Source organism: Nerophis lumbriciformis, linkage group LG05, assembly GCF_033978685.3.
Source record: "Nerophis lumbriciformis linkage group LG05, RoL_Nlum_v2.1, whole genome shotgun sequence".
In the NCBI taxonomy this organism is placed as follows: Eukaryota; Metazoa; Chordata; class Actinopteri; order Syngnathiformes; family Syngnathidae; genus Nerophis; species Nerophis lumbriciformis.
In genome coordinates, this window is record NC_084552.2 from 27,874,612 (window position 1) to 28,018,790 (window position 144,179).

The 144,179-nt window shown below is 39.8% G+C and overlaps 1 protein-coding gene across 9 annotated transcripts; it reads right to left on the reverse strand.

The window, feature by feature from the left end:
* Positions 1 to 1,554: 1,554 nt before the first annotated feature.
* On the reverse strand, positions 1,555 to 120,486 carry LOC133606716 (sodium/potassium/calcium exchanger 2-like). Of its 9 annotated transcripts, none has more exons than XM_061960973.1 (12): positions 120,329 to 120,486; positions 110,768 to 111,821; positions 71,936 to 71,974; positions 70,787 to 70,895; positions 54,934 to 54,948; positions 40,150 to 40,200; positions 22,380 to 22,478; positions 22,031 to 22,113; positions 10,829 to 10,963; positions 10,668 to 10,757; positions 10,428 to 10,594; positions 1,555 to 3,336 (listed from the first exon to the last, which is right to left on the reverse strand). In XM_061960973.1, the coding sequence occupies exons 2-12, from the start codon at positions 111,641 to 111,643 to the stop codon at positions 3,087 to 3,089; spliced, it is 1,914 nt and encodes a 637-aa protein (XP_061816957.1). In that variant the 5' UTR covers positions 111,644 to 111,821; positions 120,329 to 120,486; the 3' UTR covers positions 1,555 to 3,086. The 9 variants fall into 9 exon arrangements, with proteins under 9 accessions (XP_061816957.1, XP_072769278.1, XP_072769279.1 ...); XM_072913177.1 differs by having other exon boundaries at positions 71,936 to 71,982; positions 110,767 to 111,821; XM_072913178.1 differs by having other exon boundaries at positions 71,936 to 71,982; positions 110,767 to 111,818; positions 120,329 to 120,482.
* Positions 120,487 to 144,179: the final 23,693 nt, after the last annotated feature.

Sequence of the window (144,179 nt, forward strand, 5' to 3'; positions counted from 1 at the left end):
TGAATTTTCATGTTGCCTTAAGTAATATTATAGTTTGGCCAAAACACTACAAAAACAACAACAAATTGTTTTGTTTTAATGCCAGTTGGCTCTGCTGGCTGTCCCGTGGTGCATTTCGGCAGTCTCCATTCAAACAAGTTTACAAGCAGAACCACTTTTTATTACAACTGTCATATAATGTAATCATATATGATATATTTGTGTTTTTACACTAAAGTGAGCATTCACTATTCACTAACAATAACGTGGCCAAAAAAGCTTAAATAAGCTTAAGAGTCACTTGACCACTAGAGGGCACCACATTTACATATTACGTATTTACATACTTCACTCCAGTCCGTATCCGCGGAATTGTAACAACAAGGTTTGCGAAATAAAAACATACTCTGGACTCAAACTGAGTATTAGTGGAACATAATACGTCTTAAAAAATAGTATTGTTACGTTGTAAAAAAACTATATTTTACAATGAATTTAATGATGAGCTATATTTGTTTCATTATAGTATGCTGTTGTCTCACTCACAACTTTAGCACATTTTTTACATGGAACTTCGAGAAAAAAAAAGAAGCTATATAATATTTACGTTCCTCCTCTTTGTCATGTCACTCTTTGGGTTTGCTGACAATTTCATTGTGCATTCAACAAGCAGCTAACGAAGGGTCCCCAAACTACGGCCCGAGGGCCAAATCTGGGCCGCCAGTGTCCAAAATTCGGCCCGTGGGAAGTACCAGGTTAAATATATATATGGATATATATATATAAATATAAAAAATCTATATTTTATATTTATAAATATAATATTTTTTATTTAAAAAAAAAAGTATATATATAAATATATATATATATATATATATATATACATTTATTTTATTTTTATCATGATTATTATTATTATTTAAATCTGTCCTTTCTAATCCATTTTCTACCACTTGTTACTTTCAGTGTCTCCTCGCCGCAAATCACATTGTCTAAAAAATGCATTTCCCCATTGATAACGTGACATCCTCGACACGGTAAATTAGTGCGTGAGGAATATATATATATATATACATATATGAATATATATATATATATATATATATATACATATATGAATATATATATATATATATATATATATATATATATACATATATATATATATATACATATTAATCTGAGGGATTGTACTATCTAGTCCTACGAGCTCAACTATATATATATATACAGTATATATGTATACACACATATGTGTATACATATATACTGTGTATGTATACAGTGTATATATATATATATATATATGTGTGTGTGTATATGTGTACAGAGCCCGACCCCCGGCCAAATTGTTTTAACCCAATGCGGCTCCCGAGTCAAAAAGTGTGGGGACCCCTGAGCTAACCCATTGTTACACATAACTGTTATTACCATCGTTTTACATTAAGGCTCAGATTTTAAATATTGTAAAATGCTCACACAAACCCAAATGTGTTCTGATACCACATTACTTGATAGCCATTCCACCATGCATCACACCACCGCCGCCTTCCAAATAAACAGCTTTGTTGCATATGAGAATTATCAGCTTTATTTGTTTCATTATATTATATTTGTGTTTTTACATAAAGAGACATATTTGTTTTACACATATAGATTATATGGTTCATTTCTATCTGTATATATGTACACCTTATTAAACACATTAACACCAAGAAAAATAAACACATTTACAGTGCAAAGATGTTCTTCAGCTCTTTTGGTAACTTACCTTTGGAAACCACAATCTGTTTTGTTTTGAATACATTTCTTTCTATTGCATCGTCGCTGCTTGCCACTCAAGCCGTTATTTGAACGTTTGGGCCTCTGAAGTGCACAGTTTGTGTGCGGTGATTGTCCAAACTCAAGCAAAAAGCAGCTTCAAATGACACAAAAACACACTTTTATGCTAAACATTGTGAGCTTTCGAGGGGGCAATAAGTGGATTTTTTTTTTTTTGCACTTAAATACCTGAAGAAAAAATACAGAGGCAGCATCAGTCCTATTTTTGTTCAACGTGAGTAAAAAAAAAAAACATCTGAAGGGAAAAAAAGATGTATTTACAAAGTAAAACTGTCGTTTTGTTCAGATTAAATGCATATAAGTGACACTCAGCTGTACAGTCAGTGGGTAACCAGCCCAAGATGCATGCACTCGAGAGAATCTATGTACTAGTCATTTACAGTTCATTCTCGCTAAGATGCTGCACACAGGCTGAGGTAAAGCGGGTGTTTTGTGAGCCTAAAATGGAATAACGGAGGAGGGTTCCCACGCACGACACATATATTGCTGTTAAATCCGCATTCTATTCTCACAGATCGTGATGAGTTGTCTTTTCTTCGTACAAAACACAAATGGGTGTATCGTTTCTTGTTCTGCAAAATACTGCTATAGCATCTATTCGTAGATAGCGGATGCCTGCACACAGAAGCACCTTGGATTAGAAAGTGAACTTCACACTATATCACTGAGCCTATAAGTGATTTTCTACATCGAGAGCGAAAAAGTGTACATTTTGGTATACAAGTTATTTAAATGTGTGATTACTAGGATTCACCTGCAAGTGTCGTCTTTTTTCTTTTTCTTCTTCCATGCAGCCTGGTGACTAATCTATCGATGGCGACGCTTAAACACTGGTTCTCGAATGTTCTGGCGTTCAGTTTGTCATGCTTTTGTGTTGGCGAGTGTGACGCGTTACCTACAATCAAGAAGGAGCAGATGGTCCTGCTACAGTACGTCTAATGCTACCGCTAATTCTGGCATGTGTAAAATGCCAAAAAAAAAATCCCAAACATGGTGAAAGGAAGCCATCAGGAACCACCTCGGCTTCTTCTCAGGTGTAGGAAGTTCTCCTCAAATTGCAAGCTATGATCAGCCTGCTCTAAATGACACTAACAGCATGCATACTGCTTCTCTAGTAGGCTCCAGCTAATTCAATAACGTAAAGTTAGCGCCTCTTGTCGGTGTACCCACCGTGCATTCTCTTCACACACCACAAGGGAGCGCCGCCAGTGAGGAAGGCCGTACAAGAGGGGAAAAAAGAAGCCGGGTCTTGGCTGCACAACCCCTCAGACGGACACGGGACAGTTGAGGACGCGGTCCTCCAACATGACGCTGACGACCAGGAAGACAAAGTAGAGCAGGAACATGATGGAGCCGAGCAACTTGCTCATGCGCCACTTGCAGGCGGCGATGGAGATGATGACGAAGAGGAGCATGAGGAAGAGGAGCACGATGGCGCAGAAGAGGCCGTTGGAGCTGACCGCTACAGGCTTCAGGCCGCTGAAGAAGGACCACATCAGCCAAGGAAACGGCAGTCTGCAAGCAAAAAATATTAGAAAGTCATCTTTGCTTTAAAGGGGAACATTATCACAATTTCAGAAGGGTTAAAACCATTAAAAATCAGTTCCCAGTGGCTTATTTTATTTTTCGAAGTTTTTTTCAAAATTTTACCCATCACGCAATATCCCTAAAAAAAGCTTCAAAGTGCCTGATTTTAACCATCGTTATATACACCCGTCCATTTTCCTGTGACGTCACACAGTGATGCCAATACAAACAAACATGGCGCATAGAACAGCAAGATATAGCGACATTAGCTCGGATTCAGACTCGGATTTCAGCGGCTTAAGCGATTCAACAGATTACGCATGTATTGAAACGGATGGTTGTAGTGTGGAGGCAGGTAGCGAAAACGAAATTGAAGAAGAAACTGAAGCTATTGAGCCATATCGGTTTGAAGCGTATGCAAGCGAAACCGACGAAAACGACACGACAGCCAGCGACACAGGAGAAAGCGAGGACGAATTCGGCGATCGCCTTCTAACCAACGATTGGTATGTGTTTGTTTGGCATTAAAGGAAACTAACAACTATGAACTAGGTTTACAGCATATGAAATACATTTGGTAACAACATGCACTTTGAGAGTGCAGACAGCCCAGTTTTCATCAATCAATATATTCTGTAGACATACCCTCATCCGTGCTCTTTTCCTGAAAGCTGATCTGTCCAGTCCAGTTGGAAATGCATCTGCTTTGAGTGTCGCAGGATATCCACACATTCTTGCCGTCTCTGTCGTAGCATAGCTTTCGTCGGTAAAGTGTGCGGAACAAACGTCCAATTTTTTGCCACTTTCGCATCTTTGGGCCACTGGTGCAACTTGAATCCGTCCCTGTTCGTGTTGTTACACCCTCCGACAACACACCGATGAGGCATGATGTCTCCAAGGTACGGAAAACAGTCGAAAAACGGAAAATAACAGAGCTGATTTGACTCGGTGTTTGAGAAAATGGCGGATTGCTTCCCGATGTGACGTCACGTCCGAGAGCGAATAATAGAAAGGTGTTTAATTCGCCAAAATTCACCCATTTAGAGTTCGGAAATCGGTTATAAAAATATATGGTCTTTTTTCTGCAACATCAAGGTATATATTGACGCTTACATATGTCTGGTGATAATGTTCCCCTTTAATGTGCCTCACAATGCGAAGGTCCTGAGTAGTCCTGGGTTCAATCCCGGGCTCGGCATCTTTCTGTGTGGAGTTTGCATGTTCTCCCCGTGACTGCGTGGGTTCCCTCCGGGTACTCTGGCTTCCTCCCACCGCCAAAAACATGCACCTGGGGAAAGGTTGATTGGCAACACTAAATTGGCCCTAGTGGGTGAATGTGAGTGTGAATGTTGTCTGTCTATCTGTGTTGGCCCTGTGATGAGCTGGCGACTTGTCCAGGGTGTACCCCGCCTTCCGCCCGAATGCAGCTGAGCTAGGCTCCAGCACCCCTCGCGACCCCAAAAGGGACAAGCGGTAGAAAATAGATGGATGGATCTTTGCTTTAGTCCTCCCCCTGCAGGCAAGGCCGCCGTAATGCACAGGCTTACCTGGGCTGAAACCCAGGGGCCCCAACCAATCAGGGGCCCCGATTTTGGCGGAGGAATTCACTGATCGTGTCGCGACTGTGTACTCTCGCTCTCAGCTGCGTTGATTTTTCCTACTGCTCCGAGCGGGGCTCTAACCCACGTCGCCCGTGTGAGAGACCAAAATATTACTATTGAGCTAAAACCAAGGCAGTCTCCTTGAAGTTGACTGGCTTTTTATTGCACTCGCGCAGACGTGCACGCGCCTTTTACGAAAGCAGATGCTTTGGTCCAAATTTACTTGAGAAGGCTAAGTCCCCTTCGACTGCATCTCCAAGCCGTCAGCCATGTTGTAGTTTTTAGCGCTTCCATATCGTATCTACTGACAGATATTAGTTATAACTATACGCTACTTTTTATTATAAATGGCAACAGGATTTTAGCATGCATGCATTCCATGCATTGCATGGTGGGGGCCCCTCAGTACATCACTGACTTGCTCTACCCCTACTCTTCAGGGCGCAGCCTCCAGTCTTCAGGCCAGGGTCTTCTAAAGATCCCAAAAACTTGACCTTGTGTGGTGTTCGGGTCTGTGGGACCCGTTTTCATTTTTTATTAAAAAAAATGATACAAGTAATTGATTTTTCAAACTGAGACTCACTGACTTTGGCTCATTTTCTGTGAAGAATATATATCAGAATACATATTTAATGACCACACACCATACACCCCCCCTACACATTTCTATTACATATAAGATGTCCGGGATGTGGAAATTGATGTTCTGTGTACCACACACACACACACACACACACACACACACACACACACACACACACACACACACACACACACACATACACGCACACCTATACTGGTAGGCTAGCAGGGCAAATGTCCCTAACGCGGCCAACATGTAAAAAAAAAACCCCAGGTTTGAGTACTACAAGTCCCGCAGCCGGCCACGCGAGTCCTGGGGTGCCCAACATGCCCAAAACGCACCCAGCATAGTCACAGGGGGTGGGGGGGAGTGAAAGTTCCCCTTCAGGGGACCTTTTTCAGCCGGCCACGTGAGTCCAGGGGTGTCCAACATGTCCAAAACGCACCCAGCAAAGTCGCACTGTGAGTGGGGAAGAAAAGTTGGGAAAGTGGGCAAAAGTCCCGAAAATGATCAAAAATGACACCCAGGTTCGAGTCCCACAAAGCCCGCCGCGTTCCACCCGAGTCCGGGGGTGCCCCCGACATGTCCAAAACGCACCCAGCAAAGTCGCACTGTGAGTGTGGAAGAAAAGTTGGAAAAGTTGGCAGAATTCCCAAAAATGATCAAAAATGACACCCAGGTTCGAGTCCCACAAGTCCCGCCGCGTTCAACCCGAGTCCGGGGTGCCCCCGACATGTCCAAAACGCACCCAGCAAAGTCGCACTGTGAGTGTGGAAGAAAAGTTGGAAAAGTTGGCAAAAGTCCCGAAAATGATCAAAAATGACACCCAGGTTCGAGTCCCACAAGTCTCGCCGCGTTCCACCCGAGTTCGGGGGTACCCCCGACATGTCCAAAACGCAACCAGCAAAGTCGCACTGTGAGTGTGGAAGAAAAGTTGGAAAAGTTGGCAAAAGTCCCGAAAATGATCAAAAATGACACCCAGGTTCGAGTCCCACAAGTCCCGCCGCGTTCCACCCGAGTCCGGGGGTACCCCCGACATGTCCAAAACGCAACCAGCAAAGTCGCACTGTGAGTGGGGAAGAAAAGTTGGGAAAGTGGGCAAAAGTCCCGAAAATGATCAAAAATGACACCCAGGTTCGAGTCCCACAGGTCCCGCCGCGTTCCACCCGAGTCCGGGGGTGCCCCCAACATGTCCAAAACCCACCCAGCAAAGTCGCACTGTGAGTGTGGAAGAAAAGTTGGAAAAGTTGGCAAAAGTCCCGAAAATGATCAAAAATGACACCCAGGTTCGAGTCCCACAAGTCCCGCCGCGTTCCACCCGAGTCCGGGGGTACCCCCGACATGTCCAAAACGCAATCAGCAAAGTCGCACTGTGAGTGTGGAAGAAAAGTTGGAAAAGTTGGCAAAAGTCCCGAAAATGATCAAAAATGACACCCAGGTTCGAGTCCCACAAGTCCCGCCGTGTTCCACCCAAGTCCGGGGGAACCCCCGACATGTCCAAAACGCAACCAGCAAAGTCGCACTGTGAGTGGGGAAGAAAAGTTGGGAAAGTGGGCAAAAGTCCCGAAAATGATCAAAAATGACACCCAGGTTCGAGTCCCACAGGTCCCGCCGCGTTCCACCCGAGTCGGGGGGTGCCCCCAACATGTCCAAAACCCACCCAGCAAAGTCGCACACTGTGAGTAGGGAAGAAAAGTTGGAAAAGTTTGCAAAAGTCCCCAAAACAAATCCCCTACAGTGATTTTGTAAACAGGTTTCCCTTCAGGGGACCTTTATTTTGGTCCCCATAACGTCAAACGTCCCCTAAAGTGACTTTGTAAACAGAAAGACGTCCCCAATAAGCACACACACACACACACACACACACACACACACACACACACACACACACACACACACACACACACACACACACACACACACACACACACACACAGCAGGCCTAGACTGGAGGAGGAGTATAGGAAGAAGAAAATGAGAGCAGACAGTGTTGACAAACAATGTTGCAACCTTGTGTGGGAACCGCAGGTGCAGAAACACAAAAGAAGAATCCCTGTAGGATGCAGAAACTGGCAGAGAATTTTTCCGTGCAACGTTCATATTGTTGTTACTCAGCCAGCGTGTGTGGGTCTGATGGACCCGTTGCATTTTGTGGCTTTTAATACCTCACAATCAAACACTTTTATGTTAAAATACTGAACAGATGTTAGAAAGTGTTTGATTGTGAGGCATTAAAAGACACAAAATGCAACGGGTCCATCAGACCCACAAACGCTGGCTGAGTAACAACAATATGAACATTACACAAGGGTTAAAACCCTGTGGAGCCCTGGCATTCCAGGCTATAGCTCCCAGACTCTGGAAACATTTGCACCAGTCCCTCTGATCTTGACTGTGTCGAAACTTTTAAGAAATATTTGAAAACTTCTCTTTTTAGTAAAGCTTGTAGTTAATGCACCTTTTAACTATAATTTTTAATCCACTTTGTATCCTTTTTATGATGTTGCCCCTGTTGTTTTAATTGAATTGTTGTTTTACTTCACCTATGTTTTGTACAGCGCTTTGTGATGTTATCTGTGAAAAGCGCTTTATGAATAAAATGTACTTACTTACTTACTTACATGTGCACGCACGAGCCAGTCTGCCCCACAACAAGTGGATAGAGCACAAAAAGGAACTTATTGACAAAAATTTTAGACTACCACTGGATAAAAACAATGGCGAACTGCGCAAAGCTCTTCGGGTAAGCCTCAACCGTATAAGACGATATCAGCTGACGTAACCAAGGCAAAATACGTCGCTAAACGCTCAAATTCCAGACGGGAAAGAGGCAAGAGTGCTTTATAGATTTTGCCGCAACGCTTCCATGTTTTGGATTCAAGTTTTCAAGAGTTATGGAGATTCAAATAAACGAAAACAGATACCAACAGGTAAGGCTGGGCGATATATCGAGTTTGTAAGATAAATCGATATACTTTTAAACAAGATATGAATTAAGAAAATATAGTAACATCGATATAATTTTTTTTCACGTTAAAATTACCAAACGCCGCTTATTTGTTGTGTTCCTGGTTCTCCCCCACTCCCCCTCTATGGCCGACTGAACCCCTCCCCCTCCTCCTTCCAAGACGTGCTTGCACGTATAAGAACATCCATGATTGGTTGGTTGTTTATTATGATGAGTCACGATTGGTTAGAGACAGGCCAATCAGAGGCAAGACAGGGCGTACGTGTGTGTGACAGTCCACTTACATCGTTGACTGGGAATTAAAAAGTGCCTGCCTGCAAATGTATTTCTTTATCCGAGTTTGATACATTTTGTATTATTTGCACGGCTATGTTGTTTATTTTACGTAGAAGGAATATTTTTCTATTTTATTTTGTACTACTTAAACATTTTATTTTCTGTGCTGTTAATACCCATCTTGATTAACTGGGTTAATAAAAGTGCCACTGACCGTTTACAGTACAGTTGTCATTCACTTCAATTTCACTGAATCTCGCTCAAAAATGAATATCTTTATATGTATACTTTCATCAAAAAATATATCGAGATACATATCGAATATATCGAGTTTAAGTAAAAATATATCGAGATATACTTTTTCGGCCATTTCGCCCAGCCCTACCAACAGGTAAGAAAAGTTGGTTTTGCATAATACAACCCATTTAACTATTTTAAGCACATTTTTAGTTAACCCAATTTTTTAATTTAAATTAAATTAAAACAAGCAGTGTATTCATTTTATGTTTTTGAATGCATCTATTTTCTACAAGTGATAGAAAATGGATGTATGGAAAACATAAAATGTTATTTTAGTTAATTAGGAACAATAGATAAATGCCACATGATTGTTCATATTGAAGACATTTTGCAGAAATACTATTTATGAGTATTTGTATGATTTTTTAATACCAACCTTACGTATATAAGTGAATTATGAACAGTTAGTTAGCACCAATAAGGCTCAAGTCTTGCACCTGCATTAGGGGTGGTACAGGCTGGTCTCCCGCTGTTACTTATGGGGTCGCCATGGCAACAGTGGAGATGCTTTTCTTTTCATGACAATATAGTATGGCAGTGTTTTTCAACCACTGTGCCGTGAGATACAGTCGAGTGTGTCGTGGGAGATTATGTAGTCGAGTGTCGGTGCTGTCTAGAGCTCGGCAGAGTAACCATGTTATTCTCCTCAATATCAGTAGGTGGAAGCTGGTAGCTAATTGCTTTGTAGATGTCGGGAACACGTCGTGAGAGACCACGATGGTTTGTCGTGATCACAATATGCAGACGACAGCGGGAGGCAGGGTGCAGGTAAAAAGGTATCTAATGCTTAAACCAAAAATAAACAAAAGGTGAGTGCCCCTAAGAAAAGGCATTAAAGCTTAGGGATGACTATGTAGAACGAAACTAAAACTGAACTGGCTGCAAAGTAAACAAAAACAGAATGCTGGACGACAGCAAAGACTTACTGTGTGTGGAGCAGACGGCGTCCACAAAGTACATCCGTACATGACATGACAATCAACACCAAAATAGGAGTCCAAGACAAGAACTAAAACACGACACACAGGAAAACAGCAAAAGACTCAAAATAAGTCACGGCATGATGTGACAGGTCGTGACAGTACACCTACTTTGAGACAAGAGCTATATTGATGCATGATTGGTTATGGTTTGAATTCATATCCAACAATTGCAACAACTAATTTTTACTGTCAATATCGGCTGCTGAGTTTAATTTTTTTAAATGTTTTCTGCTGGTAGTGTGCCTAGGGATTTTTTCAATGAAAAAAATGTGCCTTGGCTCAGAAAAGGTTGAAAAACACTGTAGTATGGCATCGACATGATTCAGAATTGATACTTTGCAACCTCACTTCAGCGGAACAATCCTCACCCGACTGTGATGTCAAAGATGTTAGAGCCGACAGAGCTGGACACCGCCATGTCGCCCAGGCCCTTGCGTGCCACAATAACACTGGTGATGAGGTCAGGGATGGAGGTTCCAGCCGCTAATATAGTCAAACCCATAATCTCCTCCGTAATCCCGATGGTCTCTCCAACCTGCACAACAAAAAGACGGTAAATAAAATCTCATCTGTTGTTTCAGTTACCGTCAATTTCAAACAATGTCTACCTGGTGAGCCCACCACACCATCAGGTAGGAGAAGGCCGCGATCCAGCAGATGGAGCCCAGGAAAGATATGGGGAAGAACTTCTTTGCCGTCTAGCAAGGATTAAGAGAAGCAAGACGTTGGTACAATTGTGCTTCTGTTTTTTCAGGCGTAGGAGACGCACCGGTTTTCTGACGTCAGGCAGCGTGAGCCACAGGGGGAGGACGATAGGTATGATCAAAAGGTAGGTGAAGCGCTTGCGACCGGACTCGGGCCAGGACAGGCTCAGAGGCTGGTCGTCTTCCTCCTCGTCCTCAGCCTGAGGGGACGCAGAGATTACATTGAAACAGGATCACTCAACTCAATTGTACATGTACTTTAAAGGCCTACTGAACCCACTACTACCGACCACGCAGTCTGATAGTTTATATATCAATGATGAAATCTTATAATTGCAACACATGCCAATACGGCCGGGTTAGCTTACTAAAGTGTAATTTTAAATTTCGCACGAAATATCCTGCTGAAAACGTCTCAGTATGATGACGTCAGCGCGTGACGTCACGGATTGTGGAGGACATTTTGGGACAGCATGGTGGCCAGCTATTAAGTCGTCAGTTTTCATCGCAAAATTCCACAGTATTCTGGACATCTGTGTTGGTGAATCTTTTGCAATTTGTTCAATGAACAATGGAGACAGCAAAGAAGAAAGCTGTAGGTGGGAAGCGGTGTATTGCGGCCGACTGCAGCAACACAAACACAGCCGGTGTTTCATTGTTTACATTCCCGGAAGATGACAGTCAAGCTTTACCATTGGCCTGTGGAGAACTGGGACAACAGAGACTCTTACCAGGAGGACTTTGAGTTGGATGCGCAGACACGGTACCGTGAGTACGCATGCAGCTGCGGCTTCCAAACATTTGATCGCTTGCCCGTACGTGCGTGCCGCTATGTGCATGTCACGTACGTAACTTTGGGGACTTTGGGGAAATATATGTGCTGTATGAACTTTGGGGAGGTGAACGGTACTTTGGGCTGTGGGATTGAGTGTGTTGTGCAGGTGTTTGAGTTGTATTGGCGGGTTATATGGACGGGAGGTGGGAGGTATTTGTTATGCGGTATTAATTTGTGGCATATTAAATATAAGCCTGGTTGTGTTGTGGCTAATAGAGTACATATATGTCTTCTGTTTATTTACTGTTTTAGTCATTCCCAGCTGAATATCAGGTCCCACCCGCCTCTCACAGCATCTTCCCTATCTGAATCGCTCCCACTGCCCTCGAGTCCTTCACTCTCACTTTCCTCATCCACAAATCTTTCATCCTCGCTCAAATTAATGGGGAAATCGTCGCTTTCTCGGTCCGAATAGCTCTCGCTGCTGGTGGCCATGATTGTAAACAATGTGCAGATGTGAGGAGCTCCACAACCTGTGACGTCACGCTACTCGTCTGCTACTTCCGGTACAGGCAAGGCTTTTTTTATCAGCGACCAAAAGTTGCGAACTTTATCGTCGATGTTCTCTACTAAATCATTTCAGCAAAAATATGGCAATATCGCGAAATGATCAAGTATGACACATAGAATGGACCTGCTATCCCCGTTTAAATAAGAAAATCGCATTTCAATAGGCCTTTAAATGAACATCTGTACAGTTTCAATATGATACATCACATATTTTACATATTATTATTTGTGTTATTTTTATTTACTTGACAGGCATGTGTTGCTGTTTATCTCAATCTGCTGAAAAAACGCTAACAAAGATCCTTCATATTGTGTTTATATTGATATTATCTTGATTTTGTATGTACTTTATGTCATATTTTATTAATTATGGTACTTTTTCATCACATATTCTTTGTCTTTGGTACACTAATGTGTATATTAAAGGTTCTTTGTTTTATTTTTGCCAAAATATACATCTCTTTTTATGTTGCTCTTTTTATCTTTGGTATGAACATTAGTATGTAAACTCCAAGTAATTGTTTTTTTGTTGTTGTTGTTGCTATTTTTGTATTACAAAATGTTACTTTTGATCATGTTGTACGGCATTGTAATATTTTGTTTTGTGATTGTGTGATGTTTTTGCCTGTACCCCAGAAAGAATAGTCTCCACTGCAGTGTAGACTAAAGTTAAAGTTAAAGTTAAAGTACCAATGATTGTCACACACACACTAGGTGTGGCGAAATTATTCTCTGCATTTGACCCATCACCCTTGATCACCCCCTGGGAGGTGAGAGGAGCAGTAGGCAGCAGCGGGCAGCAGCGGTGTCCGCGCCCGGGGATCATTTTTGGTGATTTAACCCCCAATTCCAACCCTTGATGCTGAGTGCCAAGCAGGGAGGTAATGGGCCCCATTTTTATAGTCTTTGGTATGACTCGGCCGGGGTTTGAACTCACAACTTACCGATCTCAGGGCGGACACTCTAACCACTAGGCCACTGTTCGGTGCTAATGGGGATCCTTGATAAACTAAACTAAACTAAACTAAACTATGCAACAGAAATGCTCTGATACTTTCAAGGACCTACTGCAAAAATGGTAGTCAAAGATTTTCTACGTTATCATTCACTTAAAGGGGAACTGCACTTTTTGGGGGGAATCATTATGAGAGACAAGAACACACATGTATTATTGCTTTTAGGATTTTAAAGATAAGGTAAGTCTCCATAGTAGCCTTCAAAGCCCTCTAAAACAACTTAAAAACCCTCCATCAACGTTTTATATACTCACTGCAAATATATATATATGATGTAGTAACAGACACGTTCATAACGATATGTAATATGTGCAATGTTTACCTTATTTCTGTAATTTTAAGCATTTCCAGAACTTATTTCCTCGTAGCATTTATTTCCGTTTCAATAGCAGCAAAATTCCGACTTCCCTTCCGGAAACAAACGTGTGTTCTAATCAGGGCAGACTTGGTAACAGACAATGTGGACAAATGAGGATTCACAACCTTATCTTTTTGAAGTTGAATATACGGAGGATCAATCAATCAATGTTTATTTATATAGCCCTAAATCACAAGTGTCTCAAAGGGCTGCACAAGCCACAACGACATCCTCGGTACAGAGCCCACATAAGGGCAAGGAAAAACTCACCCCAGTGGGACGTCGATGTGAATGACTATGAGAAACCTTGGAGAGGACCGCATATGTGGGTAACCCCCCCCCCTCTAGGGGAGACCGAATGCAATGGATGTCGAGTGGGTCTGACATAATATTGTGAGAATCCAGCCCATAGTGGATCCAACATAATAGTAAGAGTCCAGTCCATAGTGGGGCCAGCAGGACACCATCCCGAGCGGAGACGAGTCAGCAGTCAGGATGGACTGCTACTTCTAGAAGCGAGCATGAAGAGAGGGTGAAGCCTTGGAGCAGACAAAAGCCGAGAGAGTGAGGTTTGATGCTGTAAACTGGAGCCATGCTATTTTGACATAAATGGAGGGCTTACCCAAAATAAACTGGAAAAAAAGGTCTCCAGCCAGCTGGACCAAACGCACAACTGTCCATTCAGTGAGTCACTATAATAGTGATCATGATACACGCAGCACGTTATGCTCATTAGTAAAACTACATATACACTGTCGAGCTAGCTGTGTACAAACAAAACATGAAATGTGGGCTACTACTTTACAGATACTGTAATATGATTGTTCGTGTTTTTCCGTCAGTACAGATTGGTGTCGTACCTCATTGTGTTGTGCAATACAAACTGAACAGACATTTGGGTGCTGACGTAGAAGCTAGCTTATCTCTTGCCGTAGCTAGCTTTTGCGGCTAATGCCGCAGAATGCCGATGTGTTACTACGCCAGAAAAATAATTCCTCAGTGTTTGCTCTTACAATAACAATTTCGCTACAGCTTGGTTATTACACAGAATGCGGAACGTAAATGAAGTATTGTTGACGGTTTTTGAATGCATTTTAAAGTGATTTAGAGGTAGAATTGATTACTCCTATTAGCTGCATTGCTGGCCATCTAGAACGAGACGATTTTTATAAAGTAATACAACCAAAACCTTTCGTGTTCTTGTCTCTCATAAGGAACGATAGGCAAAATTCCAAAAAAAGAGCAGTTCCCCTGTAAAGCCTGCAGGACACTGCTAATGAACAAACCCCATCTATTGTCATATATATATATATATATATATATATATATATATATATATATATATTTCGCAGGTGTCTCTGCTCTTTAAAGAGCAGAGAAACAATTTTTTTCCTGAACTAACGTAACTGTATTGAGCACTGTATAACGGATAAACCACAGAAAACTCGATTATATATATATATATATATACAGATCCCACACAAGGGGGTAGATTGGTCTATTTATATTGTGATTTGATTTGATTTGACTTTGGGAGTGCTATAGCGCCCCCTGTGGCGACAGCGTGTCCCCTGCTTCCCAAATGCCAGATCCTTGGGGGCCTTTCCTGCCCCCGTGGGGCCTAACTAACTGCCAAGCTCAAAGGCAGGCACTGACACCAGGGAAGTGTGACATTAATGTATTTCTTATTATTTGTATATATTATTTCAATATGATGTATTTGTATTATTGTACATTATTATATTTATTTATTCCATAAAACTCCTACCCCACTACCTCGATTACTAATATTACCTTTTTCTTCTCATTACATTGCTGTGGCCTGCAACATATTTGATCATTTAATTGGACTTAATGAATTTCATACATTTTAAGTATTTTATTATATACATTTAATTGCCCCAGACTGTATATTGGGGCCACTTTCTTCTTTCTTGCATGACTTCTCTACTTCAGCACATAGTTGTTTGTATTCGTTAAAAGGATTCAAAGGACATTGAAATGTTTTGATGTTATTTCCATCTTGATGATCATCTAAGCTCTGTTAAATGAGTCGGGTTGAGCCATTAATTCCCTCATCTTGCTATTTCCCCCCCTAATTTTCCCAAGGAAACAACTGCTGAGGCTTTAGTTTTCTTGTGGATATTCAAAAAGTGGACTGTTTGCTATGGAATTAATTACCGCTTCTTCTTACTGATGTTTGGACATGCTGTAATGAGAAACTGTCAATATATGATGTGCCATATTGTAACTATTTGCCTGTTTGATATAACCCTTATACCATAACCATTTGTATACAATGGTGGTGGTGACTTTACAGTTTTGGTAGCAAACAGACACGTCTTCCATTTGACCTTCAACTTTGGAGCACTTGCCAGGAAAATCCTGTTGGGGATTGAACAATTAATGCCACGGGCCCTGTGGCGGCAAATGAAGGTGTGAGCTGCTGCTGCTGCACAGACAGGTGCACCGCAGGATGCAAGTCTAAAAATATCCACGTGTGGACACTTGCCATGCAAATAAACTTGCAAAAACCCCGCTTCTTCTTGACATTCTGAAATAAAAACTTTTTCAACCTTGACATGCTAACATTTCGAAAGGTAAAGCTAACCCATTATGGGATGAATATGTAAATCTTCACGACATATTGGACGTTTTTTAATATTCATGACATATACTTCGCATCTTCCGCTAGTTGCAGGGCAGAATTTGTACAGTCCTTCCTGGCTGCCTTGTGAATCTTTTTTTGCACCTTGATCCATAATCTAGATACTTTTTTTTTCACGTGGCAGATTTCATGGACATTGTTTATTGGTGTTTAAAAGCATGTCGGACCTATGAATGTCAATTACATATACCATGGTATTTGTTGTTTGTATTTACTTCCTGGTTTCCTGGTAATGCCACTTTGACTTAAAAAAAAAATGTTTTCTTAAAATGATTGCTAAGTTGTCTAAAATTGAATTGAAATTGTTATTTTGGCATAAAAAAGGGACATCGGATTTAAAGTTAAATGTACCAATGACACACACGAGGTGTGGCGAAATTATTCTCTGCATTTGACCCATCATCCTTTATCACCCCCTGGGAGGTGAGGGGAGCAGTGAGCAGCAGCGGTGGCCGCGCCCGGGAATCATTTTTGGTGATTCAACCCCCAATTCCAACCCTTGATGCTGAGTGTCAAGCAGGGAGGTAATGGGTCCCATTTTTTTTAGTCTTTGGTAGGGATGTCCGATAATGGCTTTTTGCCCATATCCAATATTCCGATATTGTCCAACTCTTTAATTACCGATACCAATATCAACCGATAACGATATCAACCGATATATACAGTCGTGGAATTAACACATTATTATGCCTAATTTGGACAACCAGGTATGGTGAAGATAAGGTACGTTTAAAAAAAATTAATAAAATAAAATAAGATAAATACATTAAAAAAATGTTCTTGAATAAAAAAGAAAGTAAAACAATATAAAAACAGTTACATAGAAACTTGTAATTAATGAAAATTAGTAAAATGAACTGTTAAAGGTTAGTACTATTAGTGGACCAATCATGTGTGCTTACGGACTGTATCCCTTGCAGACTGTATTGATATATATTGATATATAATGTAGGAACCAGAATATTAATAACAAAAAGAAAAAACCCTTTTGTGTGAATGAGTGTGAATGAGGGAGGGAGTTTTTTTGGGTTGGTGCACTAATTGTAAGTGTATCTTGTGTTTTTTATGTTGATTTAAAAAAACCCAAAAAAAACCCCAAAAAAACGAGACCGATAATAAAAAACCCGATACCGACAATTTCCGATATTACATTTTCACGCATTTATCGGCCGATAATTTCGGCAGACCGATATTATCGGACATCTCTAGTCTTTGGTATGACTCAACCTACCGATCTCAGGGCGGACACTCTAACCACTAGGCCACTGAGTAGGTTGGGGAAGTATTATAGGTTGGGGATTTATTGGGGAACTGCACTTTTCTTGAAATTTTGCCTATCGTTTATGAGAGACAACAAGACACATGTCTTTTTGTAGGATTTTAAAGATGATAAAAAACGCTTAGAAGATGCGGCTAAGGAGAGTCACCGTTGTAGCCTTCAAAACCCTCTAAAACAACTTCAGAACCCTCCATTAACATTTTATATATACACACTGCGAGTCTATTAATAATGTAGTAACACACATGTTCATAACAATATGTAATATGTTCAATATTTACCGTATTTTGGTCATTTTAATCAATGCCTGATTTCTTCAGCGCATTTATTTTCCGTTCCATAGCAGCACACTTGCGAGTGCTCCTACTTCCGGAAACAAACGTGTGTGTGTTCTAATCATGGCATACTTGGTAACAGACCACAAAGACGACTATTTTTAGACAAATGAGGATTCACGACCTTATCTTTTTTTAAGCAGAACATACGGAGGATGAACTACGGCTTCTAGAAGCGAGCACGGACAGAGGGTGAAACTCTAGAGCAGATACAGAAGCTGAGAGAGTGTGACTCGAAGCTTCAAAATGTGGAACTTGAAGCCATGCTATTTCGACATAAATGGAGTGCTTACTCAAACAGGAAAAACCGTCTCTGGCCAGCTGGTCCAAACGCACAACTGTCCATCGAGTGAGTCACACTTATATAATATTGATCACGATACACGCAGCAGATCATTGTACAACTGCAGTGCATAAGCTGTCAAGCTAGCTGTGTAAAAACAAAACATGAAATGTGGGCTAATACTTTACAGACACTTGAATATGATTGTTCATGTTTTTCAGTCAGTACAGATCGGTGTCATATTGCACTGTGTTGTGCATTACAAACTAAAATGTGTTTCGTGTTGTCGTAGAAGCTAGCTTATCTCTTTCTGTGGTTAGCTTGTATGGCTAATACCGAAGCACGCCGATGTGTAAAGACATTAGAAATAGTTCCTCAGTGTTCGCTCTTACAATAACAATGTCGCTACAGCTTGGTTATTATACAGGTTACAGAACATAAATGAAGTACTGTTGACGGTTTTTGAACACATTTTTAAAGTGATTTAGAGGTATAATTGATTGCTCCCATTAGCTGCATTGCTAGCCACCAAGAACAAGCTGATTTTTACATAGAAAAAAAAAAAAAAAGTCTTCTTGTCTCTCATAATGATTGTAAACGATAGTCAAAATTCACCCAAAAATGCACCATATTATCACCAAAATGATTCCAAGATTTGTAAAAAAATATATATATATATACGTATATTTAGTCGAGGTTTCTACTTTATACCTGCATACTATGTACATTTTAGTCTACTTGATCCCTGCATACAATGGTACATTTTTAGTCTACTTTATACCTGCATACTATGGTACATTTTTAATCTTCTTTATACCTGCATACTATGTACATTTTTAATCTACTTTATACCTGTATACTATGGTACATTTTAATCTTCTTTATACCTGCATACTATGTACATTTTTAGTCTACTTTATACCTGCATACTATGGTACATTTTTAGTCTACTTTATACCTGCATACTATGTACATTTTAGTCTACTTTATACCTGCATACTATGGTACATTTTTAGTGTACTTTATACCTGTATACTATGGTACATTTTTAGTCTACTTTATACCTGCATACTATGTGCATTTTTAGTCTACTTTATACCTGCATACTATGTACATTTTAGTGTACTTTATACCTGCATACTATGGTACATTTTGAGTCTACTTTATGCCTGCATACTATGTACATTTTAGTGTACTTTATACCTGCATACTATGGTACATTTTTAGTCTACTTTATACCTGCATACTATGTAATGTTTTAGTCTACTTTATACCTGCATACTATGTACATTTTTAGTCTTCTTTATACCTGCATACTATGTACATTTTTAGTCTACTTTATACCTGCATACTATGGTACATTTTTAGTCTACTTTATACCTGCATACTATGTACATTTTTAGTCTACTTTATACCTGCATACTATGTACATTTTTAGTCTACTTTATACCTGCATACTATGTACATTTTTAGTCTACTTTATACCTGCATACCAGAGGTGGGACCAAGTCATTGTTTTGCAAGTCACAAGTAAGTCTCAAGTCTTTGCCCTCAAGTCCGAGTCAAGTCGCGAGTCAAGACAGGCAAGCCCCGAATCAAGTCCAAAGTCAAGACTGGAAAGTCTCAAGTCAAGTCCTAAGTCCTGCATTTTGAGTTTCGAGTCCTTTCAAGTCCTTTTAACCACAGACTAATATATTAACACAGATTGTGTATGCTTTTCAAACGCTGTATTTATTTATTAAAACAAGTGCATTTTAAATTGCAGGAAAGAAAATTGTGCTGACATTGCACTTTATAATAGCACTATTAACCAGTCATTTTAAACATTAACTCATTCCTTTACAGAACAAACACATTGAAAAATAAAGTGCAAATGTACTTATTTGTACAAAAGTGTTAACATTGAAAAAACATGACATATATGTGAACATAACAAAAAAGTTGTACTTTTTATATGTCAGGGCCCTATGCTGCATTGCATTTGCAAAAGACCAAATTAGCCAAGAGTCTGTCAGTCATTTGTGCACGATGGGGGCGTAGTATGATGCCACCATGGCTGAAAACTCGCTCCACTGGAGCACTGGAGGCAGGCACTGCCAAGACTCTCATGGCCACTCGGAACAGTGAAGGAAGAGTCTTCATGTTCAATGCCCAGAACAAAAGGGGGGAGAGAGTTGTTTTGGGTTGGTGCACTACTTGTAAGTGTATCTTGTGTTTTTTATGTTGATTTAATTAAAAAAAGAGAAAAAAAAAAAATTCTTGTGCGGCCCGATACCAATCGATCTACGGACCAGTACCGGGCCGCGGCCCAGTGGTTGGGGACCACTGAGGTAAACAACCAACAGTATGTCAGAAAGCTAGCTAAAACGGTACACATATTCATAATATAGTATACATTTTAACTGACCTTTATTTTACTATTTTTGTCTTTTTTTAGGTGGCTAAAATACGCGGTGCTGCTGACCGCCGTCTAACGTTACGTGTGATATATTGACTAACGTAACCCTGCTTAAAAAAAATCACTGAACAAAAAGTATGAATAAGGTAGTGAACTGCAACAGATTCCCGTGTTTGCAATAACGTTATAACGTTAGCAGTGAGTTTACAGCCTCACTGATTTAACTACACAGCAAATAAAAGTCACGTTACTTAGCCAATAAACGTTATCTTACATTCAAAACTTACCGTTCTTTGTGCAACTTCAAATGCCGGGCGAAGTTGGAAGTTGTTGCCTCTCCATCAGTAATTTTCGAACCACATGTGTTGCATACTGCAAACCGTTTTGTGTTGACCACCTCGTAATTTTTATACCCAAACAAAATTTTAGGTATCATTTTTTGTTCACTGGCGTGTGGTTTGGACATGTCTTCTTCGTTGGTTGTCCTGCAATTTGATTGGATGAATGCTGTGTGATGAAAACAAAGTAGATCTAATTTGATTGGCTGTTGTACTGAGACCACACCAGCTGACACACGCAACGCTGATAGACAAGTACACAATGAAAAATACGGAGCGCTCCCGAATAACTTTTTCATCTTTGGGTTTTGGGGAAAGTAGCAAGTCATGTCAAGTCATGTCAATTCAAAAGGCTCAAGTCCAAGTGAAGTCACAAGTCATTGATGTTAAAGTCTAAGTCGAGTTGCAAGTCTTTTTACATTTTGTCAAGTCGAGTCTAAAGTCATCAAATTCATGACTCGAGTCTGACTCGAGTCCAAGTCATGTGACTCGAGTCCACACCTCTGCTGCATACCATGGTACATTTTTAGTCTACTTTATACCTGCATACTATGGTACATTTTGAGTCTACTTTATACCTGCATACTATGTAATGTTTTAGTCTACTTTATACCTGCATACTATGGTACATTTTTAGTCTACTTTATACCTGCATACTATGTAATGTTTTAGTCTTCTTTATACCTGCATACTATGTACATTTTTAGTCTACTTTATACCTGCATACTATGGTACATTTTTAGTCTACTTTATACCTGCATACTATGTAAATTTTTAGTCTACTTTATACCTGCATACTATGTAATGTTTTGGTCTACTTTATACCTGCATACTATGGTACATTTTTGTCTACTTTATACCTGCATACTATGGTACATTTTTGTCTACTTTATACCTGCATACTATGGTACATTTTTGTCTACTTTATACCTGCATTATCCTTTCCATCCTTTGTAACTGAGCTACTGTGTGGAACAATTTCCCTTGTGGATCAATAAAGTTTGTCTAATCTAAGTCTAAGTCTAAGTGAACTATTTTGCAACAGCACCATCTTCTGGATATGCAGGTGCACTGCTTCTTTCTGCCCTTGATGAGAGGTTACACGACCCTATCGTAGCTCACTTTTTTTCTAAATATACTTTTTGGCACAAAAAGAGGATGACGCATCAGTGTCATTACATAAGTCAGCATGGGAGCAAAAGGCCATTTCCTCCCCTGTCTCTCTATCCTATCAAGTCTTTTCTTACTGTTTCACCCTCTTGGCCCGCCGTGCCGTTCATGGGCGGGGTCACCTCCACCTGCACGCTGGAGCTGTTTGGCAGGTTTTTGTCTGTGCACAGATGGAAAAAATGACCCAATTAGTGCATCAGAATTAGGGGAAAAAAATCTTCTTTTGAAGACAAGCAGACAAAAGAAGTGACTAACATGTTAATGCGGCGCTGTTAACATAATAACTGGCTTTGATTGCGCCGCCTTGAGCACACAACGTGGCCGTGAAATCACCTCCTTGTGGCTCTCCTCCTTACCTTTCAAGTGACACGCGTGCATACATGATGACTGATGTAAGTAAAGCCAGGCCGCCCTTCATCTCCTTACCTGCACGGCTCGCCACGCCATTGGCCTTCTCGCTGTCCTCCACTTGGCATTTCTTTTTAGCGATCTTGTGAAGAATGGACGCTTTCTCACGGAATTTCCCTGCAAAACAGCACAAAAAACAGCCCGCTGCGGTTAGGACCCGGCGTCCCGTGGATGCGGACGCCACTGGAGTGTCCCGGAAGGGACAAACACAGAAAACTGCTAACAGTTGATATGTGACAAATTTAGGTTAAGTGAAAAAAGTTAAAGTACCAATGATTGCCACACACACACACACACACTAGGTGTGGTGAAATGTGTCCTCTGCATTTGACCCATCCCCTTGTTCACCCCCTGGGAGGTGAGGGGAGCAGTGAGCAGCAGCGGTGGCCGCGCCCGGGAAACATTTTTGGTGATTTAACCCCCAATTCCAACCCTTGATGCTGAGTGCCAAGAAAGGAGGTAATGGGTCCCATTTTTATCGTCTTTGGTATGACTCGGCCGGGGTTTGAACTCACGACCTACCGAACTCAGGGCGGACACTCCAACCACAAGGCCACTGAGCAAATGATGTCATCATACACTAATATGACCTGGCAACGTCTTTGTTTTTTTTTGTTTTTTTAGTAAGTCAGAAAGCTAAGACGTGATGTCGGAGGTTTGTGGAACATGAAAGGCAACGTTGAAGGACACGACTAGACCTACTGTATGTGTCCACTCTAACAAGAATCCAGGAAACCGCAAAAAGCCACTGCCTGACCAGGCCTCAGAAAATCTACAGAGACTCCTCCCACCCCCACCAAGGACTGTTTTCACTGCTGGACTCTAGAAAGAGGTTCCGCAGCCTCAGTAGCAGAGCCTCCAGGTTCTGTAACAGACTCTTGAAAGTATCATAATAATAATCCCCTCAATTCCACCCCAAACGGATTAACTCGCTGGAATATAAAGACAATATAACAAACACCCGTAAACGTGGATGCATATGCAAAAGTGCAATATATTTATCTGTACAGTAATCTATTTATTTATATCTGCACTTTATTGCTCTTTTGTCCTGCACTTCAACGAGCTGATGCAACAAAATTTTGTTCTTATCTGTACTGTAAAGTTCAAATTTGAATGACGATAAGAGGAAGTCTAAGTCTAAGTCTCTAAGACAAGACAGTTTCTAGTAGCGCTGCACAATTAATCCAATTTTGATCACGATTTTTGCCGCCGCCATTAAATTAAGGTGATGATCGGCGATATCAACATTTAAACACTTTCACAACCAGCAGTCCGCCAACATCCGGCGGCTAACGAGAGATTAGGGCTTCATTGGGCAGTGTGACGTGGAAGCCAGCCGCAGCTAACAATCCAAATTAAAGTTAAAGTACCACTGATAGTCACACACACTCGAGGTGTGGTGAAATTACCCTCTGCATTTGACCCATCCCCTTGTTCCATCCCCTGGGAGGTGAGGGGAGTAGTGAGCAGCAGCGGTGGCCGCGCTCAGGAATCATTTTGGTGATTTAACCCCCAATTCCAACCCTTGATTCTGAGTGCCAAGCAGGAAGGTAATAAGTCCCATTTTTATAGTCTTCGGTATGACTCGGCCGGGGTTTGAACTCATGACCTATAGAGTCATGGTCGCTCACAGAGCCGCAACACGCCAAGCCCCAACAAAGAGCCACACAAGCAGGGCTGCCCGAAGTCCAGACAACTGCAAAAGCAACCTTACACCAAGCGACCCCGAATTCATCAACTTCTCCAAAGACGGCGAAATAACGGATGCAATAAGGTTTATTTGGTCAAAGCCACGTGTTCTATGAATACTGCGAGCAGCACTGAGTTCCTAGTAGGATGTGCTTTTTCCTCCAGTCTTTTTTTTTTTGTCATTTGTTTGCACTTGATGATTGCACTCTGCAACGGCATATCTATTTTTAGTCAGCCCTTTGTCTTGGGTAAATTGTATTTTAAGATTGATTGAAGCTTTTATTAGTAGATTGCACAGTACAGTACATATTCCGTACGATTGACCACTAAATGGTAACACCCAAATAAGTTTTTCAACGTAAATCAATTCATGGTAAAATAAAGTTCCTTGGGTGAATAATGTAAACTCACTACACCGGTATGTTTTAGCGCTTTCATGGCGAGTTTACTGACAGATATAAGTAAGAACTTTACGCTGCTTTATATTAGAAATGGCAACAGCGGAGGATGAATGTCACATAACAAGAAGATAGAGAAAAAGAACAAGCTTATCGACTACGGTGGACGCGCGTAATTTTTCAGGATTTACGTAGATCCCAAATGCAGATCAGCAGGTATCAGAAGGTAAGAAAAGTTGCTTTTGCATAATAATAAGAAACAAAACGGCAGATAATATGTCTTACCTTATACACACACCATAATAATACGAGTAGGTTTAATGCGCCGACAATCCTTTCAGCGGTGTGGCTTCATAGCTTACCAAAGTCGTACTAAAACATTTTGATAGATTTTTGAGCGCCGTGTGTTATGTTCTATATTTTCAATGGAACATTTAAAATGTTGGTGTTGTTTACTTGAGACATATTGCCATCATAGTGCAGCCCACACTTATCTCTTATGTTTGACTGCCATCTACTGGTCACACTTATCATTACACCATGTACCAAATAAAATAGCTTTGAGGTGGGTAAGCTCAACCAAACGTATTCCTTGCATTAGGCGCACCGGGTTATAAGGCGCACTGTCGAGTTTTGAGAAAAAAAATATATTTTAAGTGCGCCTTATAGTCCGGAAAATGCGGTAAAGGAAGTGAGCAGATCTTGAGCATGGATCAGAGCAATAACATAAGCCAAATGTGACAGACTGTAGGTGTGACCTGAACATAATCATCTCGAGTCATTTTACACATTCATTGAATCTTGTATCTTATATTTTAAGCATTTATGGCTCAGCGTTTGGCAGACACTTGTCAATTTAGCTCCAACACACGCGAGATAATCAAATAACACAAAAGTGTTCCAGAGAAGCATCCTGCTGAGCTAAGACTGTGTCCTTTCAGGGAGCATCTCACTGCTGGAAGCGGTTTGCACAGGGCTGCTTACTATCATACCTAAAAAAGCCTTTGATGACGAACAGGCCGAATCCGGATAATGACGTCCCTTCCTCCACATGCCACCGTGAAGCCATTGAAGGTTTTCTCGTTTGCCTTTCACGTAACTTTTATAGGCTGAAGAGGGAACAAATCAGGGTCAGGCTGACTTTAATTCACAGTATGAAAGAGAGGCTCTGGCGGCTTCTGGATTACCCAGGGACAGTTTATCTCCGAAATACATTGCCTTGGAATAAAAAAAAAAAGACTATTTGGCGGACTGAAAAAAAACAAGAATAGCAATGATTTATTTTTGTGACGTCACCTGTGAGGACGGACACAAAAACAGCTCTGATTTCGAACTTTTGGACTATTTTGCACGAGCAACTCTAACTGTGTTACAAAAAAGATCAATTAGAATAATACATAATGTTGGATATAGAGAACATACAAACCCATTATTTATTCAATCACAAAATTTGAAATTCAACGATTTGGTGCATTTGCAAACAGCTAAAATGATGTACAAAGCAAACTATAACCTGTTACCCAAGAATGTACAACAATTCTTCTCAACAAAAGAGGAGAAATATAACCTTAGAGGGAAATCTAATTTAAAACATCTGTATGCGCGTACAACACTTAAAACTTTTAGTATATCAGTATGTGGAATTAAATTATGGAACCAAAGAAATCAAACAAAGCACCGATTTGATTCAGTTTAAGAGACTGTTCAAACTACAAGTGTTCACAAAGTACACAGAACAAGAATTATGATGAACATCTTGAAACTTTTTTTTTTTTCCCTTTTTTTTTTTGAGACAAAAATTAATTATGTATTTAATATTTGTATGTTTACTATAGTACATTATTTATTTATTCACTGTTCTGTTGCAGAGAACAAGGAAATAGGATAAAATTGTTATGGTATGAAAAGGGGTAGGATTAAATAAGCTCTGCTTCTTCCTACTCCTTTTCGGACGTGCTGTAATGAAACAACTGGAACTGTGTGATGCATTACATTGTTTTGTATGCATGTTCGAAATAAACTGAAACTGAACTGAACTGAACTGAACTTATTTTTATTCTGACTTCTATTTGAAAATGAAAGCTTTGTCGTGGTGGCTAAATCATCAAAGGAAAAAAAAAAAAAACGTTTGTCCATCAAAAGTGACAAAAACTCTTTTTATAATTGTTGTTAGGGATCAAGCTACTTTCTGGTTTGATGAAAATGACATAAGTTTACACAGATTTTAATTGGGAATTGTTTAGGTTTTTTGTGTGTGTATGATCAAGGGGTGTCAAAACGTACAGCCCGTGGGACGGGTCAGGCCCGCGAATAGGTTTAATCCGGCCCGCGGGATGAGTTTGCTAAGTATAGAAATGAGCCAAAATTTCTGAATGAAAGAAACTGCTGTTCTAAATGTGTCCACTAGATGTTGCAATAGCAATTATTTGTATCTTTGTAGATGATGCTACATATGTAAAAAAAAAAAAACCACATGATGTTAGTGCACCAGTCGAGGAAAATGAGCAAACTACATATATAACATCCTGTAATTTAATTTTTATATTTTTTTATCTTGATAGATTGAAAATTAACACCAATGAGTTGACTGATGAACATTATCACATAATTTATTCAGAAAGTATTATAATGAAACATTATGATTTGTACATTTTCAGAATGGGCTTGTTCTATTTTTAAACAAAGAAAACAATCAGAAGTGGTCTTTATTTTTAAGTTATCGTGCCGTGATTTTACCAGTCCGGCCCACTTGGGAGTAGATTTTTCTCCATGTGGCCCCCGATCTAAAATGAGTTTGACACCCCCTCGTAACTAACCACAGTTAGTTGATACTTACTTGGTGGGTACTCAGCTTTGTTTGTTTGGTTCAGAAAAAGCAAAAAAGAAGATTTATTTAGCCTTTTTTTCCAATCCAGATTGGTCCTAAATTTCAAGGAGTTATTGCTCAGAACAGAAAAAACGAAAGGGAAGTTTTGTGTAAAGGATACACAATGAGGTTTTTTTTTTTTTAATTATTGCACCAAATTTTACCACGTTTTTGCTCCGTATAAAGTGTCACACAAATCGGTTGTGTAGTTTTAGCGGAACCCTGCTCACTAACAATCTGTGTTGAAAATTTAACTCGTCAGCATTAACAAAAGCATTAAAAAATACGTTTGGTTTGTTAAACAAATGCAACATAGGAGATTTTGTCTGGGAACACATCGGGATTCCCGACGAGGAGCTAGTCTGGCCTTCTCTGCTTAGGCTGCTGCCCCCGCTACCCGACCTCGGATAAGCAGAAGGAGATGGATGGATAGATGGAGATTTGGTTTTAAATTTTCTTTTTCTTTTTTCAGAATTTTTTTATTGACATCCAGCATCAGACATTCCTATCCATTACATCATATTTACATACATCATATATCTATTGTCTGCCCTAAATGTCAAAATATTTTTTTGTTTATAACCCAACGATGCCAACACCCCACCCCCCCAAAAAAAGAAAACAGCAAGAAAACAAAATAATAATAATATTTACAGATGAATCAGTTAAATAACTTTAATAAAAAAAAATAATAATAATGATAATAATAATGAATTAATAATAATAATAATCAGAAATAAAATAAAAGAATATAAACAGATAGTACTTCTTTTTTGTGTTTTTAATTTTTATCGAGATTTGCACCACATTTCAGAGTTTTTGCTCAGAACAGAAAACCAGATGCTTAGAAAATACCGCTTCTGCACCTGCACAAGCACCAATAAAGGAGGTTTTGTTTGAAGTATGCATTATGAGGAGATTTATTTGGCATTTCCAAACATTATATTACATTTGCTTCGTACAAAATTTCATACAAGTCGGTTTTTGCTTAATCCTGCTAATAGCAACACAATGATGTCAAAACTACGGCCCGCGGGCCGGTTTGGGCCCGTGAACACGTTTTATCTGGCCCGCGTGATGAGTTTGCCAAGTATTAAAATGAGCTGCATTTTTTTTTTATGAAAGAAACTGCTGTTCTAAATGTGTCCACTGGATGTCACAATAGCAATTATGTTAGAACTAGCAAAAGGTACAAAGTAAAGCGTGGCTGCGGCTCCTCTCCCTCGACCCAAATGAAACTTAAAACCTGCCGTTTTATGTCTTCTGCTTCGAACACATCGTTATTTGGCATCCTTACTCCCCCATAATGTCTCTGTCAAAAACGAGAAAACTTAACCCTTTTAATTTGTTTTTACCTCCGTTTCTTATGGTTTGTTGAGTTAGCATTGTATTGATACATGGACATGACAAAGGAGGTATTAATAATAATTAATAAAATAAAATAAGATAAATAAATTAAAAACATTTTCTTGAATAAAAAATAAAGTAAAACAATATAAAAACAGTTACATAGAAACTAGTAATTAATGAAAATTAGTCAAATTAACTGTTAAAGTTTAGTACTATTAGTGGACCAGCAGCACGCACAATCATGTGTGTTTACGGACTGTATCCCTTGCAGACTGTATTGATATATATTGATATATAATGTAGGAACCAGAATATTAATGACAGAAAGAAACAACCCTTTTGTGTGAATGAGTGTAAATGGGGGAGGGAGGTTTTTTGGGTTGGTGCACTAATTGTAAGTGTATCTTGTGTTTTTTATGTTGATTTAATAAAAAAATAATACAAATTAAGAAAAATAACTGATACCGATAATAAAAAAAACGATACCGATAAATTCCGATATTACATTTACATATCACTTTGACCTGGACTCTCACAATATTATGTCAGACCCACTCGACATCCATTGCTTTCGGTCTACCCTAGAGGGGGTTGGGGGGTTTCTCCAAGGTTTCTCATAGTCATTTACATCGACGTCCCACTGGGTTGAGTTTTTCCTTGCCCTTATGTGGGCTCTGTACTAGGGATGTCCCGATCCAGGTTTTTGCACTTCCGATCCGGTACCGATATTGTTTTTGCTCTTCCGATCCGATACCGATACTGACCGATACCGATACTGACCGATACTGGCCTATCCGAGCATGTATTAAAGTTTAAAGTTATTTAGCCTACTGACTTGTTGTCAGAATCATGTTGAAAAGGGTTTTAGTACTCTTGATAACAACTAGCCAGCTGAATTAGGTGAGTTTGAATAATACACAATGGTTGGTAACAAGAAATGTACCTGTTTATTCAAGGATAAACACAAAATAGACATAATTATACATGACAAACAGAAATGGCATCATTGAAACTAGGGCTGGGCATATGGCCTTTTTTTAATATTGCGATATTTTAAGGCCATATTGCGATACACGATATATATCTCGATATGCCTTAGCCTTGAATGAACACTTGATGCATATAATCACAGCAGTATGATGATTCTATGTGTTTTGATTGATTGATTGAGACTTTTATTAGTAGGTTGCACAGTGAAGTACATATTCCGTACAATTGACCACTAAATGGTAACACCCCAATAAGTTTTTCAACTTGTTTAAGTCGGGGTCCACTTAAATTGATTCATGATACAGATATATACTATCAGATATATACTATCATAATAATACAGTCATCACACAAGATAATCACATTGAATTATTTACATTATTTATAATCCAGGGTGTGGAGGGGGGCGCCGGATGTAAGTGTCAAAAAGACAGCCAAAAGAGTTTGATATGAGAATAAATCTAAAGTTAAAATATAGGGTAGAAATGCACCCATTTGCAGGAAATGTAGTCTTGATTTTCAAAATTTTCTTTCAAGGCTTGCATGTCTTCATTAAAACATTCTTCTTCATACTGCATTCATATATGCTACTTTTAAACTTTCATGCAGAGAAGGAAATCACAACTAAGTCAATCACTATTTTTTTCATACGATGTTGATGTGGAAATGTTTGCCTCGGCATTTTGATGGTGTGGACGTGTGGCATCAAATGGAGATAAGCGTCTCGACAGACGTTACAATATTTGAACAATGATGACGAAAACTGTTTTCTCTGTCGTGTCCGTGTGTCGAAAATTGTTATGCGCTTATTTTTTTATTTGATTTTGTGCGTGGCATAGATTTGCTGTGCGCAGAGGACACTTGGCAGTGCACAATTGCAGGCGCGCACCTTAGAGGGAAGGTTGGTCACACGGCTGCGCTAGCATCACAGCTAACGTTAGCCATGCTGCTACCTCTCTGCTGGGAGAGGACGTATACGTATGTGACGTATGACGTGACAGTATATGACGTGACAGTATGTGACGTGTGTAAGAAGGTGCGCTTGCTGTCTGTGAGAGGGAGACACAGGAAAGAGTGAGAAGAGCCTGTCGTGTAATGCCAGCAGCTAAAAGCAACTGCGTGAGAATCCACAGACCTGTGGATGTGTTGAAGGTGTGCTGGAAAATGCGGAACGGAAATAAGGGAGCAGCAGAAAAGTGGAATGTATTATTTAGATCGGTGCGTTGGAAAACACGGACCGAAGTTTTTTTTTAAAACTGGATCTGGATTGGCATTTTCCCATGCCTTGCCGATACGCATTTTTTGGCAAATATCGGCGGCCGATCCGATCCAAATATCGGATCGGGACATCCCTACTCTGTACCGAGAATGTCGTTGTGGCTTGTGCAGCCCTTTGAGACACTTGTGATTTAGAGCTATATAAATAAACATTGATTGATTGATTGATTGACATTTTAAAGCATTTATCGGCCGATAATATCGGACATCTCTAATTTTTACCTCTGTTTCTTACGGTTTGTTGAGTTAGCACTGCATTGATACTTGGACATGACAAAAGAGGTATTTGATACCTAGAAGAGTTTACATGTTGTGTTTTTTGTTCACTCCCAGAAAGACTGTGACTTAAAGTTTAATCATGGCTTTGTAGATACACTGAGACCAAGTCTAAGATCATTGGGTTTTTGAAACGGCATCAATTTCCTCAGAGTTTTCAACAAATTTGAAGTGTTTTGATTATTTGTGATTTGTACTTTTTCAGACAGTAAAACAAAGAGAACAACCTGGAGTTGTCTTTATTTTTAAGTTATCATGCCATGATTTTACCATTCCAGCCCACTTGGGAATAGATTTTCCTGCAAGCGGCCCCTGAGCTAAAATGACTTTGACACCCCTGTAGTAACAAATGGTGCCTAAAACAATACTAACTTAAAAAAGTGGTGCTCTCGTGCGAATGACGGGGACATGTGTCTTCAATCTTGGCTGGGCAACAGCGGTCGATGGACTAACTGGAAAGCGTTGACGCGCCTGAAATTGAAATGGCTCATCAATGGAACGCCATGACCTTTCCTCTTACGTAAGCCATGAGCCACACACGCGAGCCCACCCCGTGGTAATTGCCGTCCGTCTTTAACTCAACGTCCGTCCTTCATATAACCAACAGCCTATTGCAGTCAGTGAGGAATATTGCTGTTGATGTTTGGAGGTTTTCTTTTTTTTTTCAGTTTTTAGTGGGCCGATTTGTCAGTGTCAAGTCGATATGCGCTCCCCCGGACCATGTCAACACACGTCTGCGACCTTCCGGCAAAATCATTAAGCACCACCAGCCTTCGCCACATGTCCTCTATCACAGTGGTCCCCAACCTTTTTGTAACTGCGGACCGGTCAACGCTTGAAAATGTGTCCCACGGACCGGGGGGTGGGGGGATGAGGGTTATTTTTTTATTTTTTATTTTTTTTGTCATAAAAAAATACAATCATGTGTGCTTACGGACTGTATCCCTGCAGACTGTATTGATCTATATCAGTGGTTCTTAACCTTGTTGGTGGTACAGAACCCCACCTGCTTCATATGCGCATTCAACGAACCCTTCTTTAATGAAAAAAAAAAAAAAAAAAAAAAAAAAAAAAAAAAAAAAAATATATATATATATATATATATATATATATATATATATATATTTTTTTTTTTCAAATTCAAGACAAAGTTATATGTTTTTTTTCCAGTGCACAAAATGAACCATGCATGAACATCACCTTGTTCAAAGAACAAAACCAACACAGTGCATGATCTCACAATAAATCAGTGTGACTTCTGCTGTTTTCGTATCCATAATACGCCGATAGGGAGAAGTTTTTATTTACACGATGAGTCGTGTCTTGACCTCCACCGAACCCCTGAGCCCGACTCACCGAACCCCTAGGGTTCGATCGAACCCAGGTTAAGAACCACTGTACTATATTGATATGTAATGTAGAATGTACTGATCTACAAACCCCGTTTCCATATGAGTTGGGAAATTGTGTTAGATGTAAATATAAATGGAATACAATGATTTGCAAATAATTTTCAACCCATATTCAGTTGAATATGCTACAAAGACAACATATTTGATGTTCAAACTGATAAACATTTTTTTTTTTTTGCAAATAACCATTAACTTTAGAATTTGATGCCAGCAACACGTGACAAAGAAGTTGGGAAAGGTGGCAATAAATACTGATAAAGTTGAGGAATGCTCATCAAATACTTATTTGGAACATCCCACAGGTGAACAGGCAAATTGGGAACAGGTGGGTGCCATGATTGGGTATAAAAGTAGATTCTATGAAATGCTCAGTCATTCACAAACAAGGATGGGGTGAGGGTCACCACTTTGTCAACAGTTGCGTGAGAAAATTGTTGAACAGTTTAAGAAAAACCTTTCTCAACCAGCTATTGCAAGGAATTTAGGGATTTCACCATCTACGGTCCGTAATATCATCAAAGGGTTCAGAGAATCTGGAGAAATCACTGCACATAAGCAGCTAAGCCCGTGACCTTCGATCCCTCAGGCTGTACTGCATCAACAAGCGACATCAGTGTGTAAAGGATATCACCACATGGGCTCAGGAACACTTCAGAAACCCACTGTCAGTAACTACAATTGGTCGCTACTGTTATGATTCGCTGCCCGGATCATATTTCTGTTTGGGTTTTCGGGTCACATGTGTTTTCTGTTAGTCTTGGACTCATTTTGTTCCTGTCTGTGCACCTTTGAGTTGGTTACCATAGTTACATATTAATTCCACCTGCCGCATGTGTTTCTGACGCGCACCTGTTGTAATCACTGACATTATTTAAGACTGCCTTTTCCAGTCAGTCAGCCTGGTTTCTTTATTTGCGTCACGCGACTGCTACGTAAGTTTTTGCTTGTCTCCTAGCCCCTGCTAAGTGTCACAGTCTTTGATAAGTTGTAGCCTTAGCTTCCGGTGCGCTCGGCACCTTTTTCAGTCGGTTTGTTTTCTGTTTTGTACCTGTTTTGTGTTGTTTTATTATTAAATCAAGTGTTACCTGCAAGTCCTGTCCGGATTCGTCCTTTGCATCTTGGGAGAACAAAACCCCGTATCATCATGCGCCCCGAACGTGACAGCTACATCTGTAAGTGCAAGTTAAAACTCTCCTATGCAAGGCGAAAACCGTTTATCAACAACACCCGGAAACGCCGTCGGCTTCGCTGGGCCTGAGCTCATCTAAGTTGGACTGATACAAAGTGGAAAAGTGTTCTGTGGTCTGACGAGTCCACATTTCAACATGCCCTTTCCCAACTACTTTGGCACGTGTTGCAGCCATGAAATTCTAGGTTAATTATTATTTGCAAAACAAAAATTAAGTTTATGAGTTTGAACATCAAATATCTTGTCTTTGTAGTGCATTCAATTGAATATGGGTTGAAAAGGATTTGCAAATGGGTTGTACTTGTATAGCGCTTTTCTACCTTCAAGGTACTCAAAGCGCTTTGACACTACTTCCACATTTACCCATTCACACACACATTCACACACTGATGGAGGGAGCTGCCATGCAAGGCGCTAACCAGCACCCATCAGGAGCAAGGGTGAAGTGTCTTGCTCAGGACACAACGGACATGACGAGGTTGGTACTAGGTGGGGATTGAACCAGGGACCCTCGGGTCGCGCACGGCCATTCTTCCACTGCGCCACGCATTGTATTCCGTTTATATTTACATCTAACACAATTTCCGAACTCATATGGAAACGGGGTTTGTATATTGATGTATAATGTAGGAACCAGAAATATAAAAAAAATAAAAACATTTATTTATTTATTTATTTTTTTTAAATTTCTTGTGCGGCCCGGTACCAATCGATCCACGGACCGGTACCGGGCCGCGGCCCCGGTGGTTGGGGACCACTGCTCTATCACACTCAAACGCACACCATTCTGTCATTTGTGTTGTTTTTTTAACAACTCTTCTATCTTTAGCATAAGTTTTTGTTGTTGGAAACAAGTCTTCATACGACAGCTGAATCATCGTCATCACACATTACTCCATGCCGTCATTCGGATGAGGATGCCCGTGACTCAGGGTTTATTTTAATGGTGGGTGTGAGCTTTTTGTCTCGGTTAGAATCATTTTTTTTCTATGTTGAAGGGATCCATAACCTGTATGATGAAAAGGCAAATACAACACCAGCAATAAACACACATGAATGTATCAATATTATAAAAAAGATACATAGAAAACCAAAAAATCAGTAATCGAATTATTATTTGTATTTACTATACATACATGTAATATTTGCTTTAAAAGGCAGCCATTTAACTGACCAACTAATTCATATTGTACAGTAGCTTATATTATTTTGAATTTTGAGCATTTTGATATTAGTGTTAAAGGCAGCCATATTTGACAACAAGCATGATTAAACGTGCTAGCATGCTCTTACTGTATTCCCTCTCTCAATTTAATCTAGATTTGTATTTGTATATTGTTTTATATTTTTGTATCTCAACCACTTTGTAATTGTAACTGTAATCCAAACAAAGAAGTGAAGCTCTAGCCCTCTGAATGCAAGAGCTCCAACAGGCATTTGCTGCAGTGATGACGGATCGCGGTCATCGTGGACAAAAGGGGTAATGTGCTACTTTTTTTCCCGCTCGTGGCTCAGCAGTAACTGAACGCAGTTAAATTTCCCCACGCTACGAAATTCACAGAGAGTCAGACAGGCCGCATGCACGTTAAAATTAGCACCTTTAAAGGAAATTATAGTTAACTTGTTACTGACAGCCCTAATATAAACACTTCGATATTTGCTTTAAAGGCAAACATATTCCACAAAAAAACATGAGTTACCCTGCTAGCATGCTAACTATGTTTAGTTATCTCCCCTTTTGTGCATTTGATATACAGTCGTGCTCAAAAGTTTACATACAATTGTAAAGAACATAATGTCATGGCTGTCTTGGGTTTCCAATAATTTCTACAAGTCTTATTGTTTTGTGATAGAGTGATTGGAGCACATACATGTTGGGCACAAAAAACATTAATGAAGTTTGGCTCTTTTATGAATTTATTATGGGTCTACTGAAAATGTGACCAAATCTGCTGGGTCAAAAGTATACATACAGCAATGTTAATATTTGGTTACATGTCCCTTGGCAAGTTTCACTGCAATAAGGCGCTTTTGGTAGCCATCCACAAGCTTCTGGCAAGCTTCTGGTTGAACTTTTGGCCACTCCTCTTGACAAAATTGGTGCAGTTCAGCTAAATGTGTTGGTTTTTTGACATGGACTTGTTTCTTCAGCATTGTCCATATGTTTAAGTCAGTACTTTGAGAAGGCCATTCTAAAACCTTAATTCTAGCCTGATTTAGCCATTCCTTCACCACTTTTGACGTGTGTTTGGGGTCATTGTCCTGTTGGAACACCCAACTGCGCCCAAGACTCAACCTCCGGGCTGATGATTTTACGTTGTCCTGAAGAATTTGGAGGTAATTCTTCTTTTTCATTGTCCCATTTACTCTCTGTAAAGCACCAGTTCCATTGGCAGCAAAACAGGCCCAGAACATAATACTACCACCACCAGGCTTAAAGGTAGGCTTGGTGTTCCTCGGATTAAAGGCCTCACCTTTTCTCCTCCAAACATATTGCTGGGTATTGTGGCCAAACAGCTCAATGTTTGTTTCATCTGACCACAGAACTTTCCTCCAGAAAGTCTTATCTTTGTCCATGTGATGTCAGATGAAACAAAAATTGAGCTGTTTGGCCACAATACCCAGCAATATGTTTGGAGGAGAAAAGGTGAGGCCTTTAATCCTAGGAACACCAATCCTACCGTCAAGCATGGTGGTGGTAGTATTATGCTCTGGGCCTGTTTTGCTGTTATATTAACATTGCTGTATGTACTGTATACCTTTGACCCAGTGGATTTGGTCACATTTTCAGTAGATCCATAATAAATTCATAAAAGAACCAAACTTCATGAATGTTTTTTGTGACCAACAAGTATGTGCTCCAATCACTCTATCACACAAAAATAAGAGTTGTAGAAATGATTGGAAAATCAAGACAGCCATGACATTATGTTCTTTACAATTGTATGTAAACTTTTGACCACGACTGTATATACTTATGAATTTATTGTTTTGTTTCCTGGTATATTTGTATCAACTACAAAATAATAGCATATACTGCGCATGAGCACTTGAATATTTGCTTTTAAGGTGGCCTTTTTTAACAAGAAACTAATAGAGCTTCTCTCGTCATAATAAAGGTGAAGGTGAATACTTACTATCTTAAAACTTACCTATCTTAAAACTAATTTGTATACACTAGCCTTTAAATCAGGGGTGCTCACACTTTTTCTGCAGGCGAGCTACTTTTCAATTGATCAAGTCGTGGGGATCTACCTCATTTATATATATAATTTATATTTACTTATTTATGAAATATATGTTTTTGTTAACAAGTTAAAGGTGTTTAATGATAATACAAGCATGTTTAACACATATAGTTAATATTGTTAATAAATTAAAGGTGTTTAGTGATAATACAAGAATGTTTAACACATAGTTAATATTGTTAACAAGTTAAAGGTGTTTAAAGATAATACAAGCATGTTTAACACATATAGTTAATATTGTTAACAAGTTAAAGGTGTTTAAAGATAATACAAGCATGTTTAACACTTATAGTTAATATTGGTAATAAGTTAAAGGTGTTTAAAGATAAAACAAGCATGTTCAACACATATAGTTAATATTGTTAATAAGTTAAAAGTGTTTAGAGATAATACAAGCATGTTTAACACATATAGATTCCTTTCTTTCATGAAGACAAGAATATAAGTTGGTGTATTACCTGATTCTGATGACTTGCATTGATTGGAATCAGACAGTGGTGCTAATAAGGTCCGCATTTTCGAATGGAGGAGAAAAAAAGTCCTCCTTTCTGTCCAATACCACATGAAAATGGTTGGTTTTTGGCATTTTATTTATCCAGCTTCCGTACTCCTTTGGATACACTTTACAAGAAATACATTGTCGGCAAACTCCGTAGCTTGCTAGCTTGTGCACGCCAGCTTTCTCAGACTCTTATTTTGGTAGCGCAGGCAGGAGGAAGTAGCGCTTTTATTGTGCAACTGTGCAGTCGGTCTTTGGAGTTGACGACAGGTACGGCGCCAGAGTCTGTTGAAATAAAGTGTTTCTCGCCTTCCAGTCAGTAATTTTAATGAGCTGGCAGCAGCCAGCGTCATCTCAGAAGACCCTCGGGTGCCGTGAATGTCAATCAAGTGACGAAAGTGACGTCATAGTGAAGATTTATGATCGCTCATTTTTAGGACTATTTTTTTAATGGCTGGCTGGTGATCGACCGACACACCCTCCGAGATCGACCGGTAGCTCGCGATCGACGTAATGAGCACCCCTGCTTTAAATAGACCCCCCTTTTAGACCAGTTGATCTGCCGTCTCTTTTTTTGCTCTGCCCCCGTCTCCTGCAAGGAGAGGTTATTAGGTGACCACAGATGAAGCGCTAGCTGTTCAAAGTCGGGACCCGGAGTGGACCACTCATCTAAGCATCAGTTGGGGACGTCTCTGCGGTGCTGACTTGTCTCAACTCAATATGATCCCCTGCTGGCCCCACTATGGACTGGACTCTCACACTATTAACTAGATCCACTCGACGTCCATTGCACCGGTCGCCCAGGGGCGTGGGGGTCCCCACATCTGCGGTCCCCTCCATGGTTTCTAATTGTATCCCATTGGGTTGAGTTTTTTTCTTGCCCTGATGTGGGATCTGAGCATAGGATGTCGTTGTGGCTTGTGCAGCCCTTTGAGACACTTGTGATTAAGGGCTGTATAAATAAACTTTGATTGATTGATTGATTGATACTAGCATTAACTTGCTCTCACTTAAATGTAAAAACGACAGCGACTATAGTTTAATATGTCAGCGTTTTACTGCTTTTTAATGTTCAGGAGTCTATACCTGTGCACATTTAGGGAAATAGATGCTAGCTAATCATTTTGAATGTGGAAAATTGACATATTATCTGCCAAAAATCAACATTTTTTATCAAAGAAAACAAAGAAAAGGGCTTCTCGTGCGGGCACACATTAGAGTTGCGCAGTTTGCATGGCAACAAAGACGTGTCATTGCCTTGTTTTATGTTAAGAATAGCTTGTGGCTGCTCATTGTCCCCTTCAGCTCTGCCTCTTATGAAGCCATCGGTAGGATGAGTCACTCCACTTTGCGCAATTTGGCGACATAGGCTACATCTTAGGCATGTGTGTGTGTGTGAAAGTAGTGGAAGCTCGGAAGGAGTGATGAGGCATCAATGATGAATTTCTCGGCAATAAAACCCGCGAAAAGAACGAACGTCGAACAAGCAAGCCTCTCTTTTTATTATACAATAAAACATGATTAAATATAGCACAGGAACACTATACACTAGGGCTGTGAATCTTTGGGTGTCCCATGATTCAATTCAATATCGATTCTTGGGGTCACGATTCAATTCAAAATCGATTTTTTTTTTCAATTCAACACGATTCTCGATTCAAAAACGATTTTTTTCCCGATTCAAAAGGATTCTCTATTCATTCAATACATAGGATTTCAGCAGGATCTACCCCAGTCTGCTGACATGCAAGCAGAGTAGTAGATTTTTGTAAAAATCTTTTATAATTGTAAAGGACAATGTTTTCTCAACTGATTGCAATAATGTAAATTTGTTTTAACTATTAAATGAACCAAAAATATGACTTATTTTATTTTTGGGAAAATATTGGACACAGTGTGTTGTCAAGCTTATGAGATGTGATGCAAGTGTAAGCCACTATTGTTAATGTTTTTAATTTTTTATAAATGTCTAATGATAATGTCAATGAGGGATTTTTAATCACTGCTATGTTGAAATTGTAACTAATATTGATACTGTTGTTGATAATATTCATTTTTGTTTCACTACTTTTGGTTTGTTCTGTGTCGTGTTTGTGTCTCCTCTCAATTGCTCTGTTTATTGCAGTTCTGAGTGTTGCTGGGTCGGGTTTGGTTTTGGAATAGGATTGCATTGTTATGGTATTGCTGTGTATTGTTTTGTTGGATTAATTAATTCAAAAAAAATAATAATAAAATAAATAAATAAATAAATAAATAAATAAATAAATAAATAAATAAATAAATAAATAAATACATAAAATCGATTTTTTTTAAATGAGAATCGATTCTGAATCGCACAACATGAGAATCACGATTCGAATTCGAATCGATTTTTTCCCACACCCCTACTATACACACACCCCCACACACACTCATATATGAGAAAATAAAATAATACATACAACTAAAGAATGTACCAAATCAAACAGAAACCACAAGCAAAAATAAGAAAAAAACCCCACTGAAGATGTCGAGGCCACATGGCCGTTGATGAAGATGGAGCAACAAAAGGATGCCACCAAAGAATCAAGTGAAAACGTTTGGGGCTTACCTTCCTCAGTCATTGAGTGATAATATTTTAGTTTCCCATAAGTCCCCAGCTCTACAGCGTCACAGCAAAAGACAAGGGTAAGGGCAACGGACACACAGAGAAAAGGAAAAAAGTGAACATGACAGCACACAACTAAACACTTAAAAGAGTCTGCAAAGTCATCGGCGGCATGAGCGCAAAGCAGAAACAAAAGCGGGTTCGAACAGAAACAGCTAAACGGGGGTATAAGAAGGGGCGTCTCAACATGCAACCAAAACAATAAAATAACTTAAAAAAAAAAAAAAGATGAGTCCTCCTCTCCTCTGCACACAAGCTTAATGAGTCTGCATTTGTCTTCAGCGTAGGATCCAGGCGACATCAGCACATCTGCATGACGACTCAGCCAAATCACCAACGCCACCACCCTAAGTTCACAATCAGCACTCACAGCTTAACAACATGCCGGTTTGTTTTGAAGGCAACCCAATCATGCTAGGTAAAGAACTAGTCCAGGGATCTATCTTGTGGTACGCCAAATAACCACTTGGTTAAATAAAACCTCTACCGTGTTTTAATGAGTACTTAGGCCTACTATGCTACTGTATTTTTAATGTTGGTCATTAAGGTGGTACTTGGAGAGCCGAGTGTTTTCTGAGGGGGTACTTGGTGAAAAGAATGTGAGAACCACTCGACTCGTCCAACAGATGCATGCAAAAGATTGCGATACAAGAACGCGATTTTTCCGTGTTATTCGTATCGGCTTTGTTCTTGTTCGTTCTGGCTTTTGTTCTCAAAATACAGTACAGGTCATCGTTGAGTGACATAAGTTCAAAAATAGGTGACACGGGTAAGTGACGAACTTACCTGGGTATTCAAACCAGCAGCAAAGTCATCTAACATACACTATATTGCCAAAGGTATTTGGCCACCTGCCTTTACTCACATGTGACCTTGAAGTGCCATCCCATGGAATTGTCCAAAATGTTTTGGTATCCTGGAGCATTCAAAATTCCTTTAACTGGAACTAAGGGGCCAAGCCCAACTCCTGAAAAACAACCCCACACCATAATTCCTCCTCCACCAAATTTCACACTCGTCACAATGCAGTCCAAAATGTAGCGTTCTCCTGGCAACCTCCAAACCCAGACAGGTCCATCAGATTGCCAGATGGAAAAGTGTGATTCTTCATTCCAGAGAAGGCGTTACCACTGCTCTAGAGTCCAGGGGCGACGTGCTTTACACCACTGCATTCCATGCTTTGCATTGGACTTGGTGATGTATGGCTTTGATGCAGCTGCTCGGCCATGGAAACCCATTCCATGAAGCTATCTACGTACTGTATGTGGGCTAACTGGAAGGTCATATGAAATTTGGAGCTCTGTAGCAACTGACTGTGCAGAAAGTCTTTGCACTATGCACTTCAGCATCCGCAGACCCCTCTCTGTCAGTTTACATGGCCTACCACTTGGTGGCTGAGTTGCTGTTGTTCCCAAACTCTTCACTTTTCCTATAATAAAGTTGACTTAGGAATATTTAGGAGCGAGGAAATTTCAAGACTGGATTTGTTGCACAGGTGGCATCCTATGACAGTTCCACGCTGGAAATCACTGAGAGCGGCCCATTCTTTCACAAATGTTTGTAGACACAGTCTCCATGCCTAAGTGCTTGATTTTATACACCGGGCCAAGTGATTAGGACACCTGATTCTCATCATTTGGATAGGTGGCCAAATACTTTTGGCAAATAGTGTACGATTATCCACCAATTAGCGCTAACAGTTTAATAATACTTAATAATACTTAATTTTGTTCAGCATATTCTACATGTTTTGACCTAAATTAGGTGTTGATGATGAATTTATCTTAATTCTCACTCCTCAGGTAAAAAAAAATGCTGGGAGAAAACGAGCGTTTTGCCGTGTCGTCCTCGCCATGTCTTCAGCTCTAAATTGAATTTCAAAGTGGACCAACTTCTCGGCTTATGGACACCACCTTCTACCATACAGGTGTGAGGCATGATTTGTAATCTAACCGCAACTCAGAGGCGGTGCGACAGTTTACTGGCTTAATAGGTCTATAGGTGCAGTACAAGTAGCTACGTTACCTCCGTGTTACTAAAAGTAGTTCCTCGGCGTGAGCACTGACTAAATCAATGTCGCTAATATTTGGCTATTGTGCAAAACAGGTCACAACGTGTACCGTATTTTCCGGACCATAGGGCACACCGTATTATAAGGCGCATTAAAGGAGTCATATTATTATTATTTTTTTCTAAATTGGAAACACTTCCTTGTGGTCTACATAACATGTAATGGTAGTTCTTTGGTCAAAATGTTGCATAGATTATGTTTTACAGATCATCTTCAAGCCGCTTTCTGACAGTCGCTTCAGGATGCGGCGTTTTGTGGGCGGTCTTATTTACGTGGCTCACCTTCGGCAGCGTCTTCTCCCCGTCATTTTTGTTGTAGCGGTGTAGCGTGCAAGGACGGGAGTGGAAGAAGTGTCAAAAGATGGCGCTAACTGTTTTAATGACATTCAGACTCAATAACGGAGCAGCATCTCCTCAACCCGTGTGTCCCGTGAAAAACCGTCTGACCGGAACTCTCTAATAACTAAAGTTCCGCGGGTGAATTATGTAAGCCCACTGCACTGGTAGTACTTCCATAGCGAGATATAAGTTACAACTTTACGCTACGTTATATTAGAAATGGCAACAGCGGAGGATGAATAACAATCGACTACGGCGTCACAGACTACAGTGTCGAACGTGCACAAATTTTCAGGACTTATCCAGATTTCAAATACACATCAGCAGGTACCAGAAGGTAAGAAAAGTTGGTTTTGCATGATATTGTGAAACAAAACGCAAGGTAATGTCTGCTAATGGGTGCTATTCTGCGGTCCTTATACCATACTTGCCAACCTTGAGACCTCCGATTTCGGAAGGTGGGGGTTTTTGGGGTGTGGGCGGGGGCGTGGTTAAGAGGGGAGGAGTATATTTACAGCTAGAATTCACCAAGTCAAGTATTTCATATATATATATATATATATACATATATATATATATATATATATATATATATATATATATATATATATATATATATATATATATATATATATATATATATATATATATATATATATATAAATCTACACCCTGAAAATATGCAAACCAAACTGTATTTAGATAATTGATACTTCAAACTTGCATAAATAAATATTAAGGAATATAACATAACTTGGCTTCTGAGAGCTTCAAAATGTAATGAATAAAATGCTAAAGTTGTTGATAAACAAGCAATTATTTTAATAATTAAATATGGTCATTTTAAATGAATTATTATGATCATTTAAAATGAATTATTTCAAATATGTTTCTTTTAATGTATAATTCTATGGCTGGATGTAATAAGGAGTCAGAAAAAATACAAATAAAAATACAATTAATTTTGATGTTTTTAGCAAAATATAGTGACATTTTTTTTTTTTTTTTTAAATTAATAAATATATTTATTTTTAGGTAAGATAAACATAATTATACAATTTATCTCTAGTCTGGATGATTTAGTTCTTGTCACCCTGTTGTCCTCCCGTCTCTTCCCCAAGGATGGCTCCATGAGCTGGGCAAACGCCTGGAGATGCCCTACGTCAACAACACGGTCGGAGGCCCGTCGGTGCGCAGCTCGTACATCGCTGCCCTCTACTTCACCCTCAGCAGCCTGACCAGCGTCGGCTTAGGCAACGTGTGCGCCAACACGGACGCCGAGAACATCTTCTCCATCTGCACCATGCTCATCCGTGGTATGCCGGACGCCTCGTATGGAATAACGTGATTGGGCAGGCACGCTGTTTATACCGTGGGAAAGCGGACGTGAAAAAAGGCTGTCCTCACTCAGGTCCGCATGGAGCTGGAGGGGGCGTGGCCTACAGCTCTGGCTGAAAATCGGGAGATTTTCGGGAGAATATTTGTCCCGGGAGGTTTTCGGGAGAGGCACTGAATTTCGGGAGTCTCCCGGAAAATTCGGGAGGGTTGGCAAGTATGCCTTATACACACACCATAGTAATACTTGTATCTCTGACTACCGTAGCTGTAATGGGCCGACAATCCATCAAGCGGTGTGGCTTCAAAGTCGTACTAAAACATTTTGACAGAGTTTTGAGTACCATGTCTAATTTCCTTTATTTTCAATGGAACATTTAAAGTTTTGGTGTTGTTTACTGGTGTCATATTACAGTCTACATGTATCTCTTATGCGTGACTAAGCTAAAGTTAAAGTACCAATGATTGTCACACACACTAGGTGTGGTGAAAGTTGTCCTCTGCATTTGACCCATCCAATTGTTCCCCCACTGGGAGGTGAGGGGAGCAGTGGGCAGCAGCGGTGCCGCGCCCGAGAATAATTTTTGGTGATTTAACCCCCAATTCTAACCCTTGCCCTGATGTGGGATCTGAGTCGAGGATGTCATTGTGGCTTGTACAGCCCTTTGAGACACTCGTGATTAAGGGCTGTATAAATAAACTTTGATTGATTGATCAATATATACAGTACTGTTGAGAGTACTCGGCAGACCTATTGTTTTTTAAATATTTGGGCAATTAAAAAAACTTTTAAAAACAATGCACTAATATTATTTTGCAATGTTTGTATACTGAGTGTGTTCAATCATTTTCTTTTTAAATAGCGATACATCTTTTTATTGCAGGTGGCTGAAACATAGTTAAATGAATAACATGACTAGTATGTCCACCGTCACAAGCCTGAGCGACCACGTCACTCAGACCAGGGTTTTTTTCTGACTTGGCAGCCCTCAGACTTCGACCTAATGATATGAAAAACATCGAGGGAGCACTCGCAGACAAGTGCCTGGCTCCCGTATGATTAGGCTGACTGCGGCCCGGCCTTCCTCCACTGAGGCCGGGCCCAGGGGCAATTAAGCTGCAATCACTGCACTGAGAGAGAGGCGGAGGGGAGGGCTTTGTTGTTGTTGTTGTTGTTGTTTACCAGCGGGCCTCTTGTCCTTGTGGTATGCCCTCTAAACCTATGAGCCATTTAGCCTGAGTGCATGCAGGCACGCTCTGTCTGTCTAGCTTGTGTCCAAGTGGGAGAATCAGTCCCAGGCAAAAAAAAAAAAAAGCTTTTAGCATTGATTCTTTCACCCGCCTGGCGCAAGCCTGCTCATAGGGAGTGAAATAGTCTGATTTACTCTGTACTCTGCGTGCGTTTGAAGGCTGGTCACACTTACATGACATACCATGGTGGCCATTAGCTAGTAAAAACAGTCAGGGTTTTTTTCTCAAGAGTTGTTAAAAGCAATATAGTCAAGACTGTCTTGACGAAAGAAGCCGCATTTCATTGACACAAGATCACATACTGTAGCAAAAACGAAAACACACGGGTTGAAAACAAAATATTTTTCTCTATATTTGCGCTAACTTGGGGACTTTTCTCTTTCTTTACTTCAGACAAATGAAAATATCGTACAATGCCTTGACTAAAGACGCCTATTTCCACCATAGTGACTTAAAAGTACGGCGAGCCACCTATTGAGGATGCAAAAATCAATCTGGATTTTCAAAAAATAAGCCTGTCACTCATGTGTAAGGTCAGCATGTTATGTACAAACCCCAAAACCAGTGAAATTGGCACGTTGTGTAAATCGTAAATAAAAATAGAATACAATGATTTGCAAATCCTTTTCAACCTATATTCAATGGAATAGACTGCAAAGACAAGATAATTAACATTCAAACTGGAAAATGTTGTTATTTTTTGCAAATATTGGCTCATTTGGAAATTGATGCCTGCAACATGTTTAAAAAAAGCTGACACAAGTGGCAAAAAAGACTGAGAAAGTTGAGGAATGCTCATCAAACACTTATTTAGAACATCCCACAGGTGAACAGGCTAATTGGGAACAGGTGTGTGCCATGATTGGGTATAAAAGCAGCTTCCATGAAATGCTCAGTCATTCACAAACAAGGATGGGGCGAGGGTCACCACTTTGTCAACAAATGCGTGAGCAAATTGTCGAACAGTTTAAGAACAACATTTCTCAACGAGCTATTGCAAGGAATTTAGGGATTTCACCATCTACGGTCCTTAATAACATCAAAAGGCTCAGAGAATCTTGAGAAATCACCACTTTGTGAACAAATGCGTGAGCAAATTGTCGAACAGTTTAAGAATAACATTTCTCAACGAGGTATTGCAAGGAATTTAGGGATTTCACCATCTACGGTCCGTAATATCATCAAAAGGTTCAGAGAATCTGGAGAAATCACTGCACGTAAGCGATTATATTACAGACCTTTGATCCCTCAGGCAGTACTGCATTAAAAATCTACATCACTGTGTAAAAGATATCACCACATGGGCTCAGGAACACTACAGAAAACCAATGTCAGTAACTACAGTTGGTCGCTACATCTGTAAGTGCAAGTTAAAACTCTACTATGCAAAGCCAAAGCCATTCATCAACAACACCTAGAAAAACGCTGCCGGCTTCGCTGGTCCCGTGCTCATCTCAGATGGACTGATGCAAAGTATAAAAGTGTTCTGTGGTCTGACGAGTCCACATTTCAAGTAGTTTTTTGAAACTGTGGATGTCGTGTCCTCCGAAACAAAGAGGAAAAGAACCATCCGGATTGTTATAGGCGCAAAGTTGAAAAGCCAGCATCTGTGATGGTATGGGGGTGTATTAGTGCCCAAGGCAAGGGGAACTTACACATCTGTGAAGGCACCATTAATGCTGAAAGGTACATACAGTTTTTGGAACAACATATGTTGCCATCCAAGCAACGTTATCATGGACGCCCCTGCTTATTTCAGCAAGACAACGCCAAGCTACATGTCACAACAGTGTGGCTTCATAATAAAAGAGTGCGGGTACTCGACTGGCCTGCCTGTAGTCCAGACCTGTCTCCCATTGAAAATGTGTGGCGCATTATGAAGCCTAAAATACCACAACGGAGACCCCCGGACTGTTGAACAACTTAAGCTGTACATCAAGCAAGAATGGGAAAGAATTCCATTTGAAATGCTTCAAAAATTGATCTCCTCAGTTCCCAAACTTTTACTGAGTGTTGTTAAAAGGAAAGGCCATGTAACACAGTGGTAAAAATGCCCCTGTGCCAACTTTTTTGATATGTGTTGCTGTCATTAAATTCTAAGTTAATGATTATTTGCAAAAAAAAATGAAGTTTCTCAGTTCGAACATTCAATATCTTGTCTTTGCAGTCTATTCAATTGAATATAAGTTGAAAAGGATTTGCAAATCTTTGTATTCTGTTTTTATTTACGAATAACACAGCGCGCCAACTCCACTGGTTTTGGGTTTTGTACTTTGTTGACTGAAGAAGATCGTTTGGATGATAGCCAAAGAAAAGTACACCCAGCCACACATGGAAAACGCAAATTCAAACCACCATTTTCAAAAACGATCCCATTACGAGAGGTTCACGTAGGGAAATGGATCACCTGACCCAATGAAACGGTATACCATGCATTGTCTTGACTAAAGAAGCTTGTTTCAGTTGGAGCGACATAAAAGCGCGCCTATTCACACGCAGATGGCGCCGCTCTAGCAGAGTGAAGTGAGTCACGTGATCCCATCGCATACGGCGCTCATGTGACTCTCATCTTTATTTATCTGCTTATTTGTTTCAAACTCCAGAAAAGGCAGCGTCTCATGTCTGCTGACTGCAAAATAAAAAGTACACCTCTAAACACGTCAAAAAGGCCCCCCCAAAAAATGCTCATTTCAAGTTCAGACAAAGCAACACATTTTGTTCTGTGTTGAATAAAGAAGCGTGTTTCCACTAAAGAATGCCTAGTGACATGTCAACCATATGAAAATATATATATATATTTTTTCAAAATTAAGTCGCGTTATGATAGGCTAAGCATAATAGAGTAGGTGATGTTGTCAGAGTATAGAAAACAAAGCTAATTATGGGTCTTAATTTGTTGCCTTCCTTAGTTCAGACAGGGCAGCATATCATGCACTGTCTTGATTAAAAAAGCTTGTTTCCATTACAGCTACATTTAAATATCCCCATAGCCACTCATCCCACATGCAGAATTATCGTATTTTTCGCACTATAAGGTGCACCTAAAAACCTCCAATTTCCTCAAAAGCTGACAGTGCGCCTTATAATCCGGTGCGCGTTATATATGGACCAATATTGAGCCAGAACAGGTCTCGCAACTACGGTAACTACGCCGACTTCATTTTCCCCCTTCTAAAGCGCTTCTTCTTCTACGGGGGAAAATGAAGTCCTGTGGTTGTGAGACCTAAATTTTATGTAAAGACATACTTGCCAACCTTGAGACCTCCGATTTCGGGAGGTGGGGGTTGGGGGCGTGGTCGGGGTGGGGCGGGGCGTGGTTGGGGGCGTGGTTAATAGAGGAGGAGTATATTGACAGCTAGAATTTACCAAGTCAAGTATTTTATACATATATATATATCTACATCCTGAAAATATGCAAACAAAACTGTGTTTAGATCATTGATACTTCAAACTTGCATAAATATAACATGAATATAACATAACTTGGCTTCTGAGAGCTTCAAAATGTAATAAATAAAATGCTAAAGTTTTTGATAAACAAACAATTATTTTAATAAATAAATATGGTCATTTTAAATGAATTATTATGATAATTTAAAATTAATTATTTCAAATATGTTTATTTTAATGTACCGGTATAATTCTATGGCTTGATGTAATAAGGAGTCGGAAAAAATAAAAATAAAAATACAATTAATGTTGATGTTTTTAGCAAAATATAGTAAACATTTATTTAGTTTTTTTTTTCTTAAATTAATAAAGTGGCAGAGGGGTTAGTGCATCTGCCTAACAATACGAAGGTCCTGAGTAGTCTTGGGTTCAATCCCGGGCTCGGGATCTTTCTGTGTGGAGTTTGCATGTCCTCCCCGTGACTGCGTGGGTTCCCTCCGGGTACTCCGGCTTCCTCCCACTTCCACAGACATGCACCTGGGGATAAGTTGATTGGCAACACTAAATTGGCCCTAGTGTGTGGATGTGAGTGTGAATGTTGTCTGTCTATCTGTGTTGGCCCTGCGATGAGGTGGCGACTTGTCCAGGGTGTACCCCGCCTTCCGCCCGATTGTAGCTGAGATAGGCTCCAGCGCCCCCCGCGACCCCAAAGGGAATAAGCGGTAGAAAATGGATGGATGGAATAAATATATTAATTTTTAGGTAAGATAAACATAATAATACAATGTATCTTTAGTCTGGATGATTTAGTTCTTGTCACCCTGTTGTCCTCCCGTCGTGAAAAAAGGCTGTCCTCACTCAGGTCCGCATGGAGCTGGAGGGTACGTGGCCTCCAGCTCCGGCTGAAAATCGGGAGATTTTCGGGAGAATATTTGTCCCGGGAGGTTTTCCGGTGAGGCGCTGAATTTCGGGAGTCTCCCGGAAAATTCGTGAGGGTTGGCAAGTATGTGTAAAGACCCCAAAATGGCTCCTATTAAGAGACACACTTTTACGACGCAGAGTTTAAACTCAAGACGATCAGTCACACAGTAGAACACGGGAATAGAGAAGCAGCGAGAGAATTTAACATTTACGAATCAATGGTGCGGAAGTGGAGGAAGCAACAAGATGACCTGCGCCAAGTAAAGAAGACTAAACAGAGTTTCCGAGGGAACAAAGCGAGATGGCTACAGTTGGAGGACAAACTCGAACAGTGGGTTGTTGAACAGAGAGCAGCAAGTACAAACCCCGTTTCCATATGAGTTGGGAAATTGTGTTAGATGTAAATATAAACGGAATACAGTGATTTGCAAATCATTTTCAACCCATATTCAGTTGAATATGCTACAAAGACAACATATTTGATGTTCAAACTGATAAACTTTTTTTTTTTTTTTGCAAATAATCATTAACTTTTGAATTTGATGCCAGCAACAAGTGACAAAGAAGTTGGGAAAGGTGGCAATAAATACTGATAAAGTTGAGGAATGCTCATCAAACACTTATTTGGAACATCCCACAAGTTTACAGGCAAATTGGGAACAGGTGGGTGCCATGATTGGGTATAAAAGTAGATTCCATGAAATGCTCAGTCATTCACAAACAAGGATGGGGCGAGGGTTACCACTTTGTCAACAAATGCGTGAGCAAATTGTTGAACAGTTTAAGAACAACATTTCTCAAACAGCTATTGCAAGGAATTTAGGGATTTCACCATCTACGGTCCGTAATATCATCAAAGGGTTCAGAGAATCTGGAGAAATCACTGCACGTAAGCAGCTAAGCCTGTGACCTTCGATCCCTCAGGCTGTACTGCATCAACAAGCGACATCAGTGTGTAAAGGATATCACCACATGGGCTCAGGAACACTTCAGAAACCCACTGTCAGTAACTACAGTTGGTCGCTACATCTGTAAGTGCAAGTTAAAACTCTCCTATGCAAGGCGAAAACCGTTTATCAACAACACCCAGAAACGCCGTCGGCTTCGCTGGGCCTGAGTTCATTTAAGATGGACTGATACAAAGTGGAAAAGCGTTCTGTGGTCTGACGAGTCCACATTTCAATTTGTTTTTGGAAACTGTGGACGTCGTGTCCTCCGGACCAAAGAGGAAAAGAATCATCCGGATTGTTATAGGCGCAAAGTTGAAAAGCCAGCATCTGTGATGGTATGGGGGTGTATTAGTGCCCAAGACATGGGTAACTTACACATCTGTGAAGGCGCCATTAATGGTGAAAGGTACATACAGGTTTTGGAGCAACATATGCTGCCATCCAAGCAACGTTACCATGGACGCCCCTGCTTATTTCGGCAAGACAATGCCAAGCCACGTGTTACATCAACGTGGCTTCATAGTAAAAGAGTGCGGGTACTAGACTGGCCTGCCTGTAGTCCAGACCTGTCTCCCATTGAAAATGTGTGGCGCATTATGAAGCCTAAAATACCACAACGGAGACCCCCGGACTGTTGAACAACTTAAGCTGTACATCAAGCAAGAATGGGAAAGAATTCCACCTGAGAAGCTTAAAAAATGTGTCTCCTCAGTTCCCAAACGTTTATTAAGTGTTGTTAAAAGGAAAAGCCATGTAACACAGTGGTGCACATGCCCTTTCCCAACTACTTTGGCACGTGTTGCATTCATGAAATTCTAAGTTAATTATTATTTGCAAAAAAAAAATAAAGTTAATGAGTTTGAACATCAAATATCTTGCCTTTGTAATGCATTCAATTGAATATGGGTTGAAAAGGATTTGCAAATCATTGTATTCCGTTTACATTTACATCTAACACAATTTCCCAACTCATATGGAAACGGGGTTTGTAGAAGTGTCAGTACAATCACTATTTGTTTTGTTGACATTCCCTTTAGCGCAGCTCCATCTAATGGAGGCATAACGTAACCCCATCTCTCACAATCCTTCTGTAAGACAAGAACACATATGTTTTTTCTTTTTTTATGCATTCTAACTAGTAAATAAATGCAACCAAATGTCAGCTTACAATGGAGCCTATGGGAGTCGCTCTATTCTGCCTATAAAGCGCTTAAAAACATCCAAACACCTCCATCAAGGTTTTATATACATGATGCAAGTATATATATATATATATATATATATATATATATATATATATATATATATATATATATATATATATATATATATGTAATGTAGTAACTGGCAAATTCATAATTCCATGTAATATTGACGTATTTTCTTCATTTCAAGCGTACGGCGCAGCATTGATATCATAGATACTATTTCCTTCCACTACAAAACTGACTACAACTCATGCAGACTTAATGAGAGCCAACAAACATGACAACCAGTCACTTACTGTACAACGTCTGCTCTGACTGGGATGCCGACTGTTAGGATGTTGATATATTCACGTTTAGATGAAGAATGACTCATAATCATCACGAAGGGTTAAAATAAAGGGTGGGCGCAATCTAGCGTCTTTCGCAAAGGCACATTTTTGAATCTGGGATAAACTTTCACAAGCTCAGAGGCGAGAAAGCAGCTCACCAGATGTCAATAAAGCAGCATTAAGAATTTACTGCTCTCTGATCAATATGCCGCTTAACGTTAGCGCTTATAACAACAACATTGCTAATACTTGGTTAATATTCAGGTCACAAAATGTAAATGGAGTATTGTTGGCGCTTTTTGGATGGTTATTTATTGGATTTTATGGTCGGAATGAACACAATAGACGCAATGGCGTTATGGCTCACACTGGCTCCATTATAAGATGACTTTTATTTACGTTTATTTACGAGTTAGAATTAGGGATGTCCGATAATGGCTTTTTGCCGATATCCGATATTCCGATATTGTTCACCTCTTTAATTACCGATACCGATATCAACCGATACCGATATCAACCGATACATGCAGTCGTGGAATTAACACATTTATTTTTTATTTCCGTCTCGTCACTTATTGTTTACGTTGGCATCAATGCCAGTATGGAACCAGGTTCCGGTGCCCATCCCTTGTTTGTATAATAATGATTAATTTAATCAAGCATAGCAGTTGTATCTGAGTTCAAACACAGCAGCATGTCATGCACCATCTGGATTGAAGAAGCTTATTTTTGTGACAGGGACAAAAATATACGGCCAGCCACGAGTCAAGCTTGCAAAACTAAATCCAAATTTTCGACTCATGACGTTGACCACGTGACTAAGGCAGAGCTCTGACTGTCTTGATTAAAGCAGCTTATCATTACAACCACATACAAGTAAGACTAACTGCATGTTGAGGATGCGATGAGGGTTTAAATAAATACCAGAGTGAAATCGATCTTTTTGATCACACCTTGCGATGCTCGGCGCATGAACGACGACACGCAGAGCTGGGATGATACTCGAAACCGGTTTTCCCGGTTGTTCGATAAGAAAAGAACAGAGTCCTCGGACTCGAATCCCTTTTTGAGAACGGGTACCCGTTATAGAGACCACTATAGTAAAGAAAAAGAGTTGGTTCTGTATTCGAATCCCTGGGAACAAATCCCGTCCTGACCAGAAATGCCCCGTGAAACATCACAAGAAATTACGTCACGTACCTCAGTCATTAGGCACAGATAGGGAAAGCAGGAAAAACAAAGGACCGGAAAAAGCGCTCCAAGGTGTAATAAAGTTCAAAACAAAAGGTATAATCCAATGAATAACTTTACTGAGAGATTTGAGCAGGGTACAAACACATGACGAACACTTTTAAGACTAACCGGAAACATAGCAACCAGGCTAGCAACGCACCTCCTTTACGGCAGCTGTTGCAACGTTCTTAAAGCAACCGCAGCACATACAACATATATGACATGATCTCCCTTTTTTAACTTTTGTTTTTCTTTCCTTGTAAACAAAACAAAATCACATTGTATATGTGTTGTCTGTCTAATTATAAATAATGCAGACGAGGCGTGTTGGCTGAGTTCTTGACGTTTACTTTCACAGCGTGCTCATAACCTCATTCTTAGCTGCCGGGTGGCGACATGCAACAACACTTTTCGGGGCTACCGCGCATGCTTGTTACTCCCGTTGCATGCTGGGTAGTGTAGTTGTTATATTCCCTAGCTCATAACATCACATCTTTCCCCCATAAAGAAATAATGTTAACTCAATAAAGTGTATTTCTTTTTTTAGCTTTAACTTTTCATTTTTTAGCATTGTAACCACATTTGCAAACAACTTTTCTCTGCATAGAATTTTCTTTCAATAAAGAAATAAAGTGCAAAAATGTCAAATAGCAGCAGAAGTGCACTTTTTTGGAGAGCTGTATTATTTTAAGTTTTGTGCCCAAGGGACTGATTTTATTTAACATTATATTATTATTTATACACCTATAGTGATCACAGAGACAGGTTGTTTTTGTGTTACTGTATATATTTGTTTTTCTGAAAAATCCCACTTAATATACTTTGGGTAACAACAGTCAATATTTATTTATTTAATTTTATTTTTTTAGAGGGGTAACAGTCAATATTTATTTATTTATTAGATTTTATTTTTTTCTTATATAATAAAAGTGAGCTTTTGTTAAACCAAATATTGTGTTTTTTTCCATATACAACAACTTATCTGGACTCGATAAGAGAATCGATAAGGAATCGGTTCGATAAGAGGATTCGATAATAGGCTCGAACTCGATAATTTCTTATCAAACATCATCCCTAGTTGCACTAAGGACATTTGACATTTTAGGCACATGCATTTTGAACTACAGCTGCAAATAAAAATGCATGCAGGGTTAAAGCTGCAGCTAAACGGCAAGCACGAAAGACGCTGCATGCAGATTAAACAAGCACAGAAGCATGGTTTGTGGGGAAAGGCGTTTTCCATAGTCTTTAATCCATTGTCCAGTTTATTGATTATAAATCCTGAGGAAGGTCACCCATCTATCCAGGACGCCAGTTCATGAACTCAGCACAGTACTCCAAAGTATCCTCTAAACTAGTACCGTTTCCTGACTACTCAGCAGTTTCAGTAAGAGGAGAGAGAGGATTTGGGCTCAATGAGGAAAACAATGCAGAGATGATCACACAGGAAGTCCAAGAGGAGGAAGGGGGGCACAACATCCACAGAAGATGTATGTATATACTGTATATATATATATGTATATGTATGAATATAAAATGCAAGAAAAAACATCTGCAGGGATAGACAAAGTTGACATACAGCAGCGCTCGGGAAGGAAAACAGTACATCAGAGCAAACAGTAACCTGCTGGTCGTTGGAATGGTGGAAGAGAACCAATAAGAAGGGACAGTGACAGGGTTACAGAAATTAGATCAACTCACCAGAGTCAGCAAATTCTGAGGGTGGGGGGACAGTAGAAGAAAGAGATGGGGAAGACAGAAACACAATCAAAATACATCCACAATTTAAGATTGATATGATAGGTTTTGTCCCAAAGTAGTTTTTAGGTGAAACCACAGCATATAGAAACACATTTCGGAGGAGTTCCATGACACTGACACCGACCCGTGCATGCAAAACCTTTAAAAAAAAAAAAACCAGGGTCACAATATTTGAAGACAGAGTGCATATAATGTAGTGTAAGTTAATTAATGTGATAAAATATTCCATTCACCATGGACACACTTTGGTCAATCGCTTACTGGATTGTACCGCTCGAAGTGTTGTATGCAGGGGACCAAAGATTTGGAACCGGCTTAATGAGAGCCTCAAGATGCTGTATCCATTCTCCAACTTCAAAAAGAAACTGAAAACTTACCCATTAACCACCTATATTTAATGCCTCATGTGGGGTAGACTACTGTTGGTTTTTGCATGGTTGAATGAATTTATGTATGTATGTGTATGCTTGCTTTAGTACTATTATCTTGTGTTAATCATATAGCGTTTTTTTTTTTTTTTTTTTTTTTTTTTGTGCTTGCTACCATGTTTCATCATTCCATGTATATACTGTCCTCTGGACCCCCTGTCAAAAGCTTCTTCTAGCTTATTTGGGGGACCCTTTCACGTACCAACATCTTTAAATGATGATATTTCACTACTATTGTAATTGTTATATGGTATTGTGAATAAACTTGAAACTTGAAACATGCAATTTGTTTTGACCGTGCAAGCTCCTTTACCATAACCGCTATAGGGTCAGTGGTCAGATCAATGCATATGTCAGTACAAAAAATGAGTGAAGAGACTCTGACTGGTGTGCTCGCTGGCCAATTTCACTCCAAAATAAAGCCTGAAAGAACTTTGGATAAAACTGTTTCGTGCGAATAAATGACATGCATTCAAGTAAAACATTTCAAAACGTTCCTGGATGACATTCTGACAATGATATTGAATTTGTGTGCAAACATCAGGGTCTTTTCTTGAGCGGTTCTAAATTAAGAAAGCGATGATGAGGATTAATCCAAGTTCCAAAATGACAATCTGATAAAAAAAAAAAAATCATTTGAAAGCTCGCTCTAATAATTTAAAGGTCCCATATTATGCAATTTTTCACCAATTTCATAGAAGAAGGGTCATAATAGTGTACTTGAAGCCCAAATGTCAGCCTTCATGCTAGAATTTAGACATCTTAAAAGTGTTTTTTCAGTAAGCCCTACTGGAACACAACATTTTGTGTGTCTGTAGCTATAATGCTAATGAGCTTTGTATGTCTACGCCTCCGTCTCTGACAGAGTGTGTCTCCATTCGTGCTATGTCGACTTATACATATACACTGTAATTCTGCATATTCTGTCCATCATAATAGATGCCATAAATCACCACAACAACGTACACTATATTGTCAAAAGTATTCGGCCACCTGCCTTGACTCACATATGAACTTGAAGTGCCACCCCATTCCTAACCAATAGGGTTCAATATGATGTCGGTCCACCTTTTGCAGCTATTACAGCTTCAACTCTTCTGGGAAGGCTGTCCACAAGGTTGCGGAGTGTGTTTATAGGAATTTCCGACCATTTTTCCAAAAGCGCATTGGTGAGGTCACACACTGATGTTGGTCGAGAAGACCTGGCTCTCAGTCTCCGTTCTAATTCATCCCAAATATGTTCTGTCGGGTTCAAGTCAGGACTCTGTGCAGGCCAGTCAAGTTCATCCAAATTAGACTCTGTCATCCATGTCTTTATGAACCTTGCTTTGTGCACTGGTGCAAAGTCATGTTGGAAGAGGAAGAGGCCCGCTCCAAACCGTTCTCCTGGCAACCTCCAAACCCAGACTCGTCCATCAGATTGCCAGATGGAAAAGCGTGAGTCATCACTCCAGAGAACGCTTCTCCACTGCTCTAGAGTCCAGTGGCGACGTGCTTTACACCACTGCATCCGACGCTCTGCATTGGACTTGGTGATGTATGGCTTAGATACAGCTGCTCGGCCATGAAAACCCCTCTCTGTCAGTTTGCGTGGCCTACCACTTCGTGGCTGAGTTGCTGTTGTTCCCAAACTCTTCTATTTTCTTATAATAAAGCTGACAGTTGACTTTGGAATATTTAGGAGCGAGGAAATTTCACGGCTGGATTTGTTGCACAGGTGGCATCCTATGACAGTTCCATGCTGGAAATCACTGCGCTTCTGAGAGTGGCCCATTCTTTCACAAATGTTTGTACAAACAATCTCCATGCCTAAGTGCTTGATTTTATACACCTGTGGCCGGGCCAAGTGATTAGGACACCTGATTCTCATCATTTGGATGGGTGGCCAAATACTTTTGGCAATATAGTGTATCATTAAGGAGTGGGACAGGAGGACACACACGTTAATGCAATGTGAGCTTCACATTGCAGTGGACAATTGACACGACCAGTTCAAAAGCATCATTTGAGCACCTCTATTTTTCCAAAATGGAGCATGGGGATGGCAGATTTTTCTCATGTCTAGTGCTCTCAGGCTCTAAATACAAATATTACGCTGAAATAGCAATAAAAAGTACATTTTGCAGATTAGGGACCTCTAATGGACCTCAGTATAAGTGACTTTTTTCAGCACCAATAACAATGAACACTGTTTTAAAATGTCAACTACAGAGTGTTGAAGGCCTACTGAAACCCACTACTACCGACCACGCAGTCTGATAGTTTATATATCAATGATGAAATCTTAACATTGCAACACATTCCAATATGGCCGGGTTAGCTTACTAAAGTGCAATTTTAAATTTCGCGTGAAATATCCTGCTGAAAACGTGTCGGTATGATGATGTCAGCGCGTGACGTCACAGATTGTGGAGGACATTTTGGGACAGCATGGTGGCCAGCTATTAAGTCGTCTGTTTTCATCGCAAAATTCCACAGTATTCTGGACATCTGTGTTGGTGAATCTTTTGCAATTTGTTCAATGAACAATGGAGACAGCAAAGAAGAAAGCTGTAGGTGGGAAGCGGTGTATTGAGGCCGACTGCAGCAACACAAACACAGTCGGTGTTTCATTGTTTACATAACCGGAAGATGACAGTCAAGCTTTACCATTGTCCTGTGGAGAACTGGGACAACAGAGACTCTTACCAGGAGGACTTTGAGTTGGATGCGCAGACACGGTACCGTGAGTACGCATGCAGCTGCGGCTTCCAAACATTTGATCGCTTGCCCGTACGTGCGTGCCGCTATGTGCATGTCACGTATGTAACTTTGGGGACTTTGGGGAAATATATGTGCTGTATGAACTTTGGGGAGGTGAACGATACTTTGGGCTGTGGGATTGAGTGTGTTGTGCAGGTGTTTGAGTTGTATTGGCGGGTTATTTGGACGGGAGGGGGGAGGTGTTTGTTATGCGGTATTAATTTGTGGCATATTAAATATAAGCCTGGTTGTGTTGTGGCTAATAGAGTATATATATGTCATGTGTTTATTTACTGTTTTAGTCATTCCCAGCTGAATATCAGGTCCCACCCGCCTCTCAGAGCATCTTCTCTATCTGAATCGCTCCCACTGCCCTCTAGTCCTTCACTCTCACTTTCCTCATCCACGAATCTTTCATCCTCGCTCAAATTAATGGGGAAATCGTCGCTTTCTCGGTCCGAATCGCTCTCGCTGCTGGTGGCCATGATTGTGCAGATGTGAGGAGCTCCACAAACGTCACGCTACTCGTCTGCTACTTCCGGTAGAGGCAAGGCTTTTTTATCAGCGACCAAAAGTTGCGAACTTTATCGTCGATGTTCTCTACTAAATCCTTTCAGCAAAAATATGGCAATATCGCGAAATGATCAAGTATGACACATAGAATGGACCTGCTATCCCCGTTTAAATAAGAAAATCGCATTGCAGTAGGCCTTTAAGTTATGCATTACACACAAGTACTGTACAAGTCGAATAAACGTGAAGTGGACTGCACCACCATAGTATACGCACACAAAAAGTAAAAGCGAACTGCTTGAAAAGCAACCTCAGACATTTCCCCTCTTCGCTCAAAAAAAAAAAAAAAGCCACTACAATGTATTTTGAGAGATATCCATAAAATATGGATGGATGGAAGCCTTCCAGCTGCTACACTTAAAGCCTAAGAGCATGCCAGGACGAAGCTGCACCTGCTCAACCCCTGCCGTGCCATGAAAACGCTTCTATCAGCAAACATCCCGCCTTGATGGACTATTAAACATGTGATGGCTTCTAATCCAGCATCACGTAAACTAATAAATACGATCATGATTAATAGTCTTCATTTGTTTAGCTTCCCTGTACAATTCATTAGCACTCATTAAGAGCAAATATGCCCATTTTAGAAGTGCATACAACAGACAGAATGATCAATGATGCTTAGGAATGCAGTGTACTCAGTTGCTAATGGGCACTTTAAAGGGCATTGTAGTCATAAAAACTAACTAATTCTAGACTGGGCTTTAAAGGAATGTTAGGATAAGCAATACAATTAAAATGTATTATAAAGCCTGCTCGGCACGCAGCTTACGACCCTCTAATGGGATCATAAACAGGGACGGTACCAAAATGATTTCGATACTTTTCGATACTTTTCTAAATAAAGGGGACCACAATAAATTCCATTATTGGCTTTATTTTAACAAAAAATCTTAAGGTACATTAAATATATGTTTCTTATTGCAAGATTGTCCTTAAATAAAATAATGAACGTACAAGACTATCTGTCTTTTAGTAGTAAGTAAGCAAACAAAGGCTCCTAATTTATCTGTTGACATATGCAGTAACATATTGTGTCATATTCCATTGTATTATTTTGTCAAAAGTATTAAGGACAAGCGGTAGAAAATGAATTTTTAATCTACATGTTCATTTACTGGTAATATCTGCTTACTTACTCTTTTAACATGTTCTATCTACACTTCTGTTAAAATGTAATAATCATTTATTCTTCTGTTGTTTGGATGCTTTACATTATTTTAGAATCATACCATAAATTTGGGTATCAATCCGATACCAAGTCGTTACAGGATCATACATTGGTCCTCATGTGTCCAGGGACATATTTCCTGAGTTTATAAACACAATATAAATTTAAAAAAACACGAAAGAAGATGTGATGCCAAAAAATATCGACGTATTCATAGTAACATCGATTAGATACGTTCCTGTACTTGGTATCATTACAGCGGATGTACAATATGGTGTTTGTTTACATTCTGACGCTGGTGAGCTACGGTGTGTAGTGAAGCATGTTTTGCTATTCCTCGTCCTGCAGGGATGATACTTGTAAGAAACTTACCGTATTTGTCGCCATGGAGGCCAGGATTAGTGATTTAGAAGTAGCTAAAACACTGCCGACTGCGGCTGAACTTTAGCTAGCTAGCCATGTTTTAAAGCACCTTGGGCGTTTCAGTGTTATAACTTCACCTTTATCTTTAGTTTTTAAGCCAAAATGCATCCGTTCTCCCTTTTCTGTCTACACACTGTGTCTGTTTGTAAGTACTCCGTGTGTGTGCACTGCCGAACATGCTCCTCTGCTCGTAAACCAGCAATGACACAACGTGACGACGGGGGTTTGGGGTGGTGGGACGTTACTTTTCAGAGGCAGTATAGTACCGAATATGATTCATTAGTATCGCGGTACTATACTAATACCGGTATACTGTACAACCCTAGTCTAGACTAGTGGTGTCTAAACGGTTTTTGCCTTATAAGTGACAAAGAAAATTTGTGTAATACCTTACAATTTACCTCAAAAATAATTTATATTATTTTTAACGTAAGGGTGGGACAAAATGGCACCAGGGCCACGCTTTGAACACCCCTGGTCTTTATGTGTTTTTATTCTTGTTGGTGCGCCAGAATCTGACTCTCAAAGCACTCGGAAGATTCTGTTATTCCATTTCCCCGCATTCAGCTCGATGGATATACTGTAGCTCCATATTGCAGGATAAGATCACACATTAACATATTCTTTCCCTGCGCTGAGCCCTGATATTCCCACTTTACATTTCCTTTAGCTAGTCTAATAAGGCTGCATTTGGGATTAAAACGGGGAATGATCCCTAACTCCATAACCACTCAACTTAGAAAAAAGTAGTTTCCAACATGTTAAAAGTCCCTTATTATAATATTTTTCAATAAGTCTCGGAAGCGCAGCAGAGGCGACCTCCTGAGTGCCTCTTTCCTCAAAAGTGAGGGAGATGAAAGATGGTTGTCATGGCTGGGGGCTTATTAACAGTCTTTAAGGTTATTACAATGAAACATTACAAAAAAGGAAATTTTGCATAATAGAGGATATTTTAAAGTCTTGTTCAACAATGATAATGAAAAACATTGTCGCTTTGGCCATTTTTTCTTAAGGAGCGCCGTAAGTGGCTGATCCGTCGGCGGTCCCGTCTTGTCCCCTTGTAACGTATGTCTGCTCTTAGTGGGACTGTGCCGAAAATGAAATTTCAGTTCTTATGTGTCTTGTACATGTTAAAGAATGGACAACAATAAAGCATCTTGAATCTTGAATCTTACATTATTAATTACTGGTTTGGGAGGATTTTGAAAAATGGCGTACCGTTTTCATCTACCAAAACAACAATAACAAACCATAGCATAGCTTTCCTTGACAGTGACATCACCAACTTTAAGTGTTCCATGCGTACAATTCATTCCAACATAATATTAAGGAATGGACTTGACTTTTTAATTTTCTTCTAGTCTTCTAGTCAGACAATATACACTATATTGCCAAAAGTATTTGGCCACCCATCCAAATGATCAGAATTATGGTGTGGATTTTTTTTCAGGAGTTGGGCTTGGCCGTTAGTTCCAGTGAAAGGAACTTAGAATGCTCCAGGATACCAAAACATTTTGGACAGTTTTATGCTCCCAACCTTATGGGAACAGTTTGGAGCTCTTTCAACATGACAAGGTCCATAAAGACATGGATGACAGAGTCTGGTGTGGATGAACTTGACTGGCCTGCACAGAGTCCTGACCTGAACCCGATAGAACATATTTGGCATGAATTAGAACGGAGACTGAGAGCCAGGCCTTCTCGACCAACATCAGTGTGTGACCTCACCAATGCGCTATTGGAAGAATGGTCGAAAATTCCTGTAAACACACTCTGCAACCTTGTGGACAGCCTTCCCAGAAGATTTGAATCTGTAATAGCTGCAAAAGGTGGACCGACATCATATTGAACCCTATGGGTTAGGAATGGGATGGCACTTCAAGTTCATATGTGAATCAAGGCAGGTGGCCAAATACTTTTGGCAATATAGTGTATTTTCGTTAAAGCGGATATAATTTTAACCTGACATACTGTATATTCATTTGCGGTCTTCTTAAAATAATGTCTGACTGAAGAACATTGAAAAGTATCCGAACAAGAAGACATAGTGAACCTTTTTGAGCTAATTAAAGGGCAACTGCACTATTTTTTGGATTTGCCTATCATTCAGAATCCTTATGCACATGTTTTTTTTTTATGCATTGTAAAAGGTAAATAAACGCGAGCAAAAGTCCGCTAACAATGGTGTCTCCCAGTTATAAAGTACCTAAAAAACATCTAAAAACCTCCATCAACGTTTCATACACACGCTGTAAGTATATACGTATTAACAGGAACATTCATAATAACGTGATATTTTTCTCATTGTAAGCATACGACGGCGCATTAATTTCATAGACGCATCACAACGTTCGCTTTTTCCTTCAACAGCAACACGATAACCCATGTCAACTACATGAGATACAACAAGCATAATCAAACATCACTTACTGTACAATGTCTGCTCTCACTGGGATACATTCCTGTTTAGATGAAGAATGACTCGTAATCCTCACAAAGAAAAAAATTAAAAAAGGGAGCATCTTCTCAGGTTGTTTTTCGCCATTTCCGGGTCTAAGTTGGCTGTCAATTTGTACCAACTTCTCAGTTTATGTCCTCATCCTTTTACTATACAGGTGAGAGACCTGATTCTTATTCCAGAATTACATTTCAAGAGTTGCAAGTCGAGAAAGCAGCTGATGATGTCAATACAGCAGCATAAGGAAGTTGCCTCTGATCAATGCGCCGCTAAATGTAGGTCCTTAATGATCTGTATTATTAGAAATGTATTATGAATGTTCATTTTAATTAGACTCATGATTGTATATTAATCAACATGGTTAATTATGTCATATCAATTGGTTTATTAGTACAAAAAATTAGTCATTCCGGACAATCGAATGCTTACATTATGCTTTCAAGTACATATATAATGTTTTTTTTGGACTTTTAGGTCAGGTTTTTTTTTCGGGAAGGAATACCCCTTGACCCAAACAACCTGAGCTCCCTATCCACCTTCAAACTCAACTCAACAAATGGTGTGCTAAATAACTACGCGGTAGTACAAGCATTTTTTTCTCATCCGCCGCAAACCTTTTGGATTACTTTTGTTTTTGAACTGAACTTTTGGACTGACGCGAAAGCGTTTGCGTACCTTTTGAACTGAACTGTGAACTGGTTCCGAGAAGGCAGCAGGACTGCATCTTGTATTTTTGTTTTGGGCATTTGTTCTATTTTTTTCTATTGTGTCATCTGTGGCATTTATATTCTTGTGTCAAAACATTTAATGCAGTCGAAACCAAGATAACTACCGTATTTTTCGGACTATAAGTCGCAGTTTTTTTCATAGTTTGGCCGGGCTCCAGTGCGACTTATATATGTTTTTTTCCTTTTTTATTATGCATTTTCGGCAGGTGCGACTTATACTCCGGTGCGACTTATACTCATTATCTTTCATACCTCAGGCTCCTGGACGAACCATCTTCTGTCACACGGTTTACACTCTTAACCCGCCTAGCCCATGCAGGCGTTACATTAGCGTTTATAATATCGCTAATACTTGGTTAATATTCAGGTCACGAAATGTAAATGGAATATTTCTGGCGCTTTTTGGACGGTTATTTATTGGGTTTTATGGTCGTGATAGACGCAGCGGACGCAACGACATCATGGCTCCAATTGGCTCAATAAGACCCTTTTCAACCATATAGACTTTTTCAGGAACTGTCCCATTTACCGGGGTAAATAAAGTTGCCCCTGTGTTTGCACCAATCGCGCCCCAGGCGGATTCAGTTCTTAGACATTAGACATTAGACCAGTGGTCCTTAACCTGGGTTCGATCGAACCTTAGGGGTTCGGTGAGTCGGCCTCAGGGGTTCGGCGGAGCCTCCGCCGCGGAGGTCAAGACACACCCGACTCATCGTGTAAATAAAAACTTCTCCCTATCGCCGTATTATGGATACCTCCAAACAATGTTCCCTCTAATTTTCAATCGGATTTGCAGGTGTGTAATTTGTTGTGAGTTCATGCACTGTGTTGGTTTTGTTCTTTGAACAAGGTGATGTTCATGCACGGTTCATTTTGTGCACCAGTAAAAAAAACATATAACTTTGTCCTGAATTTGACATTTAAAAAAAATATTTTTCACTAAAGAGTTCGGTGAATGCGCATATGAAACTGGTGGGGTTCGGTACCTCCAACAAGGTTAAGAACCACTGCATTAGACAAACTTTATTGATCCACAAGGGAAATTGTTCCACTCAGTTACAAAGGATGGAAAGTGTAAGGATGGAAAGGACAATGCAGGTATAAAATAGACAAAAAATGTACCATAGTAGCAATATAAAATATAACATATATGTAATATTTACATAATATATGTACAGTATATGATATATACTGATATATTATATTATATGGAACTTTTTTCAGTTTCTGTCAGCCGAGTGGGACTTTTGGATGTTCCAGAAGAACTTTCGTAGAGAGGGCTGCGCTGTTGAACGTTGATTGGTTAACTCAGTTGGGGGTGTTCCTAAAACCGTGGTTTTTAATTCTTGTGTATTTCTCTTAAACAATACTTGACAACCGATGCGGGGCATCTTTGTGCTGTAGAACGCTGATCAGTGGATCTATCCTGCAGTCGTAGTCTTTAAAGGGGAACATTATCACAATTTCAGAAGGGTTAAAACCATTAAAAATCAGTTCCCAGTGGCTTATTTTATTTTTCGAAGTTTTTTTCAAAATTTTACCCATCACGCAATATCCCTAAAAAAAGCTTCAAAGTGCCTGATTTTAACCATCGTTATATACACTCGTCCATTTTCCTGTGACGTCACATAGTGATGCCGATACAAACAAACATGGCGGATAGAACAGCAAGGAATAGCGACATTAGCTCGGATTCAGACTCGGATTTCAGCGGCTTAAGCGATTCAATAGATTACGCATGTATTGAAACGGATGGTTGTAGTGTGGAGGCAGGTAGCGAAAACGAAATTGAAGAAGAAACTGAAGCTATTGAGCCATATCGGTTTGAACCGTATGCAAGCGAAACCGCCGAAAACGACACGACAGCCAGCGACACGGGAGAAAGCGAGGACGAATTCGGCGATCGCCTTCTAACCAACGATTGGTATGTGTTTGTTTGGCATTAAAGGAAACTAACAACTATGAACTAGGTTTACAGCATATGAAATACATTTGGCAACAACATGCAATTTGAGAGTGCAGACAGCCCAGTTTTCATCAATTAATATATTCTGTAGACACACCCTCATCCGCTCGCAGATTTCTTTGACTTTATCGTTGGAAATGCATCTGCTTTGAGTGTCGCAGGATATCCACACATTCTTGCCATCTCTGTCACCCATTTAGAGTTCGGAAATCGGTTAAAAAAATATTTGGTCTTTTTTCTGCAACATCAAGTGGCCTAGTGGTTAGAGTGTCCGCCCTGAGATTGGTAGGTTGTGAGTTCAAATCCCGGCCGAGTCATACCAAAGACTATAAAAATGGGACCCATTACCTCCCTGCTTGGCACTCAGCATCAAGGGTTGGAATTGGGGGTTAAATCACCAAAAATGATTCCCGGGCGCGGCCACCGCTGCTGCCCACTGCTCCCCTCACCTCCCAGGGGGTGATCAAGGGTGATGGGTCAAATGCAGAGAATAATCTCGCCACACCTTGTGTGTGTGTGTGACAATCATTGGTACTTTAACTTTAACTTTAAGGTATATATTGACGCTTACATAGGTCTCGTGATAATGTTCCCCTTTAAACTACTATGCAGGATAAAACGACAAGAAGTAGACGGACTCTTAAAGGTATTTACAAAGGATGTATGAAGTATTCAGCCAGACTCGAAGCGGAGACCTCAGCTGCTTACTACTCTGAGACTTTGTTGGATGAATGTGAAGTAAAGAAGCAGTAAACCGTGTAACAAAGGTAATTAAGATCAAATATTCAGTATTTACTTTGTTGGATGCTGTAAATGTAGTCAGTGACATGCCATTTGTGTAGTTGTTAGCAGAGGTGGGTAGTAACGCGCTACATTTACTCCGTTACATCTACTTGAGTAACTTTTGGGATAAATTGTACTTCTAAGAGTAGTTTTAATGCAACATACTTTTACTTTTACTTGAGTATATTTATAGAGAAGAAACGCTACTTTTACTCCGCTACTTTTATCTACATTCAGCTCGCTACTCGCTACTAATTTTTATCGATCTGTTAATGCACGCTTTGTTTGTTTTGGTCTGTCAGACAGAACTTCATAGTGCCTGCGTTTCAACAAATACTGTCACTGGTGACGTTCACTCCGTTCCACCAATCAGATGCAGTCACTGGTGACGTTGGACCAATCAAACAGAGCCAGGGGTCACATGACCTGACTTAAACAAGTTGAAAAACTTATTGGGGTGTTACCATTTAGTGGTCAATTGTACAGAATATGTACTGTACTGTGCAATCTACTAATACAAGTTCCAATCAATCAATCAAAAGTGTGAAGGAAAAAAGACAATTTTTTATTTCAACCGTAAGCCTAAAGACTGACTGCACAGTTCCTGTCTTCACAATAAAAGTGCCGCTCCATCGCGCCTGCGCTTTCAAAATAAGAGTCTCCGAAAGCCTGCGCAAACAAGCTAGCAAGCTACGGAGTTTGCCGCCAATGTATTTCTTGTAAAGTGTATAAAAACGAATATGGAAGCTGGACATATAAGATGCCAAAAACCAACCACTTTCATGTGAGAAAGGAGGAACTTTTTTTCTCCTCCATTTGAAAACCTGGACGTTTGTCATCACTACTGTTTGATTCCAATCAATGCAAGTCATCAGAATCAGGTAATACACCAACTTATATTCTTGTCTTCATGAAAGAAAGGAATCTATATGTGTTAAACATGCATGTATATTCATTAAAACACCTTTAACATGTAAACAAAAACGGCAAAAAAAATAAATATAAATTATATACTGTATATATCTATGTATATATATATATATATATATATATATATATATATATATATATATATATATATATATACATATATATATATATATATATATATATATATATATATATATATATATATATGTGTGTGTGTGTGTGTATATATATATATATATATATATATATATATATGTATATATGTGTGTGTGTGTGTGTGTGTGTATATATATATATATATATATATATATATATATATATATATATATATATATATATATATATATATATATATGATTTGTGTGTGTATGTTACTCATCAGTTACTCAGTACTTGAGTAGTTTTTTTACAACATACTTTTTACTTTTACTCAAGTAAATATTTGGGTGACTACTCCTTACTTTTACTTGAGTAATAAATCTCTAAAGTAACAGTACTCTTACTTGAGTACAATTTCTGGCTACTCTACCCACCTCTGGTTGTTAGCCTCAACCCGAGTGAATAGAATGCTAATTCTAACGAGCTAACACTAAATCCAATGTGTTTGTGTTGTTGGCGCGAGATAGACACTGACATTTATTTTTTATATATTGCTATTTTCAGCTGAAATGGACCATAAGGTTTGCCTAACCCACATGAATTCATCATTTAGTGAGAGGACGAGTTTCTGACTGTTGGACATTGCGGAATTTGTATGTAAAATCCGGTGCACTTCGTTTTTAAATCACATTGTTTTGAATATAATTGCTTTGTATTCATTTCACTTACACTATAGTAAAATAAATATAACCTAATGTCTGTTAATTTACATGGTGTCAGTGTAGAAATATAGTGAATCACTCCTCCATACGTCATCAGTCTAATTTGTATAAACTACCCTGAACTGTGAAATGCGGTGGAAACAAACCACACACTTCTACAGAACCTTTAGTTCCTGCTAATAAAGGTTCCATGAACTCAAAGTTTCTTTAAATTTTAAGGTGGAAAGGGCCTATAGCAAGCAGACTTTGTTTTAAGTTTATTTAGGAGTTTGAATGCATAAAAAAAAAAAAGACTTACCGTATTTTTCGGACCATAGGGCACACCGGATTATAAGGCGCACTGACGATGAGCGGGTCTAGTCAGGTCTATTTTCATATAAAAGGCCCACCGGATTATAGGGCGCATTAAAGGGGTCATATTATTTTTTATTTGGTTCTTTGGTCAAAATGTTGCATAGATTATGCTTCAGGGTGCGGCGTTTTGTGGGCGGTCTTATTTACGTGGCTCACCTTCGGCAGAGTCTTCTCCCCGTCATCTTTGTTGTAGCGGTGTAGCGTGCAAGGACGGGAGTGGAAGAAGTGTCAAAAGATGGAGCTAACTGTTTTAATGACATTCAGACTTTACTTCAATCAATAATGAAGCAACATCTCCTCATCCGTGGCTCACTAGTGCAATAACATGTGTCCCATGAAAAACCGTCCGACCGAAACTCTGTAATAACTAAAGTTCCTTGGGTGATTAATGTAAACTCACTACACCGGTATGTTTTAGCGCTTTCATGGCGAGTTTACTGACAGATATAAGTAAGAACTTTACACTACTTAATATTAGGAATGGCAAGAGCGGAGGATGAATGTCCCATAACAAGAAGATACAGAAAAAGAAGAAGCTTATCGACTACAGTGTCGCCACGGACTACAATTGCGGACGCGCACATTTTCAGGACTTATGCAGATCCCAAATACAGATCGGAAGGTACCAGAATATAAGAAAAGTTGCTTTTGCATAGTATTGCGAAACAAAACGCCAGATAATATGTCTACTAATGGGTCGACAATCCATCAAGCGGTGCGGCTTCAAAGTCATACTAAAACATTTTGACAGATTTTTGAGCGCCGTGTGAAGGTAAGAAAATGTTTTTTTGCATAATATTGCGAAACAATATACCAGATAATATGTCTTACCTTATACACACACCATAATAAAACTCGTATGCTTAATGCGCCGACAATCCTTCAAGAGTTGCGGCTTCATAGCTTACCAAAGTCGTACTAAAACATTTTGACAGATTTTTGAGCGCCGTGTGAAGGTAAGAAAATGTTTTTTTGCATAATATTGCGAAACAATACACCAGATAATATGTCTTACCTTATACACACACCATAATAAAACTCGTATGCTTAATGCGCCGACAATCCTTCAAGAGGTGCGACTTCATAGCTTACCAAAGTCGTACTAAAACATTTTGATAGATTTTTGAGCGCCGTGTGTAATGTTCTATATTTTCAATGGAACATATAAAATGTTGGTGTTGTTTACTTGAGTCATATTGCAGTCTACACGTATCTCTTATGTGTAACTGCCATCATATTGCAGTCTACATGTATGACGTGTGACTGCCATCTACTGGTCACACTTATCATTTTACCATGTACCAAATAAAATAGCTTCGAGGTCGGTAAGCACAACCAAAATTACTTCGTACGTTAGGCGCACCATGTTGGAAGGTGCATTGTCGAGTTTTGAGAAAAGGAAAGGATCTTAAGTGTGCCGTATAGTCTGAAAAATACGGTGTGTGTTCTTGTCTCTCATTGGGATTGTGAATGATATGCAAAATTCCCCCAAAAGTTCAGTTTCCCTTTTAAGGAATGGCGTGTAAGCTACAGTGCATTACACGTCCCTTACTATCAATGACTGGCGGATAATTGGCAGTGATGCAGGCTTTGTTTAAAGATGTGTAGCAAAGCCCGATATGTTCTGTCTCTGTAAAGTACTGTCAGAACATAATTTTAAATATTCTTTCTTTCTTTCTTTCTTTTAGTTTATTTCGAACATGAACACACTTTCAGTATAATACATCACAATTTCATATCATTTCACTTTTCATCATGTCCGAAAAGGAGTAGGAAGAAGCAAAGCTTATTTAATCCTACCCCTTTCCCACTTCAGAGCGTTTACAAATATATAGAATAATTTACTGACCTTTTTATATAATAAAATAACATCTGTGAATTAGTATACACAACAGTTTTGTAATATGTCATTAATTAATTCAGTCATTATTAACATACTGAGATGAAGAATATCTTACTTTCAATAAGGTTTGAAAGTATTTCTCATAATTCTTCTTCTTTGTACTTTGTATTGCATAAAAGGGGACCTTTAAAGGAACAAAAAAACCCTGAAATATTTAAAATAACAAAGATAACCTATGACATAAGCAGTGCAAATGTTGTTCTTGCTGGGGTCGGTTCTACATCAAAATCCACAGGATTCTTAGTTCGTCGTGGATCAACAATGCCTTTGAAGAATATCGCCTGAAAATTCCCAATTGCTGAGTGCCAGACACCATATCGCAACTTTACCTTTGACCCGAGCTCCTTGACTCTTGGCCTGCCATCTCATGAGTTGAAACGGAAAAAAATTGCCGCTTCAGTACAAAGCAGTAAAACTCACTAAATTCAATGAAGATCGGCGCAAAACCCTAAAATCAATTGACTTAAAAAATGTCACCAAACACAATTACACTTAGTTAAATATCAAGCCCACCTTCACTTAATGGGTCCAAGGTATGAATCATGAGCTGGAAAATGCTGTTCCTCATCAAGCTGTTGTGCAGGGAGGCGGAGCTACCCCCCCTCTGAAGCCGAGGTCTGGCCTGCGAGATGAGAGAGCGTGTTAATCACAATTCCTGCCAACTGGGATGCAGATCTACAGCACCTAGATCTGCTTCCAAGCTCCACAGTAAGTCCTTTCTCGCCACCAAGTCGTCAAGCAACTTAGTGTCATGAATGCATGATACTTTGGATTCTTGTTCGGAAAGTGATCCCCTAATCCAGTGGTGTCAAACGTACGGGCCGCGGGCCGGATGAGCCCCGCCAACATGTTTTATCCGGCCCGCGGGATGAGTTTGCTAAGTATAAAAATGAGCCGAAATCTTTGAATGAAAGAAACTGCGGTTCTAAATGTGTCCACTAGATGTCGCAATAGCAATTCTTTGTATTTTTGTAGATGATGCTACATATGTAAAAATAAATAAACCACATGTTGTTAGTGCACCAGTCGAGGAAAATGAACATACTGTAATTTTATTTTTATTTTTTATTTTTATTTTAATAGATTGAAAATTAACACCAATGAGTTGACTGATGAACATTATCACATAATTTATTCAGAAAGTATAAATAACAACAAATAAAGATAGAATACTATTAACCCCAACATGTAAGTGTAAAAAAAACAACCCAACAACATTATGATTTGTACATTTTCAGAAAGTGCTTGTTCTATTTTTAAACCAAGAAAACAATCTGAAGTTGAAGTTTTTCTCCATGTGGCCCCCCATCTAAAATTAGTTTGACACCCCTGCCCTAACCCCTTCTTGCATAACACCCAAAGGCAACTTTGATTAAAAAAAAAGCACTTAAAAGAGAGTTAAATTTAATTTCTTCCATGGTTGTCCAATGCTGAATTTTCTTGAGGAAAATGGACACCATTGCAGGCCTGTTTGGAACCCTCCCCCCGCAGGCCATGTTTCTTGTTTTTTTGTTTGTTTGTTTTTTACATATATTCTATGCAACACTGGATGAAGTCAACACAGAGTCGCAATACAGTGGGAGACATCTTTGCATAACAGCGACACAACAAAAAAACGCAGACCAGGAAACCAAAGCGTGTCAAATCAGACAGGACACCTACCGACAACTTGCCGTCATCCTCGGGTGCCCCGGGACTCGCCTTCTCATCCAACACAAAGAAAGAGGACGTGGAAAAAAAGAAGAGAGAGGAAGGAGGGCGGGGGAAGGAGAGAGAGAAAGAGAGAGAGAAAACAAGACAAAGATGTGAAGCATGCCGCACACGACCAAAGACGCTCAAGATGAAGACGATAGAAAGAGACGTTACAGTACACAGTAGATGAGATGATGATTCCTTCTAATTAGATGGCATGGGATCTCTTAATATGGCAAAAACAGCTAGAGGATGCCCTTTGGGGTGGATTGTGGTGTTCTACTCTGCAGTTAAACGTCATTCAATACGTGGTCAGGTCTCAGTTGGACGACTCATCGCACTTCTTTGCTGGAGCTGCATCCCAGCTGACAAATCGAACGATTCACTCACTCACCCTGCAAGCTTCACTGACTCGGCCGTTAAAAAGGGAAAAGCCTGCGTAAGCTCGCTCTCCAGATCGCCAATTGTCGAACAGTGTTCCATTTCTAAAGGGCGGAGGGTTCATTTTGGACAATTTCATTGTGTGGATAGTTCTCTTCTTTTAATAATGCACCGTTAAATCTTAGTGGGTTTGGATTGTTACTTTTTAGAGGTTTATTTTGCAAAATATTTCGTACAGAATTGCATCACAATTTTGTTGAATTTGTTGTAAGTTAGGAGTATTATTTGTGCTAATTTTACTTCAATTTTATTTGCTGTGAAACCCTTATTTGTACATTGGTAATATCATTCAAGTTGAGGAATTTTGCACTTTGACCCTATGGTAATTCATCAATAAGTTGTGTAATTCGTAAATAAAAACAGAATACAATGATTTGCAAATCCTTTTCAACTTATATTCAATTGAATAGACTGCAAAGACAAAATATTTATTGTTTGAACTGAGAAACTGTTTTTCTTTTTTTTTTTGCAAAAATCATTAACTTAGAATTCAATGGCAGCAACACATTGCAAAAAAGTTGGCACAGGGGCATGTTCACCACTGTGTTACATGGCCTTTCCTTTTAACAACACTCAGTAAACGTTTGGGAACTGAGGAGACCATTTCTTTAAGCTTTTCAGGTGGAATTATTTCCCATTCTTGCTTGATGTACAGCTTAAGTTGTTGAACAGTCCGTGGTCTCCGTTGTGGTATTTTAGGCTTCATAATGCGCAACACATGTTCAATGGGAGACAGGTCTGGACTACAGGCAAGCCAGTCTAGTTGATGCAACACGTGGCTTGGCATTGTCTTGCTGAAATAAGCAGGGGCGTCCATGATAACGTTGCTTGGATGGCAACATATGTTGCTCCAAAACCTGTATGTACCTTTCAGCATTAATGGCGCCTTCACAGATGTGTAAGTTACCCATGTCTTTCTTGGGCATTAATACACCCCCATACCATCACAGATGCTGGCTTTTCAACTTTGCGCCTATAACAATCCGGATGGTTCTTTTCCTCTTTGGTCCGGAGGACACGACGTCCACAGTTTTCAAAAACAATTTGAAATGTGGACTCATCAGACCACGGAACACTTTTCCACTTACGCCGGCGGCGTTTCTGGGTGTTGTTGATAAATGGTTTTCGCTTTGCATAGTAGAGTTTTAACTTGCACTTACAGATGTAGCGACGGACTGTAGTTACTGACAGTGGCTTTCTGAAGTGCCCCTGAGCCCATGTGGTGATATCCTTTACACACTGATGTCGCTTTTATGATGCAGTACAGCCTTAGGGTTCGAAGGTACGCAATATCCTTTCTTACGTGCAGTGATTTCTCCAGATTCTTTGAACCTTTTGATGATATTACGGACCGTAGATGGTGAAATCCTTAAATTCCTTGCAATAGCTCATTGAGAAATGTTGTTCTTAAACAATTTGACAATTTGCTCACACATTTGTTCACAAAGTGGTGACCCTCGCCCCATCCTTGTTTGTGAATGAATGAGCATTTCATGGAAGCTGCTTTTATACCCAATCATGGCAACCACCTATTCCCAATTAGCCTGTCCACCTGTGGGATGTTCCAAATAAGTGTTTGATGAGCATTCCTCAACTTTCTCAGTGTTTTTTGCCACTTGTGCCAGCTTTTTGGAAACATGCTGCAGGCATCAAATTCCAAATGAGCTAATATTTGCAAAAAATAACACAGTTTTCCAGTTCGAACGTAAAATATCTTGTCTTTGCAGTCTATTCAATTGAATATAGGTTGGAAATGATTTGCAAATCATTGTATTCTGTTTTTATTTACCATTTACACAACGTGCCAACTTCACTGATTTTGGGGTTTATATATTGTACAACACAGCAGCAACAGAAGCAATGTTGTTAAACCCTCACAAGTTTCACACCACAACAACACAGATACAGTTTGTGGATGCTCATAATGCCTCAAGTAAAAAAAAAAAAAAACAATACAAAAAAGGAAGTTTGCCCACAATTACAATGCCAACGTTTTTTGACCTGGTGCAAATTAGAGAATTTGCAGCTGGTGGTTATTCACTTTTGTAGACCATGTGCTTTACGACAAGGGGGAATATGCATTAGCAGTTAATATCGGCGTTAATTGGATCATATATGCTAATATATTCTTGCCACCAAAATTAGACTCCAAAAGTACCATGAAGTAAAGTTGAGTTCCGCTTAGCAGATTGTTGCGTGCTGCCAGTATTCATGCAGAACTTTTTTTTTTTGGAGCGAGTAGACGTGTGACTTAAGCCTGACGAATGGCTCACAATGCCTGCCATGGTGCCCAGCAGGCGATCACGGCACATCTATTTTCGACAACAATGAAGACGTTCCCATAAAAAAAAAAAAAACATGCCTGTGTGTTAATAAATGCCTCAGAAGACTTCATTGATTGGACATTTGTTGGGATGGCGGAGGTTTTGTTCACCGGCCCACGCACATGTTTTTTAATGAAAGCACAACTTCGGAAGCTGATAAGCAAGGCCTTCTTTCTGAATGGCTAAGTGATTATATTACATGTTAAAATAGGCTGCATTCACATTCTCTACAATAGAACTCAGTAATTCAAGTTTGGTTTAAATATTGTTTGGACTGCCTCGTGAAACAAAAAAGTAGTGGGATGAGAACGACAACGACCACTTTAATACCATCCTGGGAAGTCGTGGACAGTTCCTTTTTTAACTTTAAAACACGCAATGGATGTTGCACATTCGTATGCCTGGAAGTGAGAAAACCATATTTTAATTTTGGCGCGCCCCAGACCGTACAGCAATGTAATATGTTACTGTCATCTAATGATTTATAACACAAATAAAGGCACAATTTCAAATGAAAACACTGTACAAAATACACAACATAAATAATGACTCATTGGTGGAGCTTGTTTTTCCAGAGAGACGATAAAGTTAAAGTTAAAGTACCACTGATAGTCACACACACACACTAGGTGTGGTGAAATTATCCTCTGCATTTGACCCATCCCCTTGTTCAACCCCTGGAAGGTGAGGGGAGCAGTGAGCAGCAGCGGTGGCCGCACTCGGGAATCAGTTTGGTGATTTAACTCCCAATTCCAATACCAACCCTTGATGCTGAGTGCCAAGCAGGGGGGTAATGGGTCCCATTTTTATAGTCTTTGGTATGACTCGGCCAGGGTTTGTACTAGAGATGTCCGATAATATCGGCCTGCCGATATTATCGGCCGATAAATGCTTTAGAATGTAATATCGGAAATTATCGGTATCGTCTTTTTTATTATCGGTATCGTTTTTTAAATTTTATTTAATTTTATTTTTTTTAATTTTTTTTATTAAATCAACATAAAAAACACAAGATACACTTACAATTAGTACACCAACCCAAAAAACCTCCCTCCCCCATTTACACTCATTCACACTCATTCATACAAAAGGGTTGTTTCTTTCTGTTATTAAATTCTGGTTCCTACATTATATATCAATATATATCAATACAGTCTGCAAGGGATACAGTCCGTAAGCACACATGATTGTGCGTGCTGCTGGTCCACTAATAGTACTAACCTTTAACAGTTAATTTTACTCATTTTCATTAATTACTAGTTTCCAGAGGTGTGGACTCGAGTCACATGACTTGGACTCGAGTGAGACTCGAGTCATGAATTTGATGACTTTAGACTCGACTTGACAAAATGTAAAAAGACTTGCAACTCGACTTAGACTTTAACATCAATGACTTGTGACTTCACTTGGACTTGAGCCTTTTGAATTGACATGACTTGACATGACTTGCGACTTTCCCCAAAACCCAAAGATGAAAAAGTTATTCGGGAGCGCTCCGTATTTTTCATTGTGTACTTGTCTATCAGCGTTGCGTGTGTCAGCTGGTGTGGTCTCAGTACAACAGCCAATCAAATTAGATCTACTTTGTTTTCATCACACAGCATTCATCCAATCAAATTGCAGGACAACCAACGAAGAAGACATGTCCAAACCACACGCCAGTGAACAAAAAATGATACCTAAAATAATTTTGTTTGGGTATAAAAATTACGAGGTGGTCAACACAAAACGGTTTGCAGTATGCAACACATGCGGTTCGAAAATTACTGATGGAGAGGCAACAACTTCCAACTTCGTCCGGCATTTGAAGTTGCACAAAGAACGGTAAGTTTTGAGTGTAAGATAACGTTTATTGGCTAAGTAACGTGACTTTTATTTGCTGTGTAGTTAAATCAGTGAGGCTGTAAACTCACTGCTAACGTTATAATGTTATTGCAAACACGGGAATCTGTTGCAGTTCACTACCTTATTCATACTTTTTGTTCAGTGATTTTTTTTAAGCAGGGTTACGTTAGTCAATATATCACACGTAACGTTAGACGGCGGTCAGCAGCACCGCGTATTTTAGCCACCTAAAAAAAGACAAAAATAGTCAAATAAAGGTCAGTTAAAATGTATACTATATTATGAATATGTGTACCGTTTTAGCTAGCTTTCTGACATACTGTTGGTTGTTTACCTCAGTGGTCCCCAACCACCGGGCCGCGGCCCGGTACTGGTCCGTGGATCGATTGGTATCGGGCCGCACAAGAAATATATATATATTTTTTTCTTTTTTTAATTAAATCAACATAAAAAACACAAGATACACTTACAAGTAGTGCACCAACCCAAAACAACTCTCTCCCCCCTTTTGTTCTGGGCATTGAACATGAAGACTCTTCCTTCACTGTTCCGAGTGGCCATGAGAGTCTTGGCAGTGCCTGCCTCCAGTGCTCCAGTGGAGCGAGTTTTCAGCCATGGTGGCATCATACTACGCCCCCATCGTGCACAAATGACTGACAGACTCTTGGCTAATTTGGTCTTTTGCAAATGCAATGCAGCATAGGGCCCTGACATATAAAAAGTACAACTTTTTTGTTATGTTCACGTATATGTCATGTTTTTTCAATGTTAACACTTTTGTACAAATAAGTACCTTTGCACTTTATTTTTCAATGTGTTTGTTCTGTAAAGGAATGAGTTAATGTTTAAAATGACTGGTTAATAGTGCTATTATAAAGTGCAATGTCAGCACAATTTTCTTTCCTGCAATTTAAAATGCACTTGTTTTAATAAATAAATACAGCGTTTGAAAAGCATACACAATCTGTGTTAATATATTAGTCTGTGGTTAAAAGGACTTGAAAGGACTCGAAACTCAAAATGCAGGACTTAGGACTTGACTTGAGACTTTCCAGTCTTGACTTTGGACTTGACTCGGGGCTTGCCTGTCTTGACTCGGGACTTGACTCGGACTTGAGGGCAAAGACTTGAGACTTACTTGTGACTTGCAAAACAATGACTTGGTCCCACCTCTGCTAGTTTCTATGTAGCTGTTTTTATATTGTTTTACTTTCTTTTTTATTCAAGAAAATGTTTTTAATTTATTTATCATATTTCTTTTTTTTTTTTTCTTCTTTTTTTTTTAAAGGACCTTATCTTTACCATACCTGGTTGTCCAAATTAGGCATAATAATGTGCTAATTCCACGACTGTATATATTGGTATCGGTTGATATCGGTATCGGTTGATATCGGTATCGGTAATTAAGGGTTTGGTCAATATCGTAATATCGGATATCGGCAAAAAGCCGTTATCGGACATCCCTAGTTTGAACACATGACTTTCCAGTCTCAGGGTGGACACTCTAACCACAAGGCCACTGAGCAGATTTAGTTAATAATAGCAGATAATAGTTTGGTTTGAGGTGCATGTGTGACAGTCACGTTGTGTCTTTATTGTAGTCTTGTCTATATACCAATATTTTGGTACTGGTACCGCTACCGAAATGTAGTTTGATACTTTGCGATACTTTTCAAAATAAAAGGGAGCACACAATATGTCATCACTGGCTTTATTTTAACAGAACATCTTATCATACAAAATACATATGTTTCTAATTCGTTACTACCGCGGTACGTTATTAGAACCGGTATACAATGTCTTGTTTCTGAATCCAGTCGTACACAACTAACTGGATGCATGGATGAATAGCGTATTCAATGCGATTGTGGATTGATTGATTGATTGATTGAAACTTTTATTAGTAGATTGCACAGTATAGTACATATTCCGTACAATTGACCACTAAATGGTAACACCCAAATAAGTTTTTCAACTTGTTTAAGTCGGGGTCCACGTTAATCAATTCATGGTAAAGTTATGGATAGTTCCTTTGCACTTTAGTCCAAAGTGATGGAACAACGTAATTACCTGGAATCACACAACTCGTCCAGGCAGCAGCCGCACTTGTCCACCATGTCCCGTGTATAGGAATAGGTACCGAAACCTAGTTTCATTATGGTATTGGTGCTGACGCTAACGGTAGTACCGTATTTTTCGGAGTATAAGTCGCACCGGAGTATAAGTCGCACCTGCCGAAAATGCATAATAAAGAAGGAAAAAAACATATATAAGTCGCACCTACCGAAAATGCATGATAAAGAAAGAAAAAAAACATATATAAGTCGCACAGGAGTATAAGTCGCACCCGCCGAAAATGCATAATAAAGAAGGAAAAAAACATATATAAGTCGCACCAGAGTATAAGTCGCACCTGCCGAAAATGCATAATAAAGAAGGAAAAAAAACATATATAAGTCGCACCGCAGTATAAGTCGCACCTGCCGAAAATGCATAATAAAGAAGGAAAAAAACATATATAAGTCGCACCAGAGTATAAGTCGCACCTGCCGAAAATGCATAATAAAGAAGGAAAAAAAACATATATAAGTCACACCGGAGTATAAGTCACCCCTGCCGAAAATGCATAATAAAGAAGGAAAAAAACATATATAAGTCGCATTGGAGTATAAGTCGCACCTGCCGAAAATGCATAATAAAGAAGGAAAAAAACATATATAAGTCGCACAGGAGTGTAAGTTGCACCTGCCGAAAATGCATAATAAAGAAGGGAAAAAACATATATAAGTCGCACCGGAGTATAAGTCGCACCTGCCGAAAATGCATAATAAAGAAGGGGAAAAATATATATAAGTCGCACCGGAGTATAAGTCGCACCTGCCGAAAATGCATAATAAAGAAGGAAAAAAAACATATATAAGTCGCACTGGAGTATAAGTCGCACCTGCCGAAAATGCATAATAAAGAAGGACAAAAACATATATAAGTCGCAACGGAGTATAAGTCGCACCTGACGAAAATGCATAATAAAGAAGGACAAAAACATATATAAGTCGCACCGGAGTATAAGTCGCACCTGCCGAAAATACATAATAAAGAAGGAAAAAAACATATATAAGTCGCACCGGAGTATAAGTCGCACCTGCTGAAAATGCATAATAAAGAAGGAAAAAAACATATATAAGTCGCACTGGAGTATAAGTCGCACCTGCTGAAAATGCATAATAAAGAAGGAAAAAAACATATTTAAGTCGCACTGGAGTATAAGTCGCACCTGCCGAAAATGCATAATAAAGAAGGAAAAAAACAGATATAAGTCGCACAGAAGTGTAAGTCGCACCTGCCGAAAATGCATAATAAAGAAGGAAAAAAACATAAATAAGTCGCAGCGGAGTATAAGTTGCACCTGCCGAAAATGCATGATGAAGAAGGAAAACAACATATATAAGTCGCACAGGAGTATAAGTCGCACCTGCCGAAAATGCATAATAAAGAAGGAAAAAAAACATATATAAGTCGCACAGGAGTATAAGTCGCATCTGCCGAAAATGCATAATAAAGAAGGGAAAAAACATATATAAGTCGCACCGGAGTATAAGTCGCACCTGCCGAAAATGCATAATAAAGAAAGAAAAAAAACATATATAAGTCGCACCGGAGTATAAGTCGCAGCTGCCGAAAATGCATAATAAAGAAGGAAAAAAACATATATAAGTCGCACTGGAGTATAAGTCGCACCTGCCGAAAATGCATAATAAAGAAGGAAAAAAACATATATAAGTCGCACAGGAGTATAAGTCGCACCTGCCGAAAATGCATAATAAAGAAGGAAAAAAACATATTTAAGTCGCACAGGAGTAAAAGTCGCACCCGCCGAAAATGCATAATAAAGAAGGAAAACAACATATATAAGTCGCACCGGAGTATAAGTCGCACCTGCCGAAAATGCATAATAAAGAAGGGAAAAAAACATATATAAGTTGCACCGGAGTATAAGTCGCACCTGCCGAAAATGCACAGTAAAGAAGGGAAAAAACATATATAAGTCGCACTGGAGTATAAGTCGCACCTGCCGAAAATGCATAATAAAGAAGGAAAAAAACATATATAAGTCGCACTGGAGCCCGGCCAAACTGCGACTTATAGTCCGAAAAATACGGTAACCGAAAAATTAAAGCACTACTGGTCCCTCGTTTGGGTGCTTTTATTTATTTATATATATTTTTCCTAACCCCCCCCTTTGTTTACCTGTATCTCACCTTTTTTGTAAGGGGCGCCGGAAGTTGGCAGACCCGTCAGCCATCCTGTTCTGTCTCCCTGTAATGTTTGTCTGATCTTGAATGGGATTGTGCTGAACATTTTAATTTCCCCTCGGGGATTAATAAAGTATTTCTAATTCTGATTCTGATTCTTAAGGAACGCACACTAAGTAACCTGCAACAAGTAACAAGTGCTTGACGGTGACAATATGCAAGGAACGTCTTGTACGTAATGTGGTGTCCTGACAGAAGCACACAGAGTCTGACACTGCATTTGCAAGGCACACGTGCAAACGTGACCTCCTGCCGTGCGTCTACAGTTGTACGACTCGCTAAAAAATGACTACCGTATACCGAGTACAAGCCGCAACGGAGTATAAGTCGCACCTGCTGAAAATGCACAATAAAGAAGGGAAAAAACATATATAAGTCGCACTGGAGTATAAGTCGCATTTTTGGGGGAAATTTATTTGATAAAACCCAACACCAAGAATAGACATTTGAAAGGCAAATTAAAATAAATAAAGAATAGTGAACAACAGGTTGAATAATTGTACGTTATATGACGCATAAATAACCAACTGAGAACGTGCCTGGTATGTTAACGTAACATATTATGGTAAGAGTCATTCAAATAACTATAACATATAGAACATGCTATACGTTTACCAAACAATCTGTCACTCCTAATCGCTAAATCCTATGAAATCTTATACGTCTAGTCTCTTACGTGAATGAGCTAAATAATATTATTTGATATTTTACGGTAATGTGTTAATAATTTCACACATTAGTCGCTCCTGAGTATAAGTCGCACCCCCGGCCAAACTATGAAAAAAACTGCAACTTATAGTCCGAAAAATACGGTAATATAACAACGCACAACGTGCCGTCAAAGTGTTTGGATAACGAAAATAATTTTCAAACACCACAGCTACAACAACAACAACAACACAGCACTTCCTTATTATGCACCTATCATGGACACGGCAAGCCTGGTGCATTCACAAACCCTGGAATTGTGAGCATCGGTTTTTTTTGAAAATTCTCTGTGTTGTGTATGTTGCAGATTTTACTGCTATAAATAATTGTTGTGTATTTATTTCTTAATTTTAAACTTATTGCCTACTTATCATCTTTTTTTAAATAATTTCTGAAGTATTTATATCACTGGTCCCCTTAACTTGAATGTCACAAAATCCCGTAAAAATCAAAAGGCACAGTTTGTTTTTGTTTTTTAATAAAAATGTGTACGTTTTGCAATCTTTTAACATACCGGTTCAGTCACCTTTTTAGCACTGGCATTGCTTTAAAAGTACAGATTTGGTACTAGTGCCAAGCCCCCAGTCGTGCCAGGGCAGGCCCACGAGCCGCCGGTATAGAGGTAGCGGGACAGCAATCGACATAAGAATAAAATAAATTAATCATTTACAAATAAGATGAATACATAAATAAAAAGAAAAAAAACATTTTTTAAATCTGACTAAATCATTTATGAAAATTCAAGAAAAAAACTATGAAATTAATAAAGTATCTCAAATTAATTGTGGCTGAATGTTTTTTGTCTGGCCTTGTCTGGACTGGTGCTCTTCTATTCGGCGCTCTGAGCAGAACTGTATGTGGAGGCCCACCTCCCCATTACAACAATTTTTCACACTTTTTTATTTATGTGAAACCGTTTTTAGACTTTTTTTTTTTTATCAAACTTGAATTTAATTTGATGCATGTTTTGTACAAAAACAAATTATTAGGTAATAAACAGTTCAATATTATATTTTTTTTACTGCAAAATAAAATGTTTAACATCATTAAAACATACATTTGTCAACCTTAAAACATCCATCCATCCATCCATTTCCTACCGCTTGTCCCTTTTGGGGTCGCGGGGGGCGCTTAAAACAGCAAATTCCAAAAAGCTGCGAGCAACGTTGAACGGACCCACGGCCCCCCTTGCACCACGGGGTTCACGCGAGTCGGCCGGCACATCCTTCCCTATGTGCTGTCCCACCACCAAAAAATTTCGGGACTCCCAAAATATTACCTTTTTTGCCATACCTGATGCGGCTGCAAAAAATTGGAACTTTTTGAGCATGGTAAGGTCCTCAAAAAGGTGTCCAAACGTTTAGAAACAAAAACACACCAATTTCAATAGGGCCCTTGCGGTGTTCTGCATCGCCCCCGTGATTACTCTTCTCTAATAAAATTAAATACAATTTTTTTTTTTTTACTTCAGACTGTCATCACCATTTGTAGCAATCAAGATCAAAATCTGAACTTGTGAAACCGACTTGTTAACGTTTTGTGACAAACCATCAGATGAAAGTTTGGCGCCATGCCACGCCCATATCCTGTCATTGGCAAAACAACTTTGCCATCACTTTAGTATCCGTCTCTGACCACCTAAAGCGCAGAAATAACAGTTAGATTGGTAATGGCGTGGGGCAGTTTTCGCCGCTAGCCTCCGCCCACTAAGAGTAGATAGGAACAGGTACTGACCCATCGGGCAATTCAGGGTGTCATCATTATCATTTCTACCAAACAAGATCAAGATCTGAACTTGAAAAGTTAGAGTTAAAGTACCTCTGATAGTCACGCATACACTAGGTGTGGTGAAATTACCCTCTGCATTTGACCCATCCCCTTGTTCCACCACTGGGAGTTGAAGGGAGCAGTGAGCAGCAGCGGTGGCTGCGCTCGGGAATCATTTTGGTGATTTAACCCCCAATTCCAACCCTTGATGCTGAGTGCCAAGCAGGAAGGTAATGGGTCCCATTTTTATAGTCTTTGGTATGACTCGGCTGGGGTTTGAACTCACGACCTACCGATCGCAGAGCGGACACTCTAACCACAAGGCCAATTACCACCACTATGTGTAGTATCTGTCATTTTAACCACAACTAATTTGCCCCAATCCCTAGGAGGACTTTGTTAAAGTGCGATACCCTTTTTCGTCAAAAAATGGCCAAAAACCATCGGAGCAATGTTTGCCGCTATACCACGCCCACATTTTATGGCGTAGAAAAAATGTGTTCGCAATTTATCATTGCCTATATAAGTAGTATTTGTAATTTTTACTACGACTCTATGCCGCTGGACAAAGCTGAAACAAAATCTCGTTGTTCATGTATGACTTAAGTGTTATTATGACAATGACAATAAAGGAATTGATTGATTGATTGACTAATTTGGCCCAAATCCCGAGGAGGAGTTTGTTAAAGTACGACCACTGTTTTTCTCTGAAAAATGGAAGACGAAAACCAAGATGGCTAACTTCCTGTTTTTTCCCCCAGTATGGGTTCTTGAGACTTTTATGTGCGTCACATCATGACAGATGTCTCTTGCGATTTTTGTGAAGATATATGAAACTGGTAGGAGGGGCTATCTTATCACGATCTTTCTCACTGGCACTCATCGAGGGCGGACGCTCCCCTTCCCTCTCCCTTATCTCTCCTGCTTGCTTCTTTGTCTTGTCTTAACTTTCTTGTTGCCTCTTTTTGCACTGCTCTCCAAATCTAAGCATTGGAACTATTTAACTGGTCTCAACGAAATTGACAAGATCTTGGATTTGGGGGAACCTGCCTGTCGTGACGGAGCGGTTGTTGCTGGACATACGACGGACTCTTGGGAGAAGAAGGAGTGCCGCATGCTTGGCGACCCTTTAGTCGAGGACGTGAAGATATCTACAGAATGGTGACACCAGGACGTCTGCTGATTGGAGTAAGCGTTGCTCTGGTTTGTCGACAACTTGGAAGTTGCTGGCAGTCTTCAAAGTACCCCAAAGCTGCCACAAATGATTGGAGGTTGCGGGAAGAACTGTGGACACTCTTGTGATTTGGATAACATCGGACTGTCTGCCCCGCGGGATGAATTTTGAGGACCAGTCATAGACAATTTAGAGTGAAAAGCACATTTTATTTTCACTCGCATACAAAACATTCTAACTTGGATTGTTTCCCTGGCTTCGAGACTCTCCCGAAGGACAGTGCGGCAAAGACACTACAAACTCCCTTCTTGTCTCTCATGGACACACACCTGTTGTTGTTGACTTTGGACTGACTAGCGACTGCACGACACCAAGGTCGCGGAACAGAGACACGCGGCAGGCTTACACACACACATGCATCCACAAAAAATATACGCCACACACACATAGCCCACCCCCCATCATACGCCCTTGACGCAAATCTCTTAGGGGTGAAGGACGGCTGGGCAGCGCCTGAAGAGCTGCAGCCGGCCATCGTAGCTCCCACTCCCTCCCTTCGATTGCAAGTCTCAAGATGTACGTTGTAATATGTATATGTGCTTTGCTATGGAGGTTTTTTCCCCACTCCAGATTGGGCCCCCTTAGGAGCCCAGTCTAGATTGTATTTTTTTACTCATCCTTCCCAAGTGTTTAACGTTTTCCCATCTTTTACGGGGTGCCTTGTGGCGACCCATCAGCATTCCTTGGTCTGTAACCCTGTTTGTCTAATCTTGAACGGGTTTGTGCTGAAAACAAAGTTTTGTTGTACTTGTGCAATGACAATAAAGCCCTACCTACCTACCTACCTACCTACCTATTTTGTTGTAATTGTAAATGTGGTGCTAGAGAAGCAATTTTTGAAATTTCATTTTCGGGACCCAAAAAATATATACAATTTTTCGTCATACCTATGGTATGAGAACTTTTTGTGCATGTCAAGGGCCTCAAAAAGGCGTCCAAACGGAGAGAAGAAAAAAACACAGGTATTTCAATGGGGCCCTTGCTTAACTGCTTGGGCCCTAACCAGGATTTGATCCCAGTGCCTACTGTTTTGCAAGACAAACACTATTTCACTGTATCCCGATAGTCACAGGGACAAACTGGGGAATACTTTTGCGGTAAAATTTCAATAGAAGCGCCCTGTCATTCATTATTTGATATATCATACTTGCCAACCCTCCCGGATTTTCCGGGAGACTCCCGAAATTCAGCGCCTCTCTCGAAAACCTCCCGGGACAAATTTTCTCCCGAAAATCTCCCGAAATTCAGGCGGAGCTGGAGGCCACGCCCCCTCCAGCTCCATGCGGACCTGAGTGACGTGTTGACAGCCTGTTTTCACGTCCGCTTTCTCACAATATAAACAGCGTGCCTGCCCAATCACATTATAACTGTAGAATGATCGAGGGTGAGTTCTTGGTTTCTTATGTGGGTTTATTGTTAGGCAGTTTCATTAACGTCCTCCCAGCGCGGCAACAACACACAACAGCAGCAGTCACGTTTTCGTCTACCATAAAGCAGTTCGTCTGCCGTAAACAGCAATGTTGTGACACTCTTAAACACGACAATACTGCCATCTACTGTACATGCATATGTGACAATAACATCTATGGCTTTTAGAGAGTGCAGTGCACAACTGCGCACACAACAAGGAGACGAAGCAGAATGCATCATCAGTGAGGGTGTTCAGCATGGTTAAAAAAATAGTGACAGAGAATAGAACAAGGATGGACAATTCAACCCTTAACTCAACAATGAGTAGATGAGTGTTATGTGTGTGTATATGTGTAAATAAATGAACACTGAAATTCAAGTATTTTTCTTATTTATATATATATATATATATATATATATATATATATATATATATATATATATATATATATATATATATATATATATATATATATATATATATAATAAAAAATATATATATATATATATATATATATAGCTAGAATTCACTGAAAGTCAAGTATTTCTTATATATACTTGGGGAATTCTAGCTGTAAATATACACCCCGCCCCACCTCCCGAAATCGGAGGTCTCAAGGTTGGCAAGTATGGATATATGCATGTATCACGGGTCGCGGGGCCCCATACACAGCACGTGCTCTGCGTTTATAGCTGGGCAGCTCTGTTTCAATGGCCCAGTCGTGAAGACTAGTGTTCTCCAACACTTTGTCTCACTGTTTCGACTCATAACTCATAACCGGCCAAAGTGGCCATGTTTGAGAAATGAGGCCCCCAAAATTTAAGCAACTGCCACAAAAAAAGCAAAAGAAGAAACTAATCCTAAAGATTTCCCAAGCTAATTCGTTGCACACTCAAGGTTTGATTATTCCATTGAGCTTGCCCTCACCCTCCTCGGGCGAGTACAGGTGCCAGATCGAGATTACGCAGTGGGTCGCTCGTTAAGCCGTCGTTAAATATTATGACTAATAATCACATAGAGGGATTAGTGTGTTTGTGCGCCCCGCTAATACCATGGCCTTCCACTTCTTACGTAATGTCACATCAGGATGGTTCTTGGAAGCGGCTCAGTTGATGGTGGATGAGAGGGGGGTCGGGTGGATGGGGATGGGGATGAGGGATGAATATCCTTCTGCAGCCTTGTGCGCGTAAACGTTGCGTTACCAGGAATTATCGATGAAAGTGCAGGAATGCTTCCGCTATAGCAACGCGAATTGCCAACAGATTAACAAGGAATTTTCATTGGGATCTAAAACTGAATGGAATTGTAAGCGTTGCATTTGTTGGAGGTTTAATAAAAGGGAGCTATTTTTACGGCGCATGAGCAGTCCCCTTTTTAGTAACAGTTAGGAAAACACATGTTCCCCCTACCCGTGTGCAATAGAACTAAAGTCGGAATTCTGAAACATTTTTGGAAAAATACACCAATAAATCGCAAAAAAACTGCACAAGGTCACCACTATTTTTCAAAGTTAAAAGGGAACTACACTTTTTGGGGGGAATTTTGCCTATGATTGACAATCCTAATGAGAGACAATCATTTTCTAATGCGTTCTTACTCCTAAATAAACGTAATAAAAGTCCCCTTACAATGGAGCCAATGGGAGCCATGACGTCATTGCGTCTTTTACAACCGTAAAATCGAATAAATAAAGATCCGAAAAGCACCAGAAATAAGTTAAAGTTAAAGTTAAAGTACCCATGATTGTCACACACACACTAAGTGTGGCGAAATGATTCTCTGCATTTGACCCATCACCCTTGATCACCCCCTGGTAGGTGAGGGGAGCAGTGAGCAGCAGCGGTGGCCGTGCCCGGGAATCACCTGAATATTGACCAAGTATCAGCGATATTTATATTATTAAGGTCAAAGACCTACATTTAGCAGCTCATTGATCAGAGAGAGGCAACTTCCTTATGCTGCTGTATTGACATCATCGGCTGGTGAGCTGCTGCATATCTTCTGAGCTTGTGAAAGTTTGTTTTAATTTATAAATCATGCCTTTCACCTGGATAGTAAAATTATGTGTACATAAAATGAAAAGTTGATACACTTTGACAGCCAACTTAGACCCGGTAATGTGGAAAAAGACCAGAAAAGAAGCCTTGCTCCACTCCCTTTTTTCTTCGTTCTTCATCTCAACAGAAATATATCAACATCCCAACAGTCGGCATACGATTTGACAGCAGACATTGTGCAGTAAGTGATGTTTTATCATTTTTGTTGGCTCTCATGATGTCTGCAGTTACTAGTAATCAGTAAAAGGTAAAAGCAAATGTAATGCGTTTTTGAAATTAAAGTGCTGTGTTTCCTTAAAATGAGAAACATTTATAATTATTACACATTATTATATGTGCTTGTTACTACAATACATGTATACTTACAGTGTGTATATAACACGTTGAAGGTATTTGGATGTTTTTCAGAGAGCATTGGGAGTCACTCTCATTTTTCTCGCATGTGTTTACCCGTTAGAGTGCATTAAAAAAAAAGAAAACCATGTGTGTGCTTGTCTTACACAAGGATTGTGAATTATAGGCAACATTCCCAAATAAAGTGCAGTTCCTCTTTAAAGCAGGATTAAGTAGCTTTTTCAGAACTTTTGGGATGATACATGGACATACAACTAGTTGAATGACACCTGTGTCATGGCCTGAGGGGGTCTGTATCACTCTCACTGGCACTAAGCAACTTTGAGGAGGGTGACAGCAACCCTGCCACACAAAAAAACTACTAATGTGCTGACTTGCTTTATAGCCTACGTCACTTCCCCCTTTTCCCCATACGTTACAAAGACGGAAGTCGATGCGATGCAATTACTGCTGTCATGGCAGAAGCTGCAAAACAACCAAATAAACAAAAAGTTTTGTCGGAGGAGACAAAAAAAGAAAAAGGGAGAAAAAAGATAAAAGGACAGTCAAGGATCAATGACGAAGTAGGATTTTTGGTCAATGCTGCTTTGGCTCTGTTCCTGTTGGACTAGTACCGTATTTTCTGGACCATAGGGCGCACTGGATTATAAAGCACACTGCCGATGGTTGGTCTATTTTTGATAATTTTTCATGTATAAAGCGCACCACATTATAAAGCGCATTAAATGAGTCATATTATTATTTTTTCTTTCTAAACTGAAAACACTTCCTTGTAGTCTACATAACATGTAATGGTGGTTATTTCGTCAAAATGTTGCATAGATTATGTTTTACAGATCATCTTCAAGCCGCTTTCTAACAGTCGCTTTAGGATGCGCCGTTTTGTGGGCGGTCTTATTAAGACAGCGTCTTCTCCTCGTCATCTTTGTTGTAGCGGTGTAGCGTGCAAGGATGGGAGTGGAAGAAGTGTCAAAAGATGGAGCTAACTGTTTTAATGACATTCAGACTTTACTTCAATCAATACCGGAGCAGCATCTCCTCATCTGGAAACAACAACACAGGAAATGTGTCCCGTGAACTCTAATAACTAAAGTTCCTTGGGTGATAATGTAAACTCACTGTTTTAGCGCTTTCATGGCAAGTTTACTGACTTATATAATTAAGTACTTTACACTACTTTATTTTAGAAATGGCAACAGCGGAGAATGAATGTCCCATAACAAGAAGATAGAGGTGTCGGCACAGACTACAAAGGCGGACTCACGCAAATTTTCAGGATTTATGCAGATCCCAAATACAGATCAGCAGGTACCAGAAGGTAAGAAAAGTTGCTTTTGCATAATATTGCGATACAAAATGCCAGATAATATGTCTTACCTTATACACACACCATAATAATACTCCTATGTTGAAGCACATCAAACGGTGCAGCTTACATTTATCTCTTATGTTTGACTGCCATCTACTGGTAACACTTATCCTTAAACCTTGTACCAAATAAAATTGCTTTGAGGTGGGTAAGCTCAACCAAACCTATCCCTTACATTAGGCGCACCGGGTTATAAGGCGCACTGTCGAGTTTTGAGAAAAAAAAAGGATTCTAAGTGTACTTTCTAGTCTAGAAAACACGGTAAGTACCTTTCAATGCTCGAATCAATATGATAATGCTAATGTTAGCTATCAGAAATGTGCAAGGTAGCAATAAATAGCCACCAGTTTGTTAGTTTTCAGTTCCACACTGACACGACCAACCACGCAACAAACTCAAAAGTAATGTATAAAGAAAAACACTTGCGATGACCGCAAAGATAAAGTTTGAGTAAAATATGCAGCTTCCTTCTGTGGAAAGATCAGTCATACTGAATCACTGTGATATTATCGTGTCAGTTTGTATGTACGTGACAGTAGTTTGACGATTTACGACACTATGCGCTGGTCCTCACGGGAAATGCGGTCTTCCTTCCGGCAAAAAACAACCGCTTTGGTCCACTGCCGCCGCCCAAATCAACCAAAACTGAAAGTTCTTAAGTGGGGCTTTAAGATTGAGTCCATCTTTTTCACTCTGTTCATTTTTTTCTTTTTCTGTATGTTTGCACCTCTCGGACTTTTCAAATCCTTTGTCTTTGCACTTTTTCCTCTGTGTTCTTCAATTTGCTTCTTCTTTTCTCTGCGTCCTGCTCACCTTTTCACCCTTCCGTCCGCAGTAATTTGCTACCTACAGTAAAGATTGGAGTCATATAGTGTACATTTGAGATTACGGTCACTTGTCTATTTCAGTGTATTAAGGTTGTACGGTATACCGGTATTAGTATAGTACTGCGATACTAATGAATCATATTCAGTACTATACCGCCTCTGAAAAGTACCGGTCCGCTACCCCTATCGTCGTCACGTCATGACATTGCTGTTTTGCGAGGAGACGAGCATGTTCGGCAGTGCACAATCACGGAGTACTTACAAGCAGACACAGTGTGTAGACAGAAAAGGGAGAACGGACGCAATTTGGCTTAAAAACTAACAATAAAGGTGAAGTTATAACACTGAAGAGGTGCTTTAAGACATGGCTAGCTAACTAGCAGCTAAAGTCCAGCCCCAGTCGGCAGTGTTTTAGCTACTTCTAAATCACTAATCCTCGTCTCCATAGCGACAAATAAAGTACGTTTCTTACAAGTATCATCCCTGCAGGACGAGGAATAGCTAAATATGCTTCACTACTCACCGGCGTCAAAATGTAAACAAACGCCATTGGTGGATCTACAACCAACATCCACTGTAATGATACCAAGTACAGGGGTGCATCGAGTCGATACTACTATGATTACGTCGATATTTTTTGGCATCACAAAATCTTCTTTCATTTTTTTCATTCATATTATGTTTATAAACTCAGGGAATATGTCCTTGGACACATGAGGACTTTGAATATGACCAATGTATGATCCTGTAATGACTTGGTATCGGATTGATACCCACATTTGTGGTATCATCCAAAACTAATGTAAAGCATCCAAACTAGGGCTGCAACAACTAATCGATTAAATCGATTAAAATCGTTTACAAAAATAGTTGGCGATTAATTTAGTCATCGATTCGTTGGATCTATGCTATGCGCATGCGCAGAGGCAATTTTTTTATTTTATTTTATTTTTTATTTTTTTTATTTTTTTTTTATAAACCTTTATTTATAAACTGCAACATGTACAAACAGCTGAGAAACAATAACCAAAATAAGTATGGTGCCAGTATGCTGTTTTTTTTCAATAAAATACTGGAAAGGATAGAAATGTAGTTTGTCTCTTTTATCCGATTATTAATCGAAGTAATAATCTACCGATTAATCGATTATCAAATTAATCGTTAGTTGCAGCCCTAATCCAAACAAGAGAAGAATAAGTGATTATTACATTTTAACAGAAGTGTAGATAGAACAGAGAACGTATGCAGATATTAACAGTAATTGAATAAGTAGATTAACAATTAATTTTCTACCACTCGTCCTTAATAATTTTGACAAAATAATAGAATGGAAAATGACACAATATGTTACTGCATATGTCAGCATACTAAGTTTTGGAGCCTTTGTTTGCTTACTTACTAATAAAAGACAAGTTGTATTGTATGTTCACTATTTTATTTAAGGACAAACTTGCAATAAGAAACATATGTTTAAAGTACCCTAAGATTTTTTGTTAAAATAAAGCCAATAATGCCATTTTTTGTGGTCACCTTTATTTAGAAAAGTATCGAAAAGTACCAAAAAGTATTGAAATAGTACCGGTACCAAAATATTGGTATCGGCACAACACTACAGTATACACTGTTCATTTATAATAACAATAGATGTTTTTGATGAAGTGGCCAGGGTAACTAGTCCAAGCAGCATGACCATTAGTTGAGTTGTGTGCCTCGTTAAAGTACTTTGTGACTATGCTCCAGCAAACAGCCTGCTTCCAGGAGCGTGACAGAACACCCTCCGAGATTTGTCCATCTTACATTCATATATTGTATTCGGGGCTTGCAGCCGGCAGCCCTTTTTTCACTACAATTCCTCCATTTTGCCTGAAGAGCATAATAATGATCTTTAAAGGGTAGTGTGAGATGTGCACAAGTCAAGAAGCCGCCCACTTGGTAATTAGTAACCCCTTAATTTTTTTTCCCCTAACAGGCAGAACTAATTACACAAGCTGCCACCATTGCTGATTTCCCACAAGGCAGTGCTCGTCAGCAAAAATTGCTTCCTCTTACTTCCACCCTCCCACCGTCACCCCCTCGTGGCTGCCGACCAATCAGGCGTCAGTTTCCAGGACAAGACACACACAAGAGGACGGAAAGCAAAAACGACTGCGTCATGCAGATTTTTTTCAAAATAGTAGAGGTCTAATATACTAAAAGTTTGCGTGTATTAAAACACATTTAAACTTGATAGCGCACGCAAAGCTGATCTATTAAGCTCCTCCCTTAAATGCGCAAAATAGAGTGTCTGTCTCTTTGTATATTTAAGTTAAAGTTAAAGTACCAATGATTGTCACACACACACTAGGTGTGGGGAAATTATTCTCTGCATTTGACCCATCACCCTTGATCACCCCCTGGGAGGTGAGGGGAGCAGTGGGCAGCAGCGGTGGCCGCGCCCGGGAATCATTTTTGTTGATTTGACCCCCAATTCCAACCCTTGATGCTGAGTGCCAAGCAGGGAGGTAACGGGTCCCATTTTTGCAGAATATATGCGGGTCATCGTCTATATCAGTGGTTCTTAACCTTGTTGGAGGTACCAAACCCCACCAGTTTCATATGCGCATTCAACGAACCCTTCTTTAGTGAAAAATAAAATGTTTTTTTTTTTTCAAATTCAAGACAAAGTTATATATTTTTGGTAACACTTTAGTATGGGGAACATATTCTAAGTAACAAAGACTTAATTTAGAGTCATTTGGTTAGGGTTAGGGTTAGGGTTAGAGGGTTAAGGTTATAATAAGGCCATGCAGAATAAGGCATTAATAAGTACTTAATAATGGCTAGTTAAGAGCCAATATGTTACTCATTTGCATGTTAATAAGCAACTAATTAATGGTGAATATGTTCCCCATACTAAAGTGTTACCATGTTTTTTTTACTGGTGCACAAAATGAACCGTGCATGAACATCACCTTGTTCAAAGAACAAGGTGATGCCTTGTGCATAAACTCACAACAAATTACACACCTGCAAATCAGTCTGACTTCTGCTGTTGCCGTATCCGTAATACGCCGATAGGGAGAAGTTTTTATTTACACGATGAATCGGGTTTTGTTTTGACCTCCGCCAAACCCCTGAGCCCGACTCACCGAACCCCTAGGGTTCGATTGAACCCAGGTTAAGAACCACTGGTCTATATTTAGCACGTTGGAATGTCTTTGCAAACTGGCACAGTTATGCACAAACGGCTGTGAGAAAGGAGGCGATCGCGCTGCATAGACGAGATAATATTCCATCTGTGTGCGTGTCAACATATTTGAACTGTCAAAAATAAAGATACTAAACATATCGTCAATCTTTAGGCATTGCACGATTCCATTCCATTCCATTCTTGAGGGTAACGATTCGATTGAGAATCGATTCTCGATACAAAATCCATACTTTTTAATACCATTTGGTGCCAGTTCCACGATTAACTACATTGCCCCAGAAAATAGATAAACAGCTGTGATAAATTTCTATATTATTTAAAAGAAAACTGGTTTTGCCTGATAAAATTCTACCCAAACATTTAATAAAGTCAAATACAAATAAGGCAGCAAGAGAAGTATCCGACACTTCTCTCTTCTAAAGTAAATGTGGACAAGCAGATATGGGCATCTACATCAACAATATGATTTGTCTGAGTGGCTGGACAGGACAAATTAAAAGAAAAAAAATATATATAATTTTTTTTGAATGGATTAAGAATCGTTACAAATCCGAATTGCAAGTCATTCGAAAATCAACTTTTTTTTTCATACTTCATACTTACACTAACGATCCAGTTGGAAGTTGCCACATTAGTGATGTTTTTCCCATTGGTGAGGTCAGCGGATTACCCATATATGGTAAAGTTTTACCCGAAGAGAAAAACTTTGAGTAAAACCTTTACTTAGTACCATTGTAGTCCAACGCTGTAGTCAAAAAGCTCCTTCTTTATTCTCTACCCTCTTGTTGTGGGACAGACTAGCTCATACATGCACATGCATCCTCCGCTGTTGCCATTTCTAATACAAAAGTAGCTTATAGTTCTGACTAGTGTTGTCCCGATACCAATATTTTGGTACCGATACCCGTATATACAAGACAACTTGTCTTTTAGTAGTAAGTAAACAAACTAAGGCTCCTAAATTAGTCTGCTGACATATGCAGTAACATATTGTGTCATGTTCCATTTTATTATTTTGTCAAAATTATTAAGGAAAAGTGGTAGAAAATGTATTGTTAATCTACTTGTTCATTTACTGTTAATATATGCTTAAACTTCTATCTACACTTTTGTTAAAATGTAATAATCACTTATTCTTCTGTTGTTGGGATGCTTTACATTAGGATTATTTGGGTATCAATCCGATACCACGTAGTCACAGGATCATACATTGGTCATATTCAAAGTCCTCATGTGTCCAGAGACATATTTCCTGAGTTTATAAACATAATATAACATTTTTAAAAACGAAAGAAGATGTTGTGATGCCAAAAAATATCGACGTAATCATAGTAGTATCAACTAGATACACTCCTGTACTTGGTATCATTACAGTGGATGTTGAGTGTCCACCAATGGCGTTTGTTTACATTTTGACGCCGGTGAGTAGTGAAGCATATTTAGCTATTCCTCGTCCTGCAGGGATGATACTTGTAAGAAACTTACTTTATTTGTCACCATGGAGGCGAGGATTAGTGATTTAGAAGTAGCTAAAACACTGCCGACTGGGGCTGGACTTTAGCTACTAGCTAGCTAGCCATGTCTTAAAGCACCTCTTCCGGTGGGCATTTCAGTGTTATAACTTCACCTTTATCGTTAGTTTTTAAGCCAAAATGCATCCGTTCTCCCATTTCCGTCTACTCACATTGTTAATTTGTAAGTACTCCGTGATTATGCGCTGCCGAACATGCTCCTCTGCTCGTAAACCGGCAATGACACGACGTGACGATGACGAGGGGGTGGGTGGTGTTGGACCGGTACTCTTCAGAGGCGGTATAGTACCAAATATGATTCATTAGTATTGCGGTACTATACTAATACCGGTATACCGTACAACCCTAGTTCTGACTTATGTCTGTCAGTAGACTCGCTATGAAAGCGCTAAAAACTACAACAAAGAGAAGACACCGTCGAAGTGGAGCCACGGAAATAAGACGCCGCATTTTGAAGATGGTCTGTAAAACATAATCGATGCATAATTTTGACCAAAGAACCATCATTACTTGTTATGTAGACCACAAGAAAGTGTTCTGAATGTAGAAAAATCATAATATGAACCCAATTCAATTGATTCGCTTTGAGGTCTGCTGCCTTCTTTTTTATGGTGTTTGTTGTTCATAAAGGAGCTAGCGGTGCATGCTCCGCTGCTCGGGACCGAGTAATATATCTCCTGTATGAAAAAAAAAAAGTATTGCAATATGCATTTTTTTGCATTTGGATCATTCCAGACGTGCCCTCACAACACCGCAGCGCCTTCCAGAGCGCACATTCAACATGCTAAAAGCAGATTCTTGTTGTCACGATCACACTTCTATATCGCCCAGAAAATTATCTCCATGGTGACCACCAGTATACACGCAAAAACTTCATTTAAATAGGGCGGTCTGCAGCACATCTGCAAAAGGTTGTCAATTGCACACGCAGTCTTAATACACGCCCACTAATTGTACACGCAATTTTATAGTTCGTACACACTGGTTAGCATGTGCTATCTGGATCTTAGTAGATTAGACCCTTACCCCGGATTTTCACTGGATACGTAACGGCTGCTGAACAGCAACACTGTGGAAAGTCCATCAACACCTACAAGCGACTACTTTATATATATATATATTTTGTCGAAAACCACACAACTGTAACACCATACCTGGCAAGCGTTGTACACACAAATAATTAATGCAACTCCGGCTAACAAATAATCCTGCTAACCCGCTAATCAGCAGGTATTTGACACATGTCCTCCTATCCACATATATACACTGCGAAAAAGAGCTGTCAAAATATAAGATAAAAAGACAGAATTTAGAAAAAAATACTAAATACAAGTGAAGTTAACAGGCTGCATAGACAGATATTTTTACTTGATTAGACATCTTAAATTAAGATTTGTATATCTGGAAATTAGCAGGAAATTTGAGATACAAATAAGGATTTTATTCTTAAAACAAATATTATTAAATTGTAATTCTTAAATTTGTCATGTCTGTTGATCATGTTTTTGTATAGTCATGTTCGGTTTTGTTTTTGGACTCTTTGTGCACTCTTCTTTGTTTTGTCACCATAGCAACCCATTAGTTTTCACCTGTCATGTAACGCACCTGTCTCACGCTTTGCACTCGCACACCTGTCACTAATCATGTCACTGCTATGTAAGACTGTCTTTTTCTGCTGATCGGGCTGGTGACATTCTGTCAAAACTTTGATTTTGGGTTGTTTTGTTTTCCCGGAATGCAAAGGAAAGTTGGCGCGGGCAAGGCGTGAATGTAAGTACATATTTTTATTTTAACACTAACAGACTACAAAAAAGGAAGCAAACAAAAGGCGCGCACAATGGCGGAGAACAAACTTAACTAATCAAACAAAACTTGCACAAAGGCAGAAACTATGAACAATAAACAAAAACTTACTTGGCATGGAACTATGGTAGCATGAAGACAAAACGAGGTAGCAGGGGGTGTAAGAAGAAGGACAATGTCACCAGGCCGATCAGCAGAAAAAGACAGTCTTAAATAGCAGTGACATGATTAGTGACAGGTGTGCGAGTGCAAAGCGTGAGACAGGTGTGTGACATGACAGGTGAAAACTAATGGGTTGCTATGGTGACAAAACCAACAAGAGTGCACAAAGAGTCCAAAAACAAAACCGAACATGACTAAAACAAAAACATGATCAACAGACATGACAAAATTAAACATCCTCAAGATGTTTCAGAATCTTTAAACAAGATTTTTTTATGTAAGGGAAAAAAACAAAGAATCTTATTTGAATAGTTATTTTCTATGTAGAACAATATATTTATTTAGAGTAGTCAATGACCAAAAAAAAGGTCAATAGCTCTTAAAACTAGGGAAATTTCTAGAAAAATAATTTCAACTCTTGGCAAGTGGCAAATAATTTGCGGTGTACTGTAGCTTCCTGGCATATGGCTGCTTATGATTCTTTAATGTTGGACCTACAGAATCAGCATGTCCTCATCCATTTGTGTCAGCGAGGAGAAATTACTTCTAAAAACCTTCGACAAGTTGACTTCATGCCGGTCGCCGCCCATCAGGACGTGTCAAAGGCACAATACGATCCGCCTTGGAAACTGAGTATTTCACTTTGAAAGTAAATCGGAAAGTGTCGGTGCTGCCGTTATTCATCCAGTGGAAATCTGGATTTAGTGTCTGAAGAAGAATGGGCATAATAAATGATCAGTTGATTAACTGCATGCTAAGATGAATCTTGTCTTAAAGCAATTCAAGTGAAATAAAGCGCTAGTGCCGGCATTAGGCGCTGTTTATTCAGTAAACCCTTAATATATTTTTCAAAACTGTTTACTTTCTGCAGAATCATCAATCAGCCAATTGTTATTATTATGATAATTGATTACATTTTTCATAGCACCTTTCGAGACTCCCAAAGCTGTTTATTTACACTGAGAACCTATTATTCAGGTCACACACTGTAGCGGTAAACTACATTTATAGCCATTTATAGTGGTTACTAATTAGCACAAACAGCCTCTACCGCCATAATCAACCATTCATTCAGATTTATGCACCAGTGTGGTGCTGGCTACGCAGTAACATGTTGAAGTGTAATGTCGAGAGGTATTATTCCCATCCTCGTGAGCACAATGATGGAGGATGATTGACAAGTATTGCATACTGGCTACCAAAAAACGGTTTAAAATTATAAGATTTGCATGGAGCATCTTTTTTTTTTGGTGGTGGGCTTCTGGCCAAAAACGCTGCAGGAGTCGCGGGTGTCATTTCACACACTGGCAAGATAGAAGATCCCATTGTCCTTCACATGATGCGTTTTTATAGCGCAGCAGTCATCTAATTCTACCTCGCTATCAGTAATAGCTCGCGATCGATAAGGCTTTATGTTTCTCGCCCGCCTTCGCATGCACTCTTCCTCTTATGGAAATAAATATACAGTTTTTCACGTTTTGCAAGAATGCAGTGATGCTTTGACATGAATGTGACTAAAGGGCAAATCAGTGATAAGCGCAATTGAAAGAGCTGTCTATGGTGCTGAAATACGTATTTTGAATTTTAATTGAAAAAAACCTAACGTTTTTCTTTCAGGCGGCACGACACAATGGCCGCACGTATGACGATGATTTGTTTTTCAATGGCGCGACAATGTGCTAATCCACTGGACGTGACACAACAAGCACCTGGGATTCAAATGAGAGCTCCACTTGTTTGTTATTAGCAACGAACGCGGCTCTAAACAACAATGAGGGGCCTAACAGACAAAAAAACAAAAAAACATTATGGCTACAGTCCAGTTATGCTGAACAGTTGATAGAACTTCTTTGTGACGACTATTTATGACTCGCTCGACTCTATGACGACCACAGTTGACGGCATCAAGAATTTGGCCACTTAGGAGGACATAAACCAACATGCCGCCGCAGGTTTTATGTTTCACGTTGCACCTGCAGGCGGACAGGAAACACAAGCCGTCTGCCTCGTAACCGATTTTTCGAGGCGTATCCTGACGGGGGAAGAGGTCGCCCCGGCTATTTATATCTTGCTAATGCAGAGGTCGTATACCTTCCATGTCAACAGAAGCAACATCCGCCTCCATGCACCGCAACAACACGGCAAAATCCATTTTTTTCCGCCTCCATTTCTTGGAATGTCTTATTGGTTTATGTTTGGCTATCGAAACAGACATCGTGGATTTTTATTTAGCAGGATTATGCAAGCAAAACTTCCCTGAAATTTGCCTTTTCAATGAACTATACACTTAACATGAACAGTGTTTTTAGCACCGATGCAAACACAACACAAGAGGCTCTGGGTGATCTGGGGTCCCCATGGCATAAACCCAATAGTTAAACTTCAAAAAACGGTCATTAGTATAATACACAAAGCATGCTACTATGAACCTGCCAATCCATTATATATAAGTTCTAATTTGTTCAAATGTTCAGATATTGTGTTTTTAAAAACAATGGAAATTATGTTTCAAGTAAAGAACAACAGCCTTCCGGCTTGTATTCTTAGGTTATTTAAATTCAAAGGAGAAAACTATCATTTACGGGGGATATTGATTTTTGAAATAGGTAAAGTAAGAACGAATATAAAATACAAATGTTTTTCAGTTTGAGGAGTTAAATGGTGGAACAAGCTCAGTGATGAGTTGAAGATATGTACTTATTTGTTAAGGTTTAAGAAAGCCTTGAAAGTTGAAATAATGGAAAATTATAAAATATAGTAACAATTACTTTCATCCCATTAATTTTTTTAACGTTGATATTCAAGGCAATCTAATTTTCAGTGCATGTATAGAATAGGCTAATATAAGCCTTGGCTTCAGCCTATTCCTTTTTCGGTCATTCTTTTTATTTTATTTTTTTGTGTAAAAGTGTATGATTGTTAATATGATTAATTTGTGTTGTTAAATTGATCACACAAAATGGTTGATTATGATTATATGACCGAAATAAACTCATTTCAATCATTCATACCATGGCAACAACATCTGAAGCATGTGTAGCAGCAAAATAATCCACTACTTCTGTAAAATCAGCGATTGGCTTATTGCAACAACGAAAAGAAAAGGGATCGGTCCCAATGTGTCATCCCGCCAGCACACACTTATCCATCTGTTGCTTTAACGTTAGGTATCGGGTGACCTCATTTGCCCACCCGCCCCTTCCGCTGACCCGGTTGTTTATTAATCAGACTTTTGCCCAGTGGTCCCGCTTGACTGGTGTCACATGGAGTCAGCGACCACCCAGTGATAAGAGGCTTAGCAAAACGTGCGACAGTTTACAACCAGTGATACAGCAGGCTTGACAGATGCAACACAATAACGCGGCATTATTTTTTCTTTTTCTTTTTTTTTTACTCATGAAAAATCTTAAAATAATCATCACTTCCTGCTGCGCTCTACGGTCAAAAGCCACTGCATTGACATTAACCCCGAGACGAAGCGCCCATTAAGTAAACAAAGGTATTAAAGGCAGCATTGGGGATGAACAAATAGGTAAATACATCCTTCTAACATCTGGGCAAACGAAATCACATGTTGCGTCGCGGGATTACCATATGGTGCACCATTGCTTTCACTTTTGGAATTCTAATGCTTTGCCGGTGTGGATCGGAATCTGCCTTTAAAGTACAAACCCCGTTTCCAAATGAGTTGGGAAATTGTGTTAGATGTAAATATAAACGGAATGCAATGATTTGCAAATCATGTTCAACCCATATTCAGTTGAATATGCTACAAAGACAACATATTTGATGTTCAAACTCATAAATATTTTTTTTGCAAATAATCATTAACTTTAGAATTTGATGCCAGCAACACTTGACAAAGAAGTTTGGAAAGGTGGCAATAAATACTGATAAAGTTGAGGAATGCTCATCAAACACTTATTTGGAACATCCCACAGGTGAACAGTCAAATTGGGAACAGGTGGGTGCCATGATTGGGTATAAAAGTAGATTCCATGAAATGCTCAGTCATTCACAAACAAGGATGGGGCAAGGGTCACCACTTTGTCAACAAATGCGTGAGCAAATTGTTGAACAGTTTAAGAAAAACCTTTCTCAACCAGCTATTGCAAGGAATTTAGGGATTTCACCATCTACGGTCCGTAATATCATCAAAGGGTTCAGAGAATCTGGAGAAATCACTGCACGTAAACAGCTAAGCCCGTGACCTTTGATCCCTCAGGCTGTACTGCATCAACAAGCGACATCAGTGTGTAAAGGATATCACCACATGGGCTCAGGAACACTTCAGAAACCCACTGTCAGTGACTACAGTTGGTTGCTACATCTGTAAGTGCAAGTTAAAACTCTCCTATGCAAGGCGAATACCGTTTATTAACAACACCCAGAAACGCCGTCGGCTTCGCTGGGCCTGAGCTCATATAAGATGGACTGATACAAAGTGGAAAAGTGTTCTGTGGTCTGACGAGTCCACATTTCAAATTGTTTTTGGAAACTGTGGACGTCGTGTCCTCCGGACCAAAGAGGAAAAGAACTATCCGGCGCAAAGTTGAAAAGCCAGTATGTGTGATGGTATGGGGGTGTATTAGTGCCCAAGACATGGGTAACTTACACATCTGTGAAGACACCATTAATGCTGCAAGGTACATACAGCTTTTGGAGCAACATATGTTGCCATCCAAGCAATGTTACCATGGACGCCCCTGCTTATTTCAGCAAGACAATGCCAAGCCACGTGTTACATCAACGTGGCTTCATAGTAAAAGAGTGCGGGTACTAGATTGGCCTGCCTGTAGTCCAGACCTGTCTCCCATTGGAAATGTGTGGCGCATTATGAAGCCTAAAATACCACAACGGAGACCCCCGGACTGTAGAACAACTTAAGCTGTACATCAAGCAAGAATGGGAAAGAATTCCACCTGAAAAGCAAAAAAAAAAAAAAGGTCTCCTCAGTTCCCAAACGTTTAGTGAGTGTTGTTAAAAGGAAAGGCCATGTAACACAGTGGTGAACATGCCCTTTCCCAACTATGTTGGCACGTGTTGCAGCCATGAAATTCTAAGTTAATTATTATTTGCAAAAAAAAAAAAAAAAGTTTATGAGTTTGAACATCAAATATGTTGTCTTTGTAGTATATTCAACTGAATATGGGTTGAAAGGGATTTGCAAATCATTGTATTCCATTTATATTTACATCTAACACAATTTCCCAACTCATATGGAAACAGGGTTTGTATCTTATTGGTACAGTTGTCACACCGCAGTCACTTGCCGTTCCTTATGTGTCATCAGTCTGACGTCATCCCTGATCCCTGATTGTTTCCACCTGTTCCCCATAACCCCCATGTGTCTTCCCTCCCTTTGTTCTGTGCCAGAATGTCTCGTTGTCTCGTGCATTTCCAGCTTGATTCCCAAGCCTTGTCTCGTCTTGTCCTGAGTTATCCAGATCCTAAATTTCTAAGTTGGTATTTTGAGTTTTTCTTTTCGCCTCTTAAGCAGAGTGAATTTTTGTTTGTCAAGTTTTCAAGTTGAAGTGGTGAGTTCAGTTTACTTTTACAGTCTCTTCTTTTCCTCATTTTTGAGTGACCTTTTGTTAATTATTTTTCTAGACCCAAAACAGTGTAGAAGCTTTATAGCTAGGGATGTGTTAGGGATGTGTAAATGCGTTAAAATGTAATATCGGAAATTATCGGTATCGTTTTTTTTATTATCGGTATCGTTTTTTTTTGTTTTTGTTTTTGTTTTGTTTTTTGTTTGTTTTTTATTAAATCAACATAAAAAACACAAGATACACTTACAATTAGTGCACCAACCCAAAAAAAACTCCCTCCCCCATTTACACTCATTCACACAAAAGGGTTGTTTCTTTCTGTTATTAATATTCTGGTTCCTACATTATATATCAATATATATCAATACAGTCTGCAAGGGATACAGTCCGTAAGCACACATGATTGTGTGTGCTGCTGGTCCACTAATAGTACTAACCTTTAACAGTTAATTTGACTAATTTTCATAAATTACTAGTTTCTATGAAACTGTTTTTATGTTGTTTTACTTTCTTTTTTATTCAAGAAAATGTTTTTAATTTATTCATCTTATTTTATTATTATTTTTAAAAAGTACCTTATCTTCACCATACCTGGTTGTCCAAATTAGGCATAATAATGTGTTAATTCCACGACTACATATATCGGTTGATATCGGTATCGGTTGATATCGGTAATTAAAGAGTTGGACAATATCGGAATATCGGATATCGGTAAAAAGCCATTATCGGACATCCCTATTTATAGCCCATTGTTTTTCCCTTTTTTTTCCCCCCCTCGGGCAGCACGGTGGAAGAGGGGTTTGTGCGTCTGCCTCACAATACGAAGGTCCTGAGTAGTCGTGAGTTCAATTCCGGCCTCGGGATCTTTCTGTGTGGAGTTTGCATGTTCTCCCCGTGACTGCGTGGGTTCCCTCCGGGTACTCCGGCTTCCTCCCACCTCCAAAGACATGCACCTGGGGATAGGTTGATTGGCAACACTAAATTGGCCCTAGTGTGTGAATGTGAGTGTGAATGTTGTCTGTCTATCTGTGTTGGCCCTGCGATGAGGTGGCGACTTGTCCAGGGTGTACCCCGCCTTCCGCCCGATTGTAGCTGAGATAGGCTCCAGCGCCCACCGCGACCCCAAAGGTAATAAGCGGTAGAAAATGGATGGATGGATGGATGGATGTTTTTCCCTCCTTTTGGAGCGTCTTTTGTTGTTTAAATATTATAGTTATATTCCTCGCTAGTGTAGTTAGAGATTGATATTTTTGTTTCCTCCTTTCGGAGTGATTTTCGGTTTGTTCACTTTTTGTGAAACCTTTTCGCCTAGTTGTTAAAAATTATAGCTGTTGTTTTATTGCCCTGACTCAAGAGGTCAAAAGTGAACATTTCAAAATAAAAGCCTGCCGGATTGTTCTCCACCTCTGCATCTGAGTCCTATTTTTGATCAAGTCCTGACAACAGTGGCTTGTAATAAGGAGTTGTCGTGGCAACCTTGCACTTATGATCGGTGGACCAGCCAGGACACCTCTCGTGTTTTGTTGCGAGCGCTAATGTGACCTTTTTTAGACTTGAATCTTGTATTTGCTCTCATTACATACTCCAGATAAGCCTCGATTTATAGTTAACTGATGGGTCTCCCTTTTGGCGCCTAGTGTGTAGTCTACAAAACCAAAAAACCACCTGCTTCATTATGCAAAACCAACTTTTCTCACATATGTGTATTTGTGATCTACATACATTTGAAATCAAACTGTGGAGGCATTGCGGAGATACTTACAAAACAATATCTTGCCTTCCTTCCAACTTCTGCCAAACGAGCTGTTTGGAATGTGCACAATTGATGACATCACAAGTGGAGACAACCATCCATTTATCGTATTAGACTTCGACTTAGAATTAGACAAACTTTAATGATCCACAAGGGAAATTGTTCCACACAGTAGCTCAGTTACAAAGGATGGAAAGTGTAAGGATGGAAAGGATAATGCAGGTATAAAGTAGACAAAAAATGTACCGTAGTAGCAATATAAAACATATGTAATATTTACATATTATATATACAGTATATAATATATACTGATATACTATATTATTTTATTATATTATATTTGTATATAATATAATATAATAATAATGATATAATAATAATAATATATTATATAATAGTATTGTGCGAGTCCGCCATTGTAGTCCGCGGCGTAGTCTATAAGCTTCTTCTTTTTCTCTATCTTCTTGCTGTGGGGCAGACTGGCTCGTACATGCACATGCATTCTTCGCTGTTGCCATATCTAATATAAAGTAGCGTAAAGTTGTAACGTACAGCTGTCAGTAGGCTCATCATGGAAGCGCTAAAAACTACAACAAAGTGACGCTGTCAAAGTGGAGGCACGTAAATAAGACGGAGCATCCTGAAGAAACGGTCATAAAGCGGCTGTAAAACATAATCTATGCAACATTTTGACCAAAGAACCACCCTTACATGTTAAGTAGACCACAAAGAAGTGTTTTAAATGTGGAAAAAATACATTATATGACCGTTTTAAGTAGCCCAAGGCCAATAAGTGCTGTGGCTGTAGCAACCTTCCAGCTTATTTGATTTTCTTTTTTATTCCCCGCCTTGGATTTAAAGTAGTGTTCAGAGTCCATTAGCTTTAACAACTTCTATATGCACTTTAAAATGTTGCTTCTCAGCTGTTGGTATAAAAGTTATGTGTTGCACTTGTTGTGCTGTTGTTCCCATGAATGAACTTATTAGCGCTATTAATGCTAGCTAAGCAGTGTGCTCTTTGCCACTATCACAACATTGGTTCTGTGACTGCTGGTGCAATATACTTGGTAATAAATGAACATGTGGTCAAAGTGAACTACAGTACATCTTCCTTTTCACATGTTTATGCACTGAAAGTCATTATAAAAGTTAAAGATTTGTTGTCATATCTGTGTTTTCAACTGCCTCTCTCCAATTATTACCTGCTTCCATTTAATGCCTTTAATTTTGGATGAAATATCCTTAATTTGGCTATGGTACATTATTGTCATTATTATTATTATTATTATTATTATTATTATTATTAGAGATGTCCGATAAATGCGTTAAAATGTAATATCGGAAATTATCGGTATCGTTTTTTTATTATCGGTATCGGGTTTGTTTGTTTTTTTTTGTTTTTTTAAATCAACATAAAAAACACAAGATACACTTACAATTAGTGCACCAACCCAAAAAACCTTCCTCCCCCATTTACACTCATTCACACTCATTCACACAAAAGGGTTGTTTCTTTCTGTTATTAATATTCTGGTTCCTACATTATATATCAATATATATCAATACAGTCTGCAAGGGATACAGTCCGTAAGCACACATGATTGTGCGTGCTGCTGGTCCACTAATAGTACTAACCTTTAACAGTTAATTTTACTAATTTTCATTAATTACTAGTTTCAATGTACCTGTTTTTATATTGTTTTACTTTCTTTTTTATTCAAGAAAATGTTTTTAATTTATTTATATTATTTTATTTTATACATTTTTTTTTAAAGTACCTTATCTTCACCATACCTGGTTGTCCAAATTAGGCATAATAATGTGTTAATTCCACGACTTTATATATATCGGTTGATATCGGTATCGGTTGATATCGGTATCGGTAATTAAAGAGTTGGACAATACCGGAATATCGGATATCGACAAAAAGCCATTATCGGACATCCCTAATTATTATTATTATTATTATTATTATTATTATTATTATTATTATTATTATTATTACTATTATTATTATTATTATTATTATTATTATTATTATTATTATTATTAACTAAGGCTTTCAAATGACACATTTTTATCAGAGTAATCACAGGCTTGAATAATCACATTTAAAAATTTTCATTTTTAGTCTATATTATTCAATCAATCAATCAGAATTCATTTATATAGTCCTTAATCACAAGTGTCTCAAAGGGCTTCACAAACTCATGATATCTCCTGATATAAATCCACATCAGTTAGTCAAATTAATTTTGCATGAGCAAAGAGACTGAAGAAAGAAGGGAATATATATGCACCTAACATGTTTAATAAACACCTTGAAAAATGTATAATCATATTAATATTGACGATGGATTAGGCTACAATAACATGTTAATACAGCACTATTGTTTACATGAGATATGTTGCACTGATCTTAATAAAGAAATCCAAACACAAATGTCGCTAAAAGCAAGCCCCGTTTTTATATTTTCATGTTCGGCCTTGACGCTGAGCCATTTTGTTATGTGACAATTGACCGCCCAGTTTTATTGTTCAGGCGCAGCAATTCACTTTAATACCGTAATGCATGACATAATACCATGGAAGGCCATTTTAATCAAGTGTTGAGTTCAAGGGCAATGACCCGTTGTCCCTACAAGGCAATACTTGACAACTGGAAAGTGTATCCAGGGCACCTTGAGACTCTCGATTCATTTACAGTGCATCTATGCTTCCTTTGGTGTCGTTAACTTCATCGTCTGCCTATCTATGTCAAAATTCACGCTCGCGTTGAACTGCCAATTAAAAGGTGGGAAAAAGACATGTACACGTCCCTGAAGTGTCAGGACTTGATGACTGTGGTTCTATTATAAGTGGCTTGATTAACCCTGGTTACTACTAAAACACATTGAAAAGCTACACTGCAGCGTCTAAAGTTGTTGTTTAATCCCCTACCCGGCATCCTTCGCAGTTCAAGGTCACTTATAGCTACTCTGGCCACACCTCCTTCCTTCCTCCCGTGGCAATCAAACAAATACAAAGTAAAAGTATAGCTCTCACAGGCATTCAATTATCATAGACCAGGTTTCATGACACGACTTGGTCCACATTTCATTTCTCCCTGGAATTTCTTGCCAACGTTATTAAAGCAGACATGACAGACTGCCACTACAGTTCTGATTATTACCGTATTTTTCGGACTATAAGTCGCAGTTTTTTTCATAGTTTGGCCGGGGGTGCGACTTTTACTCAGGAGCGACTTATGTGTGAAATTATTAACACATTACCGTAAAATATCAAATAATATTATTTAGCTCATTCACGTAAGAGACTAGACGTATAAGATTTCATGGGATTTAGCGATTAGGAGTGACAGATTGTTTGGTAAACGTATAGCATGTTCTATATGTTATAGTTATTTGAATGACTCTTACCATAATATGTTACGTTAACATACCAGGCACGTTCTCAGTTGGTTATTTATGCCTCATATAACGTACACTTATTCAGCCTGTTGTTCACTATTCTTTATTTATTTTAAATTGCCTTTCAAATGTCTATTCTTGGTGTTGGGTTTTATCAAATAAATTTCCCCCAAAAATGCGACTTATACTCCAGTGCGACTTATATATGTTTTTTTCCTTCTTTATTATGCATTTTCGGCACGTGCGACGTATACTCCTGTGCGGCTTATATATGTTTTTTTCCTTCTTTATTATGCATTTTCGGCAGGTGCGACTTATACTCCAGTGCGACTTATATATGGTTTTTTCCTTCTTTATTATGCATTTTCGGCAGGTGCGACTTATACTCCTGTGCGACTTATATATGTTTTTTTCCTGCTTTATTATGCATTTTCGGCAGGTGCGACTTATACTCCAGTGCGACTTATACATGTTTTTTTCCTTCTTTATTATGCATTTTCGGCAGGTGCGACTTATATGTTTTTTTCCTTCTTTATTATGCATTTTCGGCAAGTGCGACTTATACTCCTGTGCGACTTATATATGTTTTTTTCCTTCTTTATTATGCATTTTCGGCAGGTGCTACTTATACTCCAGTGCGACTTATATATGTTTTTTTCCTTCTTTATTATGCATTTTCGGCAGGTGCGACTTACACTCCTGTGCGACTTATATGTTTTTTTTCCTTCTTTATTATGCATTTTTGGCAGGTGCGACTTATACTCCGGTACGACTTATACTCCGAAAAATACGGTATGCTTAGGTTGTTTCTTTTAGCTGACCATGACTACACTTTACAATACACTTTTCTCAACAACACAGTGGAATCTTCGCCTATTTTGGGGGGAGACGCTCATTTGTTGGTATTATAACGCAGATGACAGGCTACCCTTACACCTTGTAGGATGTAGCAGACAAGGATAGAGTTCAGGTACACATTTAATTTCCCTCTCATGTTAACAACATGAAAGTTTGTAGGCTGGAGGTGGATCTACATTTCTTGAAATGTCTTGCCTACATTATTGAAGCTGCAGACACGGCAGACTCCCCCTACAGTTGTGGATATTGTGTTTGGACTGCATGTTGTTATTCACCAGACGAGGCTTTACCCAGCGACTTTCACCACATTTAATTTCCCTCCCTGTGTCCCAAAGAAGACCTAATCCGTCCGGATGATCGCCACAATTGGTGTCCAATTCCACTGCGGGAAAGCCTGCTGAGCAAGCTAATGTTTGGTGGCCAAGTTGTTCGGTGTTAAGTGGCTTCACCTCATCAGTTTTGATAGCTTTGGAAATGGCTTCTGAGACTGTTCTAAGGATTTGTTTCGTAGGCTGGGACACAATTTGTCGATTTTAACTCAGAATTACACATTTGATCAAAAAGAACAGGGGTGTCAAACCCATTTTAGCTCAGGGGCCGCATGGAGGAAAATCTGTGCACAGGCGGGCCGAACTATTAAAAACATGTCTCTAAAACTAAAAAATAAAGACAGCTTCAGATTGTTTTCTTTGTCTTACTTTGGCCAAAAATAGAACAAACACATTCTGTAAATATTACAATAAAAATATAGAAAAAAATAAAGTTTAGATTAGGGATGTCCGATAATGACTTTTTGCCGATATCCGATATTCCGATATTGTCCAACTCTTTAATTACCGATACCGATATCAACCGATATATACAGTCGTGGAATTAACACATTATTATGCCTAATTTGGACAACCAGGTATGGTGAAGATAAGGTACTTAAAAAAAAAAATTATAAAATAAAATAAGATAAATAAATTAAAAACATTTTCTTGAATAAAAAAGAAAGTAAAACAATATAAAAACAGTTACATTGAAACTAGTAATTAATGAAAATTAGTTAAAGGTTAGTACTATTATTGGACCAGCAGCAACAATCATGTGTGCTTACGGACTGTATCCCTTGCAGACTGTATTGATATATATTGATATATAATGTAGGAACCAGAATATTAACAACAGAAAGAAACAACCCTTTTGTGTGAATGAGTGCGAATGGGGGCGGGAGGTTTTTTGGGTTGGTGCACTAATTATAAGTGTATCTTGTGTTTTTTATGTTGATTAAATAAAAATAAAATAAAATTTAAAAAAAAGATACCGATAATTTCCGATATTACATTTTAACGCATTTATCGGACATCTCTAGTTTAGATCGATGAAGGAAAGAAGAAAGTGAATGAATGTTTGCAACTGAATAAATGTACATATGTATAAAAATGTGTTTTCTTTTTGTATTATATTTTTTAATGAATTAAGTAATGTTTATGAAAACCTTTTTCCAAAACACAATATAGAATGTGAAATAGATACAGGATAATGCATACATTTATCATTTGTTTTCAAAACGCTTACAAAAAAGTGGGACCCCAAAAATTTGCTGTGGGACCCCATTCTTATGATTTGATGGGGGTCCCTGGGACCTAATTTTGAAAATTCCTAGCGCCATCACTGATGGAGTATTGGTGCGTGCAAAACAGCAGCAGGTGGCTGTGGCCCGCGGGCCGGTTCTAATACTAATCAGGTATCATCCCAGGAGCCATGGATAATTCATCCAGCCCATATGCCTTGACTTTGACACCCCTGTGCTAGAAAGTTTGTTTTTGGAATGCCAAGCTGAATGATTGTGATGTGGAACCTCGTCATAGTTGGAATCCACACTGGAGATGTTAGAGAAACAAACTCACCTTGGGCTGCACCTCCACCTCCACCACTTGGTTCTTGTTCATGCAGCCCTTGACGAAGCCCTCCATCTTGCTGTTGAACTTCATGAAGATGACGTAGGCGGCGTATCCCGAGAGCAGAGTGATACTTTCCCAGATGGAGATGAAGTTATCCAGGAAGAAGACGATGAGCAGGATGAGGTCCATGATGTAGAAGGAGACGTCGCGGAAGAGCGGCCACCACGTCAAGTTGAGAATCTCCTTGGAGAAGATGGCGCACATGCCGATGACGAAGAGGATGTTGAAGACGGCCGAGCCCACGATTGTGCCGATGCCCACGTTGCTGTGCGAGATGAAGACGCCGATAATAGAGGTGAAGAGCTCTGGGGCGGAGCCACCCGCCGCCATGAAGGTGGCGCCGGCCACGTCGTCCGAGATGGTCAGCTTCTCTGTGATGACTGTGAGCGCCGGGACGAAGAACTCGTCGCACACGATGGCTAAGGCGATGAACATGTAGATCATGCCGAACATGTGGAGGATGACGGCACCTTGGCGCCTCTCCTCCAGGGTAAATAGGTCCGGCGGGTACTCCCCTTGGCTTCCGTTGCTCGATTTGGATGCGGTCGACCTATTGCCTGACGTGTCGCCCTCATTCTGCTGCTGGCTGGAGAGCAGAGTCCTCCGGGGCACCAATTGGCGGGGATTCTCCAGGGGGACGGGGGTTTCACCCGCGGAGGTCCACGTCAAGGCACAGACGGAGACGGCACTTACGGCCAGCAGGCTCACCACGAACCCGAAGATGCGCACGGGCCTCAGCTTCCTCCGCAGGCACCGGTGACTCCGCTGCTTGCAGGAAGCTGCCGACGCCGCCGCTGCTGTGTGGAAGCACGGCGGACCCATGTCGGCTCCCGTTCTGTTTGGAGCGTTCCTCGCTCGCCCAGGCTTTGGTAGGACGGGGGAAGGGGGGTAGCGGGCGGGGCAGCTTTTACCGGTGACGGTGCGTCATGGTGGCTTCAAAAAGACTGGTGGTGCTTTCCTGGATCTGGTTTGCCAAATGTTGTCTTCATATTAGCCTCTGCTGGGGAAGAATGACCACGTGGTTAGAACTGTGTCGTGAAGTTTGGCGAGCAATTCATAGCGTTATTGCTACCTTTTAGCTCATTTGTCATATCACTATCTACTTTGAATTTAGATGTATTCCCCACTGGATTATGTCATGCATGACTACTTTCCTGCATATTTGTTGAAAACCGTTGCTGTCTTTCCTGACTTTTTCTTTTTCTGTGCGTCGCTGTCCTAAAAATATTCTATTTACAAACCCCGTTTCCATATGAGTTGGGAAATTGTGTTAGATGTAAATATAAACAGAATACAATGATTTGCAAATCATTTTCAACCCATATTCAGTTGAATATGCTACTAAGACAACATATTTGATGTTGATTGATTGATTGATTGAATTATTTATTTCAAACCTGCACAGTACAACAACACACACTTTTTTTTTTTAAACATTTTGGCAGGGACATTTATGCAAGGCTTGAAAAGGGGTTGGATGAAGCAGATGCTTATAATATCCCAACCCCTCTCACTCATTCCACATTTAACATAAACATTATGTTCAAATAATCATTAACTTTAGAATTTGATGCCAGCAACACGTGACAAAGAAGTTGGGAAAGGTGGCAATAAATACTGATAAAGTTGAGGAATGCTCATCAAACACTTATTTGGAACATCCCACAGGTGAACAGGCAAATTGGGAACAGGTGGGTGCCATGATTGGGTATAAAAGTAGATTCCATGAAATGCTCCGTCATTCACAAACAAGAATGGGGCGAGGGTCACCACTTTGTCAACAAATGCGTGAGCAAATTATTGAACAGTTTAAGAAAAACCTTTCTCAACCAGCTATTGCAAGGAATTTAGGGATTTCACCATCTACGGTCCGTAATATCATCAAAGGGTTCAGAGAATCTGGAGAAATCACTGCACGTACGCAGCTAAACCCGTGACCTTCGATCCCTCAGGCTGTACTGCATCAACAAGCGACATCAGTGTGTAAAGGATATCACCACATGGGCTCAGGAACACTTCAGAAACCCACTGTCAGTAACTACAGTTGGTCGCTACATCTGTAAGTGCAAGTTAAAACTCTCCTATGCAAGGCGAAAACCGTTTATCAACAACACCCAGAAACGCCGTCGGCTTCGCTGGGCTTGAGCTCATCTAAGATGGACTGATACAAAGTGGAAAAGTGTTCTGTGGTCTGACGAGTCCACATTTCAAATTGTTTTTGGAAACTGTGGACGTCGTCCTCCGGACCAAAAAAGGAAAAGAAACATCCGGATTGTTATAGGCGCAAAGTTGAAAAGCCAGCATCTGTGATGGTATGGGGGTGTATTAGTGCCCAAGACATGGGTGACTTACACATCTGTGAAGGCGCCATTAATGCTGAAAGGTACATACAGGTTTTGGAGCAACATATGTTGCCATCCAAGCAACGTTACCATGGACGCCCCTGCTTATTTCAGCAAGACAATGCCAAGCCACGTGTTACATCAACGTGGCTTCATGGTAAGTGTGCGGGTACTAGACTGGCCTGCCTGTAGTCCAGACCTGTCTCCCATTGAAAATGTGTGGCGCATTATGAAGCCTAAAATACCACAATGGAGACCCCCGGACTGTTGAACAACTTAAGCTGTACATCAAGCAAGAATGGGAAATAATTCCACCTGAGAAGCTTAAAAAATGTCTCCTCAGTTCCCAAACATTTACTGAGTGTTGTTAAAAGGAAAGGCCATGCAACACAGTGGTGAACATGCCCTTTCCCAACTACTTTGGCACGTGTTGCAGCCATGAAATTCTAAGTTAATTATTATTTGCAAAAAAAAAATAAAGTTTATGAGTTTGAACATCAAATATCTTGTCTTTGTACTGCATTCAATTGAATATGGGTTGAAAAGGATTTGCAAATCATTGTATTCCGTTTATATTTACATCTAACACAATTTCCCAACTCATATGGAAACGGGGTTTTTACTATATAACACAATTAGCACATTATAGCAATGTTGCTAATGTGCAAATAGAGCATCATTCTAGGGACACAATAGCTTGTCACTGTACCTTTAAGTCCCTAGAGCAGGGGTAGGGAACCTATGGCTCTCGAGCCAGATGTGGCTCTATTGATGACTGCATCTGGCTCTCAGATAAATCTTAGCTGAAATTACTTAACACGATAAGTAATGAATAATTCTGCTCGTAATCACAGTGTTAAAAATAACGTTCACAATATAAAACATTGTCATCCCTTTTCTAGAAGTCGCATTAATGGTAAGAAGTATTTTATTTATTATTGCTTAAAATCAGAATAACAATGTTATTAAAAAGAATAAGAGACTTATTATAATCAAAAAATGTTGGTCTTAATTAAAAATGCATGCATTTAGTTGTATTCAGTGTCAAACAATATTATATGGCTCTCACGGAAATGCATTTTAAAATGTTTGGCTTTCATGGCTCTCTCAGCCAAAAAGGTTCCCGACCCCCACCCTAGAGGATACGTGCACTACCTCTAAAATTTAATAACGTCGACTTTTACCACTGCTTGGACTGTATTAATATGCACTATCTCGTTCAGGGATCTCAATCCGGCCCACGAGATGAGATTGCTAAGTGTAAAATTGAGCTTTCATTTTCAAATTAAAGAATCTGCTGTTCTAAAAGTGTCCACTGGATGTCACAATAGCAATTCTGTTAGGCAAGCAAATAGTTTATATTGGGGCGAGCAAGTATACCAAGCAAGAGGTACGCGGTAAAGCGGGGCTGTAAAAAAATTGGTAACCTCACTTAAAATGCTGCATGGGACACTGCACATTGATATAGTTTTGTGAAAATGATTTTCTTCTGTGCAAATTTAAAAGTCAACACTGGAAATGACAAATGGGGTAGTTGATACATAGAAGCGTTTTTATTTACGCTTCACTTTGTTCAATGAATGAATGATGGGCTGTGACTTAGAGTTTGATTGGTTTGTAGACACACTGAGATTAAGTCTAAATTCATTGTGTTCTTCATGGTGCTTTTGTAGCTGCACCAATTTTTTTCCTCAGAATTTTTTACTCACTTGAAGTGTTTTGTCAAGAGGATTATTTGTGATATGTACATTTTCAGAATGTCCTTGTTCTATTTTGGGCCAAAGTAAAACAAGGAAAACAATCTGAATTTGTCGTAGTTGTGTTTTTAAGTTATTATGCCATGATTTTACCCGTCCGGCCCTCGTAGGAATACATTTTCCTCCATGCGGCCCCTGATCTAAAATGAGTTTGACACTCCTGATCTAGTTATTCTTACTTTTTCACTATTTTTCTGCAAATGCACATTCTTTATTTACATATTTGTTGACACAATACACACAAAGGAGATGTTTCTGGTTTTGATATTAGACTACAACACGCAGTGAATCATTTTAGGGATACAACGGCTTTTACTGCACCCCTTGAGTCCGTAGTGGGTACACTAGTATAGATTATACCAAACAGGGACATAGATTGACTTCCTACTCTACATTTATCCCTGACTGTGCAAAGGCATGCATGACAAGACAGATGGTAAATTTTGCTTATTCAATGGCTTTAGTAGACCCCTAAGCTGCAGTCACATCAATAAACACAAGCAGCGCAGGCCCGACAAAAACATGCAAATCAACAAATAAGAAATTAGAAACAATGCTGATATTTACTGTTCATTCTACACCATTGCCATGCATGTTAACATTGTTTTTATTTTTTGGAAACATCTGCCGTTTTCCTTGCCTTGCTTGAACAAATAAAGTCTTAAATAGACAGAAAGGGGTCACGTGCTAAAACAAAAAAAAAGATTTGGGCTTTGTCGGAGTGTCTATAGCAGGGGTGTCAAACGTGCGGCCTGCGGGATGAGTTTGCTAAGTATAAAAATGAGCCTAAAATTTTGAATGAAAGAAACTGCTGTTCTAAATGTGTCCACTTGATGTCGCAATAGCAATTCTTTGTATCTTTGTAGATTATGCTTCATATGTAAAACAAAATTATACCACATAATGTTAGTGCACCAGTCGAGGAAAATTATCAAACTACATAAATAACATCCTGTAATTTTATGTTTATTTTATTTTTTTATTTTAATAGATTGAAAATTAACACCAATGAGTTGACTGATGAACATTATCACGTCATTTAAGCAGAAAGTATGAATAACGACAAATAAAGATAGAATACTATTAACCGCAACATGAAAGTGTAAAAAAACCCAACAACATTATGATTTGTACAAACCCCATTTCCATATGAGTTGGGAAATTGTGTTAGATGTAAATATAAACAGAATACAATGATTTGCAAATAATTTTCAACCCATATTCAGTTGAATATGCTACAAAGACAACATATTTGATGTTCAAACTGATAAACTTTTTTTTTTTTTTGCAAATAATCATTATCTTTAGAATTTGATGCCAGCAACACGTGACGAAGAAGTTGGGAAAGGTGGCAATAAATACTGATAAAGTTGAGGAATGCTCATCAAACACTTATTTGGAACATCCCACAAGTGTGCAGGCTAATTGGGAACAGGTGGGTGCCATGATTGGGTATAAAAACAGCTTCCCAGAAAATGCTCAGTCTTTCACAAGAAAAGATGGGTCGAGGCACACCCCTTTGTCCACAACTGCGTGAGCAAACAGTTAAACAGTTTAAGAACATCGTTTCTCAAAGTGCAATTGCAAGAAATTTAGGGATTTCAACATCTACGGTCCATAATATCATCAAAAGGTTCAGAGAATCTGGAGAAACCACTCCACGTAAACCGGAAACCAACATTGAATGACCGTGACCTTCGATCCCTCAGACGGCATTGTATCAAAAACCGACATCAATCTCTAAAGGATATCACCACATGGGCTCAGGAACACTTCAGAAAACCACTGTCACTAAATACAGTTGGTCGCTACATTAGTAAGTGCAAGTTAAAAGCTCTGCTATGCAAAGCAAAAGCCATTTATAAACAACATCCAGAAACGCCGCCGGCTTCTCTGGGCCCGAGATCATCTAAGATGGACTCATGCAAAGTGGAAAAGTGTTCTGTGGTCTGACGAGTCCACATTTCAAATTGTTTTTGGAAATATTCGACATCGTGTCATCCGGACCAAAGGGGAAGCGATCCATCCAGACTGTTATTGACGCAAAGTTGAAAAGCCTGCATCTGTGATGGTATGGGGGTGCATTAGTGCCCAAGGCATGGGTAACTTACACATCTATGAAGGCACCATTAATGCTGAAAGGTACATACAGTTTTTGGAACAACATATGCTGCCATCTAAGCGCCGTCTTTTTCATAGACGCCCCTGCTTATTTCAGCAAGACAATGCCAAGCCACATTCAGCACATGTTACAACAGCGTGGCTTCGTAAAAAAAAGAGTGCAGGTACTTTCCTGGCCTGCCTGCAGTCCAGACCTGTCTCCCAGCGAAAATGTGTGGCGCATTATGAAGCGTAAAATACGACAGCGGAGACCTCGGACTGTTGAACGACTGAAGCTCTACATAAAACAAGAATGGGAAATAATTCCACTTTCAGAGCTTCAACAATTAGTTTCCTCAGTTTATTGAGTGTTGTTAAAAGAAAAGGGGATGTAACACAGTGGTGAACATGCCCTTTCCCAACTACTTTGGCACGTGTTGCAGCCATGAAATTCTAAGTTATTATTTGCAAAAAAAAAAAAAAAAAGTTTGAGTTTGAACATCAAATATCTTGTCTTTGTAGTGCATTCAATTGAATATGGGTTGAAAAGGATTTGCAAATCATTGTATTCCGTTTATATTTACATCTAACACAATTTCTCAACTCATATGGAAATGGGGTTTGTACATTTTCAGAACGTGCTTGTTCTATTTTTAAACAAAGAAAACAATCTGAAGTTGTCTTTATTTTTAAGTTATCGTGCCGTGATTTTACCACTGGGGAGTAGATTTTTCTCCATGTGGCCCCATATCTAAAATGAGTTTGACACCCCTGAACTACATTAAAAGTATTTGGACTAAATATGCATGCACATTGACATTAATTACCTGATCCTGGCGTACCTCAAGACAGAAGTATTGTGACTACATACTGGATGTGTCCCAAAATTTGTGTCTATACGGCTCTTTAAAAGTACACTTTGACATTATTATGTATTTCTAAACCAAAACTACTGGGGTACAACCCTCATGATCACTTTCTGGAGGTGTCCCAATATTTGTGTCCATGCAGTCTGTCTCCAAGTGTGCACTCTGATGTGAATTATGTAATCCCGGTCCTTTTCTGACAACAACATCAAGACAAAACCCTTTAGTTCACTGAATGTTTTTGTCCATATACAGTTAGTGTGCAAGGACACTGACATGATTTGTGTCACCAGTATCTAGTATTTCACCAATGAGTTGACTGATGAACATTCTCACATAATTTAAGCAGAAATTATAAATAAGGACAAATAAAGATAGAATACTATTATCCGCAACATGTAAGGGAAAAAAAACAACAACAACATTATGATTTGTACATTTTCAGAATGTGCTTGTTCTATTTTTAAACGAAGAAAACAATCTGAAGTTGTCTTTATTTTTAAGTTATTGTGTCGTGGTTTTACCAGTCCGGCCCACTTGGGAGTAGATTTTTCTCCCCATCTAAAATGAGTTTGACACAACTCCGGTCTATAGCTGCCAGTGCATCATATTAAGTGTACAATGGTGACACATCTGAAGTTGTCGTAGTTGTATTTTTAAGTTATTATGCCATGATTTTACCCGTCCGGCCCATGTGGGAATAGATTTTCCTCCATAGCAATTATTTGTATCTCTGCAGATTATGCTATATATTAAAAAAAAAACAAAAAAAAAAAAAAACACTTGATTAGGAAAATGAGCAAACTACATAAATAATAGGGATGTCCAATAATGGCTTTTTGCCGATATCCGATATTCCGATATTGTCCAACTCTTTAATTACCGATACCGATATCAACCGATACCGATATATACAGTCGTGGAATTAACACATTATAATGCCTAATTTGGACAACAAAAAAAATTAATAAAATAAAATAAGATAAATAAATTAAAAACATTTTCTTGAATAAAAAAGAAGGTAAAACAATATAAAAACAGTTACATAGAAACTAGTAATTAATGAAAATGAGTAAAATTAACTGTTAAATGTTAGTACTATTAGTGGACCAGCAGCACGCAAGTCAAGTCAAGTCAAGTCAACTTTATTTATATAGCACGTTTTCAACAACTTTTAAATTGAACCAAAGTGCTTTACAGGTTAAAAAAGCATAGAGCAAAAAACTAAACAAAACAAACAAGGAACATAAATAATGAATGGGCTGAACAAGATAGTGCAAAAGCAATACGGTAAAAGGGGTCGAATAAAAAGTAAAAATTTGCAGAATAAAAATAATAATAATAAAAGTGCGACAAATTGAAAAATACAACTAAAGCGAAGCGGACTGTATCCCTTGCAGACTGTATTGATGTATATTGATATATAATGTAGGGACCAGAATATTAATAACAGAAAGAAACAACCCTTTTGTGTGAATGAGTGTAAATGGGGGAGGGAGGTTTTTTGGGTTGGTGCACTAATTGTAAGTGTATCTTGTGTTTTTTATGTTGATTTAATAAAAAAAGAAAAAAAAAACGATACCGATAATTTCCGATATTACATTTTAAAGCATTTATCGATCTCTAATAAATAACATCCTGTAATTTGATTTTGATATTATTTTTTCATCTTGATAGATTGAAAATGAACACCAATGAGTTGACTGATGAACATTCTCACATCATTTAAGCAGAAAGTATAAATAAGGACAAATAAAGATAGAATACTATTAACCGCAACATGTAAGTGTAAAAAAAAAAAACCCAGCAACATTATGATTTGTACATTTTCAGAATGTGCTCCTTCTATTTTGAAACAAAGAAAACAATCTGAAGTTGTCTTTATTTTTAAGTTATCGTGCCGTGATTTTACCAGTCCGGCCCACTTGGGAGTAGATTTTTCTCCCCATCTAAAATGAGTTTGACACAACCCCGGTCTATAGCTCCCAGTGCATCATATTAAGCGTACAATGGCGACACATGTGAGTCCATAGTGGTACATGAATATACCTAAAGGGACATCAATCCACTCATCCTCACAGGTCTCGCCTCTATTTCGTGCATATACCAAATGTTGGCCATGTGCATGCATGTTCAGCAATCAGCACTAAATGTGGAAACATTGCAGGTGTGTGTCACGCAAAATGCAGTTAAAAATAAAAAAAAGGAGCAGGCCGTCGGAGACATCAGAACAGTCGATGACGCCGCACGCGGACTTTTACCGCGAAAGCCCATCAACCGTAACTCTGCCCTTCACTGCCGTATTCGCCCTCTCTGCTCTATTGATGTAAAATAATAATAATAATAATGATAATAATAATAATAATGATAAACACCGACCCAAAGTGGAGGCTTTTACACGCCGAGGTGCACGGCTGCTTACACGCGGGCGTCTCGCCTTACCTTCCCGTCCAGAGGCGGCTGGCGTGCGGCAGCAGGTTGCCAATCCGCGATCCGATACCCTCTCGCTGTCATTGAGCACAAAAATGTCACCAATCTCGCCTCTAACGACGGACAGAGGAGGAGCTTTTGGGGCAGACGAGGAGGAGGAGGAGGAGGAGGAGGAGGAGGGAGGGGGAGGAGGCGGGGGCGGGAATAGAAGAAAAATGATGCGCTCACCTCCTCGCATCCCACCCTGCATCCGATGAGAGCCAACCTAAAAAAAATAAAAAAAAAATTTAAAAATGGGGCTGATTTCTAATGAATACAGTCAGGTGAAGAAGCGCATCCTCCTCCCTGCCAGGTTCAAGCTGCTGCATGCATGATGGAATGGGGTTGCTTGTGGTGATGTTGCATGTTACCGTGGTTACATGACAGCTCTCCGACTGATGTTTCTTTTTTATTTTTATTTTTTATTTTATTTTTTACACCCCCCTTTAATTCTGACGTCGTGCAGCGCCTCAGGCCCAAAGGGTGATTAATGTGCGGAGCCTAAGGTCTTCTCAAGGTTACATGGGGGAGTGCGGCGTCCTCCGTCGTTCACTTACTCTACAGCAGTGTTCCTCAAACTTTTTTTCACCAAATGTAACGGGGTCAATTACACTATATTGCCAAAATTATTTGACCACCCACACTGTAAAAAAAATCATATTTTTATGGTTAATTTACTCTAAATTTCTACTGTAATTTTTCTATTTTTTTAAATAGTTTATAAAACAGCAGCACGGTGGAAGAGGGGTTAGTGCATCTGCCTCACAATACGAAGGTCCTGAGTAGTCTTGGGTTCAATCCCGAGCTCGGGATCTTTCTGTGTGGAGTTTGCATGTCCTCCCCGTGACTGCGTGGGTTCCCTCCGGGTACTTTGGCTTCCTCCCACCTCCAAAGACATGCACCTGGGGATAGGTTGATTGGCAACACTAAATTGGCCCTAGTGTGTGAATGTGAGTGTGAATGTTGTCTGTCTATCTGTGTTGGCGACTTGTCCAGGGTGTACCCCGCCTTCCACCCGATTGTAGCTGAGATAGGCTCCAGCGCCCCCCGTGACCCCAAAGGGAATAAGCGGTAGAAAATGGATGGATGGATGGATAGTTTATAAAACTGTAGAATTGAAGACATTATCTGTAAATAAACAATCCGCCTGTTATTTTAAGTAATATGCCAGTAATGACAAACTATGTATATTTCTATTATTTTTTTACAGAAAAATACCAAATTAATTATACATAGCATTTTCTGTTCTTAAATTACTTTACTTGGGTGGGTATGGCTCGGTTGGTAGAGTGGCCGTGCCAGCAACGTGAGGGTTCCAGGTTCGATCCCAGCTTCCGTCATCCTAGTCACTGCCGTTGTGTCCTTGGGCAAGACACTTTACCCACCTGCTCCCAGTGCCACCCACACTGGTTTAAATGTAACTTAGATATTGGGTTTCACTATGTAAAGTGCTTTGAGTCACTAGAGAAAAAGCGCTATATAAATATGATTCACTTCACTTCACCACTTTCAAATTCATGTAAAATTACAGTAATTGTCTTTCATTAAATATGTAGCTTGTTATATAAAAGTCTATGTCCATACTAACAATCTAACTATAAAGGTGTTTTTCTGCAGAACTGTTTGCATCGTCACTTTATTAAAATTGGTTGATCTTAACAATTCAGAAAAAATCTGTAAAATAATGGTATTTTTCTGTGGAACTGCCAGCATTGTCACTTCATTAAATGTGTTTGATCGTGATAATTTGGAAAAAAAACTCCGTAGAATAAAGGTATTTTTCTGCATGCAGAACTGTTTGCATCATCACTTTATTAAAGGTGGTTGATCTTAATAATTTACTAAAAATCTGTAAAATTACGATATTTTTCCGCAAAACGTTTCATGAAAATTTCTGTAAATATAATGTTTTTGATCATTATTTGGTTTACAATGTTTTACTTTAATTTTATGGTTTTCGTTTGGCAGCCGCAGCTGCCAGTAGATGACCGTTTTTTTACATACTTTTTTTTTAGAGTGCATCCAAATGATCAGAATGATGGTGTGGGGTTGTTTTTCAGGAGCTGGGCTTGGCCCCTTAGGCCATGTCTACACTATTAGGCCCCGTTTACACTAAGCCGGATAATGTTATCCAGGGTAAATCACACCTAACCTTATCTGTGTCCACACCAGGGGCGCCGAAAAGGGGAGGTAAAGGAGACGGATTCTAGGGGCCCATGATGGAGGGGGGCCCAGAGAGGCCCCTAATGATGATGAAATTATAATACAGAAAAAATAATGCCACTGTGTTGGGGGCCCTGTAAAGATTATTTTCATGGGGCCCAAAATCCCTAGCGGCGCCCCTGGTCCACACACACAACAATGCCACCGTTTAAGACCCCCGCCCCTGTCCGTCCGCCAGGGCAACGCGACTTAGTACGCATGCGCGGAAAATGCGCACGTCATAGTCACGTCCAGTGTTGCTTTGTGTGCAAGTTCTTAAATGTAACTTATCTGAACAACATCCAGTGTTGTGGTATTTCAATTAACTGGAATCCAGTGTGCTGTGGGGCCCTATTATAGTGAATTACACCTGAGCCATCATAAATTAATCAATATTTATTAGACACGTAAACAATGTAAACAAGTAAACAACAACATTTTACATCAATCAAACTAGGGATCGAGATATCTGGTCAGGACACTCCTCACTCTTGTGCCTTCACCTTCATTGTCCATTCGTTTTTGGTGACTTTAAATACTCTGGACCGAGACGTTGAGTCGGCGACATACATGGCGGATAATAACTGATACAATCTGCTTTGCCAGTCCAAATGCATTCAATGTGTTCCACAGTCTTCCATCGTCGGCAAAGTAATACAAAGCACACGCTACCTTTTTTTTTATCACATCCACGGGAGCCCGCATTCTCATTGTCTCCCCTTTGACAAATGGACAAAGTTTTTCGCTATGTAGAAACACAGCTGACCTGGACATTCCAAAGTTCTCCTGTCGTCTGAGACGTGTCGTATCCCAAATAGCTGCAATCGCTTTCTCTCAAGGTATTCATGTGTGATTTACGCAAGCGTCTGTACATGTAGAAGAATGAGAAACACGGGCATGTCTAGATGACTCGCCTTCATATTTCCAGTGGTTAGCTCCGAGCTTCATTAAGAAGCTGACTGTGGCGTATTCTTTGTGACGTCACTGCCTGTGTGGGCGAGGTCTTTCTGGCGTCACTTCTTCTCCGAACTCACTTTGTAAACGATCAATGAGTTCATACAAAGCTAAGTGCCGGAGATTCACGAATTACACGGCTGACTTACCGGTGTAAAAATTCGTCCGAGGGGGACCTTAAACGCTGGTTTAGTGTGGCTGAAACGACTTAGGCCATGTCTACTCTAAGTCGTTTAACCCCTTAAACGAATAATTATTTAGCGTAAGCCCCGTTTCAGCCACACTAAACCAGCGTTTAAGATCCCCCTCCTCGGACAAATTTTTTACATGGGTAAGTCAATGAGTTCATACAAAGCTTAGTGCCGGAGATTCAAGAATTACACGGCTGACTTACCCGTGTAAAAATTTGTCCGAGGAGGGGGACCTTAAACGCTGGTTTAGTGTGGCTGAAACGGGGCTTACGCTAAATAATTATTCGTTCAAGGGGTTAAACGACTTAGAGTAGACATGGCCTAAGTCGTTTAACCCCTTAAACGAATAATTATTTAGCCTAAGCCCCGTTTCAGCCACACTAAACCAGCGTTTAAGGTCCCCCTCCACGGACACATTTTTACACGGGTAAGTCAGCCGTGTAATTCTTGAATCTCCGACACTTAGCTTTGTATGAACTCATTGATCGTTTACAAAGTGAGTTCGGAGAGGAAGTGACGCCAGAGAGACCGCGCCCACACAGGAAGTGTGGTTAAATTTAAGACAGAATAACCTTGTCACAAAAACATACCTTTCGTTATGTCCTCTTTTTGATGGGGAAAATATTTGCTGCTCAAGCTGGCCTCCACCGGCGATAGGTAGCACTCCAAAAACCGCGACAGAATGTCCCCGTATTTCGATGGCGAGGACTCCCAATCAACATTCCCTGCCGCCACTGAGGTTTTATAGTCTTGAGTCACTTTTAAGAGTAACTCCACCTCGTCGTCAGACCACACAAATAATTCTCTCTTCTTCTTTCTATACCGTCGCAGATATAAAGAATACACTTCCAGGTTAAAAGTGACAATATGACGCACGCATTTTTTTTTTCTGCGCATGCGTACCAGGTCGCGTTGCGCCTGCGGACGGAGGGAGTCAGGGGTCTTAAACGTTGGCATTGCTGTGTGTGGACACAGATAAGGTTAGGTGTGATTTACCCTTAGTGTAAACGGGGCCTTAGTTCCAGTGAAAGGAACTTTGAATGCTCCAGGATACCAAAACATTTTGGACAATTCCATGCTCCCAACCTTGTGGATACAGTTTAGAGCGGGCCCCTTCCTCTTCCAACATGACAAGGTCCATAAAGACATGGATGACAGAGTCTGGTGTGGATGAACTTGGCTGGCCAGCACAGAGTCCTGACCTGAACCCGATAGAACACCTTTGGTATGAATTAGAACGGAGATTGAGAGCCAGGCCTTCTCGACCAACATCAGTGTGTGACCTCACCAATGCGCTTTTGGAAAGAATGGTTGAAAATTCCTATAAACACACTCCGGAACCTTGTGGACAGCCTTCCCAGAAGAGTTGAAGCTGTAATAGCTGCAAAACGTGGATCGACATCATATTGAACCCTATGGGTTAGGAATGGGGTGGCACTTCAAGTTCATATGTGAATCAAGGCAGGTGGCCAAATACTTTTGGCAATATAGTGTATGTCATGTTGTATGCTGTATGCATGCTGTAAGCTGGTTTTCTAATTACCTTTCTGATAGAACACAATGTGTCCAGTTTGCTGGGTCGTCTTCATCTTTCCTGCCTGAGTTAAAGGGCGTACCACAGGGTTCAATATTAGGACCGCTGTTGTTCTCCATTTATGTGAACAATCTTTGTGATAAAATATCAGATGCTGCATTCCATTTCTATGATGCGGTCGTATATTGTTCATCCCCCTCCGCAGTGCAAACCATTGAACTCTTGCAGTCTGCTTTTGACCCAACTTAGGCTAGTGCTAAATGCAAACAAATCTAAGGTGATGTTATTCTCGAATGGCAAACGGCTGCCATTGAACATCACTAAAATATTGACTATACATGTGACACGGCCTGGGCGCATGCCAATGCGCACTCATCTGTGCGCTCTGGTGAGCGCACCTCCAAGAACGCACTTCCAGGAGCGCGCCAGGCGCGTGTCAGTCTGCTGCAGCCGGCAGCTGCAACCAATCACCAGCAATCAGCGCACCTGTGGTTCTAAAACGGCCTTCTTTCATCTCCGTAATATCGCTAAAATTCGTTCTATTTTATCCACTAGCGACGCTGAGATCATTATTCATGCGTTCGTTACGTCTCGTCTCGACTACTGTAACGTATTATTTTCGGGTCTCCCTATGTCTAGCATTAAAAGACTACAATTGGTACAAAATACGGCTGCTAGACTTTTGACAAGAACAAGAAAGTTTGATCATATTACGCCTATACTGGCTCACCTGCACTGGCTTCCTGTGCACTTAAGATGTGACTTTAAGGTTTTACTATTTACGTATAAAATACTACACGGTCTAGCTCCGTCCTATCTTGTCGATTGTATTGTACCATATGTCCCGGCAAGAAATCTGCGTTCAAAGAACTCCGGCTTATTAGTGATTCCCAGAGCCCAAAAAAAGTCTGCGGGCTATAGAGCGTTTTCTATTCGGGCTCCAGTACTACGGAATGCCCTCCCGGTAACAATTAGAGATGCTACCTCAGTAGAAGCATTTAAGTCCCATCTTAAAACTCATTTGTATACTCTAGCCTTTAAATAGCCCCCCTTTTAGACCAGTTGATCTGCCGTTTCTTTTCTTTTCTCCTCTGCTCCCCTCTTACTTGTGGAGGGGAGGGGGGCACAGGTCCGGTGGCCATGGATGAAGTGCTGGCTGTCCAGAGTCGGGACCCGGGGTGGACCGCTCGCCTGTGCATCGGCTGGGAACATCTCTGCGCTGCTGACCCGTCTCCGCTCGGGATGGTGTCCTGCTGGCCCCACTATGGACTGGACTCTTACTATTATGTTGGATCCACTATGGACTGGACTCTCACAATATTATGTCCGACCCACTCGACATCCATTGCATTCGGTCTCCCCTAGAGGGGCGGGGTTACCCACATATGCGGTCCTCTCCAAGGTTTCTCATAGTCATTCACATCGACGTCCCACTGGGGTGAGTTTTTCCTTGCTCTTATGTGGGCTTTGTACCGAGGATGTCGTTGTGGCTTGTGCAGCCCTTTGAGACACTTGTGATTTAGGGCTATATAAATAAACATTGATTGATTTATTGATTGATTGGTTGATCAGAGGTCCTGCCTTCTTAAGCCGGTGCAGACCTGTGTTCCGGACGAGAACGTAATCATCTGTTCCTGTTCCGTAAGTGATCCTTAGCTCTATGCAACCTTGCTCTCTCTCTTTGTGTTTTTCCCCTCCGTGTTTTATTGTGCCTTGTCCTGTGTCTTGTCGTTCCTGCAGCAAATCCTCGTTCCCGTTTGACGAGCTGTGCGTCTCGTTTTCCTCGTTTGTTCCTCTCTGGTTCTCTGGCTGCCCCCTTGGATCTTGACTACTCGCCTGGACACGGACCTCCTACACCCCACTATAGCCCGCCGACTTACTGCCTGTCTCACGGACATTCGAGCCTGGCTTTCCCCTCTGGGACTTCCACCTCTCGCTCAACACTCCCGGTAACACACTAATTAATTCCTACACATAGTCTCACACCATACACCCTTTGGATTTTTGTCACACTCCATTTTCTAGTTTATTTGATGTGATTGTTTATTATTATATACATTGTAAATATATATAATAAATACATAGAGCTAAACTATGCCCCCTTGTGTCTGTGCCATCTACTCCCCCCGTAAACATAACATGGGGTCGAGCTTGAGTTGGTCACAACATATAAGTACTTAGGAATTATTATTGATGAGAGATTGTCTTTTAAAGCACACATGGAAAAGCTTGTCTCTAAGTTTAAAATAAAATTGGGTTTCTTTTTTAGAAATAAGTCTTGTTTTTCCCTAAAAGTTAGGAAACATCTGATCTCCATCCATCCATCCATTTTCTACCGCTTATCCCCTTCGGGGTCGCGGGGGGATGAGGAGTAGCTAAACATACTTCACTACACACCGTAGCTCACCAGCATCAAAACGCCATTGGTGGATCTACATCTGACATCCACTGTAATGATACCAAGTACAGTAGCGTATCTAGTCGATGCTACTATGATTACGTCAAAACAATTTGCCATCACAACATCTTCTTTCGGTTTTTTTTACTCTATATCATGTTTAGAAACTCAGGAAATATGTCCCTGGACACATGAGGACTTTGAATATGACCAATGCATGATCCTGTAACGACTTGGTATCGGATTGACGCCCAAATTTGTGGTATCATCCAAAACTAATAAGAATAAGGGATTATTACATTTTAACAGGAGTGTAGCTAGAACATGTTAAAAGAGAAAGTAAGCAGATATTAACAGTAAATGAACAAGTAGATTAATAATTCATTTTCTACCACGACAAAATAATAGAATGGAAAATGACACAATATGTTACTGTATATGTCAGCAGCTAAAATAGGAGCCTTTGTTTGCTTACTTACTAATAAAAGAAAAGTTGTCTTGTATGTTCACTATTCTATTTAAGGACTAACTTGCAATAAGAAACATATGTTTAATGTACCGTAATATTTTTTTTTTTTTTTTTTAAATAAAGCCAATAATGCAATTTTTTGTGGTCCCCTTTATTTAGAAAAGTACCGAAAAAATATCAGTACCGGTACCAAAATATTGTATAATATCAAACACTAGTTTGAATATAGAAAAATTAAACACAGTTTAAGAATTACTGTGCTATAGGCTTAAAGTTACCACACAATAGGAGTCAATTTTTGTCCCTAAAGGGTACTCGTGTTCCACATTTTTAGAACAAAAAAACACGATAAAGGTCACTTTACTTTACTGCTCTATAGAGACGATACATTGCAGGACATGATGATAGACTTCTAAAACTATTGGACTGTTGAACCATGCAAAGGCACTAAAACGCTTTGGCACTGATCTGCATTGCCGGCAGTAAGTCAGACCCGTTTCCAGTGAGGGTCGGACTCCGTCAGGGCTGCCCTTTGTCACCGATTCTGTTTACAACTTTTATGGACAGGATTTCTATAGGCACAGTCAGGACTTTGAGGGAACCCGATTTGGTGGCTGCAGGATTAGGTCTCTGCTTTTTGAGGATGATGTGGTCCTGATGGCTTTATCAGACCGGGATCATCAGCTCTCACTGGATCGGTTTGCAGCTGAGTGTGAAGCGACTGGGATGAAAATCAGCACTTCCAAGTCCGAGTCCATGGTTCTCGCCTGAAAAAAGGGTGGAGGGAGGAGATCCTGCTCCAAGTGGAGGAGTTCAAGTAACTTGGGGTCTTGTTCACGAGTGTGGGAAGAGTGGATCATGAGATTGACAGGCGGTTTAGTGACCCTGTATCGGTCTGTCGTGGTGAAGAAGGAGCTAAGCCGAAAGGCAAAGCTCTCAATTTACTGGTCGATTTACGTTCCTATCCTCACCTATGGTCATGAGCTTTGGGTTATGACCGATAGGACAAGATTAAGAGTACAAGCAGCCGGAATTAGTTTCCTTCATCAGGTGGCGGGGCTCTCCCTTAGAGATAGGGTGAGAAGCTCTGTCATTCGGGAGGAGCTCAAAGTCAAGCCGCTGCTCCTCCACATCGAGAGGAGCCAGATGAGGTGGTTCGGGCATCTGGTCATAATGCCACCCAAATGCCTCCCTGGGGGAAGTGTTTAGGGCACGTCCAACCGGTAGGAGACCACGGGGAAGACCCAGTACACAGTGGAGAGACTTTGTCTTCCAGCTGGCCTGGGAACGCCTCGGGAAACCCTGTGTAGAGCTGGACGAAGTAGCTGGGGAGTGGAAAATCTGGGCTTCTCTGCTTAGGTTGCTGCCCCCGCGACCCGATTTTGGATAAGCGGAAGAAGATGGATGGATGGATGGATTGCATCACAGTTTTCCCTCCAAGGTCCAATTGTGCACCATTGGATGACAATGACGTCACATTGCTTTGTGAACTGCGATTTAAAACCTTGTCAAGGTCAATGCATGCTCTTGGGAGAGCCTATAACCCCCTACCACCAGAACCCTTAGCATTAGAGCAAAATACAGCGGAATTGAAGCTCATTGTGTGCATGTGTGCGTGTGTGGGAAAGAGACACTAATGGTCTGCTGCTGTATAATAAATCATGATTTACTGAACTCATTGATTGACCTTCATCCATATCTTCCCGATCGGCTTCCTGTTACCTAACAGGAAGGGTGCGGGCTGATTGCATTAAAAGGCGTTACCTTGCGCCTTATCGATACAGATTGGCATCTCTTGTGGTTATTAGTATGAATATGTCTTAAAATAAAGTATTTTTCAACAATTTTGAAGAAGACACTCCACAACGATGTATTGGAAGGGTTTTGTCCAAAATCTAGCCTTGAGGCTAGAAATTAGAGAGTTTAAAAGTAATTTCAGTTAGCCTGACTGAAAACATATTGTTTCGTGTGTCTATGGCTTTAAGGCTAATGGTTTGGTTGTTATCATCAGTCATCAACAATTGAGAACAGAGAAATGGATATTGAAACAGTGTAGGTCTGACTTGGTAGGATATGGACAGCAAGTTGTGGGCAGAGAGAGAGAGAGAGAGAGAGAGAGCTTGTCCATAGCGCCATTTAATACATAAAACAACATAACATAAACGCTTGAGGCCACTTAAACATTTTAAAAGTACACTTATAGGTCTCAAAATGGTGCTTCTTAGGCTAGTGTGATGAGAAAATGTATAATTTGCGAGCATAACTTATAGGTACAGTAACATGTTGTTTGAGTTAGCATACCGTCTGAGTGAAGGTTGCAGTTATTACGATGTGTTTCCATGTAAATTAAATCACAGCAGTAGCTCAATTTGAGAGGACCCCTACTTAAAAGTTTTCATTTAAATGGGAGCTGTCTCTTGGCTAGTTGTTATGCCTTTAGTTGTAAGCAAAAATTTGAGTTACAAGCATCCATGCCATTAGTTTGTGTAGCAAATGTCACAGTGAACCCATAAGATTCCGCTAGAGATCACTGCTGGTCCGCACCATTCTGAAGCAGGATTAGTCTATTGCCAGCCAAGAATGTAAAAAAAAATATCTAAACATTGGACATTTATCTATAAACATATAGAAAAGCTGCTGATGGTGTGTTTGACGAAGAAGCAGCTGGAAAGAGAGACCATAGAAGTCCAATCTTCAAGATGCATGCTGTACATTATTATTATTATACTTCATCTACTGTAATTGTTTGTCGTACATTCTACTGTATTATTTTATCCAATATTTAAAAGTTTGTTTTTCTTTTTTAAAAGGCATCTTGCATGTTATAATGTTTTGTTTGGGGGGGGGGGGACAAGCACCAATTGATTTAAATTGATTTCAATGGGAGACATTGATGTTAAAATTCTAGTGTTTTGAGTTAAGAGCTTCGTCACTGAACCAATTAATAAGTTGAAGTACCAATGCACGTCATAGCAGGGAATCATGTGAGCACAGTGGGCGTGACTAAGTGATGAGACATCTCTTCTTCAAACTTGTCCTGTCCATGAAATGTCCAAAGAAAGCATCTCTTTTTGAGCTGTTGACTTCTGAGGCTCACTGGCACCCAGATTCTTATGTTAGCATTACTGATTAAATTCATGAGCCTGTAAAGACCACCATGCACTCACTATATGTGATGTGATCCTGTTAAAAACTTTACAAACTGCTCAATTTCTATGTCTTTATTTCGGGCAATCTCTTTCTTGGCTAGAACATACATTTTCCCCCAACACTAATACAAATGCAATGTAAAGAATCTTAACAAAAACATGTGCTAATCAGAGTCAAAGGAAACAAATCAGTTCTGACAGAGGGTAAAGCATTATTGCATTATATATGCAAACATCTTATTCTATACGCCTTGCAATGTCATGTGACAATATAGAGAGTCCCCAACTGAAAACGAGAATACATTTTTCCCCATCTCTGTCAAAATCCTAACCAAGGCAGATTTCAGTTCCCCCAGTTTAGGACTGGGGGGACTGAATTAATTCTACCTTCACTAGTATTCTTGTCTATTCATGAGAACCAGCATCATCTGCAGTGGACATTGATTGTTTTCCTATTTGGTATGTTAGAGTTACGAAATTACCGCGACCCCAAAAGGGACAAGCGGTAGAAAATGGATGGATGGATGGAGTTACGAAATTCGTCAAAGACAAGTATAAAATAAAATAAAAGTAGCCCTTTCAATACAACAGGAGCGCTCTGCTGTTTTTAAAGAGCTACTGTAAAAAAGCTAGTCAAAGATCATCTCTATTAAAGTGTTTGAGTGTTTGTAGGAATCTGCCGCAAAAATATTAATTCCTCCTTGTATAATTTTTTTTCTGAAGTCTGGTGTCCTTTCCAGGCCGTGGTTTGCCACTTGCATAGCCCTGCCTTATTATCAGTGATGGGCAGTAAGAAGCTACATGTAGCTATGCTGTGTAGCTTAACTACATTTTCCAGTAGCTTAGCTACTTTTTTAACGAGTAGCTTTTACTGTAATTTAGCAACTTTTGGACCCACGTAGCGAGGTTGCTTACATCAAAGCTACAAGCTACAAAGAGAGAAAATGGACTGCCAAAAAATACGGAGAAAATATAATGACCTGGATGAATAAGAACATCCATACATACGGAGAAAACCCATGATGATTGGTTGGTGTTCGTATGATGAGTCACAATTGGCTAAGGTTAGGGTGAAACATTACCGACTGGCCAATCAGAGGCAAGATAAGGCGGGTCATTGAAACCACGAAACAAAATCATAACAGACACGCACTCATTTCACATGACGACGAGGGAAACAGAGACAGAGGGGCGCTTCAAGCTGACGACTCAAAAAAAAAAAAAAGAAACATACTTTAAAATACAAACCCCGTTTCCATATGAGTTGGGAAATTGTGTTAGATGTAAATATAAACAGAATACAATGATTTGCAAATAATTTTCAACCCATATTCAGTTGAATATGCTACAAAGACAACATATTTGATGTTCAAACTGATAAACATTTTTTTTTTTTGCAAATAATCATTAACTTTAGAATTTGATGCCAGCAACATGTAACAAAGAAGTTGGGAAAGGTGGCACTACATACTGATAAAGTTGAGGAATGCTCATCAAACACTTATTTGGAACATCCCACAGGTGAACAGGCAAGTTGGGAACAGGTGGGTGCCATGATTGGGTATAAAAGTAGATTCCATGAAATGCTCAGTCATTCACAAACAAGGATGGGGTGAGGGTCACCACTTTGTCAACAAATGCGTGAGCAAATTGTTGAACAGTTTAAGAACAACATTTCTCAACCAGCTATTGCAAGGAATTTAGGGATTTCACCATCTACGGTCCGTAATATCATCAAAGGGTTCAGAGAATCTGGAGAAATCACTGCACGTAAGCAGCTAAGCCCGTGACCGTCGATCCCTCAGGCTGTACTGCATCAACAAGCGACATCAGTGTGTAAAGGATATCACCACATGGGCTCAGGAACACTTCAGAAACACACTGTCAGTAACTGCAGTCGTTCGCTACATCTGTAAGTGCAAGTTAAAACTCTCCTATGCAAGGCGAAAACCGTTTATCAACAACACCCAGAAACGCTGTCGGCTTCGCTGGGCCTGAGCTCATCTAAGATGGACTGATACAAAGTGGAAAAGTGTTCTGTGGTCTGACAAGTCCACATTTCAAATTTTTTTGGAAACTGTGGACGTTGTGTCCTCCGGACCAAAGAGGAAAAGAACCATCCTGATTGTTATAGGCGCAAAGTTGAAAAGCCAGCATCTGTGATGGTATGGGGGTGTATTAGTGCCCAAGACATGGGTAACTTACACATCTGTGAAGGCGCCATTAATGCTGAAAGGTGCATACAGGTTTTGGAGCAACACTTGTTGCCATCCAAGCAACGTTATCATGGACGCCCCTGCTTATTTCAGCAAGACAATGCCAAGCCACGTGTTACATCAACGTGGCTTCATAGTAAAAGAGTGTGGGTACTAGACTGGCTTGCCTGTAGTCCAGACCTGTCTCCCATTGAAAATGTGTGGCGCATTATGAAGCCTAAAATACCACAACGGAGACCCCCGGACTGTTGAACAACTTAAGCTGTACATCAAGCAAGAATGGGAAATAATTCCACCTGAGAAGCTTAAAAAATGTGTCTCCTCAGTTCCCAAACGTTTACTGAGTGTTGTTAAAAGGAAAGGCCATGTAACACAGTGGTGAACATGCCCTTTCCCAACTACTTTGTCACGTGTTGCAGCCATGAAATTGTAAGTTCATTATTATTTGCAAAAAAAAAATCAAGTTTATGAGTTTGAACTTCAAATATCTTGTCTTTGTAGTGCATTCAGTTGAATATGGGTTGAAAATGATTTGCAAATCATTGTATTCCGTTTATATTTACATCTAACACAATTTCCCAACTCATGGAAACGGGGTTTGTAAATAAATACATTTTCCTTTAGTGATGAAGATGACGTGCCTGAAACCCACAATGATGTGTGTCCTTGACCATATTTAGACAAATGTATACGTTTGGAGAGATAAAATGCCCCAAACCGTAGCTTTTAGTTGTTTATTGTGTAAACCAAAATCATAACTGCTCTCTTCACCTAAGACTGTGGTGAAGATCTGGCCCGTGAATTAATTATCTATGGCCCCGGGATGATATTTGATTAGTATTGCATCCCCCCCACACACACACAAGGTGTGTGTGTGGGGGGCGGGTTGGTGGTAGCGGGGGTGTATTTTGTAGCGTCCCGGAAGAGTTAGTGCTGCAAAGTATTCTGGGTATTTGTTCTGTTGTGTTTATGTTGTGTTACGGTGCGGATGTTCTCCAGAAATGTGTTTGTCATTCTTGTTTGGTGTGGATTCACAGTGTGGCGTATATTTCTAGCAGTGTTAAAGTTTTTTATACGGGCACCCTCAGTGTAACCTGTATCGCTGTTGATGAAGTATGCGTTGCATTCACGTGTGTGTGCGTACAGAACCCGCACATATCTTATGACTGGGTCTGCACGTTGTTAGACTGGATGAAAGGTGGACGTGACGATAGCTCGTAGAGTACGTTAAAGGCAGTGCCTTTAAGGCACGCCCCCAAGACTGTGGTCCGGTTGGACTACGAGATATAATGACTGATGAAAACCTTCATTCGATAATGAAGGTTGCATCTGCTCAAAGCCTGAGCCCCGACATTAATGAACTAGCATGCAAGAAAAGATGCCAGGTATCTGGCTTGGGCACATCAGATTAGATCAGTGTGTTGCAAACTGAGCAGTTTAAAGTCCTGAATGGTTGGTTTATTCATTGTTATTTTATTTTCTAATTTATTAGCCTGTGGAAAAAGTTAATGTTGATATTTACCTCAGAAGGCTGCAAATAGAAAAGAGGCATTAAATTTTTATTTAAATTGTATTTGATATGCCATTGATATATTTTAATTATTATTATTATTATTTGAAACTCGATTTTGCATGGCACTATAAAGTTATATAAGCCTTGCTTGTTCAATATTCAATGCAAAACTTGTTTGGGTCCCTATTAAAAAGTTCATTTGTTCAACCTTGGCCCACGGCTTTGTTCAGTTTTAAATTTTGGCCCACTCTGTATTTGAGTTTGACACCTCTGTTGTAGGTTGTCCCCAGCTAAATGACAGATAGTTAATAGTGATGGACCCTTATTGGGTCAATTTGTACACTCTCAGTTACCTCCAGTCATCCATCCTTTTTCTACCACTTGTCCCTCTTGTGGCCTCGGAGTGGTGGTGGTGGGGGCGGGGTGGCTGTGCATTCGGGCGGATGGCAGGGTACACCCTGGACAAGTCACTACTTTATCGCAAGGCCAACACAGATATACAGATAACACTCACATTGCTATTATACATGTGGGCCCATAGATGTAAATGCCGTTAAATGTTGCTTTGATGTAGCGAGCTACTTTTGCCGTGCATCTTGTAGTGTAGCTTGCTACGATTCTTCAGGGATAGCTTCCCCTGTAGATTAGATACATTTAATCGAGAGTAACTTGTAGCTTAGCTTACTACATTTTCCAAGTAGCTTGCCGATCACTGCTGATAAGTGCTTGAGTGTTAATTATTATTTTCGGGCCTCCCTATGTCGAGCATTAAAAAATTACAGTTGGTACAAAATCCGGCTGCAAGATTTTTGACAAAAACAAGAAAGTTTGATCATATATATACCTATACTGGCTCACCTGCACTGGCTTCCTGTCCACTTGATGCGACTTTAAGGTTTTACTACTTACGTATAAAATAATAAACGTTCTAGCTCCATCCTATCTTGCTGTTTGTATTGTACCATATGTCTCATCAAGAAATTTGCGTTCTAAGAACTCCGGCCTATTAGTGATCCCCACAGCCCAAAAAAAGTCTGCGAGCTATAGAGCATTTTCTATTTGGGCTCCAGTACTCTGGAATGCCCTCTTGGTAACAGTTAGAGATGCTACGTCTAAGTCCCATCTTAAAACTCATTTGTATACGCTATGCCTTTAAATAGACCCCCCTTTTAGACCAGTTGATCTGCCGTCTCTTTTCTGCTCTGCCGCCCTCTCCTGCGTGGAGAGGTTATTAGGTGACCACAGATGAGCGCTAGCTGTTCAAAGTCGGGACCCGGGGTGGACCACTGATCTGAGCATCAGTTAGGGACGTCTCTGCCCTGCTGACTTGTCTCCACTCAAGATGATCCCCTGCTGGCCCCATTATGGACTGGACTCTCACACTATTAACTAGATCAGACCTGAGCATTCTGCGGCCCGCAGGCCACATCCGGCCCTTTGTGAGTCCCTGTCCGGCCCGCGTGAGGCCAAGCCTAAATTACAAAATACATTTTAAAAAGTATCTATGTCGAGTGTGCAATACAACGGTGCTGCTTTTGTTTTGAAAAGCGTTATTTGTATTACTTCCGTGTGGACGTATGCGCGTGAGTGAATGTGAACAGCAGCAATCACAAATTACAAAATAAAGTTTAAAAAACATCTATGTCGTGCGTGCAATGCAACTGTGCTGCTTTTACTTTGAAAAGTGTTATTTATGGGCGTATGTCCGGGTGTAACCTGTGAGTGAAGGTGCACAGCGACAAGTGATAAGACGCTAAAAAGAGTTGATGACGAATGCCGTGTTTCCAACAAGACATGGACAGCCAAGTATTTCTTTACAGAAATTAAAGGTAAAGCCGTGTGCTTAATTTGTGGTACACATGTTGCTGTGTTTAAAGAATATAATTTGAATTGCCACTACATGACGAAGCACGAGGAAAAATACCGGAATCTGTCTGATGAAGCGTGCGCAAGGGAGGCTGATGCGTTGATGGTAAAACTCCAAACCCAACAAGGGCTTTTTGCCAAATTTCACACCCCCAGAGATGCAGCCATCAGGATAAGTTTCGTCATTTGTCACAAAATCGCCAGAAAAAGTAAGGCGTTTTCTGACGAAAAGCTTATTAAGGAGTGCTTATATGGACTCTGTTGCGCTGTATGCCCAGAGACTTTGACTGTTTTTTGCTGGCTTTGGATGACAGCTGCGATGTACGTGACACCGCCCAGCTGCTCATCTTCTTACGTGGGATTACTGCAGACTTTCAAATCACGAAGGAGCTGGCAGCCATGCAGTCAATTAAAGAGACAACCACAGGTAATGACTTGTTCTCATAGGTAAATGCGTGTTTGGACATGTTAGGACTGAAATGGGACAAGCTGGCAGGTGTGACAATCCAATCCAGTCCATTTTATTTATATAGCACATTTAAACAACAAAATGTTTCCAAAGTGCTGCACAACAATATTAAAAACAATATTCAAATATTATCCTTAGCTCCACCAATGACTGAATAAAAACAAAAAATAATTACATATAAATCAATATAAAAACAATATAAAATAAATTTGATTAAAAACGATTTTTAACAACAGATGGTTGTCCAAATCTGACGGGGGAAAAATGTTGGATAATGCAGGATAAAGTGACAGAAATGAACCCTGTGCAGAAATTGCCATTTTTGCATTGTATTATACATCAGGAAGTGTTGTGTAAGACAGTGTTAAAAATAAAACCATCAAAAGCAATATGCTTTTGTATAAAGTTAAGTTAGGTTAAATGAAATTATTATTATTATTATTATTATTATTAAATATTATTATTATTATTATTATTTATCTTACGGTATATCAAAAATAATATTGAGCAACATTTAATTGAAATATTGTCGGTGTGGCCCTCCAGCAGTGCTCGGGTTGCTTATGCGGCCCCCGGTAAAAAAATGAATTGCCCACCCCTGAACTACATCCACTCGACGTCCATTGTACTGGTCGCCCACGGGGGGTCCCCTCCAAGGATTCTCATTGTATCCCATTGGGTTGAGTTTTTTCTTGCCCTGATGTCGTTATGGCTTGTGCAGCCCTTTGAGACACTTGTGATTAAGGGCTACATAAATAAACTTTGATTGATTGATTGATAAAGAGTGGGACAGGATGGAGGACGCAAATGTTTGCAACACTATCATAGCTATGCTAACAATACATCATTATAACAACGACATCACCCTAGGTTAGACTACTTGATGAAAATATTTGTGACATTTGGTGCTCGTAAACGGGCTCTAGGTACACATTATAGTTAACAAACCAATAAAAAAGTACATTTTGCCACATTCCTTCAAAAAAAAGTTTGTAAATGAAGCAGCCAAAGCCTGGAGGAGCCTTGGAGGACTGTTGTGGTTCACTTGAATGCTGGAGCCGCGAGGCTTCCCTCATCAACGGTCTTCGTGATCAAACTGACTGGCGAGCGGACACATAAGTCAATGAGAGGCCTGAGGATTCCTTATGTAACTGACACTATTTCTTCTAATTAAATGCACGAAACGTGACCTCTGCGGTTTCTTAGAAAAGTCCATCTAATCAACGTGCCATGTCCTGGTGCCAGCTACCCATCAATAGTTTTCTCATTGAAACAGATCCCTCCAGGCTGTCAGCTTTTTTTTTTTTCACCCTAACTCTGGCTCGGCACCACCGATGTGTCCGGCATAAAAGTGATGACTTGTCATGGGTCATGAAGGTGGGGGTGGGAGGCGGGGGTGTATTTGGACGGGGTGATGCTTGTTTTGATTTGACAAAAACAAGAGAAATTTCCATGGCTTGACGCTGCCTCGCCAAGCCCCTCCATGCCCGGACCCGGCAGCTAAATCCGAGCCATTGTGTTCCACATAGTTGTATGGATTTGTCAGCAGTGGGGCAGGGGGCAGCGGGGGGTAGATGCAGCCATGATAAGCAAGCAAGATTTTCCAATGAATGGGGAAGGACAATTGACCTCAGCCGGCCATCGAGCATAGCGTGATTGTAAAAATCTATCAATACTTATTTGCTGACACTAGTGAAGCTTCTAATATGGATTGAATATTGTCAGCCTTCTAGGGCAGGGGTGTCCAAAATGTGGCACACAGCTCTTTTGGGGCGGCTGTGTCAGCAACTTGAGGGTTTCAGGTTCAAACCCCGCTTCCACCATCCTAGTCATTGCTGTTGTGTCTTTGGGCAGGACGCTTTAACCACCTGCTCCCAGTGCCACCCACACTGGTTTAAATGTAAATAAAGGGTGTTCACTATGTAAACGCTTTGAGTCTCTAGTGAAAAGAGTTTTATAAAAATAATTCACTTCACTTTGATTTAATTGGCCCTCAGCATATACAAACGTACACCAAGCTTAAAATTAATCAAAGGATAATGAAAAACATGACGAGACATTATTCTAATTTGCTAATACGCAAAGATAACATATCTTTGTTCGGATTAACTCTGTCACGGCGCTTGCGCAATCCCTCACGCCTTCTGCTGCAAGCTCGGCCGACACCTCCGCAGGAAGCGCGCCAGGACACGCCCCTGCTCGCTCTGGCCGCAGCGTGGCCACGCGCCAGCAAAGCTGCAGGCAATCGGTAATCCGCGCACCTGGGATTAATGAAGTTAGGCAGCATAAAGACCAGCGGACCCAAAGATCCAGTGCCGGAACGTAGTTCACTCCTCATAGTAAGCATCACGTCTCTGGCTTCCCTCCTGCGTACTTAGTCTCTCTCTCTGTGACTTCCCTGTTCCCATGTCTTATGTCCTCTGTGTTCCCCGCAGTGCCTTTCCTGTTCCCCGTGATCGAGCTGTGTGCCTCGACTCCTCTCTGCATTTTGGACTGCCCCCCTCGATCCTCGACCCCTGCTTGGTCACGGACCTCGTTACTTCTCTCCAGCCCCCGACCGCTTGCTTGCCCACGGACTGCCTTCTTGCCTTGCCCCTTAACATTGTTAATTCTACTCATCGTTTTGCACCAAACACATAGAGAAGCATACACCTCCCACAGACTCATCTTCTTCCCCCGCTGTACATAACAAACTGAGCATATATTGACCTATTTTATTTACATTGGATTGATTTGAACATCTGTGATGCATAAAACATACCGATTTCTTCAATTCTTCTGTATGCAGCCCTCAGTGGACAAAGTGCCTTGGGCGTGAACCATGTATTCATTATTTACATACACACATATATACATATATAAATATATATTTACATACATATACATGAATACATACATACATATATATACATACACAAATATACACATACATACTTACATACATAAGTATGTATGTATGCAGTCAATTGAAATGGTTTTTACTTCACAGGTGTGCTTGAAGCTCATCGAGAGAGTGTGCAAAGCAGTAATCAGAGCAACGGGTGGCTATTTTGAAGAAACTAGAATATAAAACATGTTTTTAGTTATTTCACCTTTTTTTGTTAAGTACATAACCCCACATGTGTTCATTTATAGTTGTGATGCCTTCAGTGACAATCTACAATGTAAATTGTCATGAAAATAAAGAAAACACATTCAATGAGGAGAAGGTGTGTCCAGACTTTTGGCCTGTACTGTATGTATATATATATATATATATATATATATATATATATATATATATATATATATATATATATATATATATATATATATATATATATACATATACATATACCCCCTATAGGAAAACCCAGTCAGCAAATACAAAAAAGGCAACTCATCGGATATATATATATATATATATATATATATATATATATATATATATATATATATATATATATATATATATATATATATATATACATATACCCCCTATAGGAAAACCCAGTCAGCAAATACAAAAAAGGCAACTCATCGGATACCCGCAAATGCAATCAATAAAATGTCCACTATTCCCAACTTGGGGTATTGAAAGGCCTGCAGGAAAAGGGAAGGTGGGAGGAGGGAGGAATAAATTTAGTCGCACCGACTGGAGAGATTAACAAATAGAAAATCCTCCAGCAGGTTTGGTGACTAAGTGCTGGAGATGATGAGACAGCAGCTGAAAGTGTGATCCTGCTTTTAGACAACATATTTGCCCTATTATGCAAAAGTTAATGTTTGCACGTGAAGTCTCACTTTTGAAAGAAGAGGCGCTCGAAAGCTTGCTTCTGAAGTTGCGGCTTTTATTGATGCCATGAAGGAAAAAAACTATTTATCTATTACATGGGACAAGTGCAGAGTTACAATGTATATGCAGGGGCGCCGAAAAGAGGGGGTAAAGGAGACGGATTCTAGGGGCCCATGATGGAGGGGGGCCCAGAGAGGCCCCTAATGATGATGAAATTATAATACAGAAAAAATAATGACACTGTGTTGGGGGCCCTGTAAAGATTATTTTCATGGGGCCCAAAATCCCTAGCAGCGCCCCTGTGTATATGTAATAAGTGGATAAAGGGCACGGAGTGCTTCTTGGAAACACACACTCGTTGGTGTCATAAAGCTACACAACAGCGTGTTTGCAGTATAGCTGGCTAAAAGCAATTTTAAAACGGAATGTGTAAGATTGTATCCCAATACACTTTGTGGTGGCTTGTAATCAGAGGTGGGTAGAGTAGCCAGAAATTGTACTCAAGTAAGAGTACTGTTACTTTAGAGATTTATTACTCAAGTAAAAGTAATGAGTAGTCACCCAAATATTTACTTGAGTAAAAGTAAAAAGTATGTTGTGAAAAAACTACTCAAGTACTGAGTAACTGATGAGTAACATACACACACATATCATATATATATATATATATATATATATATATATATATATATACACATACATTGATATATACACTTATACAGTATATCATTTATATGTATTTATTTTGCCGTTTTTGTTTACATGTTAAAGGTGTTTTAATGAATATACATAAGTTGGTGTATTACCTGATTCTGATGACTTGCATTGATTGTAATCAGACAGCAGTGCTTAACGTCCACGTTTTCAAATGCAGGAGAAAAAAAGTTCCTCCTTTCTATCTAATACCACATGAAAGTGGTTGGTTTTTGGTATCTTATTTGTCCAGCTTCCATTTTCGTTTTCACACACTTTACAAGAAATACATTGGCGGCAAATTCCGTAGCTTGCTAGCTTGTTTGCGCTGGCTTTCGGAGACTCTTATTTTGAAAGCGCAGGCGCGATGGAGCGGCACTTTTATTGTGAAGACAGGGACTGTGCAGTCAGTCTTTAGGCTTGTGACGGGATGTACGTTTGAAATAAAAAAGTGTCTTTTTTCCTTCACACTTTTGATTGATTGATTGAAACTTGTATTAGTAGATTGCACAGTACAGTACATATTCCGTACAATTGACCACTAAATGGTAACACCCCAATAAGTTTTTCAACTTGTTTAAGTCAGGTCATGTGACCGCCTGGCTCTGTTTGATTGGTCCAACGTCACCAGTGACTGCATCTGATTGGTGGAACGGAGTCAAACGTCACTAGTGACTGCATTTTATTGGTGGAACGGAGTGAAACGTCACCAGTAACGCAGGCACTATGAAGGTCTGTCTGACAGACCAAAACAAACAAAGCGTGCATTAACAGATCGATAAAAATTAGTAGCGAGTAGCGAGCTGAATGTAGATAAAAGTAGCGGAGTAAAAGTAGCGTTTCTTCTTTATAAATATACTCAAGTAAAAGTAAAAGTAAGTTGCATTAAAACTACTCTTAGAAGTACAATTTATCCCAAAAGTTACTCAAGTAGATGTAACGGAGTAAATGTAGCGCGTTACTACCCACCTCTGCTTGTAATATCCATCCATCCATCCATTTTCTACCGCTTATTCCCTTTTGGGGTCGCGGGGGGCGCTGGAGCCTATCTCAGCTACAATCGGGCGGAAGGCGGGGTACACCCTGGACAAGTCGCCACCTCATCGCAGGGCCAACACAGATAGACAGACAACATTCACACTCACATCCACACACTAGGGCCAATTTAGTGTTGCCAATCAACCTATCCCCAGGTGCATGTCTTTGGAGGTGGGAGGAAGCCGGAGTACCCGGAGGGAACCCACGCAGTCACGGGGAGAACATGCAAACTCCACACAGAAAGATCCCGAGCCCGGGATTGAACCCAAGACTACTCAGGACCTTCGTATTGTGAGGCAGATGCACTAACCCCTCTGCCACCGTGAAGACCAATTTAGCTTGTAATACTCAAGCTAAATTGGGGCCCTAAGCAGAATTTTTTTTTAGGCCCATTTTTTACACTTTCATTTAAGGCATGTTTTGTCCTAAACACATTTATAGGAAATAAATAATGTATATTTTTTAGTGCAAAATAACACATTTAACGCAATAAAAACAAAGCTGCAGATGTTCCTGTGGCACAACCGTAATCTGTACGTGGAATTACAAGTTTAGCACGAACAATGCACCACAGGAGACAATTAAAATGTATGGAGGATTATATTGCCATTATATTATTGTAGATAACCGAGCTGGAAGGGGCTAGGAATCTGTTTGTGGTAAAATTTTATATGCATTTAGTGCCCTGTCATTTATTAAATCGACATTTTTCATGCGCTTCTTCACGCAAAATGATTTGCAAATCTTTTTCAACTTATATTCAATTGAATAGACTGCAAAAACAAGATATTTAATGTTCGAACTGAGAAACTTTTTTGCAAATAATCATTAACTTAGAATTAAATGGCAGCAACACATTGCAAAAAAGTTGGCACAGGGGCGTTTTTACCACTGTGTTACATGGTCTTTCCTTTTAACAACACTCAGTAAACGTTTGGGAACAGAGGAGACCAATTTTTGAAGCTTTTCAGGTGGAATTCTTTCCCATTCTTGCTTGATGTACAGCTTAAGTTGTTCAACAGTCCGGGGGTCTCCATTGTGGTATCTTAGACTTCATACTGCGCCACACATTTTCAATAGGAGACAGGTCTGGACTACAGGCAGGCCAGTCTAGTACCCGCACTCTTTTACTTTGAAGCCACGCTGTTGTAACACGTGGCTTGGCTTTGTCTTGTTGAAATAAGCACGGGCGTCCATAATAACGTTGCTTGGATGGCAACATATGTTGCTCCAAAACCTGTATGTACCTTTCAGCACTAATGGTGCCTTCAAAGATGTATAAGTTACCCATGCCTTGGGCACTAATACACCCCCATACCATCACAGATGCTGGCTTTTGAACTTTGCGCCTATAACA

Coding starts and splice junctions, on each gene's coding strand:
- LOC133606716 (XM_072913177.1), bottom strand. CDS start 111,643: ATGGGTCCGCCGTGCTTCCACACAGCAGCGGCGGCGTCGGCAGCTTCC. Junction 71,983..110,766: donor GGTGGAGGTGCAGCCCAAGG/TGAGTTTGTTTC, acceptor TCTTTGTGTTGG/ATGAGAAGGCGAGTCCCGGG. Junction 10,758..10,828: donor TGCCTGACGTCAGAAAACCG/GTGCGTCTCCTA, acceptor AATCCTTGCTAG/ACGGCAAAGAAGTTCTTCCC.